General features: G+C 42.2%; 1 protein-coding gene across 1 annotated transcript; it reads right to left on the bottom strand.

Moving 5' to 3' along the window:
• Positions 1-24213: 24213 nt before the first annotated feature.
• LOC117738643 (xylosyltransferase 1-like) lies at positions 24214-99683 on the bottom strand. Its single transcript, XM_034544639.1, has 11 exons — positions 99359-99683; positions 56792-57377; positions 51408-51580; positions 51002-51204; positions 45613-45693; positions 43885-44101; positions 43352-43528; positions 40319-40584; positions 35464-35662; positions 30395-30728; positions 24214-27278 (listed from the first exon to the last, which is right to left on the bottom strand). The coding sequence occupies exons 1-11, from the start codon at positions 99641-99643 to the stop codon at positions 26956-26958; spliced, it is 2844 nt and encodes a 947-aa protein (XP_034400530.1). The 5' UTR covers positions 99644-99683; the 3' UTR covers positions 24214-26955.
• Between the last annotated feature and the right edge of the window lie 22213 nt (positions 99684-121896).

The raw sequence follows: 121896 nt of genomic DNA, 5'->3' as shown, positions 1-121896 counted from the left end.
GTGCTATATAAATAAAAGTATTATTATTATTATTTTAATTGGAAAAACATTGAAAGTAAACATTGAGAGTAACCACGGTTAAGCTGTAGAATCTGCTGTTTTTTTGCTCAAAATATTTTTTCCAAGTTTTTGGTCAGATATTCATTGCACAAACATCACATCTATGTGGAGCAAAAAATATACATTTAAACAATCTATTTCGATGACTGCATCGTGGCTTAAAGCGGCTGCACGCTGAACTGGGTGGTAAAGCATTTATCGGCCATCCCTATGACGGCAGCTGTAAAAGTACACGAAGCATGCAGATGTCCATTGAGACCACAAAACCATTAGAACCGACTGAGTGGTGGAACCTTGTGACATGACTGACACGAACCTCAGAGAGTTACTTCATACTCAACCCACCTGACTGAAGAGGACTTGTGCACACCTCGCATAAGGACATCATGTCGCTGTGGGCCCAGCACCCATGAGGCCACATCTTGCTTTATAGCGGGCAGCTTGTAGAAGCCTGGCTCTTTGCCCCCTGCATCCTCTCACCACTGTGACCTTTTCTGGGGTCAGCTGTGTATTTTGTCTAGTCCCCAACCTCTTAGGAGTCTGGCGTCTGACCTCACATTGGACTCTGAAGAGGAGCGGTAACAGCCTGCTAATGCAACATCTCTGTTCAAGTGTTCCTCGTGGGCTGAGAGCACACAGCGCCTTCCTCTTGGGTTCACAGCACTCAAGGCTGCCTTGTAAAAGAAATGGAAAAACAAACTTGTGCTGCTTTGAAACTCTGGGATTCTGACTGACATCAGAAGAGCTTTCATGCTCCGTTAGTGACATATTGAATATAATGGTCAGCTGTCTTGGTAGCAACAAATAAACCACTTGATCAGATGACTTGTAAACAGTTTGATAGGAGTTTACAGTGTTTTAAGTGGGGAGATTCTGTAAAGTATCAAAGAGCACAAACTAATGGATAGCAGAGCCACATTTCCCAAGGAGCAACTTATTGACTGATTTGGACAAAGGCCCTGGCCATCTTGTGAGTTTAACATCTGTCTGGAACCTTGAAAGCCTCTAATGCCCCTCACTCCCATTTATGCTGTTTTTTCTTGACTTTTTTTCTAGTAAAAAATGACCACTTCACCAGACATTCTGACAGAAGAAATCTGCTTTTAAAAATGCATGTCTTTCTTTGGATAGTGGCATTTACACACCCTTTCAAAGGGTGCAGTAAAAGCTATATATATATATATATATATATATATATATATATATATATATATATATATAATATATCATATATATTTAAATGTGTTGCAGCTTGTCAAGATTAGTATGTTACTGTATCTTAAAATACAGGTATTAAATGAAAGAACTTTGAAATATCAAATAGGAAGTAAGTTCCCGAAAGTATGACAAATATTTAAGATAAGAATTGTTAGTAATTCTGTATAAGTTATTTGCCATTTAAAATAGTCCAGATATACATATGTAAAGCAATCTGTTACAGTAATCATGCCATATTTATTGTAGCAGCCTTACATTATGCACTATTGCTGTTTGGAAATGTTATTGTTTTTAAAATGTGTCTAGCTTTGTTGTACGTGTCTTTAGCTGTATTTATATTTCCATTTATGCATATTGAGAGCAACAGAATGAGAAGTCAACTTCCTTGTTTGTATTCACATACTTGGCCAATAAAGCTGATTCTGATTCACAATTTCCAATTTTGACCAGAATTTGAACTGAGTGAATGAATAGAGAGCCCAAAAAAATTTATTAAGGAACAGAAAACTGATACAAATTTCAGTTTTTTAGTTAAAGCATATTTCATGCGCTTTCATTTAGATAATGAAACAATTAAAAATATCAATACTCTAAAATGTATGTTTTTTAGCAGCATTTAATGAACACCATCTCACATAAGCGATGAGTGATATTAGATGATTTTTATTTTCAGGTGTCCGTGTGTAGTTCAGACACGAGCCACGACCGCAGCACGGGTTTTCAAACCAAGTCTTTAGTCCGAGTAACCTAAAGGTAGTCCGCTTTCCAATATAATGACTGTCATCAGCCTCCAAAGCCTCCAACATGTTTTCCCATTGGTATTGTTGCCTTGAGCACTAAGCACCTCTGCATCAGCGAGTAGAGACCAAAGGTCTGAGGCCTTCAAACTGAAAATAGCTCGAGAAGGAAAGCGGTGAAGTCCGAAGGAACGCACTCTGGAAAGCCTCTTATTCCTGCACACCTCTCCCCGTTTCTGCCACAGCGACGAGTCTGTTCGAAGACAATAAGCAACCGTGTGCATCTGGGGATCAGGGTCCACAGCCTGGCTGCCTCCAGCATGCTTCTCCAGCCTGCACCATATGTCAGCTGGATCCCCGAGATGTCCCTGAAGGGTTTAGCGCACCGCTGTGGAGGAGAGGAGGAGACCGTGCAGCTCTCAAAACAAATAGAATACATTAATACGGAAACCAAGAAGTCTGCTGTTTGGCTTTGCTTTGATAGAAAGAGCCAGAGGGAGGGAGAGCGAAAGAGCAACTCATTGCAGAACGTGCAAGACTGAAAATATTGGGCTTGATGCTAATATGTTCAATAGTTTATTTAGCTCTGAGTAACTAACTAAAATAAAGATGGTTGAACCATTTCTCAAATAATTAGAGTTCGGGTCAGTTCGCCCAAATCACCCCAAAAAAACTAACCCACATGTTTGTGGGATGTAGCCCAGCAGATAGTTTTTAAATTACTTTGCCACTATTTTATGTTCCAACCACCACACTTGGCAATTTACAGGTCAAAAGAAATCACTGACATCCAACACTGAATACTTCCCCCATATTAAACCGACCTTTATTCTTGACCTCTCAATGTCTTTTGACATGCAAATCCCCAAATCACTGCTCCATAGGTCTTGTTGCGCTTTTAAAAACGTTTTAAAGTCAGTTTTTTTCAACAGTGGTTAAGTTGCAATTGTACTTCAGAATGCTTTTTTTCTGTTATTGTTAAAGTATACAGTTGGTCAGTGTGTGAAGGAAATGGGAGAGTTTTGTTGCTCCAGAGTTGAGACAGTGCTGCTATATCCACATTGATTTATGTTCTACTTGCTGACCTCTGCCATTCCTGTAGACGCAATCTCCATTGCCTTCCAGTAATTTCTGGTCGCAACCCGGGCTGAGAAATGAGAGCACTGTGAGATGTTTTTGTTCTCTCAGTGCTCTTTCCCAGTGTGATGTTGATGGAGCTCGAGCAAAGCAATTCAGTGCTGTAAATTCCTTGCAGGAGGAAAGCATTTTACAGTTGACACCGAGGTTCCTTGTGCAAACATCACATCCATTACCACGGAAAACTGAGACGGCCCATTGGAGTCTGGAAAACGTATTAGCTGCTTGCTATAATGCCATCACTTTTCACAAAAGCTCCCTTGTCCAGCTGCACTGTGGATAACAGATGGTGTCAGGAAGGTCTAATTCCTGGAGCTCTATGTGTGCTGCAGTTCCCCGTCTGAACACTTGAGGGCAGTAGAAAGATGTCTTATCGTCAGTATTCCTCCTCATACCGCATTCAGGCCAGGCTGGTTGGCAAGCGGTAAGACTAATTATGATTGATTCAAAGATAACAGAATTAATATTGGAATGGCAGTAAAAGTTGGAAATGTGGATCCAGTCAAAGGACCGACACTTCTTTGACTCTTCCTTTGCTGCCATAAATCACTTAGTGGGTCACTGTGAACTGAGGGAGAAAAACAAAGACAATCTGAAAAGTGAAAAGGGGTGTGCAAAGTGAATTGAGGCAATTGTCTTGCGATTGCAAACGTTATATATATTTTTTATATCAATATTCAAACACAAGGTGGGAAACAAAGTCTGATGGATATTGAATCTGACTCCTGGACATCTCTTTGAATTGTTCACGAAACAACACAACTCAGTCAGTTTTTTTTTCCAAATAGAAATGTGATAAAAGTCAAGGGATCTTTTCAACTTTGATCGACGCTGTCTTCTGTCGCAATAAATCTGGAGATTTATGGACAAAGAAAAGTAGAATCGGTAACCACAATCAAAAGCAGACAAAACCCTTTGTCAACAAAATTAGAGTGATTTCAATTCATAAGTTCACACAGTCTTGTGCAGGGCTGCTTTTGTGCCAAAGCAAACACATATAGCTTATATTACCATATGATGTTGCATGAGGTCATACTTTGCATTGCACTTCTTCTTCCAGCCATGTGATTTATTCCACCACCCAACACAGCGCCGACAGACGCCATATCTACAAAGAACAGAGGAAATTCTGGTATAAATGGTGACCAGCTGAGAAGGAGATATGAAAATGTATCTTTTGTAGAGAGCGAGAGAGAGAGGAGGACTGTTGTATCTTGAAATATGAATGAATTCACACATTCCAAGGTGAAATAGAGGGCTGTGCATTGTCATATGGTCATTTCACTGATACACTTATCTCGTGTTTTTCACTCTCTGCCCTATCTCTGTCTGTGTGCCTTATTTACTAGGACGAACCAGGGAGGTAGGAGTGCTGGGTGGGAAGTGTGCGTGTGTTGGTGTATTCATGGTGCAGAGGAGTCTGGTGTGCATATGATGAATGAGATAGTTAGGAAGCAGAGAATTTATGGCTGGGAATGCAGCCATCCATTCTGCCCTGCAGTCCCTGGATGTCCTCAAGGGCATCGTGTTCCTCCGGGTCCCATCCTCAGTGGATCACTGGGGATCCGACGGCTTCTGCTGCAGTCGCTGCTGCGGAGAAGACATAGTTTACCAGCAGCCACCCTGCTCTGCTTCCCCCTATGCATGTCAAGCAATGGTTAATTAGCAGGCAATGAACACAAGCTGTTAATGTACATATAAAAAACATGGGGGCCAAGAGGTGCAGTGAGGGGCTGCTGTTATTAATTAGGCCTCTCATTTGTCCGCAATAGATCACCTTGAGCATTACGGTAGAGTTTTGCCTGTACAGTATGCCCCGCAGTACATGTACAGCCTAAGAAGTAACTACTGTTCAGGCTTAAATAAAACATTAGTTAGTATGTAATACTACTTCAGACATTGTATCCCATCACATATACATTTACTAGACCAAAATGATGAGCTTTGTCTGGAAAACCACCATTACAAACTGGTTTCTGATCTGCCATTGTGCATGTTGTGAGATTAGAAACCAGTAATATCAGTTATAACCCATCACTACTAATAATCAGTTATAACCCAATAATATCAGTGATAACCCAGTGATATGAGTTATAACCCAGTAATATCAGTTATAACCCATGACTACTAATGATCAGTTTTAACCCAGTAATGATCAGTTATAACCCAGTAATATCAGTGATAACCCAGTGATATCAGTTATAACCCATGACTACTAATGATCAGTGATAACCCAGTGATATCAGTTATAACCCATGACTACTAATGATCAGTTATAACCCAGTAATATCAGTTATAACCCATGACTACTAATGATCAGTTGTAACCCAGTAATGATCAGTTATAACCCTAACCCTAGCTCTGTGAACTAGTTGTTTGTTTGGGAGCTTTCACTTCCAGTTCTAGACGACGTCTCACTCTCGTTTCTATTGATATTGAATGCATTTCACTTTGGACAACTCATGAATGTAATGTTTAGTTTGCACTAAACATTACATTCAGTTGAGGCCAATGAGAGTGTCAGTATCTGATCATAAACAAAACTAAAATGGTCTCTTGTGTCAACGTTATACACTTTGTGCTCCCAACTATCCACCCTGACCTCCTCCCTAAAAGCTTCTCCAGTGTTAGAACCACATCCCACAACTCCCACCTTATCTCCTCACAGACAATGGTTGTAATTCACACAGCCACAAGACAAATGTTAACAGGTCATTTCCTGCATTTGAGCAAGCGATCAATCAAATCGCACCCACAGTACCATATTGTATAGTGTCACATTGCATCTCTGCATTTCATTACATCGTCAAATATTTGAGCCATCAAACTATACTAGAGGAGTATTTTAAGAGCTGAAGGAGGTGTCAGGAAGCTGCATCTCCTCAGCTTCCTCTTGCATCATATACTTAATGGACATTTGCTGTGCAGTTTTCACTGCAGGCTCCCATCTGCCAATATACGAGTTGCTTTATTATTCCCAGGTGGCGAATCATCCTCTTTATGGTTGCGTATTCTCCGTATCCTAAAAACACAACTTTAATGCCCCTTAAACATAAACATTTTGTTTACAAAGATTAGGAAAACGCATCGGAAAAAAAAACACAGACTTCTGAAAGCCCTAGGGTTTTTTCAAAATGTGTTAATAGTTTTAATATCTCTCCAAGCAATCTGTGGATTTGGGCCCATTAGAGAATAAAATGCTTACAATTTTATCTAGAAATGCAATGATATTTAATCTTGGTATCCCTCCTTTACTCCACCATATTTGCCTTATCTTTGCTTTAGAACAATCTGCTGTGGCTTCACTTGTTGCTGTTAGCATATGCTGCATTTAGTCTCAGTGATTGTGAGCTTGAGTTTTGTGTCTTGACTAGAGACTGTCAGTTACCTCTAACTGCAGCCGAGTCTATTTGTGGTAAGCTTTTTTCAGTTAGGTCACAATTTGGCCTCTGCACTGCTGTCAATGCCCGCTCAACACTCAAATGACATCACTTCCAAATGACATCATCCTATATTTGCAGGCAAAACAAAACACATAAATGTCGCGGGCCATTAAAGCGGATGAATGCTTTGACTTTGTGTTTGATGAGAGTGAGGAACACTAATGGACTGAGGGCCTGTGTGACCAAACGTGCACCTGTACACGCAAAGCGGCAAGCATTGGGAGGATATTAGTGCTCCGGGGTGCATGTGAATGCTTGTGCTTTTACGAAGTGTTTATGTATTTGTGTTTGTTTGACAGAGAAAGAGAGGTAGCAGCTGTAGGAGCCAGGGGGCCCCGGGCTTTATAAGACGTCAGACCCAGCTGGACGCCTCCAGGGGAGGTCGGGATGTGTTGACAGCTTCCTGAAGCAGATGAGAGGGCAGAAGTGGCTCTGCCTCTCATCTGCAGCTTATGTGGATGTCTCTGAAGATGGCACAACACATCACATCAGGTTTCATCTGTAATTAACACTTTTCAAGGGTTTGTTGAAGGGCAGGTGTGTCTGATGGGAGTGTGTGTGTGTGTGTGTGTGTGTGTGTGTGTGTGTGTGTGTCTGTATGTGTCGGCACGTTTCATCAATTCATGTAGAAATCGCCAAAGTCATTGTTAAAGTGTAAAGTGTAAAATGCAGAGCAGATGGGCAACATTACTCCTTGCTCTTTGAGGTCTTATTCATATAAAACACCCTTGGTATTCATGCTTGTGCGTAAAGGTTACAAGGGGATATTTGATAAACAATCACTCCCCCCCCCTCATGCAAATGGCCAACAAGACAACACTTCATTTTGAACATGAACTCCCAGATTTGATCCTCCGGTTCAAGTATTGAACCAGCTGATAATGATAGAGTACCTCTCCATCTCTCCATCCTTCTCTCACAGAGAGATCTACAGGCCATCAGGACCACTGGCTCTCATCATTTACAGCCTTGAAAAACCACCTCCTGGTGCAAAGGTCAGAGGCAGCTGTGATCCAGACAGCCATCCCACATCTAGGTGCCTTCCTCTTTGCTTGGCAGCTTCCATATTGATTTGATTAGTTGCTAATTAAAACTTGGCAGGCTGGGCTGGGCACAAAGGAGATTGCTCAATTAGCGGGGTGTCAGAGAATCTAATTCTCTCTCTTTCAGCCTTTTCCTCTGTCTTTCTCTCTCCCTCTCCCGTCCTACTCGATCACACATCTCCATTCTGTTTAATGACTATAAAGGATGAGTGAAAAGGGAGGGAGGATAACTCTCCGAGGAGAGAGATTGAGCACTCTCAAGGAGCTAAAAGCATCCAGCCCTGTAATCCTTAAACTAATATTTGCTTAAAGATGCAGTTTGTAAGTTGTAAAGAAAGCACCGGCTGCCAGTGGACGTTTGTTTGGGCATGTTGCCTCCAGCACGCCGTGATGCCTGCTACCTTCTCTTCTCTTCTCTTCTCCTGACAAGTCACACACAAGCTGTTGCATTGTTAGTGCCGTGCCTCTGGGGCAAAGAGTTATGAGCTTTAAGATCCACTTTTTGTGTTTGTCAAGGCACCAGATTGCTATACCGCCGTAGATGGGATGTGTTCTATTGTAAAGGCTGTTGTTTTCACTGAGGAGTTCCATCTGTTGATCCTGCTCATTTCATGATGACAATTGAAAGCTTTTTTTTCTGAACTTACATCTCAAAAACTGCGTGATTTTTTGGAAACATCTCTGTGAGAATAACAAGCTCCGGATCCTTTTGGGGTTGAATGTGCTCCTTGCTGAATTCACTATTAGCCTAAATGACTGCCTGGCTTTCTTGCTATCAGTCTCAGTCTGCAGTCTACAGAGAGAATATGACAAGGGAAGGAAGTAGACTCTGTTATACCATTTGTATTGAATAGAGTAAATCGGGTGCATTTGAGGCATAGTGTATGTGCAGATTCTTCTTAACATTTAGAAATATATATGTGCTCTAATTATTTCATTTGTAACCACTACGAGTGAAATATATGATGAAGAGAGGAAGGCAAGAGGGATGCATAACTGGACTATTTGTTATGTTGTTATCAGTTAGCAGCAGGAGACTTGACTTTTGGATTTTGTTTGCTTCAGTCAGCACCCACGTGAACCCCGTGGCTTTTCGATCCGCTCCCCACAACTTAAACGGGGGGAGTTGTCATTGTCAAACAGATTTAGACCCGGATGTGACTCTCTAATTTAGGTCAAAATTGTACAAGCAACACACACATCCTGGTGATGCTTTCTGGAGGAGAGGGGGATGTTAGAGATTTAAAGACGGATAAGGAGAAACATTTGACTGCTCACAAACAGAAAGAAGAAAGAGTCAGAGAGCAAAGGGCAGATACATTGTATAAATCATCCATCATATCTATTTATGTAACAAAGTCATTTTAGTGTTGTTCACTTTATAAACCTGTGACGGCTTTCAATGAAGGGACACCTCCCAAACTCACACACACACACAAATACACAACAAACTCTCCTAAATGTCCTTATTGTTACGCCTGGCCTTCATCATCTCCTGTTCCTGCTCAACTGGACAAGGCCTGCATTTCATTAGTCAACATCATACTCTTATATAATATTTACAAGCAGCAGTAGGCTATATTTGATTGCAGAGACCGGGTGTTTCCAGTTCAGCCTGGTTTGGGCGCTGACTGCAGGAGAGCTGGCTCACCGCGGGACCTGATTTGGACTCAGGCTTTTATACTGTTCTTCCATTTTACACTTCGAGCAGCGCAGCCTAAAATGCCAGCAGTCACCAGTTGCCAATGGCAATTACTCACAGGCTGGAACTGATTAGCTTTGAATAAGCCTGAATGGCATTCTGGTCTGTGGTGTACATAGTAGGCTATTGTCTGCTGCCTGGATGCAAACTAGGAGGATTCTCCCTTGACATGTGTGGATAATGTGGAACAGATTAGTGCTGTCATTTCATACAAAGGAAAGTATGCCCCTGCAATGTACCTGTGAAGCTGAAGGCAATATACCAATATATTATCCATACTGTGGTGTGAGATTATATATCATCTGGGATTCTGTAGTCTAGTTTAAATCCCATATTTTCTCATCCTAAAGGCCCGATTCATCTATTTTCTCAATCAGCTTCTTACTATGAGCGATGGTTGCTCTACGTCAACACAAATGTTTTTGCCACTGTATGACGAGTTTTGATCTTTTCTATACGCATTTTCTGCATTTGTGCATCTTTGTGCTCTTCTCACTGGTTTGTAGTGAATGGGGCTCAGTTGGTTAAAGGGGGTGTCGCATACCTTCCTACACCAATCCGATCTCCTCCATATTTGAATCACAATGTGATGACAGCATGGACATGTTATAAGAACTGGATACAGGACTCCAAGAGAGTGGCCATTCTTTTTAAATTGCTTGCCCAGTGCATAAGCCAAGAAAGATTTCTTGCTTCTGGGTTATTTGAAGGGTTGTTTGCTCATGTCGTCAGGCCACTATCAATCAAATCTGATCAAACCACAACAACACAGTCCCGATGAAGTATATTAGTTGACTGTTAAAATAATTATAAATGACAACTAGGAATGTTGTTCTACCCAAACATTACCTCCAATTTTTTAGTCATGAATATTTAATTTCAAAGAAAAATACTTAAACCTGCAGTAACTGATTTGGAATTTCAGCAGTTGATTCATCACAGATTCAGGTGATAATTCTCTGTAGGTTCATCAATACAAGCAATTGTCATATGGTCTTCACATTGTCACATACATTGGGGTCATGTTTAGTTTGCATGCAGCTGAAAAATCAAGAATATAGTCATATCCAAATTAGTAGTCTGACAATCATTCCCAAAATATAAATTATTTATTAATATCATTAATGTCAACTTTATTATGTTTGTGACAATCAGCTAGACAGTCATATAAATGAAGTGTTGTATCATCTGTACGACAACAATTAAATTCAACGATTGCAAAAAAATGAAATGAAATCAAATAGTTTCTAGCAATTACAATGTTGTGGGTTCACAGGAACGACTTCTTCGATATGAAGCATTTCCCTAAAAAACTGTCTACTAGGAGGTCTTTTTCTTTTCTATTTACGGCCTATTTATTGTGTGTAAATGTTATGGATCAGAAAAAGACAGATTGGAAAACAAGCACTGTAATGCCACTCTGGGTGTTCATCATTAGTTTAAAAATACAATCTCTAAGAAAGTCAGATTATGTGTGACAGAGAACAAAAGGGCACGTGGAAAGGACAAAGAGAAAGTATGTGTGAGAGACAGGAAGAGAGTCTAACCAGATAGTAAGAACATCGAGCCATAATGCAAAAATAGAAACTCAAAGCCCATACAGCGAGTATGTATGTATGTAGTTGCGTGCGTGTCCGTGCTGTGGTACTTCAGGTGACAGAGAGGGATGGGGACACGGGCAGGTCCTGTTAATGACAGGACTGATAAGTCCCCTATTCTGGGCCTGGGTTAATTGTGCCTACAGATAAAGGGTAATAAATTGTCAAGGGTAATGGTAGGAGCCTGGGCTGGGCCTTGTTCCACATTCATCATGACGGGCTGACCTGTGAGCCTGGAGAGCAGGAAGGACTAAGACTGGTGGAGGCTTGCAGACAGGGAGGGAGGGAGGGAAGACAAGGGGGAGAAGAAACTCACAGGGATGGAAGAGGATAAATGGTGGTCTGTCTACTTACGAGGATTCTGCAGTGGGCCGTGAGGCCTTTTGTGTGTTGGAGCAAGGAACAAGAGATGACCTGGTAATGGGCTTATGAGAAAACATGAGAGGAAGATAAGGTGACTGTGAGTGGACAATTTAGGTATTCCAGCGTTAACGGATTAATAAAACAGTCTTATCATAACCTTCGGAAACTTAGAACACAATTGTGATTGAGCCTTGGCCCGCTGATGAAAGTATTGCAATATTTATATACAGGCTGTATTCTGAAATGGGTGTCTATAGCGACATTCCCGGAAAAAAAAGCTGTATTGCAGTTTTTCTTAATTGTATTACGCACAAAATGTACAGCCACTCAAATTCTGAAGTACAATTTTAAAAATTAGTCACAATTAGTATAAAATATACATGTGAATTATCCCCAAACTGATTATAGCCAAACAGAAAGTTCTATAGACTGTTTTTTACAGTGTACTTTTTTGGCAGTTATAACATTTTTAAGAATACATGCCTAATTTTGCATGCCTAATTTTAAAGACAAACTTTACAAGTAGTATTGTAGCCACTACTCGTGACTTTGTGCCATGCAGGCAGCGGTGGAGCACACTATAGTTGCAGCTGTGGGGGATGGATGATGGTCGTCTAATCTGTTCACAGTATTCTACAATGATGTTGTTTTCGGTTGGAAACCTTGTGTTTCCAGTTTCTGTAATTGTTTCCATGTTTTTAGATATCATACATCACATAAGACGTTATGTGACCCACGGTGCTCATAAAATCTTCTCGAATCTCATTTAAAATGTCAAAATGTCCTTCTCCGCCGAGGCTTATTCTTAGTTCCTGAAAGGTGGTTCCTGGAATACATTGATGTTACATGTGCTGAAACATGATAAATATATTCAGAAGAACCGTCTACACACGACATTAGTTCATTACGTAAAGAAACACTCAACAGTGCATGTTTTTGTGGAACTCAGCATGGCACCTTGGCAACATGACAGATCACTTCTTCACACTGAGAGATTGTGGTGGTTGGAGGTTGATGCTGCAGCTGAAGGATGATGCATCCCACACATTATACAGCGGAGCTGCTCCCACGGAGGAAGTTGATGTCCTCAGCATGCGATGATGACACTCGTTGTGCGTAGTGACATATGATGTGTGTACAAACAGTAAGCACATAGGCTGGGGCCTTTCGACTGTTTTAATGTGGGTCACACACGGTGTACTGGGGGACGTTTTTCATGCAACTCATAAAGGAAGGAAAAACAATGCCCTTGAGATGTGACTGCTTGTCTCACAGAAAATCACCACGCAGAGTTATTTGGTAAACACAAGGACATTGAACCATGAAAAAAGTTGCGCCTCCACGTGTTCCTCCTCTGCTACCCTGCATTCAGTAACCTTTTCCCCTCCGACTATTCTCTTCTCAATGAATCTCTTTTTGCCAACCAGTAATGTTACAAAAGTATTTTAACGAGAGGCGAAGTCACATTGTCACAGGCGTACATTTCCCTCTCATATGGTTTGTGTTTCTCTCCACGGAATGAAAGATATAATCTGTGATATTTGAAAATCTGTCATTACAACTTTCATCACTCACAATGAGAAGTCTAATCAAATTTGAAAAAATACGATGACAAGGAAAAGCTTGGTTATTATTAATAATAACAATACATAATAATAATAAATTAATTCTACCAACCAATACTAAGCATTGTTCGTGTTGCCAAAGCTGATATACACTGCTGCATTGACATATTCCTTCATTGTGATGAATATGGGCACTGCAGTTTCTTTTGAGTCGACCCCACATCCACCACCATGCTGTCAGAATATTCACTAGAGCACCAAAACATGGATTTATCCAGCTCTGACAATAGTCCCCAAGTAAATGTACTATTTATTCCTGTAAAGAAAATACTTGAGCCTGTAAAAAAAAATAAACTAGATATTTGTGACCTTCATGTGTTTTTAAAGAAGTACATCTTCAGCATTGTAGGATTCAAAGTTTTTTTAAATAAATTACAACCATATAGCATATTGCCATCCTTATCCTTTAAATGACAGTTGAGGGAAAAGTAAAACACAAAATGCAAGCTCTCTCTCATTTAAACAAAGCATTATAAGATGCACATAAAAGAGGAGAAGAGAAGAACATTGTTTTTGACAAGCAAGATGGGAGCGGAAGAGAATTTCACAGTGCAGAGGAGATGACAGTGGATATCAAGGGAGGGAGGAGGAGATGAAAGTTAAAAAAGGAAAGAGAGGAGATGGAGAACCAATGAATGCTGAAATTCATTTGTTCTCTGCCTCTCTACCTGGTTGCACACACCCTCTCTCCGCTCCACCAGCCAGTGTTCACAGCTATAAATCTTGGAGTGCCATTTTGTCCGGCGAGTCCCACGTAAACACGGCCAGCGAAATGTCAGTGCAGAAGGCAGACACGCCTGACTTAGGAAGAGGGAGAGTAGAGGCAGTAATGTCACCACACTTTAACACACCCACCATCAGTCTTCATGACATTTAAGAGATCTATTCCCCGATCCCTATGGCCACGGCACACAAAGGAAAAGTTTGGAGTGGAAGCTGCAAGGACCTGATGAGTCAGGGGGTTTAATAGGTTGATCTGACCAAAAAAAGCTATCGCCCTTATTTCATGTGTATTCTTCCTTTCTATACCAGTTTGCAGCAATCCCAGCATGACAGAACAGTGACGCATTTAAAATGAGAGGAAGAGTGCACTCTGGAAGGTAAATCATGTTGTAATATTAATTTTTTACAACCATTTTATTTTTTACAACACTGTCCTTTATCCAGGCAGGTCATTTAAAAGCACATTCCTCACACACAACTCATGCTGTTTGGTCGTTTCAATTGTCAGCCTTAACAAAACAGCACTGAGGACAGTCTCAGCCAACAACATTCACGTCCTTTTGCTCATCAATTTTATTTACATAAACTCTGGGGCAACTTATCAGAAAGTTAAGGTTGTTTGGAAATAACAAGCATCGAAAGCTGAATAATTGATCACAAATTAAAAACGAAATCACATGAAATTCTATCATCTCTTCTAGCGTTCTTTTATTAACCTCCCTAGCTGCTGCATGAGAGTTGTATTGATTTCCAAATGAATAATTGAGAAAGTCGGCTTAACTGCCCTTTTTCAAATCTCCCCGGCCTCCTCTCTGAATTACTTCACCTTCATTTCTTCCCTCGTGATCTACGCCTTCCCCTTATCATTCCATCTCCTCCCTTCTCACCTATTCCTATTGTACCCTTTTCTCTCCTCTTCGACCTTCCCCTCCCCTCCGTTTCCCTTTCTCATCTCTCCTCTCCGTTCCTCTTGCACTACTGATTTGGATCCTGTTCGGTGACGGGTTGTTCAGGAGGGAATGGGTTGCTCGCATGGCTGGCCAGCCGGCCTCCACGTATCATCCGTCAGCAAGACACACTGTTGTTTTAGAGTTCTGCTGGGAGCTGTCTCCCTTGTCTCTGTCTCTTTCTCAGTTGCTTTACCCTCACACACACACACGCGCACACACGCGCACACATGCACACACGCGCACACGTACGCACGCACACGCACACACACGCACACACACACACACACACACACGCACACACTCCTTCCTTCTTTTTGTTTGTCTTCGTCTCTCCGCATCCTTCTCAGTCTCCCTCGGTTCCTCCCCTCCTGACTATTTCACTGTACATCTTAACTCGAACACACAGCTGATCAGCATTTTAAAATCGACCCCAAGCTCTTTGCCCCGAGTGAATCGATGGCTGAGTTAGACTTGGACTGAATAATCCTAATGTCTTAATTTAACTAAAGGCAAAATGTCTGCTTTGTTTTAGGATAAAAAAAACAGCATCCTCTTGTCTTTTACTCTAGATATGTTTCAGTTTCTTACTGTAAGTGCAGTGTTTCTCTTACAGGTATATTATTTTATTTTTTAAACATGTAATTACAGTGTATTACTGATTTGTATTTGTTGGTGTTATTTACACTCCCTCTCAAATTGTAGTTTGGACATAGGCCTATAGGTCAAATTAGGCATTGGACAGACCTGGTCAACCTTTACAATAATGTACAACAAGTCCCTGGGGAGGTATTGATTGTGGAGGAATGTGATCAAATCAACCAACTAATAAATATCCAACAAGTAGTTCCTGAATAATCCATGATTGTCGTTGAATGTGATTAATTACATATAGAATGAACACTTACATACTTTGTTATGGACAACAAGTCCACCAGCCTGAGGCAATAACTCAGGTTGAATTGTCAGAACAACATTGTTTATCTGTAGGCCTAAACAACCACCCCAGCAACTATTTCTGATCTGCAACCTTTGTTCTGCTTTAGTCCACTAAAACTACTTGGTTTAAGTGAGATTGTGTAATGTCTGCTAACAGCAGTCTCAGTGGACTCAAGTGGCAATTTTGGGATAATGGTACATGCTGAAACACAATTGTGAATGCACAATTAGAGGCACATAAAGTCAGCAAAATGACTCAATAATGTCATTACACAGCAATATAAAGCAATACAAATAGCTACCAAAAGCAACTGGTCATACCAGACCCATTGAAGAAAAAACATTTCAGTACAAAAATTAATTATTTGAACGGAAATCTTTAAGAAGAAAACATTTTTATTCATTCTATCAAAGTTACATAGTTTCACTTGAATGTTAAGAATAGATTGTCTCCAGAAGAAGAATGCCTACCAAACGAATGCTGTGTATTCCCTGATACTCTATACACTTCTTGCTTCATTTGTTGTCTCTTATTGCACAAAACCAATAAGAAATTAATATGTGATGACATTAGTTAACAGTTTGTGTGAGCTAACTTTCACAAAACAACTCAAATAGTTCCATGGAGTGTTCATGGAGTGTGGAAATAATCCAGCATGATGTAGTTTTTTGCCATCTTGTAAATAACCCAAATTTAACAGTTCATAAAGCTTAGCACAGCGGGATGTTTCTGGGGCTCCTCCCACAGACAGTTTTGAGCGTCAACACTTCATTTCTTGCATGCTGGTGATTTCTTCTGCATCAAAAAGTGGTTTGTTTATGTAAAGTAAAACACAAAATGTAGGTGCCAGGGGACAATTCAATATGAACAAAATATAATGGAATATAATGCAGTCAGGCTCTCAGGCATTCCGTATTGCTTTCATTTTTTTATTCTCCTGTTAATCAACTTTTCTCATTTAATTTTATCACTGCTGAGTCAACCGCATGATTTACTCTTTTCTCCACTTTTTTTTCTTTGTATTATTTGATGAAGTAAACCTCGTGCGTTGGCACATATTCACCTCAATGATTATTTCTTTAATTTTATGAATATATAACACTCTGGACTTTAATAGCTCATGTGTGTTTTAGCAGAGCATTCAAAACATGCCCCCGCATCTCTGTTTTGGTCTGAGATGTTGAGATTAAATAGTCGTAACATTTTGAGAAAAAGTCACAAAGAAAATCTAATATTTGAATCCCTAAAATACCAAAACTAAGAGAAAACACTTCTGATCAGGTAAAAAGCTCACTGTTGTATGAATTATTGTCCGATAAAGTGCAGGCTAGATCCACTTTCTCATGAACTTTCAAACCAGGAATGTTATTTCTGCTTGTGCTGGTGAACCATAACTATCATATAAGCACCTTTTTAATTGTAAAGAGATCATCAGTCAACGCAAAGGGCCGGACTGGATGCTACCGACACTCGGGGTTAGCTAACAACATCAAATAGCATTCAAGAATGGCACAACAGAGCGTCAATAGTTTTTAATAGTATCGTCACCGATAATATAGACACCGCGATGTGCCACCCACACTCTGCCTTCTCCAGTCACCTCATCACCACAGATAGCTTTCATATTGACAGCTGGAAACTGACAGGTATCTCATCGTTAAGATGCAGAGAGACGGTGATCTTTTTAGGAAATGATAATTATTAGGTTCACCTCGTTGACCTCATAGCGGGCTATGGCCGTGCTGTTCACATCAGAAGTGCATTGCTCTCTCTCTCTCTCTCTGTCTGTCCAGCTCCCACTAGAGTCAAGCATCTCAATTTACTGATCGGACTGTAAACAACATCAGAGCACAGGAAAAAAGTCTTGGCCTGGATATCGGCAGGCTACATCAGAACATGAGAACTAAAGGCCCTCGGCCCCATAGGATCACAGCCGATAGCGGATGGGTTCCACAATTGATTACTATGGGACTTATCAGTTTAGTTAACAACAAGTAAACATCAAGTAGATGATCAATGTGAAAGAAAGATACTGCACCTTCTGTTCCACTTCTGGTCTTGGGTGGTACAAACTGGACTTGTTGGGCTACTGTGAAGATAATCTAGGGACAAGTGTGTGCTGGTCACCTTTCCAGCACAGTTGAACTTTCTGGGATACACAGGTCAAACTCTGAGTGAAGGGTGGGCAGACAGCGGGGAATTAAAGTTTATGTTTCTATGCTGGTTTCCTCCAGTGTTTTTCATGATTTGGGTCCGGATTTTGAAATGTACGACGAGCCCTGAACCAGGCCGTGTGTTACTTGTATTTCTTCAAAGAAAATGTGTTTTTTTTTGGTCCAACATCTATAAACCTACTCCACTGTTTTCTATTTAATTTTTCATGTCTGGGTGATGAACGGTGAATCTCCCCCCCATTCTTCTTCTTCATACATACATTTATGAAAACTGCGTTTGAAACTCACATTAATCTCAGTTGGGATTCCTCACTTGAGGTCATGTTGTTGTTTTTTTTATTGTGAAAAGCTCGTCTCTACTGCTCACACCCACATTTCGTCAGCAGGTGTGTAAGTCGAGATTCTACGAGATTCCCCCCCCAGCCTCTCTGATCAATATGCCATGTGGTTGTGACCCACTTCTCGCTCTTAACCTTCCTGGTGTTGTTATCCCTCCGATTGCTGATGTTTTCAGACACTTCCTCATGTAACACTGGCACATACCTGTCACCCCTCACTACCGCTCCCACGGCGTCGAGCACCAAGCCTCGCTGCATCTCCCGCCCGCTCGCTCCTCTTTCTTGCTGTCAGTGAGCTGTTATTGAAATATTTAGCACCCACTCCAGCTCACAGGCGTGCACTGCCTTTCTTCTGCATGGCTGGAAATATATTGGCCCTGCGGTCTAAGTTGGAAGCGTGCAGCGTGGAGGTGCTTCAAATCAGATTTGACTGTTAAGCATCTATCTCCAGCGTTTCGGCGGATGTGCTTGCTTTCCACGGAGTAGCAAGAGCATGCTGGGCCCTGAAAAACGACATCATTATTCTGTCCACTAGAGAAAAGAGAGGAGGATAAGTGTCATTACCAGCCAGCTGGTGATCAAAGTCTAACCATTTCCATCTCCTTTAAATATTTTAGTGGCCGGTGATAGTGACTTTAAACGGTAGTTCCTAACCCACAGTTTCAGATCGATCCTCATCTCAGCTTGAGTGTTTTACTGGCGGCAGAGTGGATTTTCAAAAGTCTCAAGGAGACGACTGATATTCTGTGGTGCTGCTGAATGTTCCAGGAATTATTCAAAAGGCAAAACAGTGGGGATGGACCATAACAAACACGCACGGAGTCAGTGAAGCTCATCTCATTCAGTGCAGCTGATGAAAGAATAAATGCAAACCGTTGAGCTGTCACTGATTCTTCAAACCAAATAAATGTCATCCTCCCGGATTCGTGAATAGTGTCGTAGGAAAAGGAATCCCACTTTTGTTTTGTGATTGAAGGGGATTGTTAAAGACTTTACTGTGATCATTGTCAGGAAGTAAATACAATGGCATTTGGATTTATACAAAGAAATATACATGTTGTATATGTTTTATCATTGTTAAATACTTATACAGTAATGGGACTTCTTGCAACTTTGTCGTTTACAGTATGTGTTTTGTTTATTCTGACGGTAGATACATTAGGGAATGCAACTAGGTAAACTTGTCAAGTTAAAGGATAAGGCTGCTGATGTTCTACAGGGTTAGAAAAAAACAAAAACGGACATTACATTCATCTGTCTCTGAGTACTTATCTGTTTGTGGAGCTCAGCTCCTATATTTTCCTACTAAAGCTTTAAAAAACATCTCACAAATATAAACTTTCATTCTTGAAAAGAGTTAAATAACTTCCTGAAACAGGTGGGCATTGTAGATTTATCAAACAGGATTAAAAAGTGTATTTGTTGGAGACTATTTTTAGCAGCTGATGAATACACAATCAGACAGGTCCTTTATGGACAGATGCTTTGGCAAGCCATTTTTGTTTCAAAGCAAGCCCATAACAATATTTTTTTATTAATCAGAGAAGCTCCACTTACACAGCTTCTGAAACTTCTTGTGACTAGAGTGCTGTCTCCTTCGATTAGTTTGTGATTGATTTGCATCTGTGTTTGTACTTGAGGCTCTGCCAATTGTTAAGGATGACATCATGTGCAATTGTATTACGTTGGCTTCTCAGATTTGGACAAAGCAAGAAAAGGAAGAAACAAAAAACATCGGCAAAAGATGAGAATTAATATGAGAATGACTCGAATGTGATTTTCAAAAACATTGAAGGCAGTATGCAGTATGGTCAACGTATAGACCTTAAACCAGTTATTCCTACAGCTCGTGGGGAAATAAGGCATCAACGAGGGGACTGCAAGTCTAAAACTTCTCTTGATATGATGAGCTCAAACTGCCTTTTCAGTCGGTTTGAAACTAATGTTCAAAATTATAATATTGTCTCAACAAGGAGCTCTCTGCCCTGTCACAGCCTGCTCTAATTTTGAGCAAATTATGGATTTGCCATACATTTTCGTAAAACTGCTATATTTGAAATCTACACAGTTGATTTTTCTATGAATTAAGGGATAAATTAAAATTTTTTTAAAAAGTGCACATTTTGACCACTGTTGTTGTGACCATAGATAGACTGTGATGTTCCAACGCTTTGCATTGTGGGATACGGTTAGTGAGGTGGACTAGTCCGATGCATACTGGAGATTATCTTTTCAAATCGTATGACAACCAGGCAATTTTGGTATATTGTCAATTTTTGCTTTTGTTTGCTTCCTACATGCTACATTTTGGACAAATCCGTACATACTGCTGGTTTAGAATACAGCCTTTGATATTCATGTTCTTGGTTTGGATTTGCAGTGGATTGACTCTTCAAACATGGAAAAGCATCAACAATCGTCCATCTGCGTGTTGGCAGGCGGACGTCCAGATGGATACGCAATGCTTTCTTGGATCGACACTTGACTTGGCTGCGAGCTTCGTGGTCAGACGGCCACAAGTTTTGCTGATAAAGTCTTCATTGTTTTCAAACGCAAAGTGACTTTTTGAAGTCTGGACATCAAGCAGAGCACAATGTCTGTGCACGTGTTAGAATAATATTGGGACACGGCACATTTTTTTGTTTTCTGAAGTACACTTTCTAAGTTTTACTAAAACAATAAACTCAATTTATTTTTGATGTGAAAAACAATATTAAAAAAAATAATAAATACAACTAAATGAATTCCAGTTTCAGACACTTTTTGAATGACATTCATCTACTTTTCCTCCTTTACAGTTGTTTATGGTAAATAATACATACATAGCCTTTGCTTGGGCCTTAAAATACAATTTGTAATTGTCATAAATGTTTGACATTTTGCATTCAGTGTACCGTGCTGGCTTGGTTTTCAGATAAATTTGACTGCAGAACAGTTTTGCCAGCTGGGATCTCAGAACTGTAAGCTACATGGATAGAGCCAGACGTTAAATTATGTGAAATAGCGTTGATTCAAGTTCCCAGTCCACAAATACTGGTGGTCAAGACAATTTACATTTGAATCACCTGGTCAAATCAGACTTTTTTTCAATATACTACAAATCTGACATTATTTTTTAAAGAAACATACCATGACTTTTTTATGACTTGTATTGTGACTTTTTTCATATACTAAACAATTATTTTATGACTTACTTTGACACACTCTACTATCACTTTAATGACCTTGACGTGCTTCGCTTTGACTTTTGTATTACTTTTTTTTCAACATACATGATATTCTGACTTTATACAACAGACTTAAGACCAACTATAACACAACATTTTTATGATTTTGGACTTTACTATTACTTTTTTATTTTGTTTAAAGTGTTATTATGACCTACTTCGACAATCTCCTACTTTTTATTTCTTGTCTTGACATACTATGTTACATGACGTTGAGGGGGCGTGTCAGCCGTTAAAAACTTCCTGGAAGGCTGCTACCGTGCATCCTCGCTCATGTCTCCTCAGAGATCAATTGAGGAAATGACTAATATGAGACTTGAGATGTACCCGTGACTGCTGGAATCCAGATAAAGGCAGCTGTGGCCTGTAAAATGGGCGATACAGCTTTAACCTCATTACCCCGATGGAGCCATTATCAGGTTAGTAAGAACAGTGGATGGAAGATGGCCTATATTTATAGAAGAAATGTGTGTTATATTGCTTTGAAATAGGGCAAATCCATATCTCCACCCTCAGGCCTGTATGTCAAATCACTGAGTGTTTGAGGGCTCTCTGGAAGACATTCTGAGCCCTCGATGAACCCTTTCCATGAGTTCAATTCAATTCAATTTATTTTGTACAGCCCTTAATCACAAATTATGAATTTACCTCACAATTAGAGACTTTTCCGAAGGAATTACCCACAATGCATAGCAATGTGAAGTTAAATATGCAGTTACCAGTGCATGGAGATGTAAAAAAAAGAAAAAAGATAAACAAAGAGGACGGCACATGTGTGATCCGCCTGGCAAATTACATTTACACAACATTAAGGATTAAAAATGAAACATAAAACCCACTCAGAGGAATGCAAGCAGAGACTATATTAAATAGATTATTTGAAATCATAGAAAAGTACAGAATTAATACCCACAATTGTACACAATATGTTTGGCGTTGTCATGGTAATGTAACATGTTGCAGCAAAGTGCTGTCCCATTTATATTTTACACCATGTCAAGCCCTTACAGCCTCTCACACTTAACCACTTAAAGGAGAGGTCCAGTAATCCCCTGAGGGTTCAGGGTTGAGGCCTTAGTGGGGGACACTGGGATTGTGTCATAGACTCTTTGACTTTCGGAATCCGTTAACAAACTGTATGCTGCTCAAACTATTCTGTATTAATACAAGTATTTTGATAATAAAGTTTGAGAAATTGAACCTTCGTCAATATATGAGCAAGCTGTGTTCCAAAGATCAGAGATACTTTTATCATAAGTCGACAATAACATGCTTGGTATCATTACAAACTAGAAATGAAAGCATGGAGCTCTTTGGTTTAATACTGTTTCAATGTTTTGGGGAGAGATATATTATTTGTAACATGTAAATAAATAGTATTTTGAAGTAAAACTCCCACTGAACAGTCAACATGAAAACTGTAAACATAACAAAACACTGAGACTGCCTGACTATATCTTCATCAGTTGTATTTTTATACATGTCTTTTCAACACATTTACAATCCCAGTTATAGTTAAGAGGATATTAGAAGACATTCAGTTGCATCATTATCCATAGATCTTGGCGATAAGGATGATATTGCCTTGAAAGTTAGATTTGACTATAGGCAAGGATAAAAAATCTTATTTTTTCTCCATTTACTCTCCAAAGGTAATATAACCGGAGTTGACAGACTGTATGCGCTCCCGCAGACGGCAATCAGTTCTTGGGAGATGATCACTTAAGTCTTGGACATACTGCACTTGCGCTCGCCATCGGGTTCAGTGCACACCGCGCCACGCTGCGCCCGAAGTTCAACCAGATTGTACTACGGCCACGCTTTGCTCGACATAACATGACCTCACCCGGATGTTCAGTATGTGTCACTGAGGGACTTCGAGAGTTAAAATCCAAGGATAATAAAAACAAACTCTCCAGGATATTTAAAGTGTCTGTGCCACCGTGGGTTATTAAGGGTCACTGGAACGCCCTCACATGCATACATACTTGCTTACTCAGGAAATGCATGCATTCGCATTTACACTCACAAGGGAACAAGCGCACAGCAGAGTAAGCCAGGACTAATTAGTCCGGCTGTCCCTTGTTATGGGACAGTGCATGGGATCTGCTGCCATTGTTTTTGTTCCTCTGATCGAGGGCTGTCAATAACTCAACAGCACCATGTTGTTCGATGCCATAATAAAAAACAAGTGTAGCTGCACTTCATAGCTGTATTTATGGGTGAATAGTATGACTTGGGTTGTCCTGTTTAAAGGAAGTTATCATTGGTTTGAAATTCCCTGTGGCCACATACAAAGAGCTGTGTTAGGAAGTGGGCGTTGGGTGAGAAGAGAGACGACAATTGTTGAAGCTAATTTCGTGGAAAACATATGGAAAACAACTAGCTGTACCCACAGTTAACAATTCAACTACCTCAGTTATGAGTTATGTTTCTGACCACCCAAGGTTATTCACTCGAGTTTGCTCTCCACCAACTCCTGGGAAAGATGACTGGCTAATAAATGCGCCACTATGTTCATAAGTTAGTTGCTAATGGTCAGACTGTTGTCTGGTGCTGAGCAGGGAGTTTACAGTAAGTTTATTTGAGTTTTTCTCTTTCTTGCTGCAAATGGCCCTGTGCAGCTGGACAGAAAAAACTGAAAAGTTGCCGGCCACAAAAAAACTAAACAATGAGCTGAAAAATGCTAAAACAGCTGAGGAATTACAGATAATTAAATAAAATGTGTGCTGCCTAAAAAGCCTTTAAATCCCATTTTCGCAAAGCCAGTTTTGTTTGTAACCACATATTTTGAGTTTGACTTAAGAATATATATGAATATCGCTAAAAATAAAAATACGAGAATATTATCTTACCCAGTTAAATGGACTTGGACTATATTTGGAAAGCAACAATAACATCAACAGAAAGATGCCTCAGCAGTCATGAGCTTTTTTTCCATATAATTTTATTTCCAAAAAAAAGTCAGAGAAAAGTAAGACAAGCCAGTCAAGTACAACAAAACAAATCCCCCATCGGGAAGAAAATAAAAAATAAAAGCTGATAAAGACACAAGGCCTGATGATATATACAACAGCAGACATCTTTTTTGGTGTTGCAGTACCAGTGACTCACTCGACAAACTCATGGTATTCTTCACATAAGATCAAAACAAATAACAAAATAAAGTTGTTTTTCTTCTTTTAATGGACAGAGAAGGTTTCTAAAAGTCAGCTAAGGCACACAGAGCCTCCCCAGAACAAAACAATGGGGAAACGTCAGTTCAGAGAAATTTGTGCAACAGTTGCTCAACAATACATTCCAGCAAGAACAACAACAATCTGGCATGTTATTTTCTCTGAGAGGCAAATAGGACACGGTTGTTGTCCCAGCTGTCCAAAAACACAGAAACAGGTTATGTACTTTGATCAATAAACACCATCAATTCACTCTTTGTGCCCAGTTATTGACACCTTCAAAAACTCTTAATAATTCAAAGTCATTTTACCACATCTGTATTTACATGTACAATAACGTTTCAACAATATTTCAATACAAAATACCTATGTACATCTTCTTCATTTGTTATTCATTTTGTTACAAAATAGGACTTCCACATTGAGTTACATTTATTTAATTTACCTTCTTCCAAAACCGTCATTGAGCTTACATAATAATATGTATTGTGTGAAGTATTGTTCTGAGCATGGTGGCACTGTAAGTTAAAAGGTGGCGGCAGAAGCCGGCCAGTGAAAAAACTAAACGAAAAAACTAAACAGTGAGAGGGAAGGACACCTCCGACAGCGAGGCAAGGTGAACTTGACATTAATGGACATTAATGTCTCTTAATCAGCTTGTGCAGAAACACTCGCTTAGCTTGTGTGTGGTGGCTAAACAATGTTGACAATCACAGATTGAACTCCTTATTGGCTGCAGATGAAACTTATTTCAGAGTAAAACAAATATTTGAGCGAACCTTGTTTAGGTTGTGTTGTGGTGCAGAGATACTCTCAGCGTAATCTCAAATGTCCAGAGATTGTCTTGATGGCAGAAAAGGTACTTTGAATGTTGATAAATTTGATTTAATAAATTATGCATTTTGCAATCGAGACACAATATAATATTCACGTGAAATTGTACATTATTGTCACAGCATGAAGATCACGACCACTCACTATCATTCTGTAACTGACAGGAATCATATAACACCAACAAGCAGTTTCTCCTTCGATCCAGAAGTTGTCCAACGTGGTCGGTCATGAAGAGCGTTTTTGTTCCTCTTCGCTGTTTGGTGAGGTTGTTCGGTATAGCTGACCTCTGACCTCACAGGTCAGAGTGACTTTCTCTTGTGATGTACTTGGCAAACAGCCATGTAAGAAACCAAGACAAGAAGATCTATTCAGACAGGACAACACTGACTAACACGCAGGTGCGGGCCATATAAAGGAACAGTATAAGTTTGGGGTGTTGGCCTTTGTAAATAAAGGCAGCTTTCTTTACAAAACAAATATTGATCATGCTGCCAAGGCAGCGTCGCAGTTATTTAGTCACTGACTAAAACTATTAAGTATTAATATAAACGTATAAATAAATAGCGACTCATGGACTCACCACCACTCATTCACACCATTTTTTAGACTTCTTGTCTAATTATGTAAAACATAGTGTCACTGAAATTAAAGGAATAAAGTAAAACACTGAAAACATGGATGAGAATTTTAAGGTCAGCTTGAGATAACTGTTTCAAGTTTGAGGGAGGTTGGTAAGAAAACCTAAGACGTCCTCTGCCGGTCGCAACATCTGGGTTTTTACTAAAATAAACCTAATCTAACTGTTAAGTCTTAAAATACGTTTGCAGAACAACCACAAAGTAAGCATTTATCAATTTAGAACACTAAAATGTCTACATTAAAATGACATGTACATTAAATTGATTTGAAAATCCAAATTGGTGTAATTATTTTTAAAAGGCCTCAGTATTTGCATTTCTCTTTTTCTATATTTACGAAACGTGACTGCAGCAGATGGTTCGAGGATCAGGCACCGAACTGAAATAAGTTGAGCTGCTGTTACTGATTTATTCTACTGATATCTGAGAGTTTTAAAGGAATTGGCTTTAATAATGCTAAAATATTTGTGATTTAAATTTCTCCATACATTTTGAATGGTGCTGCATTTGAGTCGTATCAAAATAATATTTCTTGAATGTTTGGTGGAGATATCGTCTCACTTTGTTTATGTTCAGTACCAGGCGATCTTAAAGCTAAGGCTTTTTTTTTTGCAGTACTTTTCCGCTACCAGTGCCACATGACCACTGACCCGTGCAGGGCTTCGAAAGCTGACTTCATATTTAATTCAGCAGCAAAATAAATGCTCGAAAATTGCAACGTTTGATCACAGTAAAACTCAGCCATGAGAAGAAAAAATAAATACACTGAGAAACTGAAATAGCAAAGCCAGCATAATCCCCTAAAAGGAGGAACCCCGTGGGAGGATCTAAAAATCATTCTCCTTGCTTTTTGTCCACACACCCTCACCAACCTCATCAAAAAAATCCACTTTTCCTTTTGTTTTCTTCTCCACCCGAGAAGGAGGGAAGAACACTTTTCCTTACTCCACCTGCAGCAAACCCCTTAAATAAATAAAAATCAACAGTGAATCTCCTGTGCTGTGGCCTCCCGTCCAGCTGGAGGCCTCGGTGCTACCTGATGCGCCCGTCTGCGCGTGGTGTTCCCAGGTGGGATTTTGGGTCTGGGCTCAGGGAGCTCCAAGGGTTCTTGGGGCAGGCCTGCATGACAGGGCAGGCGGTAGGGCCAACGGCGCAGACGTCGGCCGCCTCCCACAACTCGCCCACCAGGCTGTCTAACCAGCGCTCGAGCTCTGGGCCGGTCAGGGCCGCGTTCCTCTTGGCCTGCTCCATGTATCCCAGGCTGACAGGGATGTTGAGCACTGGGTTGAGGCCATGGAAACTCTGCTCCATGTAGCTGTTCTTTGCTGGCCCGTTGTGTTGCTTCAGAGTGTCCTCTGGAGAGACATTGGAAGAAAGAAAGAGCGAACATAGAAGGAGATAGAGGATGTGTAAAGAGTTGATGATTAGTGGTCAGACGGAGAATTAAAGAGAGGGGATTATATTGTAAAATATCAAAGCAGAGAACGTGATTTACTTTATTATCGTCTGAAAAGCTTAAACGGCTAATTTACTTGGATTGATTTTCATGACTGGAGTACCTAAATTCCATTGTTTGATGTGGTTTGTCAAGCCACTGCAATGCTGACTTTATGGAAACAGTCAGACGCGCCCAAATTATTTCTTCCTATGACGGTCAAGCCCGGCAGGAGGACAGAAAACGTAGACACAACTTCCCCTCGCATCACTTTCTCCACCCTGAGCTCCACTGAAGCTGTAAATTCCTCACTGGTACTCTAACTGGGCCATCCTTTCTAAGCATGGCTGAGCAGACATCAGTGCTTTTCATGCACTGGTGACAGAAAAGATGCAGTCAGACATGAGGTGCTCCACCACAAGGCAAGGCGATGTCCATACCATGCCAGCTTGCTTTGTGCATTGAAATGTGTGGTTGTGCATAAGTGGTTGTGCATGTGTGTGTGTGTGTGTGCATGCGTTTGCTGCTGCCAATGCGGGTAGAGGAGGCCACATCATAAAGTTTTACTGGCACTGCATGTAGGTGGGAAACCTGGTGCCAGACATGGCAGTAAATTAAAGGCGGGTGGTTGGAACAGCTAAGACGAAAGCACACATTACGACACACAGTAAGCCAAGCATACACAAGATTATGACATGATGACTATACTCCATTTAAAAAGTAGAAACTCTATAGATCTGTTTTATTATGTATCCTTAAACTGTAAAATATGTGAAATATATGTTTAGGAATAAACCACACTTAATGACTGCCATTTTCTACGGTGTGTGAACTAAAAGTGCAATCCAAAAGGTAATAATGGGGAGAGAAAGCACGCATATATATGATTGGAGCTTGCGTCCACTCCCTCATCAGTCAGTATTTTAATACAGTTTATCACAAGATAGCAAGGCATCTACGTTATTAATATTTTCTGATGCACATACAGTTAGACTGTTTAACTTTTGCTGAACAGACGGACACTTTTGTGATAAACAAGTCAATTGTATATCTGTTACATGCTAAAATGCATTGTATCAGTAGCACATTAGAGTCAATAATGTCAGTTACACATCAATATCTACCTAAAATTGGATAAAATAAAGCCGCTGATCACACCAGACCAAGTGAGACTGGAGCAGGAATACTCCAGAGTGTGCTGAGTTGACATTTTATTATGCATAAATTGTTTTTTCATTAGCAAGAGGAAGATTGTGCTACTTCTAGATGTATGTGATTACTCTTTAAGTGTGCAATCACTTTCTCAATATTGTTTTTACTCTGATCAGCTAAGAAACACGAAATCCTAATAACGCAAACAATTTGATCATGCATGAATATACATCATATAATATATATATATATATATTTATACTTCGTAAATATATATATATATATATATATATATATATATATATATATATATATATATATATAAATATATATATATATATATATATATAACACTGCTTTGTTCAATACCAAATTCTGATTGGTCAATTATGGCATTCAATTGGTATTTCTGTATAGCAGGTAGTTGCTATGGACACACATACTGATTTCTGAGCTCAAACACTATAGAAATAAATGTATTGAGGTGACATAAGTCTCCACCAGTACATTAATAGCAATCCCCAGCATTATAAACCTAAACAGCCGTGAAGCCAGAGATGAATATTTAACTCACGCTTGTTGCACAACAGACCCCCCATGCCCCGCTGAGACTCAGGTCAAAGACAAAAGCTGTTTCCTTATTTGTTGCTTTTTTTTCATCATCAAAACGGCTCAGTGAGATTATTAAACGGAGAAAGACACGATTATGCCAAAGCTTGCGTCTCAACTCTCAGGGGATTTCAGAGCAAACTGGCTGCTTACAGACTATAACAACACAGTCGTGCCCCTTATCCATGCTGGCTGATTGATTTAATTGTGTCATTGTTTTTGGAGGGCTAAGTTCACTGTTGTTTAACATTCTGTTTACTGTGTATGAGCAGCTCGCAAGGTTATTAAGGGTGACTTGATGACAAACAACCAAAGTCTGCAGAGTCCCAGAGGCTTGATTAGAAAGGGCATCACTGTAAATACAAGGCTGTGTGTGTGTGTCTCTGTGTGTGTGTGCACGTGTGGCTGCAGACATTCCTTACTTCAGAGGAAATGCAAAGTCACTCTTTGAAACTGTGTTGGTTTTGACTGAAAAGAAATTTCACAACGTTAATTATAGTTATTGGTAATATTATTGGATTATTATCACCTGTGTAAAATGTTTTTATTGTACAACTTTCAAAAATATTAAGATCATAGTATTCACAATGCAAAAAAAATAGTTATATTATTAGATTATTTCCTATATAAATGAACAAAAATGTTCAAAAAATAAATGTGAGTAAATAATTAAATCAGTTATATTTAAACAGGCTGAAATTATCCCACTTTTCCCCCTTTTTGTTCAGGTAAGACACTTTTACATCTCATTAGGACAAACATTACTTGGAGAAGACCGAGATTTTGAATTGTGTGGAATACTAATAACTGTAACGGAAGTATAATGTCCAACATTATATATTCTCTAACATGCATCTGAGCAGAAGTAGTAAAGAACATAAAATATAAATACTCCAAAGGTTATATTATCATATACAAATAGTGGATTATTATTACCGATACCTGAATGTGTAGCAGCATTTTACTGTTGCAGCTGGGTTTTCCTCTGTGTCAACAAAGTCATAAGCTTCACAAATACAGGCTTTATTGCAGGACTGTGGTATTGGATTTCACTGTGTAGGTCTTATTTATCCGTGCATTGCGGGGCATCCACCAAATCTACATTTCATGTCGTAAAATGTGTAAGGGCTTTTTTAATGAATGATTATCTGTCGAGGAAAAGCGCAGCACTGCAATAAGTCTCGAAAGACTATTTGTTCAAATAACACAATCAATAGTAATTTTGTGCTTGATACAAACAAGCTTCATGAGAGGCTGTTTGAACCTCTCTCTCACCTTGTCGTATGGGCTGGTGCTTGTTATAGGCCAACGGGGCAATAAGGAAGTGCATCTCAGCCACAGGGCTCCAGTGGTGCAGGATGCGGACGCTCCACAGACCGGGCCGCAGAGGCTGGTTGAGCGGCGGGCGGTAGTGGGTGAACTCGGCGCTGGCGTCGATCAGAATGTCGTAGGTGGCCGCGATGACGTTGGTGGGGTCGATCCACACGACTGTGACGGTGACGTTGGGGCCCTTGCTCCACTTCTGCATGCCCATCGTCTCGTCCATGGGGCCCAACAGGCCACCCAAGTTTCTAAACAAACGTTCTTTGGCATCCCACTCAGCACCGATCTGCCGGCGCAAAAGGAGAAAATGGGAATTTAGAGGGAGAGAAAACTGGAAGACAAGAGTGAGTGACAGAATGAGGTAAGAATAAAGACAAGGAGAGGAGCAACAGCAAAAAGCGCAAGAGATGAGTGTATATAAATGAACTCCTGCTGCTGCATGTGCAAGTGAACATAAATAAGTAACATCCTCTGTGCATGCATCGCCATTTTATTTTACTATTAGGAAAACCAATATCTGCACTGAGTTATCATGGAAAATAATCTTCAGCATGCATTTTGTAATCAAACAGCAACACCAACCATCCCTCCACACAGCTGTTATGTAATGTTATAATGTGCAGAAGCTGACAAGCCTGATTGTTTCATCCTGCTTGTGTCAGTCCATTTGTCCACAGTCGCTGGTACTGAATGTCTGAGTGTATCTTTGACAAGCAACATGAGAGGCAGAGGAAGGCATATGACTAGACCCCAACCGTATCCCCTTGGGGTGAAAATCAAATGCATGCCTGTTTGCTCTCCGAACACATTTCAGAGCGACAGAAAGAGAGAAGGAAGGCAATGAACAGCAGGATCTGGTGTGAGCAGCATTTATTTTTTAACATAAACTGCAGTGGAGAGGATTGCAACCTGACATCAGTGAAAAAACCCAAACAGAGGACGACACTGTACATAGTGATATTATATGCAGACACAGCCTTTAGACAGAAAACAAGGTGTCTGGGGAGCAAACGTCTGTAAAAGTAAGGTTTTAGTGCAACAAAGACAACGAATGCTGCATTCTCTATGACAATTTTGAGATGAATACACTCAATATAAAAATGTGAGAGATAGCACAAAGTCAAATATATCTCTGGTGAATTATGAGACACACAGTGCCTCTGGCTGCAGAACATGGAAATAGCTGCCAGCCTGCCGCACACTGGAGGACTGCCAGTGAAACATAGAGCCAATTTAAGATTATTATGATGTCCAGTAAGCTTACATAATTAACATTTAACATACATTAGTACGTTTGTTCGAATTAACTTTTAATTTAGATTTATAGGACATGTATTTTGAACTTATGATCTGACAATAGAGGGTGAGATTCTCTCACTCCAAAAAGATTCTTGAATTGTAACAAAATAAAGGAAAAAAAAGAACAAAAACAGGATAAATACACAAGTACAGCTAATTGCATTTCATTTCTTCATTGTGGTCAAGACTGTAATTGAAGAGGTGTGATCTGTGTGTTGGATTGCAGAGATTGTAAAGATGTCTTGGGTGTTGGCAGAAATGTGAGAGGGATAGCGGCTTTAGGAAGCGCTCGTCCTTAAAATAGTAGCTGATTAACAAAGCATGACCCTGCTGGACGATCAATGGCTGACTGGAACAGACTCATCTCATCATCATCCTTTGAGAATTGAGATTGCGATGTTCAGTATACGTAAATAGGCATAACATGGATAAATTAGACAGTGTGTGAGGGGGGGGGGGGGGGGGGGGGGGTTCTTTGCCATCTGTAAAAGACACCTCACTTTCATCTCAATTATTGGACTGACCTCTGCCATTTTTGCCCCTTGGACCTTGGTTCTTTTCTCTTTAAACTACTAATCAACTCTCTTGTCTGGCACCTCTGTAGCTCATTACTTCATACAAGGTTGACTCGCTGGCACACACTCAATCCCTGATTGATTGGCAGCACTCTCGCTGTGAGCCCCAGAAAGAAATTAAGGAAGTATTGACAGAGGAATCTCACTGTAATCCACTGGGCGCAAAGCCTGCAGGAGGCAGACTAAAGTTAGAGTTGTGTACGTATGTACACACATGTTAACATTAAGCTCAACCCTTACCCTATTTACCACATACATACTGGGCAGAAGAAGGCACTTCCTACTAAACAAAGTGTAAAATACAAATACTCTGTACTGCATTGGCCTATTGTGTTTCTATGCCGAGAGCTTCAGGTCCTCATGCCCACGCAAATACACAGCTTTGTTTTCAAGTCAGCTAAAAGTTTGAAGAAACTACATTCACAGAGTGTATTGCCTTAAATGTTGCAATTCTTTTCAGTGTCTACGGTATCACTCTCTTGGTGATTCAAATTAAGGTATATCTGCATGTTATATACACAAAGCCACCAGTAGCAAGACATCCTATCTTCCAGTAGGACAGTAGGTCAAACAGGGATTAATTTGTGAACCATTTCAGTTTACGATGACCTCCACACTCAACCTGTCCGTTGCCTCTTCGAACCAATAATATAAGCTTTGTCTTAAGATCAACACCCAACTGAGCCTCATGACCGTTCACCAAGTGGGAGGCTTATGAACTTCTTTCACTTATAGCTACACTTAGGAGAATCAAGAAATGCTGATCTCATTGCGACCTCTACCCCTTTTTTGTAGTTACCACCATGTCTCTTCTTTCGTCTTTACTCAACCTCTTTACTCACTTGAATCAAGAACTCGTATTTTCCATTCACAACATGCACTTACCGACAACCGCTGTTAATTTCAGCAGATTTGACAAACGTTTTCTAGTCTTCTTTAGACCTGACAAACAGAAAGAGAAACTCATATCTCACAATGGCCCATACATTATACGTTTAAGGTTTCTCCACATATGCCTCATCATTCCCGTCGAGTACCCATATTACTTATTTCATGCTCTGCTAAATTCCCTCCCTGATTTAATAGAAAACATAAAATGCTCCCGTCTCATAATCCACCTCGAATCCATTTCTTCCTTCTGACCCGGCAACCCTGAAAACCTTTTCCCCTTGCTTGCCGGTGCCCACACTATTCAATTAAATAAGACAGGACAAAAAAAACACAGGGCACCAATGCCTCACGGGGCCCTAATCAGAAGGTTATTAGTGGCACTTTTTGTGAGGGTAATCAAACATAGGTGCTCACGAGCAGCACTAGAGGTCTCCCCTGGGACACGTTTTGCACTACTGAGAAACAATGGGCAAGATGGCTGGAAGCTTGCTAATAAAGACACACTGCGGAGCAATGAGGGATGAGAAGAGTGGAGAACAGAGAGTCCAAGACAGAGAACAGGACATTTTCTGTGATGCATCAAAACTGACTTAAATAAATAGTTTGACATTTTGGGAAGTTTCGTTAGTCGCTTTCATGCAGAGAGTTGAGAAGAGCCATAGCACTATGCTGTCTTCTACGATAGCTACAGTATGACGCTGCGGAACAGTCAGCAGCTGGTTAGCTTAGCTTAGCATAAAGACTGTACACATGGGGAAACAGCTAGCATGGCCTAACCTTAGAAATGATATTCTAATCAACAATTGTCTTCTTGTAGAACCGACAGGAAGCAGTCACACAAAATTACAGGAAGACCCAGCAATATCCAATACAATAGTTTTGGACCATTTTGAAGCTCATAATGTCAATATTTTTAAAACTCTATCAGACATTAAATTTGTTCATAATGTTCGAGGCTGTAGGTTGTTCATTGTTTGTTCCTGATGTGTGTATATACACTGTGGTAGAACAAGGCTAAGCCATCAGTCAAAGTCAGTCATTCTATTGTAAAAGATTTGTCCAACAAAGAGTAATATACCTCTCTATATGTCAGTCTGATTTGAGGTGAAATGCTAATTTTAACTGTGTGGGCTGTAAGTGGTCCTCCACTAAATCATGCTGTAAAAAGGCCTATAAAAGGCAGCTGACAGGCGGCAGTTGAGGAGTGAAAAGAAAGACATATCTGTCTTCCTTTATATCTAAAGGAGGACAGGGAACACATTGTTAAGCCAACCATATGGTTTATCTAGCAAACTCAAGTGTATAGCTGCACTATAATGGGTCATATCTGCTAAGTTGACAAAAAGCGGAGAGTTACTGCTGTTACGCCGTGCTGTCTTATTCACGCCCTTTCTGCTCTTGTTTTGAATGACAGATGGACAAACTGACTGACTGGCAGCCACTGCGCAGTGCCAGACAGTGAATGTTTTCTGAGGCTGAGCAACCAGATAAAAGCCACAGCCCACATCACTTGTCTGTCACTCACGGTTTCATAGGCTCAACACATATATAGGGCTTAGTGAGAGGGACCCGCATGGCGACTGGCTGTCTGGTTCGAGACCACTAGTAGAGGTCAAACAGTGTCAAGGTGTATCCAGGTGTGCAAGTATGATTCACAAGCACAAACAAATTCAGTCACAAGTTCAATGGCATTTCTGCCTCCTACAAAACTGTGTGTGATAAACCAGAGAAAAATAAAAGGTCAGTTTACATTCACTCAGTAAATGTTGTCCCTTTTAAAAAAGGCACTCTGCTGCTGTCACATCACAGCCGAGCTGCTGTATCCTAAACACGCGTTGTGGTAAACAGAAACACAGATTAACATAACAAGACAATCAAGGGAAGCATTCCAGTGTGAAGGTGAGAAGACGTTCTATTAGGAAACAACAAATAAACAGCACATGAAGCGCTCATCCCTATAAACCTGGATGAATTCAATCAATTTACATTTTACAAGGCCATTACAGGCACCGGTTTAATTGTGTCGGGGATGCGCTGCTATGAGTCTTGGCAAGGTCGCCATAGCAATGATTATAAGGCCACCGTGGCAATGAGCTGTACATTTTGTCTCTAATTATATGATGAAGAGCTGTGTGTGTTTCCTATGTGGTGCTTTGACTTTTAATGGAACTAATTTCCTGACATTGGCAATGGCCAACTGACTGTTTTGTGACTCATGCTAAACACTCCATCATGAAGGCCAATATAACAACTCACCTCTGCAAACTGCAACCTGCTGAATGTGCTGCTCAGAGGGGCGGTTAGCTTGAAGTTCTTCTTGGGTGCCACCCAGGTCTCCATGGTTTCCAGCTTGCTAGTTGCCAGATTGGTGGCATGGTGCTTCACCAGGTAGCCCTGGAACTGGTCTGACTGGAAGTAGAGTTGCACCGACACCGGATGGCCCATGGGGAAGTACCTGGCCCACCATAGAGAGAGCAAGGATCCATTAGCAAACCTGTTACGTGCAGACTTACACTCTGTGCCGCTTTTTAGGGCCAATGGTGTAAGAGGAGCTGGAAAGAACCAGCCTTGGACATGTCAATGTGTCTGGATGCTAATGGCGCCTAGCAGTGAGATTAGTGGGGAGTCAATGTGCTCTGTGATTGTGTGACATGTTGGAAATTAATTCCATTACCTTTAACAGGAAATCAATTGGTCAAAGACATATGTCGACCAGGCTGATAATTCCCATTGAGCATTTACTTATTGGTTGCAATGCCAACACAAATGATACAGCAGGGTATGCTATAAGGTGTGCGACCTTGCGATTAAAAGGTTGAATCCAGTGTTATCTAGTCTGGGAGTCGTTGTGTTTTAACCCTTTCACAGTGGGGTTTTTAGTTCATGAAAGTTAATTGTTACCTGTTGGTTCAACTAAAATGTCTTATTCAGCGTTTGGTTGTACTTAGCTCCAACCGCTCGTATAATTTGTTTGCAAAAGACAAATATGGCAACGGTCAAAAAAAAAGAAGATGGCGAAGGCCAAAATGCTGAACTCGAGGCTTATAAACTGTGGCCCACAAACCAATGGACAGTGACTACTTCCACTTCTTAAAGATAAGTAATAGACAAGTGAAAGGTTTATTGAAGCCCAAGTACTGCCACGTATGTAAATAACAAACTTCTCCTGTGCACATTTTTCCTTTACTGTGTGCCGCGTGCTTCAACATGTGCTCTGGTTCCTAAGTGGAAATGATGGTTAAAGAAGACATGTGCCAGTTGAGACCACAACGTTCTGCTGGCTACAGAAAATTACAGAATAGTCATGGGCCATATTGGCAGCAGACTTAGATTATTCAGAGTTCTGAAAACACAGAAAATCCCACTGAACACATTACAAGTCTGCGGAAACAAAGTTGAACTGGGTCAATCCAGTCAACTGAAGCTGAATGAAGGTCTTGCCCCTCTGATTAGTCTGTTGTTTGTTTGCGTGTCGCTTCATACGTGGCAGAGGGTCGGCCCTTGGGGCAGCTAGCCCGAGTGACTTCTGCAAAAACAAAAAAGGGGCCAGGGTGCGCACTGCTGGACAACGCTCTGCAGCTGCTCTCTGCGCACATCCTGACTCCTTCACGCCCAGATTTCTCATCCTTCCCTTCTTCTGCTTCCCTGAATTTGTCTTTATATTCCCTCCTTTGCACACACACACACGCACACGCACAGATTAACACACACACTGTCCCTCCGTGCTCCCCAGTGCCCATGGCCTCATCAGTATTCCACTAAAGGACCAGGAGTCAACCCGTCCTGGTAAATGCTACCCTGACAAGCAGAACAGCAAATATTTACACCCACAAGGACCGCAGAGCACACTCCCTCCCCTCCTGCTCCCTTTCCTTCTGTCTGTCTCCCTTTCCCCACTTTGCTATTTTCTCATCTGCCTTTCCCTCTTTGCTCCTCTCCTATCTTATCCTTCTCTCTGTCCCTCTGCTCTCATATCTTCTGTCTTTCCCAAAAGACAGAAGACGCTGAGAGACAGTGAGAAAGGGTCAGGCGTAGCCTACACAGAAGGTCCTTTTAGGCGTTTAGCTCACAGTCGCTTCAATCGAGTCCCAGCGGGCTACTAAAAGAGACAAATCCCTCACTGCGGCCCTTTCCGCTCCCTTGCTCCAGTCTCACACAGAGGCCGACCCGTCCATCTGTTGGTAGCACATATGCATGCAAAATATTTGGCCACACACATGCTGTATGTGGATGTACTTGAAGCCTCAGACTAGGCCACATGTTACCAAAGTGAGGACTTGTTGGCTGTCACTTAGTTTAGACTTCAAAGCACACTTTGATTTGATTTACCTGACTTAAATCAGTAGAATTCTAGATCAATAAAACACAAATAAGGCCACATCAGGTAAAAGCAAGGAGGCTGTGTAGATAAAAGCACGCACGCAGTCTGTATATTTCACCAAGCATTATGAGAATAGCGTATTGTTCATGGCCTCCACCAAGTAATGGCTGCAGTGATAAATATATGACAGAATGCGTCATAGACCAACCTACCTTTAAAAATGTGCACTATAATATTATATGGCAGCATATGTAACATATAACATGGCTACGTTGAGTTACATTCAAGTCAGAGATCATCCTCCTTTCAGAAAAATAAATATCTAACAGTTGGAAAAAAGTAAAATGCTCGTTTAACTACACTTATTGGTGACTACGGTATTTCCAGAATTCCCAAAGACTCTTTTTCAACCTGTTCCTGAAGTTAGGATTGTATTTCCTCATCCAGATAGCCAGAGATGACATTGCTGTCCTTGCTCTTTTTGTAAAACACAGGCAAAATATAAATGCATGTATTAAAAAAAAATTAAGCAAATGCATTAAAGGATACCTTTAGTATTTTTCAACCTTGTGTCTAAGTAACTGAAAAAGAAAAAAAGTTGTTTCTTTACCTTTTGCTTTCTGTTTGTTATTATTGTTATTGTCATCTGACTTGTTTCCAGAAGACAACTTTGGAAAGGTGAATAAATAAAATAGACGAATCACAAACAGATTTCAAAATGGTTTTCTTCATTAGTGACTTAGCTATAATAAATTTGGTGTTCAAAATACCAAATAAATAAGTTGAATTAACAAAGTTACAGTACCTTTTTATATTTACCAATATAACTTCACAGACTGAGAAGAAATTGCAACTTCAGGAATGGGTTAAAAATCCTTGTTATTGTGCGGCAGACAAAATAATTCCATCCAGACGGCTGCAGGTTACCGTAAATAAACGTTTTTATAGTCCTGATGTCCAGTTGGTCATCACAGAAAAGTGGGCACATACCACCTAAATCATTCTTTTTATTATAAACCCACCTTCTCATCTGTGTTCAATTATCTCCATCCCAAATAAAATGCAAGAATGTGGACTCAGCTTTGTAAAAACACCATTAAAAGTGCTCGGCAAGCAGAATTTCTGAGACCTCAAAGACTTTATCCTAACTTGCAGTTTGCATATGATGACTTGAGACTTAACCCAAAAGGTTCAATGTGACAGCTGAAACTTCAATCTATGTGCATTTGGTTAATATATAGTTACACGGATACACTACCTTGGCACAGAGAAGCCCAGATACACCTACACACTTGAAACAACACCCACTCACATAAGGTACTTACATTTGTTTGTATATGTTAATAGGAAGCGACCCATTGAAATGCATACACATCAACAACATCACTCTTGAGGCTCTTGCATAAACACTCTCTCTCACACACACACACACACACACACACACACACACACACACACACACACACACACACACACACACACACACACACACACACACACACACACACACACACACACACACACACACACACACACACACACACACACACACACACACACACACACACACACACACACACACACACACACACACACACACACTGGGTTTCACCTGAAGGAAATGTTTTTTCTTCTTCTTACAAGCCCATTTCCTGTCAATGACAGAGATTTGGAGCCCTCCATACACACATGCATGTATATAATCACCTTCTCCAACAGATGTATGGGTAGAAACAGCTGTAGCCAATAGATGGCTTTGAGGTTTGACAGATGGAAAACATGCTTCCTTTCTCTGCTTGGCTTTAGCTGTAGGACTTTACAGAACACCCACAATGCAGCGGCATAGGGGGGGAGGGGAGAGTAAGCAAACATCACACTAACAGCAGTATCTCTACAACAGCAAGTGATGTTGCACTCGAATACGCTACCAGTCAGTTTACCTGATGACTTGTGAAACTTTCCTGATGACCAACAAAAACTACAAAAACTACAGCAGGTCCGATCACAGTGTGTATCAATACACTGTTAGAACAACTGCTTTCCTTCATGCTGTGTTTTACATTATCCTGTCTCATGTGGGGGGGTTTATTGATGTCATTAAGATGAGAATAAAGATGCCATCTTAATGTTTGCTGCTATCGTAGGTGTCATGTTTGTTGTTTTATCTTTTGTTTCGAGGTAAGATGCCAGGATATCAAATTTGCCAGTTTTATTCACCTTGTGTCAGGGTTTCATTGCTGTGGAAATCAACTAAAAGAAAGTTAACCTACATTGCTCCTACACCAGATGCTACTGAAAACATATACTGTTGAAAACCCGTACTTAGAGACTTGAGGCCTAAAGGTTTTATTTGGCCATTAAATATAACACATTTCCCTTTTCACTTTAACTGCACACTGTATGTTAATAGCACTGGAATTCATACATTTACACTCATAACAAACTGGACTGTAGAGACAGCTTTCAATGCTTTGACCCATGTTGCCTCATTATCTCTGGCATTAATTGACAAAGAGTCATATCGTGTTACAAAATTGCCTTACCCCGGAGTTCCCAGCTGCTATTCATTGTTATCCTATTACCAAAACATGTGATCCCAGACAGGGACAATGCACCGACACAAGCGTCTTTTATGTACAGTCAGTTGTGGTTTTTCATAAACATGGGTGTGGCAGGCTTTTGAGAGGGAAATGTAACTGAAGTGCACCTTTTGATGTCGGTGCAGGTGTGCCAGGATGCCGTGATGAGCGAAAAGGTATTTGTATAGGTGAATGTGTTTATGAGACTAACCTGCAGCTGTGATCTTTTGGGTTTCCCTGCAGCGAGGCGGCAGCTCTGGCCAGGCCCAGCCGTGAGAAGGAGTGGAAGTACGTGAGCTGCGTGTCCGACAGGCTGGCGACACCGTCTGGCTCGTCGTAGACGTTCTCCCAGTACGACTTTATGCTCTGCGTTCCCTGGGGAAACGGTCCAAACAGGTAGGCGTCCAGCTGGTTCACTATCTCCTGGTTCACGCTGGCTTCAAACTTCCTGGCAAAGAAGGTGGGCCGCACCGTTTGCTGCAGAGGTAGAGGGAAGGAAGGAAGGAGGGAAGGAGGGAGGGGAACATAAAGAAGATATAAAGAGGGGAAAAAAGGAGAAGATTAGGATATGGTGGCGTGCCAGGATGGCAGGGAAACGAATATGTATTAGATGTATGTGGTATGTGGGCAGAAAGAAAAAACAGAAGGTACAGTCGAGGTGGTACATCTTTCCTATATGGATATGTGAATTAAATAATACATAAATTAAATAAAAATGACTCAGTCTCTCTTTTGAATTATTTTACAGAACAAATGCTCTATATGCATAACATCTTGTGTTCTCTGTCAGTGGTTCCCACAAAGGCTTACATGATACATTTGAGGGGTCGTGAGGTGGTTAAACGAGTAGGATAGGATAGGATAGGATATTACTTTATTCATCCCCAGGGGGAAATTTAGTGTACTCTATAGATTTAGCATTTCGACTCTATAACATTATCAGACTCACAAAAAAAAGAAAGTTCAAAATTGATGCAGCACAATCGGCGATATTGTCTGTTTTATTCCACGCATTCTTCCTTCTTGTCAAAACCTGGTGCCGATATTACCCACAACAACACTTGGAGGCAATTCATCAGACTTCTCACAGCTCCCTCTGGAGCCACAAAAGATTTTATACATTGATTTTTTCCACATAATAAGTAAGTTTGTACCTTCCAAGACCCATAAACTGCAAAATTGGTCAGTTCACCTTTAAGAAAAGAGGAACGCCTGTCTTACATGTCCTTGGAGGCACAAATGATGCAATGACATATGCATCAGTACTGCCACATTCCCTTTTCTGTGTTTATCCATCCATTCATCATCTCTTTTCTCAACAATTCCTCGTATTTGTGGCTCTGTCTGACTTCCCACACTCCACCTATGTCTTTCTCACCCTATCTGTCCCTGCCACACTGTTGCTTATGTGGTTGATGGTGCATCATACAATCTGCTGCCTACACAGCTTGGCCTTTTCACAAAGACATCTTTTCAGTCCCAGACACAAAACTATTTGCCGATACTGTTACCCAGCACCAAACACCTCGGTGCTACCCACGAAAAAAAGGGAGACCTAATCTAGTACACTCTTTTTTCCTGCCAGAGAGATGACTGTGAGATGTTTCTACGTTGGACCAGATGATGCATTAACTCTCTGTGATCTGCCACGGATATCAAATGAAACATGAAGGGAGGGAGGCTTTAGTTTTTACACATTTCCCAGATTGTGTGTGTTCTGACACGCCCTCGGTGCAATCAGCTGAAAGGACCAACCTGTCACAGCCCGTCTATCCAACACGCTTCCAACATGCACCTCACTCTGAAACGCATTACTAAACAATGATGTTCTGAGACAAAAGACACATCCCCACTCTCCTTCTCCAGAACAACCTCTCCACTGGTGAGCGCTTCAAACCCACTACGCCGAGGAACTCTACAGTTTTACCTTGAGTTAATCTTCTCACCTGCAAACCAAAGGGTTTAACTTGTCTGCATCTTCCCCAGTGTTAAGGTTCAAAGGGAAACTCGGATTGTGTGCTCAATGGGATATTGAGTCCTATTAATACCGAGGCCTGGCTGGCTTTTGTTCCCAAGGTTGGACTTCACTGATACCGGGGTGCCAACCAGACACTTTGGCAGTGCCAAGGACATCGGGTAATGTGTTGGCACTGGACTGCCAGAGACTTAGGCGAGACAGACGGCAGACAGGTCTGGCAAAGAGAGAACTGAGGCCGGCTTTGACTGGTAAGTGAAGGACAGAGAGACAAAGTGAGTCAAAGCACTTAAAGGATGAGACTCAAAGTGATATTTAACTGTGGCAGAGTGTTTTCACTTTGTACTGCAGCTTTTACTTTTTAGGAGCACATGAAAAGTCAAAGTGTGATACTGACTTTCTCTGGGGTCCTGGAGTCACTGACACTTATTCACTTTCATTTTGAAAAGAGAACTAACTCTCCTCTCCCCTCATACTCAGACAAAGAGGATCTAATTACTATTCATTTTTTCCCCTCTCAGGGTCATAATAATCGAGACATAATTTTGCACACATTGATTGTGAAAGGGGTGGGAGGACACACCTTGAGGCCAGTTAATTTAAAGATCGACTGCGACTGATATCCCAGTTAAATACTTTTCATTTCAATTTGTTTTATGTTGGTATGTTTATATGATCTCTCTGATTGTCAATCGTTGGAAGATATGGCCTTTTATCTGAGTTAAGCCCAGGGTCTGTATTTATCAAACTACTCAAAGGTAAATTAATAATAATTAGTATTAAAAAAGTAAAAATCCTTTACTTTATCTTTCCTTGTTGCACATACCTCTTTCTTCACACAGTTTCACTTGCTATTGCTGTCCAATTGTCCTTGGTTGGATGGTTTCCTTGCAGCTATTTCTGTGCGATGGCTTTCTTGCTAATATTTCAAAGAGATATTCAACCTGCGCCACAAGTTTATCTGGGACTTTGCCCCTGGTATTATGCAACAAAAGAGCAATTAACTTCTTTTCTAAACATGAACAATTTAAAGGACACAAAGTAATTTGAAAATGGTCAGTACCACCCTCAGCATTCGTTTGTCCCTCCAAACCCTTCAGTATGGATTTCAATTTAGATCATTATTTTTGAGAAAAAGAAAAGTGTGACCCTTAAAAAATATGGCCCCTGACCTACCAGTGCCACTAGCTCTTGGCTTCTTGATTGATCATAGAGGGTAGCCAAGCCAAACGAGATTTTCTCCACTTTAGTGTTGTGTGGTATCATTACCTGGAAGCGGTGGAAGTCTGCAGGTTTGAAGTCATTCGGGGAGCATCCACACCAGTCGACGATGTGCTTGTACTGGCACTTACAGCCCAGTTTGCGGTTCCAGTTGGTGATGCGCAGGTTGTTATCCACCATGCTCTCACAGTGGGCGCTGTTCTCCAGCACCGTGTGGAAGAACGACTGGATATTGAGAAATAGGACAGGTAGTCAGAGGGAGACGGAAAGACCAAATTAGAAAATGATATATCTTTTATTTTTTTACACCACTAAATTCGCAGAGAGTAAATAGAGTAGACTGGAGATTCACAGTAACTCATGATAAACATCCAATTACCCAAAAGAGAGCATTTGTGATTTCATATCTGCCTCCGAGTTCTTTTTTGCATGCACATCAAACACGGCTATGAAAAGCAAACAGTGAATACTGTTTCCATAAGGGATGCAGCAAAAGTACAAAGCAGAGCTCACTTGTCAGTCAAAGGTAAAGAAAGTGTGAACGTGCTGTGCGTGTGTGTGTGTGTGTGTGTGTGTGTTACCTCGGCTGGCAGCAGAGTGTAGGCATAGAAGCGCTTCATGTTGATGACCAGGTCGTCCTTGGAGTTGATGACATATTCGATGAACATGCGGTTGAGAAGGAACCAGTCGGACCCGCCATCCACCGAGATGCCTTCTGGGATTTTACGGTCACCCAGCCTCCACATGTGGGTGTCGCACTCAAAGAACAGACGATCTAGACCCTGCTTACGGATAAACCTGGTGAGCACACACAAACATATGCATATAGCACTGAATACTAAATACAATTAATCAGAAAAGAATATTTTAAAAAGGTTAAGAACACAATTTACATGTTTCATCTTTAGAGGGATGCTTGCGTATTAACCAGCTGTTCATTTGTATTTCTTTCCCCATTTTTTGTCTTTACTTTCTATAAACTGAAATCTTTTTAGCTGTGCTTGTTGACTTTAATGAGCATTATCCTCATTCAGTAAATAACACACATTCGAGTGCTTGTAATAAAATCTGGGTGAAAATCGGGATTGGCTCCTTCTAAATGCTTTTATTGTGTGTTATAAATAAATATGTAGCCTAATGTAAGTGCAGTCAGATTCCCTGACGACCGCAGTTGTCTTTTCCTAAAACCTCATGCAGTTTCTACCGAGGTCAAGGAAAAGACACGGTGCGCAACTTATTGACTATTTAACCATTGCCTTTGGTAAATAGAAGGGCACTCATTAAACAATATACTCAGGTAGACTCAACTGCTGCCTAAAGAGATTAAGGATTCATAATGTTAATGAATTGTGATTAGTTTAGTATTACAATAGTTTTGTATACAAACATTTATTTTCTTTAGCAGAACAGTCTTCTTTTCTTGGACCTAGATGACATGAGAAACGTGTTGTTCGCACTTGTCACCACACACTTCTATCAGCAACAAGAAGAGTGACACCTTGCATGCATAATGTGTGGTTTTACTGCTGTGAGCGTATCATGTGCGAGATGAAGGGAGTCAAATTCAGGTCAACCAGGTCAGACTGTTCCCTCTGTCACCTGAACAGCATCAACCACTGTTGATGTGTTGACCTTGTGGCTCACAGGTGCACACAAGCAATTATGCGCAGTTGACATTTTAGAAATGGACTCGTGCATTTTTAGATTAGTTTAATTTTTTTCAATTAGTTTTAGCCATCCACACATATGCATATAGCAATGGATTACCAATATCCTTATTGTTGTTGAAAGCAGAATTAAATCAGGAACAAAACAGCTTCCCTCCCATCAAACAACACTGAATACAATACTGCGCTGCAAATATAAAAAGGCCCTGTTGAGTCATGCTGACTCATGCATCCATGCTGGCGGATTTTTAGAAATTATTTTCACGTGTTTCAGGGGTATTTTTGTCCGCAGTGTCGGGCGATGAATGTTTTTTCGCGGGGGTGTGACAAGGCAGAAAGTAGAGGGCGGTCGGGTAGAGGCAGGAGGAAAAGGTCGTTCTGTCAGCGACCTCGCCAGCTCACCCCACCAAGGAGGTTAATTAATGAAGCCACAGATGGGAGCTAATTGTATTATGATTCAGTGACCACGCCGTGCTGGCAGGAGCGCACTGTGTGTACACGTAGGTGCTGGTGTGTGTAAGTAAGAGAGACAAGCATAGAGAGTGAGCCAGAGAGGAAGAGAAAGGTTGCAGTGTTGTGTGTGTGGGGGAGGGGTGGGGGGTGGGGGGGATTAACATGAAGTTAGTAAAACGGGCATATCACCTGGCGTTGTCCCTGCCGTGGGACTTGATGAAGTTCATGTCTCTGTATTTGGACAGGAAGGCCACCAGCTGGTTGTTGGTCCTGAAATGGAAGAAAATGGCTTACTTTTGAGAGGGAACACAACACCAAGCTGGAAGATTGATCCTGCAGTACACTACACGTTAAAAGTACAATGTGAGCTTTGGAGGGACATTATGCAAATTAATCCATCTGTTGCTGGTTGCTATAAAATTAAAATAAAACATTGATATATATATATTTAAAGAAAATAAAGTTGTAATCCTGTGTCTCTGTATTAATTGCTCAGTTCACTCTTGTATTATGTTAACTACTTGTATATGTAAAATATTATTTAAATCCCTCATTCATCATTCTGTAAAAAGTTAAACTACTTTTAATGACTACAACTTAGAGAGAGTGTGTAGTAAATATAACCAATCAAGTGCAATTTGGATCAACAAGCTAATGTTGCAGATCATATAATTCTACACTTGACAGTTAGTTTGTGTTTGTAGTTTGAATCTCTTTTTCTAGTGAATTAATTTCTTCCTTGTCCTCCCTTGTCCTTTATCATATTACAATAGCAAAAGATGCTCTGTTTTTTACAGTATCTTTGCTTTTCTCACTGGTTATAAGCGAGTGAAGCTCGGAAGGCAAACCGTAATGTCTCATACTATCACGCACCAATCAGGGTTAAGCAACACTTACAACTTAATGAGTTCTGATAAAATGGTTAAGCTGAGTTTATGAGAGTTAACTCTTGATATAGAATAACTAAGGATTGTTCCAAACCTTTTCATAAACATTTAAGGATCCTCTCCATACATGTTTTAAGACAGATAAAAGACTCTGCTTGGAATCTAACTTTTGTCTGATATGGTTTTTCCACAACAAAGTTCAATTAAATATTTAAAGTTCTCCTAAGACTACATTCCCTCCCTGCATGGGAGCCGGGCACATCTGCTCATGTTTTATTTCATCTTGCAGATACGTCTGGTCCCCCTCCACTTTGGACATGTTTCCAGAAAATTGAGATCTGACACCCAAATCCCAACTGTTATCTAATATCGTGTGTGTTTGAGACGATGATTTTGAGGAACGTCATTGAGCCTTTTTCGGAAAAATAACCAAGATGTCTGTAGCTGATGTCGCAGCAGCTATCGCGTGGCCTGACATCGCCAGACCAAATTACAATGCATTTGCTAAAGCGAATAAACCACGAGTCGGCAGATTTGTCTGGTTCCCAGGTAAAGTAAAAACACGGCAACACTTGTTCACTGAAATATTGATGCTGCGCCGTCACAGCTCATCTCTTCATGCATGTTCCGTTGCTCTAATAGCTTGTGGGTCGATCCAATTGCATCCAGAGGCATTTTGCTCTGGCATTTGCAATTTGGTCTAATTTACTCCATCTCCCTCATTGAAATATCCAAATATTTTTACTTTCAAAAGTTAACTATCAGACAGAAGATGTCACCGAAATGTCTATTCTGTGTGGATGTGCACTAGACGGTTAACATTTCTACATCGAATCGGGATTGGCTCCAAACTAGTCGTGATATCACAACACATGTTAAAGTCAGATTTCAGGTGAACACAAAGAAACAGATGACACATTTTTGAGTTGAGGGGGACTTTAATGTTATTGAGAAATACTTCACATTTGGGGATTTAAATCCCATTTAAAGACCTCGGCTGTCTCAAAGGGTCGGCCCCTCAGTCCCCTTCACGCCATTAAAACTATTAAGGATTATACAAAAGATTGTGCTGTCCATGATTTTGATGAATGACTTCATGCTGCTCTTACATTATAGAGCATATAGTCTAGTCCCTCATACACAGGCCAGACAGGCTAAAAGCTTTGCTCTGCAGGCTATGCCAAAGTCAATGGCTCTAACATCTCATCTGTGGAGGAGCTTTTCATGATGGCTTGGCTTGCCTTTCTAAAAGAGCTGGTGAAGAGCTCAAGGATCATTGGGGGGAGGGACAAGCGCATATTAATGTCATTTTCTTTTCAAGGAGCAATTTCACAGCCTGGGGGGCTTATCTTAGGAGGTCCTGAGCCATAAAGCCTAACTGATGATGTGCTGTACAGACACATGCAGTCTTCCCTGTCTCGACTTCCCACACACACACACACACACACACACACAAACGCACGCACGCACGCACGCACACACACACACACGCACACACACACACACACAGACACACACAATGTCACACAGTGGAGTACAGGTTATGAAAACACACTCTGACAACACTCAAACAGTAGAGAGACACACACAGAGACACAAACACACACACACACACCAAGTATGCACACAGACAATGTGAAGTACATGCACAGAGACACACAAATGCTTGTAGGCACGCAGCCACGCACACACACAGAGCGAGGGGAATTCATGTCAAGCTCCAGATTTGCCACCTGAGTGGTCACCCCGTCCACTGGGTCTAGTTTGCTTACTGTCAGCCCTGTGGCTGCTCTGTCTCACAGTGGTATTCACACACACACATTACTGTAACAAACACACACACACACACATCCAATAAACCACTGTGTGGTACCGACAAAATGTGCATTTTTGTATATCATCGCCATTTATGTCACTGTTTTACTTCCATGGTCTTACAGTTAAATCAATAATGTGTCTTTTTATAACACAGACTTTAATACATAATTCCAGGGGGGGGACTCCAGTGGAGTACAGGTTATGAACGCACACTCTGACAACACTCAAACACTAGAGAAATGAATCATACATTTATCACCTTTGTCCTGAAAAAAAAGTTAATTTTAAAGTGTTGCAACACATTTTCTAGCACGTTGCCTTAGTTCTAATGGGTTATGAATGTTTTTTTCACAACAGGAAATTACACCAATCACTTATGGAACAATGCTAAAATGGAGACAAAACTTTTTGCACAGAGAGTAATGACAAAGTGGAAGAGATACGAAGATATGACGCCTGCAGCCAGTCATCGTCTCACAAAGCTCAGACTTCTTAAAAGCAGCTGTAAAGTCTACAAAGAGGGCTTTTATAGAAAAAAAAGGTAAAAGCAAGGGCTGTGTAGATAAAAGCTGGGAAAGAGGGTTGTACTTTGACAAAGCAAGCATGTAACTCATCCTCTGGCCTATGGACACACACACACACACAAACACACACACACACACACACACACACACACACACACACACACACACACACACACACACACACACACACACACACACACACACACACACACACACACACACACACACACACACACACACACACGCACACACACACACACACAGGGCATATCTCCCAGCCCCTCTGCTGGTGTGAGGGGCTCTGGGTTTGCCTTTGAGAGCCATCCATGCGGCAGGACAGACATTATCAGGGAATTAGTGGGGAAATAATGCTTGTCTCCAATCCCACTGATAACAACAGCAGTAGTCAGGGCAATGGGGCAGGAAAGCCGCAGTAGGGTCAGCAAGGCAAAACAAGTGCCATTCGGAAAGTGACCAGAAATATTGTACTTGAAGCTACATTAACAAAAGACGAGTGCAGATTCACAACACATATTTTCAGTAGACTAAAAGTCAGCTGAATCACGAGTGAAATTGTCGTTAACGGCAGCTTTTGGATAGTAAGGTCTGCTGTGGGAGCAGTGGTTTTCCGAAGTCATACGACCATCCGACACGCAGTTCTGATGAAGCACACTGGCAGCTTAACACATGGTTGTATTTGCAGGCATCTGCTTAAACCAACATGTTTTTCTGCGCCGTAGTGCGCTATAGTAAGTCCATAATGATAATGTAATGCTGAGGTGTTTATTTCTGAGGGGGAATGTCTCTTTCCGACCCATTCCTTTCCCAAAGAAATCAGAGAGGATTATCAGCGACAAAACAGCTGAATGGGTTTCGTTTTCTTGCTTAAGGACACTCAAGTAGCACGGATGTTCCCTCTCACGGGGGTCTGAGCACAGGCCTGCCACTTAAAAAGGACCACATTGGCAAGTTCAACTGAAAATACGCAGTGAGCAGACTTTGTCAAATGCAAGCTGTGGTTACAAATGCACTTGCTAAGCAAGATTGCCATTTCCATATTTCCATATTGCATGGATCCAAAACATGCAGTTCCCTCTTGTTCCACTTCCCTAGCTGCTTATTCTCGCTCCCTCGCCACTCCCTGTCATTTCTGCCTCTCGGCTCCCTCTTCGCTCCATCAATCGTTTCGTTTCCCAACAGATGGGGCTTAAAACCTCCACTGTCAGCCTTTTCTCAACAACATCACCCTCATGCAAATGAGTAGGCTAAAGACGGAGAAGAAAACAGTGTCCTAATGCATGCACTCGTAAATACCTTTAATCATGTCATGACAGACATACAGACAGGCGTACAGATAGGATAAATATGCACACATGTACACAGGCAGGTGCTGAGATATATTAAACTATGCAGACATAAACTCAGGCGTGCGCACGCTGGTTCAAATACACAGCCACACAAACACGGACAAAGAGCGTTCATCGATATGGGAAAAAACAAGCAAACACAACTAGACAGAACCCGTCGATGAACAAAATCCAACTTCGCCCCTGCATCTTAGCTCCAGCTGTGGAGACATCAGATCCAGCTTCTTTTTACCCAGTGGCCATTACAGCTTGTCTAAATTCAACTGGTGGACATCTGGCTGCGCAGAAGAGATAACTCTTTCCTTAATAGGAGGATTTTAATTGGCTGCTGCAGAGCTTCATCAAAAGCCCAGCAGACCCTGAACTCCCAGGAGGACTATAAACTCACATAAAAAAAAGTACAAGTCACAAAAATGTTCCTGCAGTAGGCTATTTCCATGACTTCATGTCCAGTTCACGTAGACTTTGTGGCTTTAATTACCTTTTACAGCCTCTTAAGGGAGATGTTTTGGAGTAGAGAGATGACTTTCGGACTGTACGGTACACAGCCGGCCTGGGAAGTCAATAGGTATTGACCCTGGGCAATTAAATTGTGATCTGTTCACCATGTAACCTATTCAATGGAGTGTAAGCAAGGAAGCAGGGAAGAGAAGGTGTGAACAAATAGTGTTTGAGAAAAGCAGAGGTTCTACTTCATTGATCTGTTTGGTTTGGAGTGACGCTATTTAAAGCTCACGGTTAACCGCAGGAGCTCAGACCAGTTTGTATTGAATTTCTTCCGTATCGGCTGAGAGCGGCTACTATTGTTGTGCACGCCTGGTGCACGCCTTTTGTCCCCTATATTACTGCAGATGGTTGAACCTTCACCTCACTTTATTTCCTTCTAGAACAACACTTAAACGAATGACCCAACTGCCTTCCCTCTGGTCTCCCCTGCTGCCCTTTACTGAACTGGCCTTCTTGTATGATGAATCGTTGTTACCTGATGGGGTAGTCGGCAGCACTGAGGTTGATGAAGAAATCCCAGCTCCAGTCCCTCATGGCCAGCAGGTCAGCCATGCTGCGAAGATACATGGTTAGCAGACTGGCACCACCCCAGATGGTGGCCATGCGCCAGGGTGTCACCCTCACATTGGAATACTGGGCAGCCAAGGAGTGCACCTGCCTGTGCAGGTAGTTAGAGCGCTGAAAACAAAGGAAATGATCATACACTGATTATTATTGCGTCTGATACCAAGCAATTATATTTTAAGTTAATGTTATCGAAAAAAAAAAATGAAGATCACATATTGTAATGTTATACCAATCTTTTATGAATAAAACAAAGGATTTAAAAGGCTGGTTTTACATTGAAGGTTCATCCCGCTTGTCGGTTCTCTGTGGCTCACCTGATCGACATGTATGTAGTAGTAGTGCGAGCTGTGGTAGATGGCTTTGAAGAGGCGGTGAAACTGTCGAGAGGCTCGTCCATGGACCACCAACACAAACGCTATTCTGACTGGTTTTGATGGAAAGCTCTCAACAGAGTCCTCATCCCACTGGACATTAGCATTGGCTTTACCTGTGAGGTATAAAGACAACATTTTTGTAATGACACCTGTGAAAATACATCTTGCATTAATTATCCACTGCATGGATTTTTCATCAGTAACATAATCAGGGTTTGGTTGCCACATTAAATTAGTTATTTATTTGCTCATCTTTGAGAGGCTGCACAAACATCACTATTAGATGGTGAAGCATCTATGAATATCTTCGACAGAGAAGGAAAGCAAAATGCACAATGAATATAGTTATTAATGATAATTAAATGTTATTCTTTCATTGAACAATAAACAGAAATAGCAAAACAACAAGGTTGGCAGGTAACAAGGTAAGTATCAGTTAGAGTGGTATGAGTAGCATATTCATAATATGCTATGTCACCAGTGAATATTCAAGAGGTATTTCACATTTTCTCTAATTGTGCTACAGTCTGAAATGAGGAAGCACCATGTGTGCTCTCCTGAAGATGTACAAAGACTATAATACAGTAACGTCTTGAAAAACACTGACTGTGCCAAAGGTAACTTCCCTTTGTTCTCCACCGTGTCATTTAAATACGCAGTGAATGTTCTTAGGCGGCCAACTTGGTCAGGAGTATGCACAAGGAAAGAAAGCCATGCTAAAACTAAGATATTTTCAAATAAATGAATAAATAACAACAAAAAAGTCAAAATGCTACCTCAGCTTCCGCTGTGGAACAAAAAAAACATAACCACAAAAACTCATTCATCCATTTTCTTATGTGATTGAATTGGAACTATGACAATTTCAACCAGACATTACACACATTGTAACTACTACCCTCATTCAGATGGGAATCCTATAAGCGATTCCTTTGGGGATTTCAGGGTGGAGCACGGTTTGACAATGTGTAATCATTCCTTTCTGGCAAGATTCCCAGAAGATGTCTTGGTTTTCCCACAAAAGACAACAATAAGCATGCAGGCAAACACCGCCTCGATTGCGGCCTGCCATGCCACTATCAAATTAAACAATTCCAACAGTCTCTGGAGAGTCATTGGTTACCTCACATTGCTCCATTGTGTGGTTTTGCACCCTTAACCGCTTAAAAATATTTGTATTTCAAAACCTGAAGAAAAACTTCCTGAAGCAGATCTGTCTCAGAACATTATCGCAGACATTGGTTGTTTTGAAATCTTCACTTATAACCACACATGTGCAAATGCAGCTCATATACACATATTTGTTCATATTTGCGTTTAAGAGATTAAATGGAAATTCAGTTCCCAAGACCCTGTCTGGCTGAAGAAGAAGAGGAAGCTGAGGGAATACAGAGGTGGGGGCTGTTTATTCCTCCAAGGTTATGTTTCCTCAACAATGACCCTCCTGACTCCTCTCCTCGTCTGGCCCTAAGGTTCTTGTAATTACTAAACATTTTAGGGCAACTTACCGACATGTCGTCTCTTTTTGAGTTGAAGGGGGCGGGCCAGGAAGGCCTGGTCCCTCCCACTCAACACACTCATTCATTCAAATTTAAGGGCAGGTGTCCAACATTTAAGGTTGACCACAAGGTTGGGGTTAATGACACGCTTCCCTGGCTCCATTTGGCCCCAATTGGCTGTGGCTTCTGTCAGTCACTTATTTATCTCTCTCTCTCTCTCTCTCTCTCTCTCTCTCTCTGTATGTGTGTGTGACAGCTCAGGGGGGAAATCTGCTGTGGGCCGTATCAGATTGAACAATAATTGGTGGCCAGCTAAGAAGGTTCACTGGTTTGCTTTGCACACGGATAATTGCCCAGTCACTTCACAAAGCACTTCGAGAGTGTGTGCTATGCTAGCTAGCTGAACTAATGAGCCCTGCTGTGTGTGTGTGTGTGTGTGTGTGAGAACTTCAATTACACCGTTTTGCCGAGCATGTGTGTTTATCTGTAAATGAGCTTCATGTGGAGTATTTTTTGAGCAGACTGCACCTTTTTCTGAAAGAAAACATAGAGCCCTCCTGTTGTACTCATTACTCTTCATCATCCTTCCCATCACCATCAATCTTTTAAACTACCTTTCCCTCCTCTACTGTCACCCTCCCCTCTTCCTCCATCATCTTGCGTAACTTCGAGCTCGTACCCAGGCCCCATCTTGACGGCTCAAATGGGAGGTTAGAACAAGAGCTGAGCTCGTACATCCCAAAGGGCTTGTACCAAATTACATTTATAAATGTCCTGGAGATATCTGTTTGCTCCTACAAACCATCAACAAAACTAGTGTTGCTGTCATATAAATCATATTGTTGGGTTTGATTTCTATGAATGCAATTAAAAATGTTCTTTTCTTTTCTTTAAACCTGTAATGACAGGCCACTCGGGGGCAGAGCGAACACAACCCTGAACACAACACTGACATATGTTAAGTTGATATTGCAAACTGTTGCCTATTAACACGGCACACAATGCAACAATAGATTTGGTTCTAGCTAACCAAACTAGCACGTTTTAATCATGCTGCTCGACCCACCAAGTAACAATCAAACGTCCTCAGCTACCTGACCTGAGCAGGCGACAATCATATCACCACCGAAGACAATTAGTGAACAAGATGGACGTCTCCAACAACCTGCTGATTCTTTCCATTAGTTCCACCAGCAATCACTAACTCTGTCTGCTGTTTCGTGCCTATGAGCGGATGATGGGGCTCAATCATTTATCGTCTTTCAATGGAATCATATTGTGATGAAATCATATATTGAGATACACAATGACATCATTTAAATTGATTATAACAAGCCCATGGTACTGACTGAAAAAATAAAATCTGATGTGAGATATTTCGAGAGAATATCATTTGAATCACGCTTTACATTACCACTGAGTTCACGATCAACAAACTGAACTCCAACTGGCCACCCCAGAATACAATGTGCATACAGCTCAGGAGGACATTGTTCTCTCTGCTTAATAATGGCGCAGAATAATGTGTAAAGGTCCATTCATGTTATTTTCTTAAAATAATAATAACTGATACCAGATCGGCATATTGTCAACGATACCTGATCCATATTTGAGCTAGTATCGGTGCATCTATCAAGAATTTAATTATTCAATTATAAAACATAGGCTTTACCATGTGGCTATCATATAGACTCATTCATGGACATTTTATAGGAAAACATGCTATATCGTGATAAATATATTCCTATCAAGGTAGAAAATGACCGATATCAGGATAGAAGATGTTGCCCACATCTTGCAGCTCTACTATGAACCAAATCAACGAGCCCAAAGAAACGAACCCGACACTCATAGAGCTGAGGGGAACTTCAGATCTGGATTTTTTTTTTGGTTTGTCACTGTGAGCAATAACTTTCACATCATTATTTGCTTGATTGTTATAAATATATTGATTATAGCAGCTTTAAGCATAATTTATGCACACATCTTTTTCAGCACAGGGCCATTTGGTTAAAACTACATGCTGGAGCAACACAGCTCAGTTATACTTGTAAAGTTAGCATATGGAGGAAAAGAGATTGAACATGTTCCTCCTGTAACCAATGATGCTAACGCCAGAGCTATCACAATAGCGTATGTAGCCAGAGCCTCAAGAACAGCTTACCCATCAAATCAAATTGGCCAATTTTCTGCTAACAAGGTTAGGACTTGAATTGGGATGGGGAACCGAGAGAGATAACACATTAAAAGGCAGCAGGCAGGCAGACGGAGAGTCAGGAAGATCAGTGATTTAATTTAGCTGTCGTGTTGTTACAGGCCAGCCACCAGGGGAAGGCCCTTTTCAATTTCGTTGTCTCCTTTGATCAAACTGTCAGTTTGAGTGGGCTGGTGAGTTGCTGTGTGAGATGACAGGAGCTTAGGCACGGACAAACGATACTCCTAATCTTGGGAAGGGGAATGTAGAAAAGTTGCTAAATCACGGTGCCTCCTCGAGTCCTAAAAACACGAGCGAGGTCCGGGAAGGTATCTGACGTGAACAGGATGTATAACGGCTTTCTGCTCCTCCCCTGCATTAAGTCCACTCCTGTGTGTGTAAATGCATCTGTGTGTATGTGCTGTTCATTTCAACATGGTTACTGATGCGTTACTGATGCGATGGCGGCAGCCGCAACAGATTTTGTTTACAGAATCCACAACTAGACTGCAGATGTCCATAAATTCAAAGAGTTTGTGTGTGATTGCCAGCTTGACAAAACAAATGAAAATTGGAAACCAATTTGGAGAGAATACAAGCAGGATCCCCATTTTCTCCAACAATTTACTTTAAAAAAAACAACAACAACAACATTTCTTGCCTTTGACGAGAATTTCAATTATGAGAACAGGAAATATTTTACCATGTAATAAAGCCTGAATGGTCACACCGCACTCTTTGTACTTAGCTTTGCGGATATTATTTTTTTGCCATGAGAAAGAAAGCTTGTACAGCAGAGAGTAGAAGGAAATAATGTGAGGAAATGTCAAACAATATGACAGCATTATTTGCAGGAGATTTTTCTTTGTATTTTGTTCATTAGTAAACCTGCTAGAATAATCAACGAACATCTCGAAAATCTCTATTAGTTTTATTTTAATCGTTTGGAGATGAACAATTGTTTAAGCAGCGCTGCACTAAGGAGTTCTTAAGAGTGGTGAGAATCTGTCTCATCTATTGTAATGTTTTATACATAAATGCTGCATTTGCCGGAGTTATTTATCCTCATATATCTCACGGTAATATGAGTGCATACATACAGACATCATACATGAACACAACCTCAAAACCAGCATTTGTGTCTTTTTCTCCAACCCCTGGGCTGAATCAGAACACTTTGTGGACTGAACCACATTTAAATTTTATTTGGAGCATAGCTTAAGAATACTATCAACAACATTTGAGGAAAAATGTGATGACAGTTGTGGGTTTATTTGCTCATGTCACCAGCACTGTCCATCAAATCTAGACTAGTCAAGTTTGTGAGTGTTACACTCTCAATAAATAGTATCATATGATGTTTCTACTCCAGACTTTAACACTGATTGTTGGTTATTTAGTCATGAAAATACAATGTTATAGATAAATATGTCATTTTAAGCATCACCAGATGTAAGAAACATGGTTTTACATAACAACACCATTTGGATCTCAACAATCAAGTGTGCTATGATAGGAAGCTTAATAGTGAGACATTATTCATGCAGAATACAAAGTGAGTGCAATAGCTGCACAGACAACCATTTGTATTGACTGAAATAAAATCTAATTAATTACAATGATGAACTCACCCTCGAGGGGGCAGTAGCGAGTGACCGTCTCAGGCATTAATTGCCCTTCCTTGTGTCTGCAGTACACTTCAGCAATTTGTTGCCGGCACTCTTTGCTCTTGGCTCTGGATAGAGCTGAAATGGCTTCCTTCCCAGTGATCTCGCACTTTGGTGGCTCGTCGTAGGTCACCCCCAGCGGCGCTGCGGTCGCTTGCCTCCTGTGCGGGTGTTGATGTCTGTGCTGTGATTGGGCCTGCTGGGCCTGCGAGTGGTCGTGTTGCCGCGAACCTCCCGCTCCGCCTTGACCGCCTGGGTAAGAGGCATTGTTACCGACCGCCAGAGGCTGGTGGCCTACAGGCAACACTTCGTTTGAGCTGCGGCTCAGACTCGGGGTGTTGTCCCGCCAGGTCTGCTGCTGGGCGTGGGCTTTCTCCTGCAGATGCTCCCGCTGCTGCTTGCTGCTGGTGGCGCCCACAGACTGCCGGTGTGGCTGTGAGCGTGCACCAAAGTTACTATTGTCAATATTCTCAAAGTCTTTGGGCACAGAGTTTTCGTTGTTGCTGTCCACTCTACTTTTCTCCTTCGGTCGGTGGGAGTAATATCCGTCCTGGATGAGGAGAGAGGGAACAGGACGAGAGAGACAAGGCGTTCGGTAAGTGGTGGTCAATGAGAACACAAACAAGAAAAACAATATCAGAATTGAGTGAGCGCAGTGCATATCAAATGTCGGATTAACAATCAATGTGGCATGTATGAGTGGGCAGCGCTGCATTGAACCGTGAGGCATGAAATGAAGTAGCAAGGTATTGAGTGTGAGGACTACAAGGTGCGACCTAACTGGAGGTGAAGCAGGGCTGAGGGCTCTGCCGCTCCGTGCCATCATCAGATTAGCCCCGGTTTCAATTAAATTCTCCCTCAAGTGAGACCAGCACTCCGTAAACAGATTACCAAGACGGGATAAAGGGCCAGAATATGGCTGTGAGTCTGTGTGTGTGTGTTTGTGTTGATCCGCGTGTGTACATTTCCTTTTTGAGTGGCGCCACATGAGAATTTTGTGAGGAAATTGTAGTGGTGTGGCGTGTGACTGGAAAGGCAGTGCCCTGCGTCTGCATATGTGAGATAGAGTGTGTGTGTGTGTGTGTGTGTGTGTGCGCGTGTGTGTGAACGTACAATTCCCCTATCTTTCCAGCAGAATGGGTTGGAAGCGAAGGAGGGGCACAGGGGAGAGCAGAAAGAGGGAAAAGGGTAATGAGTGAAAGTGGGGCGGGTAAGGCGACGGAGCGCTGAAACGAGGCATGAGTTCTGCTCAGTGAAATGTGCCACGATGCATCAAGCGGAAAACTAAGAAAGCTGCCTGGCTGCCACACCACTGTTGCACACCTTGCTAGACACACAAAAGGAAGAGGTGCAGGGGGGGAAAGGGAGGGGTGGGGGGGGGGGTGGGGACGACGACGACGACGACAAACAGCAGCCAAGGAAAGGTAGAGCTCATAACAGGGATCCCTGATGTGTTTCTCCATTTACAAGACAGAAAGAAGAGAAAGGAGAAGGGGGAGAAAGAGTGCAATGTGAGTTATGTGAGACAGACTGGAAGAAGGAGAGGTGAGAGACACACGAGAAGCAGGTGCGATGCTATTGTGAGCCGGACGCGGTAGCATTGGAATATCTTTCCACCCCTAAATCTAGGCCTGTTATCAGCTTCCTTTTCTGCAAACAACTTGTACCAGCACAATTACAAAGGTGGCTGGATGACACGCTTTCACACTCGGAGAGACAGGGGCGGGAGGACAGAAAACAATATTGTCATTGTCAGCTCCTGTCAAGCTGCTTCCTTTGCAGAAGTCTTGTTCTCACAACATCAGATACCTTTACGTATGCTTCTCCTCTCATCCGATCTCCTCCTGTTTCCTTACCTCTCCTCCTTCTATACTCGTCCATGCATCTCTGACTTCTCTTGACTCTTTGCCTTTCCCCCCCCCCTCCTTCCCTTCACACTTCTCTTCACACATCCCGATTCTGCTCTGCTCCTTTCACCTCTCATCCCTTCTGCTGCACACCTCGCTCCCCTCCTTCCTCATCTGATCCCCATTTCACGTCTCTTACACCTCCTTTTCTCTCTCTCTCTCTCTGCCTGTCATAACCTCTCCCTTCTGCTCCCCTTCTGCTCCCCTCCTTGTCTTTCTCTGCTTTCTTCACCCTGCCAGTTTAAACAGACCATGTTACCTGAATGGCAGAACCTGCTAATCCTGCGTGTAACAACTGCTTAGGCCAGTGATCACCTAAAAAGAAATCCCTACTTGCAGAGTTTCAAAGAGGGGGCTAATCCATGAGGTGTAAGTCACTGGATGTTTGCAGAGGTACAATTACTCTGTGTGAATTCATGATTATGTATGTACAGTGAATGCTTCTTGTGGCATTTTTCACGTCTGTGTGTCTGTGTATGTGTGTGTTTAAAGGAAGGAGAGAGCAAGTAAAGTAGAGGCAGTATGTGTTTGCCCTAGAGAAACAGATACTTTCACTTTGAGTCCGACTGTGAGAGACATGAGAAAATGAGGGACAGTTAAATTGGGAAGAAATGCAAAGTTTAAAAAAAAGGAATAGTTTGACATTATGGGCAATATTCATCTTCACTTTCCTGCTAAGAATTAGATAAGAAGAAATATATCACTCTCATGTCTGTGTGGTAAATGTGAAGGCAAGAAGAACATAAATACTGGAAACCTAAGCGCTTTGTGCCATTTCTGGGAACCAGCGAAGAGACTTTAAAAAGTTACTGCTCCCAGTCTCTAACCAGCTGCTGGCTTCAGCTTTATATTTATTGTACAGATATGAGAGGGTTATTAATCTTCTCATCAAAGTCTCGGCGAGGAAACAAATAAACGTATTTCCTAAAATGTCAAACTAATTCTTCAAGCTCCATGGAAAACAAGCAAGCACTGGTGCTACACCAAAGGCCATTTATTGAGTAAGTGAGACAATTGCTTTTATCTTGTTACTAAATTGATTCTCTTATTCAGCTCAGCAGGTGACATTGATGATTGATCACAATTGTCAGGATCTGTAGTGTTGTGTCGTGTTTCCTGTCTTATTTTGAAGTCCTTGTCTCTCGTGTCCTCTGTTTCTCTCCACTTCCTGTCCCTGTGATTGTCTGCCCTGTCCCTGATTGTTTCCTCCTGTGTCATGTCTGCTGTCTTTACTTCCTCATATGTGATTACCTCTCCCTGCCCTGATGTGTTTCACCTGTGTCTCGTTAACTCCCCTCCCAGTGTGTATATATACTCTGTGCTTCACTTGTCTCGTGGCCAGTTCGTTTTTCTTCACCTATGAGTCAACTTACCAGCGTTTTTCCTGCCTGATATCCTGTTCTGATTCCGACGTCCCTTCGTTTCCGAGTAAGCCCGATCCCTGCCTGTACCTCTGCCGAGTTTGACTGCCTTCCTGTGAATGACCCTGGACTGTTTACGTTGACGATTCTACTCTCCCCTGAGTGAGACAGCTGCTCTCACCACAGCGGGTCAGAGCCTTGCCGACCGGCCTCAGTCCCTCCCCAGTTACATCGGGAGAACCTTCGGCGGTCCTTCTCCAGAGACTCTATCCTGTTGCAATATTACCTTTATCAATAAAGGAATCCTTGTGAACTTTACTCTCTGCCTCGCGTCGTGCATTTGGGTTCTTTCATTAGTGCTCCGGCGTGACAACAATATATGTGCCTTATAATCAGAGTAGCACATTGCATTATTGAGAAACATTTTGCAAATAAAGACAAGGCCAATCAGTCACAATGATGCGCCAATGTGTCTGCTGCCCTACCAACCCTCCAAATCCCAAAGACATTTCATTCACAATCACGTATAAGACAGACAAAAGCAGCACATTATTACATTTGAGAAGCTGGAAGCAACAACTGTTATTTTTTCTTGAGAAACGAGTTATCAACAATTAATCAATTACTAACATTCTTTCTAGAATCACCTGACTGAAAAATCAACTAAATATTTTAGCATGACATTGCTACTTTTTTGTATGCATCCCAGCTGGCTTTAATTGTTTTAATTTGAAAAAATACAAACAACAGCATCACAAAGATGTTGATTCGTTGCAAATGAATTGACACGGATAAGAGTTGAGGTTAGCCCCATGTGGCCCTGTAAATGGAAATGAGTAGTATTTGTAAACTGGGAGATTCCTCTGGATAAACAATCCTCACACTGTGCTCCCTCCTCCCTCCCTCCCTCCTCCTGTGAGCAAAGGACTCCTAGCTGTGTTGCTCTTTAATCTCAGTGACCGGGCTCTAAACAGGAAGTGCTGGGGCAAATAATTAATAGTAGTCGTGGCGATTGAAGATAGGAGCTGCGTTGGACTGCAGACATGGCTAGGATCTGGGGGTAGCTATCGTGTTAAAGGGGAAGTGTTTTCTACTCCCCGAGAGTGTCGAGGAGGCCATGCCAGGATTGCCTGGCATCCAGTGTGCTGGTTGTGCAGACGACTCACAAACAAGCATGCACGCACGCACACACGCACACACACACGCACGCACACACGCACGCGCACGCACACACACACGCATGCACGCACGCACACACACGCACGCACGCACACACGCACGCACACACACACACATGCACACACACACGCACACACACGCACGCACTGCTGAGGAGTAAGGAAAAAGCAGAGGGGGTAAACGTTAATACCATCCATGACTGGTAGGTACATTTAGAGAGAGGCCTTTGGGGCTGGGACATTCAGCACCCCCTCCGGGAATGGTTTAGTCCATTTCTCAATACAGAACTGGCCCTTTCCACTTTCCCCCATTTCTTCTGCCACAGGGGGAAATATGACTTTTTTTTCTCTCTTTCCCTCTCATCCCTTTCTCTCCAGTCCTCCCCATCTCCTGTGCAGCAGAGAGAGAGAAAAAAAAGAGTACATATCTCTCTCTCAGCACCTGTCCAGCTTCATCCCTCTCCTCCTCCTCCCCTGGCCCACGAATCATCCCTCGCTCTAGGAAGGAAAGTAGTTCCTCTGCTCCGCCCCCTCGCCTCCTCCCTAACGCCATCATTTACTGTTGCAGTCCCATGGTAGATGTGAGGGAGATCAAGGTAGCGGCACATATCAGTTTCACCCCACCCGCTTCCTTTAAAAGACATCATTCCTTTGGGGGTCGCTGAGATAAGCCACCGCATGTGCCAGCATACTCTGTCAACACAAGCTGGTGTACGGACAGCCGTGCAGAAAACCACCATGTACATAAACATATGTGCAGTATATTCAATGTGAGTACAGTAGGTGGGTGTTGAGCCACCTCTGCAGCGTGCAGGCCAGCTTCTGCTACGACCTGCCTGCCATGTGGCTAACGAGCTCAGATTAATCACCTGCACTGAATCCCTGCGATACTCTGAGCAAGATGTGGCGTCTGGCATGACACGGGAGACTGATACACTGACAGACTTAGTTCACAGCTGCTCTAGCACCTCAGGACACCGCGCGGAGAAATGAGCCAGGGTAGAGCGGGGACGACCTAAATGCTTACTGACTTCTAAGAAGTCTTACTTATCGTAGCTTATCAGAGTTTGGGGGCGAGAGCAGCTGCTCTTTTGTGCTTTCTTAGATTCACAGTTTAGGTATCAAACACAGACAAAGCATGGCAAAGTAGACTGAGCTTCAATTCAGTTCAACACAAAGCAAATGAAGAAACATTGACACACAAAAACATCAATTTGACGCAAAGCACACGGCACAATGGAAAATGTACACAGGGGACACTAACAAGTGATGCACAAGGCTGGGACACACTTGGGCTACAGTCAAAAAGTCAAAAATGACCTCCTAATGTCTATTCCTAGCCACTTCTCCTTGACCTTGGTGGAAACCGTCATGAGATCAAGGGAACATGGAAAAGACAACCCCGGAGCTAATTATGATGCAACGGTGGATATCACTGATAATGAAAACAAAGGAGGACTACAAAAAGCAAAATTAAAATATGGCAGAATGATTTTGCTTTTTAACAGGTTTTTTTTCTTTTTATGATGCTTCTTGTTATTGAGAATGAGAATGTGTTCATTGACATATGCTATATTTTCTATTTATATTATTTGGTATTTGTTTTAACTAATTAGTTACATGTAAATATGATTTTAAGAAAATCAATACATATACAATGAAACAAAATGGTTGTCACTGTCTATTCATATACATCAACAGGAATCCCATTAGTTTATGACTGTACGGAATTAATTGTTAAACCTGTGTAACATAGGCATATTGTATGTTTTCATGGACGGCTGAATGGTGCGTCGCTTTAAATGTCCTTTGGTGAAGAATGGTCCAGTGTAGGAAGCACTGAAGCACCTTTCCTCAGCATTTAGAGAATTCAAGCAGCTCTCATCATGGCGGCAAATTCAATACTTCCGGCTCAAAAATAAGTTTTCGACAACAGCCCTGTTCTTGCCATGGCTCCCGTTGTGTTGTGAGCTTCTTGCAATGCTTTTTTAAAATGTAATGTAATGCATGTGTTCATTTGCTTGTGTTGCAAATATTTGTGTTCATTTGCTTGTGTTGCAATTATTTGCATGTGTTGCCTCAGATGGCACTGCGTTGAGCTCTCTGCACCCGACATTAAGATTGATGAGCTTTGGAAACAGTGTGTAAGAAATACAGTGAGAGGTATCTTTGACTTCACAAGAGGTGTGCGCTTGGACTCACTTTCGAGAGTTTTCATTGAATTTTATCTTCTAGTTATGAATATTTAGTTGCCGAAACCTCTCTCTTTCTTTTTCTCCCTTCGATCAATCCCTTCAATTCCCTTCTTCCCCAACGGCTAAAACTGGAGGAATGCTTGTCACATGCAATGTGTGTGTATGTGTGTGTGTGTGTGTGTGTGTGTGCACAAATGCAAGATTAGCGGCAGCTCTGAATGAACAGTCTGGGTTTGGTATGCACAGAAGCTTCTTGTTGTGTGCCCTGCAACAAGCCCCGGAGCGAAAGTGGTGAAAAGGGAGTGAGTCTTTGTGCGTGTGTCTGCAAATGTGTTACAAATACCTCGAGGAGACTGACAGCAAGAACCTCTAAAAACTACTTAACGGCTTTGTGTAAGGGAAATGAAAATTAGAGAAAGTAAGCATTATAAGCATTATATAAACAAGCAATAATATGAAAAGAATGCCTCTCCTCTGAATCTTCATAAAACAAAGAAATGATTGCAATTGGCTTCTTTTGGTTGAAACCACTGAATCAAAGTCTTCCAGAGACAATGATCCGAGGGTTGAGCCTCATGGGTATTCCAGAGAGCAGAGGTGACTTCACAAGCTGCTGTTGAATTTCAGATGTTCTTCTTTTATAATTATATGGCTTTGCTGACCATATTTGCATGCATGCATTTTTAACTGGACAAAGAGACAAAAACCCTCCTCCATCCTAACCATAGACACGAGGAAGATAAAAGGAGTTCCTCATCCTTAAACAAGGGACTTTGTTAAACACAGCAAAGATACGTGAAGAAGAAATGCATCTCTGAGGAGTTCAAGACCCCAGTGGAATTAAAAAATACTTAAGTTTTCCTCGGAGCATGCCTTTACAATACTTTTATGATCTCTTGCAATAGTTTCCCCCGTGAGCTCTGCTTGAGTACAGATTACGCTCAGCCCAGGGATCAGCAACCTTTCCTATCCAAAGAGCCATTTGGCCCTGTTTTCCACCAAATAAAATGTGTCAAACTATAGTTTGTTGTATTTATGAAATTATAGTACCAGAATAAAGACACTTGTTGACATTGTATTGCTATTTTACTAGTTATAACAAAATCAAACACTTGTGAAGAGGAGAAAAAAAAAATACACTGGTCAATTAATCAGACAACTATGTAGGTTGAGTTTGGAGACTTCCCAAAAGTAGATTTATTTGCTCTGTTTGCTGTAGCAGTTGAGAAGTCGCTCTTCTTTGCTCGTCTGCAGCTTGATACTGTTCAGCAAATGCTTTGTGCTTGTTCTGGAAGAGTCTTTCAACATTACATCTTTGATAATTCCTGTCACATATCAAGCATACAGGTAAGCCAGCATCGTTGGCAGTGAAAGCAAATGAATACGTCCACGCAGAATTAAACTCTCTATTTTTCTTTGTGACTTTTCTTTTTATTTATTTATCCATAGACAGTTTAACGAAGGCGGGGCTCTGCATATCATGATGAGCCACCTGCAGGGAAAGACGCTTGACAGCGACGTAAAAGGATGTGACACACAAATATTATTCTTTTTTTATTTTCAGTCACACAGTAATAGCTCAAACTCAAAGATAAGAGGTGTTCCCTTTAAATGATTGTCCACTGGGCAAAACATAAATTATTTTTTTGTCAAAGCCTCAGGGAGCCGCAACAGAGGGGCTAAAGAGCCGCATGCAGCTCTGGAGCCGCATGCAGCTGACCCATGGCTCAGCCCAATAAAAGCAAAGACAAAATGGAATAAGGACATTGGCAGGCGATTCGCCCTCCCTAACCTCACCAATGTTCTCATAAAAAGACAAGCACTATTCTTAACTAAGATGTAACTCTATAGATATATCTTTAGATCCAAGTATAAGAAACCCTGTGACGAGAACTCTTTGAATATATTTTTTATATCTGACTGTTGGACCGAATTTATGGTTGACACGATTGACTGACAAACAGTGTTGCATGGTTGATTTAATTGGGTTTTTTCCTCATTATCTTTACTTATTCACTTGCCTAAACATTTACTTTATATATAATTTTTCCTTATGGCCAGACTTGGCCAGATGAATGCTTTATTTCTTTTATCCTTCCTTAATTTCTTGTCAAACTGTAAAAATAAGTATAAAACAAAAAAAAAGAAGCATTGTAAAGCATGTTCTCCGATGGCCCATTGATATGTGAACCTGTGGAGTTCAAATCACGCACACACCAAAGCAGGACGCAGCTCTGCCCATCGGGAGCTACTCTACACTGAAGACACGCCTACGGGGATCTAACTTTCAACCTTGTCTAGCAAATGACCCGCTCCACCTTTTTTTAGCCACGGCTAACATGAGATAAGAACTACATCCATAAGTCTCTTTTCCTAAACATTAAAGATTGTATTCAAAGTTTAATATCAAAGCCATTTCATATTTCAGCATGTTAACCTGAGGCTAAATTTTAATTAAAATCCTCATACCCTGGATTATCTATTTATAATGAATACTGGGCTTGTGGCAAACTGTCACGCCGGAGCACTAATGAAAGAACCCAAATGCACGACCCGAGGCAGAGAGTAAAGTTCACAAGGATTCCTTTATTGATAAAGGTAATATTGCAACAGGATAGAGTCTCTGGAGAAGGACCGCCGAAGGTTCTCCCGATGTAACTAGGGAGGGACTGAGGCCGGTCGGCAAGGCTCTGTGCTGTGGTGAGAGCAGCTGTCTCACTCAGGGGAGAGTAGAATCGTCAACGTAAACAGTCCAGGGTCATTCACAGGAAGGCAGTCAAACTCGGCAGAGGTACAGGCAGGGATCGGGCTTACTCGGAAACGAAGGGACGTCGGAATCAGAACAGGATATCAGGCAGGAAAAACGCTGGTAAGTTGACTCATAGGTGAAGAAAAACGAACTGGCAACGAGACAAGTGAAGCACAGAGTATATATACACTCTGGGAGGGGAGTTAACGAGACACAGGTGAAACACATCAGGGCAGGGAGAGGTAATCACATATGAGGAAGTAAAGACAGCAGACATGACACAGGAGGATGATTTCAAAGTAAAACAGGAAGTGACAAGACAACAAAAATAAAAGCACTACCGTCTAGTGACGGTTGTGACACAAACACCAGATTGCCAGTTTGCTATAGTGCTAATGTGCCTTTTTCACTGGACACACTTTGACAGATCACAGTGTAATAAGCACAGGGGTAAATAATAAAATTTGTGATGGCTGAATTCCTCCTCCTATGAATCGCCACCTTAACGGGGGCAATGACAGAGAAACCTGGCGGGGCGTGATTGGGAGAAACGGCTTGCCCGATCTGAACCCGAATGGTGTTTTGTTGTTGGACTTCTGTGCTAGCCACAGTTTGTCCATAACGAACACCATGTTCGAACATAAGGTGGCTCATAAGTGTACCTGGTACCAGAACACCTTAGGCCGGAGATCAATGATCGACTTTGTAATCGTATCATCTGATCTGATTGAGGAACTCCTAAACCCGGCCAACATGTCCCCCGGAGTGGGGGCAGCGCCGGAAGACTTTGGGGTGGTTTCACCCATATCCCTGGCAGAGGTCGCTAAGGTAGTCAAAAAGCTCCTTGGTGGCAAGGCGCCAGGGGTGGATGAGATCCGCCCTGAGATGCTGAAAGCGCTGGACATTGTTGGGCTGTCTTGGTTGACACGCCTTTTCAGTGTCGCATGGGGGTCGGGAACAGCGCCCATGGACTGGCAGACCGGGGTGGTGGTTCCCATCTTCAAGAAGGGGGACCGGAGAGTGTGCTCGAACTATCGTGGCATCACACTGCTCAGCCTCCCGGGAAAAGCTTATGCCAGGGTGCTGGAGAGGAGGCTCCGACCGCTTGTCGAACCTCGGATTCAAGACGAACAGTGCGGATTCCGTCCCGGTCGTGGAACAGTGGACCAGCTCTTTACCCTCGCAAGATTACTGGAGGGGTCCTGGTAGTTTGCCCAACCAGTTTACATGTGCTTTGTAGACCTGGAGAAGGCTTTCGACCGGGTCCCTCTGGGTTTTTTGTGGGGGGTGCTGCAAGAGTATGGGGTGCCGGACCCGTTGGCACGGGCCATCCGGTCTCTGTACGCCTGCAGTAGGAGCTGTGTTCGTCTCCTCGGGAGTAAGTCAGACACGTTCCCGGTGGGTGTTGGCCTCCGCCAGGGCTGCCCTTTATCACCGGTCCTGTTCGTGACCTTCATGGACAGGATATCTAGGCGCAGCCAGGGGGCGGAGAGGATCCGGTTCGGGAGTCTCGGGATCGCCTCTCTGATGTTTGCGGATGATGTGGTCCTGTTTGCCTCCTCGGACCGTGACCTCCAGCATTCACTGGGGCGTTTTGCAGCCGAGTGCGAAGCGGCAGGGATGAGAGTTAGCACCTCCAAATCTGAGGCCATGGTGCTCTGCCGGAAACCGGCGGATTGCTCCCTCCAGGTGGGGGCAAACTGCCTACCCCAAGCGAAGGAGTTCAAGTATCTCGGGGTCTTGTTCACGAGTGAGGGTAAGGTGGGGCGGGAGATCGACAGGCGGATCGGTGCGGCTGCAGCAGTAAAACAGGCGCTGTACCGGTCCGTCTTGGTGAAGAGGGAGCTGAGCCGGAAGGCAAAGTTCTCCATTTACTGGTCGGTCTACGTTCCAACCCTCACCTATGGTCACGAACTCTGGGTCGTGACTGAAAGAAAGAGATCTCGGATACAAGCGGCCGAAATGAGCTTCCTCCGTAGGGTGGTCGGGCTCAGCCTTAGAGATAGGGTAAGGAGCTCGGACATCAGGGGGGAGCTTGGAGTCGAGTCGCTGCTCCTTCGTGTCGAAAGGAGTCAGCTGAGGTGGTTCAGGCATCTAGTCAGGATGCCTCCTGGACGCCTCCCATTAGAGGTTTTTCCGGGCACGTCCAACTGGTAGGAGGCCCCGGGGAAGACCGAGGACACGCTGGAGGGATTATATCTCCCGGCTGGCCTTGGAACGCCTCGGGATCCCCCAGAATGAGCTGGAAAGTGTTGCGGGTGAGAGGGAGGCCTGGGTCGGCCTGCTGAACCTGCTGCCACCGCGACCCGACCCCGGATAAGCGGGTGATAATGGATGGATGGATGGATGGATGGCTGAATTCCATTTAGCAGTTTCAGGGACCTGGTATTGTGCATGCTGGCTCTCGGCCACACTGTCACATCTTACTGGGTCACTTCATCTCCTTAATGTTTTCAGAAACATTGAAAAAACTATTTTGTTCTTCCTGGCCACCAATAATTCCCGATCACACATTCATATTCTACGCTCATACTCTTGACCATTAAGTTTCTTCCTCTTATTTTGAGCATCAGAAATCCCAGAATGCAATTGTTATCATCTATTGCACTAACTACGAGTCAGTCTGCATGAGAGCATCAGATAATAATTGAAATGTAAATGAGTCACTTAATGGGACATAATTTGATCTACTGTAGAATCTGCTCACTGTTGTGGAAATAAACTGAAGAGAACGCTACTGTGGAAAAATAAGAAAATACCGTAAATGCGTTGATATCTTCCGGAACTTCCCCCCCTAAATTGGATTAAGAGGAGACAGAGTTGAGACCTCAAATAACCTCAAAGATTTATTCTGAGTGTGTATTAACAACAAGGAAACTCACACTGTGAACAATGTTAGAGCTAAAATCCCCAAAGCATGTGGCAAAAGTGAAGCCGAGCTGCCTGAGTGTCACAAGGTTTGGTCTGCCTTCTCCACTAAAAAACCTTTACTCGGCATCCCAGAAGCTTACATAGATGGATTACTAGACACGCACACGCACACACACACACGCACCTGCATTTTCAGACTCACACTGTACACACACAAGTCACTCGCACATACACTGGTCCCTTGTGAGACTTGTTTAATGCAAGTCACATTTGTGTGTGTGTGTGTGTGTGTATGAAATAATATATGCTTTCTCTGATGTGGAAGCAGCAGAAACCAGAACCCAAAGAGGGTATTGAGTCTGAGGGTTATAGTGATTCAGTGTTTATGTGCAGTAGAGATGGTGCTCTAGTGTACAAAATCAAGTACAACTTGTTCACCAAGGTTTTCTCTATGCGTTACATGTGTCTGACATTCAAAAGAACAGGAGAGCATTCACTCCAGTGATGTGTGAAAAAGATGATGATTCTTAAGTGTTCAAAGTCACAATGTTCTGCTCACAATGTTGTACACGTGTTTGTCTATTGTACGTTAGGGGGTAGTGAATGAGGGAGGAATTACATTACATTTCATTTAGCTAACACTTTTATCCAAAGCGACTTAGTATCAATTACGCTCACAGTATCAATCCAGTTGAATAGATACAACTTTCATTTAAAATCTTCTCAATTTGGGAGACACTAATATAGAAAAATAAATCATAAAATTAAATGCATGAGCAGTTTTTAATCCACCTTAGTGGTGACACAGTTAGCAATGCTTCCTCAGCTACCAACAGCTAGCATTACCCAGCTAGCCAACCCTGACACGATGCGAGATGAGCTAAGAAAGACACTAGCCCCTGTAATATGTTGATTAAAGAAAAAACTAATACCTGGTGTTATTATTATTTTCCTTACATTATTAATCTACTGAAAAACAGGTTTCCCTGAACTGCAACAGTGGAACATTTCTGTTCTTGAAAATGTCTTGAAAATGTCATGCTAATAATGCTATGAGATAAAGTGGGTCGACCTTTGTGTCTCGCTGTGGTTGTGAGTACAGGCCAACTGCTTCTCTAATCTCTGTTTTTGTTCGGTGTCTGTCACAGTTTGGACAAATCTAGTAAGAAATCCAGAAACCGCACTAGATGCAGTCTGAGGTTGGGAGCACAATAAAGTTCCCACAATAGAGCTGAAATAGTTCTCTCTAACCTCATTACTCATTACTACTGCAGTCAATGTCCTTTGGTGGAGTACAGGGAAATGATATTCCTTAAAAACCATCCTCCTTGCTCGTCTTTTATTCCCAAAACCATTTCCCGTCCCCTGCCCTCCTCTGTGCCCCCGCTGGGTGAACCCTGGGAGTTTCCACATGACAACAGGAATCTAAATCATACGGCTTACATACAGTATATTAGGTCTGTATCTCTTAAGGGCATGAAAGCACTTTAACAAACCATGAGAAGATACTGGCAATTCTCCTATTTCCCCTCCCTTTACCCCCTACTCTCTCGTAGACCGGCCTCTTATTTTCCTTTACATCTCCAGCTTTGAATGGGGCCCATCAGGCGATTTCTGAGCCATATTTCACAAGGGCATGAAAAAGCTTCACCCCCTCATCCCCATCTCTCCTATCCACACACCTCCCTGCTCAGCCATGAAATGACACCCCTATTTAATCAATTGTGAATCATGAAATTTTGCACAAGAGACCCCTTTTCTCTGCACTTGACAGTGATTGAACTGCACAGCCATGCAATTCCATTCACCACGGCGATGAGAAGAAAAGAGAGCAGGGGAGGGGCTGCGCACTGTGCATTGTGTGTGTGTGTGAGAGATGGAGGTGATTTCCCTGTGACATCATGGGCCCCTGCTCAGTGGAAGCCGCAACAGAGGGTCCCTTCTGTGCATTGAGGCCACATGGTCAGGCTGCATAGTGGGATCCTACAGCTGATCTATAGGGGAGCAAAGGAGGTGTGTGTGTACGTGTGTGTATGTGTGTGTATGTGCCACAGACAAAAAAAACTTCACATAAAGATTTTATAGAGCCCCCCCAAAAGACCATGGGTCAAGAATAACAGAGAATGAGGAGAAAAAGTGGGTTTTGAGAGAGAGATTACAAGTAGAGGAGACCGAGTAAGAAAAGTCGAAGATAAAAAAGTAGAAAAGTGGATAAGAGGAGGAGAACAAGAGAGAGAGAAAGAGATGGGGTAAGAGTCCCCTGACCGTCCCCTTTCTTTCTTCTGCATGAATGGACTGGTGGGAACGACATGTGACGAGTGTGTCAGGGAACGTAGCGGAGATTCCAGGCCTCTGTGTGACATCGCGGTGACACTGGGTGACCCCGGCATGACCCTGATGCAGAGGTCAGAGTGAGTCAGCAGCTCCTTTATGTCATGGCAAGACAGAAAATGACAAGCTGTGGATGTATGCGAGATCCATTCAATCGCTGTGTCATTCTTGTATCGGATGAGGTGGATGTGTGTGTGTTTCTCTCATGTGTTTGAGTACAGCCTGCTAATGATGAGCAAATATGTCACAGTGGCCAGAGCTTTCGTTTCACTTCCGCAATGCAACCACAATTTCCTGCCGACAGGACAAGCCTCCAGAAGTACATTAATGTGTAACACAAATAATATGGAGAAGTGAGGAAAAAGATTCCCTGCATGATAACCAGCTTGACTGAAAACAAAACTATTTTCTATATTTTCCTCTCGTCTCGGTAGTTTCATCTTTTATTCTTAAGGTAATGGATGACACAAAAACTAGGACTAGATAGCACCCATGCGGACACTGAGTTGAAATGCGTTTCACTCAGCATTTCACCTCAGGCTCAGGAAAATGTGCAATGTGCCAAGGAAATACATGTTTACTGCTAATGACCATGTTAGCATGCTAATAATGCCCTCATGCAATGTTATTCCTTTACACAATTTCTGGATTAGCATCTAGAGGCAAATATGCACAACATCTGTCACCTTTTAACTCATTTGACAAAACAATCCCAATCAATCCATTCAATCTACTGTTGAATGGAGTGTGCAATATGACCAACAGCTCAGGAACAAGCAAGTGGACCTTGAGTTGGGATTGTTTTGTATTTCTAATTGCAAGAATGAATTGTGAAGCTCTCTGAGATATTCTGCCTACTGACAAACAGGAGTGAAACAATACCTCCTTATTCAACATAAAACAGTCCAGGGGATTGCTTTAATTTGTTGTGATGTATTTACTATTAGGTGTCTGCCTTCATGGGAGTGGCAGTTAATTACTTTTATTAATTAAGTTCTGTTTTGGTCTGGCGACTCAGATGAACAACATACACCTCAACATGGGTTGAAATTGAGCTCATTCCTTGTCGCACTACAACTCTCCCTCTCTCTCATCTGTATGCAGAGTCAAGAAGAATTCCGCTCTGGGAAAGAACACCTGAATGCATCATGCCCAGACAATAACAAGAGGCACTTTTCTGGGAACACAGTTTTGCAAATTACATAAATTGTTCATGCCTTGTGTCACTCTGACAATACAAAGAACACATGTAATGTGTACAGAGGTTAAGACCCTATCTGCTCTGTTTACACCTGCAGAGGAAATTAATTTGAGAACACTGATAGACTGACGGTGGGGCGAAAAACCAGATGAAAAGATGGTGAAGGAGCACAATGTTCATCACCTGAGGCGTTGTGTGTGCAGACTTGAGCTTCACCTATGAACCCAACGGCAAAGACAGCAGTAGGTTACTGAGCCATCTACAGACTAGACAGACTTTGAGTTGACCCTTTTTAGAGGAGGGGTACACAGAAACATTGAACAATAGATTAGATGAGATACTGATATCCTGGGCAAAACAGGAGGAAGAGGAAGAGGCATTCAAGTTTCTGTGGGGAGCTTAGGATGGATGACTGAATCATCGAGACTTTTTGGCTTGCTTCAGATGTAGTCATATATATTTGGGCTCCAGGCTCTAGAAATATTATAAAGGAGACAAAATAATTGAAAATACCTACATTTAGAGCTCCTTGACAGTCGAGGGGTTACAGCACATTTAGGTTTGATTCCAAGTTTGGGAGCTTTGCTGCATGTCAAACACCCATCTCTAAAGCAAAGATGCCTTCAAGTTCAAACCCTGCACACATTTGATCCGGGGCACACCTGGTCGGTTGCCCAATTGCCAAACCGCAGTGGTCGTGCTTAAGTAGGTGTTTTTTTTTTTTAATAGCCAGCAACATTGTTGTCTGCAGCCCCTGAATTCGGACGTTGGAAATATGTTGGTGGAGGTTTAAACACTGTTCGACAATTCAACAAGCATTCGGCATTAAATGTACACACATATTTTGTGAGCTATCAGATAAAAGGTAAGCTGTCCTCAATGCAATAAATAAGGAAATATATGTTGTTTGTGTGTCTTCACCTTTTCTGGTCACATATCTCACCAATAATGTTGGGAAAGTGACTGCAATAAATTACTCAGTCCACTTTACACAATACTCAGCAGTTCATAGCAGTATAAGTAATGTGTTTCATTACTACTCTTTACACTCTTTTTTTAATTAAATACATGTAAAATACTCTCCAGAAGTCCCAACCTCAGCTGTGTGATTCTCTCTAAATAAAAGAGCATTACGTGTTTTTACGTTACGGGTGAGCAGAGAGGTATTCAGTTGGATGAAATCTGCTGCCCCACTACTAGACGCCATCAAATCCTACGCACTGGTCCTTTAAGGTGACGCTGTGATAGCGTTCTTATGCTAACTTACAGACACAGAGCTACAAATAGAGGTGTATGCATAAATACATGATGCATTACAGTGTGAGGATGCCTTAGGGCGCCAATTATTTGGAGAGGGGATCTTTTGAATTTGATCACAGTCATTTGATCACTTCTTGTCTTCAGACAAAAACTGCTGTGTTGCAGGAATCCGAGACAGTTGTTGGTCGGGTATCCGCCTGAATGTTTACTGAAGCAGAAACACGCCAAAAATGACTACTTCAAAACATGAATGGTCCAGTTGTTGCATTTACATTTGCTTAATGTATGTTGCATGCTGAGCAGTTAAACATTTTTTGAATCTAATTTTCCAAATGATTATAAGCAGCTCATTTGAAAGTCACATGTGGTTAGATTTGCATTTAAACAACAAACACGAGCAGCTAATGGCTTTTCTCCAAACGTCTGAGAGACTCCATTGAGGTTATACCGTGCAACACACTGCCGGTCATGCTTGGCTACCTCAAAATGAAAAAGGTAAACTCGTATATAAATCTATGGTTTCAGAGACAACTTTCTAAAGTCACAAATGTCTGCAGAGTTATCTGTGTGAACGAATGACAGGGAGATAAAGATCTGAAGAAAATGGGGAAAGCATGGGGAGGAGGGTGAGGAGTTCAGCCCTGAATCTAGCAATAACGAGTGAAGGTACGGCTGATACCATCTTTTGGTCTGACACCCAGATCATTAAAACATCTAAATGATTGAAGGCCCACATCCAGCACACAGCAAATCCCGAGGCAAAAAGGAGATTTCAGACTTCAAGCTGTTTCCATAGTAATGAGAACAAATAGATCCAAAGAAGGAAAGATAGTCAAATGATAACATTTACAGGGTGGACATATCAGCTGGTCAAATTGCCACAGAACAAGTCAGTCTGTGTGTGGCAGAATGAGTTCCTCTATTGCAATAACTATAGCAACGGTGTTCATCAAAGGAGCTATTGATTCATTCTAATCCTGTTTGGAACAACACTACCAGAGATGTCCCGCTTGACCCCAGAATTAATTGTAGCTCCAGTTACTTCCAGTTGTGTTTAAGGCACTGGTCCGTTCAGTGTTAAAGCATAAGACTTCTGTGGATCAAGTTATTTGCAGATGATCTGGAAACTGGTTCCTCATTGCCAATGTGCTGCTAGATTTCAAACCACTGCATTACTTTATCTTTTGTCTGAAAAAGAATAGAGGGAAATAAGGATGTTGTTGATTTGACTGGTTATTAAATGTAATGCTTTTCATCAAATGTAATGAAAATACTGCAGGTGGGTGATAATTCAAGTGTAAACCGAGTGGATATTAGTGACGCAGAGAGAAAGGGATGAAGAGGTGGAATTGTTCAAAATCTGCAAAGCTCTTATTCAAACACAGATGTCTATCTGAAACCGTAGCAAGCTGTGCCACATTGATGTCAAGTCATGAGATTAATAATGATTTCAGATCCACTGCTGTGAGGCTTTAGGCACAGTAGCACCTAAAGAATCAGCCTGCTGAGCGTAGACTTTCTTTTAGATCCAAACTAAAGACCTTGTGGGCTTTTGTATGTATGACTCTGTCTATTTGCACAGTTTTTGCTGCCTTTTTTATTGTTGGTTTGATGTTATGTGAAGCAATATGAACTGCTTTTGTACGACATGGTGTTGAAATAAATCTTAATCTAATTTAATTGAATTAACATTTGGTAGACACGTCGTACAAGTACAGCAAGAGCTGATGATGCTTCTGCATGAAAAAAAGCCAGTGGGTTCCCAAAGTTCACCAAAGCAAATTCTGTGTAAATTCATTCAATAGCGGGTTGAGAGATTTCACTCAGAAGCAGGAGACCGTAGCTCAGTCAGCAAGGACACCGGACCACAGTTGTCCATTTCATTAAAAAGAATTGTGACAATGTCCCCACTGGAGTACAGTAAGACATTGAGAGGATGAGTGTAGCTAAAACAACCAGAGACCATCTTGCGATCACACCGGCCGGCACGCCAAATTCGACCAGGGCCCTATAGTTGGGGGGCCAGTGACCCCTTCGGCCCCCCTATGACTGGCCAGGTGAGGACAATTCATGCTGCTGTAAACTCACTATTCAGAAACAGAGTGACATCAACGCGAGCATGGCTCTTAATCTCTAGTGGCCTCTAACAAAAGCCCGACCATGACGAGACAAAGTGGATTGTCATCATTAACCAGTGGGTCACATTGTTAACTTCTTCTTCACCAGGACTACCATCCCACTCTTTCTGTATCTGCAGTGCAGCTTGGGGGAGCATTTGAAGGAGTAGAGATCATGAAAGACGGGGATATTGACATTAGAACATGCTGTTGTAAGAGATACAGGATACAACAGGAAAAGACGTAGGCCGGCCCCCTTTGCACCACAGCATGAGAAAAACAAGCACCATGTGTTTCGGTTCTCATTGTTGACTTTCCGACAAAAATCCCACTTCAGAGCAGCGTGGAGTCTCCCTAAAATCCCACCAAACCTTTTAACCCTGACATCAAAAGCCATTCGTTGCCAGCGGGGCTGCCAGACCAGGCCACACCCAAAACATGTCGCAACACAATCTGGTCCAATTACAATGTTCACCTCCCCCATATCTACCCTTAAAGGGCACCTTAATATCCACCCCCCACCACCTGGCTGGCATCAAAGCCCAGAAACCCAGCACTAAACAGGGAGACATATCAGCAACATGTTTGGCTTTCATTTCCTTCTCCGCAGTGGGGGTGCGCAGGGACACGCCGGGCCCCAAGTGAGAGAGAAAAAGACGGAGGTAGACAGAGTTTTTTGCAGCCCATGATGTCTGTGATTTGTCCACAGATTGAGGGGAGAGGACACAAAGAAAGGCCCACAGTCACCACACATTTAGCACATTTTAACATTTATGCGCTTGTGTGTGTGACTTTGTATTCATGCGTGTGTTTGTAATTAGCAGCATTGCATTAAAGCTCCCCTGCAAGGTTAGTGGACACTAGGAGTCCGCCTCCTCCTCCTCCTCCACCTTCAATGCTCCCTAATATCCATCCCTCAGTTGCAGATGTTGGAATTGGCAGAACAATGGGCCGACACAGAAGCAGACAGATGTTAACACACAGATGTAAAACTGCACTGAATGTAATACAGCGCTCCCTAAATCAGACACGGAAGAGACACACATGCAATCGCTTTAATGTCTCTCCTGCAGTCTTGTCTGCTGGCCTTGTGTGGCCTCTACACACCCACCATATGTAGCTGCTGAAAGAGAGCTGTACTTTGTGAATGATTTAACCTTTTAATAGAGAAAAGATGAGATTGGCTACAGTTGAGTCCCTGGATGTGGGTCAGTGGTTAGCAGGTCTGTCTTTCAATCAGGGGGTTGGAGGTTCAATCCCCACCCGAGTCGATGTGTCCTTGAGCAAGACACTTACAAATGTAACATGATTGTAAGTCGCTTTGGATAAAAAATGACATGTGAAGTCAGATGAAGAAAAATAAGGATTAGAACTGTGATTTAGACATCATTTATTGTTGATGTCCAATTATCTGTGCGGTTCATGTACTGAAGTGATTTGTCTCTTATTTGTGTGTGTGCACTTGTTGGTGGATTCTTACTTGAGGAAACGTGTGTGAATGCAAGTGTGTGTGTTTGTGTGTTTGAGTGTGTGCGTGTACGTGCGTGGTTTTCTAAAAAAGCTGGTGCCAATGCTTAGCTAATTAAGCTCACCACAGGGAATAAATGTTTCCTCTCTGCCTGCCATTTGTCACACCTGGCACGGAAATGTCACTAAGAAAAGGAACACACACACACACACTGAACGCAGCGGACAGACACAGTAGGAGAAGTGTTGAGATGACAAAGCTACTGCGTGAAAGTCAGTGGAAGCATAAAGAAAGAAGAGATTAACTGAAAGAGGAAAAAGAAATAAAAAATATGTTATACAGAATTATTTGAGTGAGAAAAGATAGGCAAACTAGTGTGAGTGTATGTGTCCTTCAACTGCTATATATATATATATATATATATATATATATATATATATATATATATATATATATATATATATATTCAAGAGTACATCACAACAGTACATAATTAATTGAGCAGCAGTTCCTCTGATAAATTATGACATTTCATCTCTGTTTCCCATCCAAGAGGGCATTTGTGTTTCTTTTTTTAATAATGTGATGTTTTTGTCAGCTGCCATGGTGATAAGGGAATGGATTAGACCCTGTCTGGTTTCAGTACATACACCCTTAAATCAACACCCCATACTTCTTATTCAATGCAGCGTCAAGGTTGTTTTACAAAAATGTAAAACAACCACAATATGTTGCGTGTTTTATTTCCGCTCTTTTCTTTAATTAGAAGACACAATTCATGTTAATACAATACCCACCTTCCTAACGTACTTAACACAAATCAGTGGTTTGTTCTGAAATGGCTGTAATCTCTTATGGCTAAAAAATCCTAGAAAATCCGAAGTCCTCGTGTAGTGTGAATCGCTTCAGCAGTCTGACTGAGCCAAATCAAGTGGTTATCATCCAAAAGTTAGATTAGTGTGTAAGGACTTCTCTCGTTGCGTTTCCGCAGACTGTATTTCCTCGCTGAGTTGTGGCTGGGGGGATATTTCTGTATGTAGCTTTGTTGCCTGGATACAACATGGGCCATTAACCTAAACCCAACTGCCAGGACAAAGAAACCCACTCCATTTGCCAAACTCTGATGAAGCCTCATTTGAGCTTCGCCTCAAGTTTGGAATGTGGATTTGTGGATTTCACAGCCAGTATGGACAGGTTTTTGACTGCCAGTTACTTTTTGACTTTTTTTTCCTATCGTGTTATCGTGTTAGCACATTCGGGGCTACGAAATATAGAAGAAATCAGATCGGTGCATCCCTCTGAAAAAATCTGTGCCTTCGTTTAAATGGTAACATTTACAAAGCTCATATCAACAGGCATACGTTAAAGACGATGTTAAGCCGTCAGTCAGACCTTCTCCCGTGGGGCTACAATTTATGCCGTGTTATGCTGAAGATTGCCCTCTTTTTCTCTCTTTCAGACACACACACACACACACATATACACACACCAATAGATGAGCTGCTTCGCACTAAAATCTCCTGTTCATTACAGGCGTGACAGCTTAAGTGGAGTGTAGCCCCACAGCCATTGTAACACTACCACCAATAACCACCAACACAGACGTGCTGTGGCATGGCATTGCACAAGAGAGCACCCACAGTGAGAGTCCACTGGAGATTTAAGTTTGGGATAAGGAGTGATGACACTGATTATGTAAAGCTTCCCCCGTCTGACGCAACGTTTTGGGAAGAATTGAGAGAAGAAAAGAAATTCCTCCTTCTTTGTTGCAACCATCTCTTGTTAGATTGAAACAAACGACCCACTGTTGTTGTTGTGGAGTGCAGCGCTGAAATGGATGCCTTCTGCACAAACACCACACGCCTGGATGGCACAGTGTGGGTCTGGGTGCTGGAGTGTGGCACGCAAGCGTTTGGGGGGCAGTTCACTTTCACTTTCAGCTCGCTAGAAAATATAAACTGAAACTGCTGTTCATTTGCAAGCGATTATTGTACAATAGATCAGATATAACATCCTTTTCATTGTTCAAACTTTGATGAAAGTTTCTGAATCGATTGCGATTGAGAGTAAAGTGAGCGCACAAACAGTGCAGCGGAAAACGCTTGCTGTGCAAGTCAATGTAAACTGTGAAGGCTCAGCATTAGGGATGCTGCACCAGACTGGAGCGTCACCTTCTTTCATCCAGCGCTAAAATTCATGCATGCCACATGGTGTTATTTCCATGGATGACTTCAAAGGGAAGTGGAATGAAAGATCTTGTTCTATACTGAAGCACACTGGCATGAGAGGCTCACTAATACTTTTTCATCTTTGTTCCATGGAGTCCTCTTATCTGTCTGTTGTCAACATGTCACTTAGTCATCCTTAACTAACACCAGTCTTGGTACCAGCTGCCCTTCCTTCCTTTTTCTCCCTCCCTCCTCCCTCTCATTGTTCATCCCGTTTATTCCCTCCTCTGTGTTGACAATCGACACATTGCCATTGCTGTCATCTGTTCTAATACACGCTACATGAAGTCCGACAGCATCCGTATGGTCTCGTCCTGCCCAGCACAGCAGAAACATGTTGGCCCCATATGGAGCTTCCCCATAGGGGGAATGTGTCTGGGACGGCTGGTGGAAGTCAGCAAAGATGATAGCTACATGACGTTAATAGACCTGTGGCTTTCATATTGCTTCCGTACAGTAATGACGTAGAAACCTTAAGCTGCTTAAATTGCAAGGTAGGACTATTTTGTTGAAGCTCTGTAGCTTCCTGTCTCACTTTCTTTTTTCATTCTCAGCTTTACCATTTCCATTTCAAAGTTTCCCCTGGAATTCAAAAGAATAGAACATCAGTCGTGTCAGACTAGTTACAGCTTTTCCAACTTTCTGTTTTACATGACACCTAAAGCTCAACTTGAAAGATCTTTCCTTTTTTTTTCTTTGACATATGTCACTGCAAATTCTTTACATGTACTCAAATGGTTAATTTCTGGGAAACACCAACTCTCTATGTTGTTGTTGTTAAAGACCAATGTTCCATGCCGCAGTTATAAGAGAGAGCAGAAATAAGACTTGCGCCTCTTAATCTCCCCTCCTCCGGCTCAGCCTAACTGACATTTTCTTAATTTATTCCTCTCAGGATTCCAACATTTTAATTAGGTCACTCCAAATCTCCTCCCACGCAGCGTTATTCCAAAAAACTTTTATTTCATCATGTTTGTCATTTGCCTCCTTCGTCTCTCATTCTCTCCCTTCCTTTCTTTTTCTTTTTTTTGTTCTTCTCGCAATTATCAGTTTTGCTCAGCGGGTTATCTTACTAATGATGCACTGGGTTTTTCCAACCAAATCCAGCTGCTGCCACATAATACTGCGCTTGTAAATACATTATTAAATCGTGGAATTAAATAAATGGGCATTTAAAGAAATAACTCTCTTTTCAGTGCCTCTGTGGAGGGGAAATGGCACAATTTGTAATAAGGGACTTGGAATCATCCTGTCAACTTTGAGATGTTCTGCCTGATGCCAGCCAACAAAGTGTACAGATGTATGTTTATGTAGGTCTGTGTGTACAGTGTGTCGCAAGTTGAGATTCTTTCTTGATCTTGAGACAAGGTCCCTGCGGCGTATAACATGCACACTTACAGTATGTGTTTTTTGTTCGTCCTCTACTATAACAGAAATAAAGTGTGTATAATCTGTAAACTGTTTCTGGGTGTGCCAGGCGTCCTGGTTTATCTCCAGCCTCGATAGAAACAAGAGGAAATTACTTTTCTACAAAGCGTCTGACAAAGCAAAATCTTTTACACATTTTCCATTGGCACAGCAGGACATGTACTATGACTTAAGTGCTTTTCTAAGGGGGTCTAACTCACAACTGAGGTACTACCTTTCTGGTTTTAATTATTTTGTATGATCAGTCAGTAGATACAAGCGTCCCAACACATCAAGCTGACTGTTGGCGGTCTTTGAATGTCTGACTGTAGTTGTGCTGGCGTGGACAGCACCATTGGCTCTAGTGTAATATTCAAGCGGTTGGATTAAGAACACGATCTACGGTTAATAATAATGTACACTTTATTGATCCCACAGGGGGGAATTCTTCTCTGCATTTGACCCATCCTTAGTTATTAAGGAGCAGTGGGCTGCAGTGAAGCGCCCGGGGAGCAACTGGGGGTTCAGTGTCTTGCTCAAGGACACTTTGACCTGCAACTATGGGGAGAGAGGGGATCGATCCGGGTACCTTGTGGTTACGGGACGACCACATATCCCATGAGCTACAGCCGACTGCAAAAGTAATAAGGTTACTTATGTGCCTTTGTTATATGTTCAAGCGTTAAAGCAAGAGGTTCAGAGCATGTGATGACTTAGTGCTCTTTTTAAGGTCAGCCTGTTCAACATGAATGTCAGTAATAGCCTACCAATCACACTAATTAGGAACAGAAAGGACAGAGGTGAAGGGTGTAATCGTCACAGCAACACGCTGGCTTTACTTTCACACTGCTTTTGAACACACTTGTTCAGAAACTGATTCATTGTTTCTTTTAAGCAAAAAGGCCAAACGTGTGCTGCTTCCGTCCTGGGTTTTGGCAGCAAATATTGACCCTTTTCTTGGGCAGCAGTAGCTCGGGCCATAGAGACTTGGCATGGGAACTGGAGGGTGAAGTCCAAGCGGACCGCTCGGTACGGACTGTGAACTGGAAACTGGAGAGTTGCCAAATTGAAATTCCCCCGAGGGGATTAATGAAGTAGTTCTTCTTCTTACTCTCTTATGGGATTTCAACTGCTGTCCTGATGGACATAACAGGCAGTGGTGAACTTCTGCTCTGGAAAACATTGATGGAAATGTTTTCATTATTTACTGACATTTTATACACCAGACAATTAACTAATTCATTAATAATCAAGTCAGTTGCAGCAGTTGATGGATGGTGTAACCTTTCAGGATGTCTATCCTTATTAGCTCTACCTTTTGAAAAGTTAATGAAACAGAAAAAAAATAATTAAATGAAAAATATCTGAAAGAAATCTGAAATTGACTCCTATAATAATTTTGTAACATAGCAGTACGTTATTGTTAGTATCAAAATATTTCATTTAAAAACCAAGCAGTATCAGGTAGGGATATCACTTGTTGACCCTTTCAGACGGATGGCAAACATAAGTTTATCCCGATCACTACGTTGAAAAAGATTTCCCTCCAGCATTGTTTAACATTGGGAAAGGTTTGTGGTGTTTGTCTTTCTGGACTAAACTGATGGCGAGACATCAAGCAGAGAGATTGAGATGAAAATGGGCAAATTATTTATTATTAGAGGAAAATAACAAATTCATTATTTAGTTGACACTCTAGTCCAGTTCTTTTAGATCTCAGAATATGGACCGCTCATCTGCTGCTCTAAAATGCTATACAGGAAAAAAATACGAGGCTTGAAAAAGCCCCCTTGTTTCGTGAATGACTGCACAGAGAGACGTTCAACTTCATTATTTCCTGGTTGGATTATATTGACTTCTTTTCCAGTTACGGGGGCTGAATGCAGACAGGGGAAATTCATGTACACTCATACAAATCTGGTTGACGAAAGGCTGCCCAGGCACTTAGGAATGCAGACAAACTCATATATACCTGCTAGTCCCACGCACCCCAAAACTCATTCATTCACTTCCTTAGTCGGTCTGGCTAACACTGGTCTAGCAGAGTGACTCTCCAGTCCTCCAGAGGAATGCCAGTAAGATCCAGTTCCACCACAGTCCGACCACCGCTTTCCGACCACAACTCGGAGCAGTTCATACTGCGTTACTGGTTCGTTGACTGCGTTCGATGCTTGAGAATGAGTCCGAACTACAAAGGCCCAAGGATTGCTAATCCATGACCTCCTGAGAAAGATAAGCTGAGAAAGTCGGCTCTATCTTCACCACACTGCAGTGAGGGTTATGAGGGCTGAGCTCTAGCCTTGTAATTTTGTGTGCTCGAGGGTTAAGTGTCTCTCTGCAACTGCAGGATCATGCTTCTGCGCTGCACTGAGAAGAGATTCGGCCAGATGAGTGCAGTAATTATGTGGTTAACCTTGGCACAAGTGGTGGAGGCCAACTGATTATTGGTGCAACTAAAAGCCCGGAAGCTGAAGGCACGGCTAGCCGGCTACAGTGGTGCACTGTGTGGCAAACCCAAACCAGGCAGGGGCTAAACTCCCTCTGTCTGAGAGGAGAAGAGTCATACAGAGCCCCCTCTGTGTGTGTGCGTGTGTGTGTCTGTGTGTGTGTGTGTGTGTGTGTGTGTGTGTGTATGACATAAAGGAGTACCTTTGCTGAGGAGGATAGCTGAGGTTCACTGTGTTCAGTCACACTGTGAATGTAAAGACTGCTTCATGTGTGTGTGTGTGCGTGGGTGTGTGTGTGTTTACTTGGGAAAATGTGACTGAAGAGTGACTGTAACATCTAATCCATCAAACATTTACCAAATCACTAGCCAATGTCCCCCCAAAGACACACATAAACTCCATTTGGATTAACTCAGAGCTCCCTAAATTGAGGTCTGACTTCTTCGTCTAAACCATTTTGACCTCCAGAGCCTCACAGAGGTTTAGGCGTGAACTGATCCTCTGTACAATCACTTACAAGCAAATAGTCGAACATCACAAACTCTTCCTGTTGCCGCTGTATTGTGGGAAAGATTTAACGATTATGTTACCAAGTAAAACAAATTATACAAAGTGACAGATCAAGCCCGCTGCTTACTGGTACATAAGGAAAACATATGTGCTTGTCACCATAGTAAAGACAGCTTCTGCTCCGCTAATCACTCCAACAGAGCAGATGCACAGACTGAGGCATTACTAGCAAAATTAAAGCTACTTTACCCTCTTTTCACAGTGTGAAACAGCTGTCCAAAAATTTAGAGCTGGCTAGAGAGGAAAAATTGGAAAAGGGAGAGAAAGAGAGGGGGGCATTGAGGAACAGAGCAATGGCCAATAGCCAGACCCCGCAGCCACTCAGATCAGATCCCCTCGAGTTGAGGATTAGGTTTTCAATCCAGATTTTAGGCTGGATTTTGGGCTTTTTACTCAAGCTGGGCCCCATCTAAAAATTCAGGGTTCGCTGTGATGTCATATTGTTTGTATGTGTTTGTACGTGGTTGTGGGACACAAAGAGACAGAAAAGTGCTCACAGCCATCGATTGGTATTCAGACTACGTTTGCGGGTCGGTGCCAGCCACAGAAGGAGAAGTTAGCCAGTCCAGCAGCATCACTTTGTCAGCATATCCCAAAGAAAATCCTCTGGGGCCCCTGGGAGCCCAAGGAGGGCACTGGCTAGAGTGCAGAGGGCCTGTGATGACCCAGCAGGAGCTAAATAAACACAGCTGTACACTGACATGAAAAGCCCACAAAGATGTACATAGCATTCACAACGAGCATACTAATAATGACATGTGTATGACAAACGTACATATTTAGTCCCACTTATGCAGCCCTCTCCCCTCATCAGCACAACACAGCATAAACAAACACACAGCTGCAGCGTTATATTAACAGCTGCTGTAGAGAAGGGTCAAAGACAGTGCACTCATGCTGCCTGTGTCCTCTGAATCATCGGCCCACTGCAGGCTGGGACACCATGTGGAGCGCAACACGCACACACTCACACACACAGAACGAGGGAGAACTATCACCTTCCCTGACCTTTGATGTGCAATGCAGCGTGCACATTTCTCCTCTCCTCTATACGCACGTAGAGCCACCGGCTATCATAAAATCATAACCTTAAATTAAATGAATTTAACATGAGTAACATGACACTGTTCTGGAATTCTGTACATGATATATATATATATATATATATATATATATATATATATATATATATATATATATATAATGCAGTGCACATGAGCAAGAGCCCTGCTGGACAGCACCTCTGACACTAAACACACATTTATAAATCAGTGTGTAGCTTCTCACAAAATTGCTGGTCGATTTTAATAAGGTAAACACATGTAATAAGGTAAACACATGTAAACACATTCGCCCTGGTTCTAGTGGTGTGTGATATTAACACACACAGTAGAAAAGCGGGATCAGTTTGACAGTGTGCGTACAGAGAGCATGACACTCACATAAATGCTGCACCTACTTTTGCTTTAATAGATAGGAGAAAATGCAAAATGCGGTAAAAATCCAAAGAGAGAAAGAGATTCTCCGAGACCATTATCTGAAATATACCTCGGATACAGCATCAAATTATAAAGTGGGTATCAATCAGAAAGTATGTGAGTCTACGCACCGATCCGATATTACGTTTCCTTTATCAGTTCATTTACCCCCACACAGGAATAACAACAACATGCGTCACATGCCACCCGGGCCAAACATGTGCAAACCAGTACTGCACACCTGTGGTTTAACACTCTCGTGCACCCGATTTCCCCTGATGATGCCACATTGTGAACAACAACGCTGCGTTGAAATCAGCAGGAGAGCTAGTTAACGTTAGCCGTGAGCAGCAGGTGGGCAGAAAAACTCACCTCCCAGGAACTCTGCGACTCACTAATGAACTAATGTTCAACTTTTCCTTTAATGAGAACACTATGTGAATGTAACAGTGAATCACTGTGCATGTTGTTCCTACTGCTGCCAGGCACCATTCGAACCACCAACCTCCCCATCAGGTGTCAAATGGAATCATTTGAGCAGAAGTCATATACAAGCTATATTCCAAGGAAAAGAGAGAAAAGAAAAAAAAGCTAATAAACCTCCCTTTCATTAATCTCCATTGCTGCCACTGGACATAGTGCCAGTGAAAATATAGTCCTATTCCTTTGATTATTCTTCCCACCTTAGAGCAACACGCTGACATGAGGCAAATAGTTAGCAACTCATTACAGTGCTCCTCTACTGCTGTTAAATTGCAGTCATTTGTGTCTTTTAGGCAAATAGACTGAGTGCTAAACAAGCACATGTGCACTGGCTGAATTATAATTGCCTTGACCAAATCTCTTTCTCAGCAGTCAAGACAATTATGTCTGTATACTTTGTATACCTCGGGAACATGTGCATATGTGCAGGAGGCTATTATTAATGAACACATCCGCACACTATACTTGCTAGAATTGTAGCATAAATTGTACATAAATATATATATGGTATATTTCAGCACCACAGAAGCAGCCACACCTTGTCCAGAGTTTACCTCACAAAACCATTGGTGGAAAGTTACTGGAGGACTGCAGTGAGATCTACTTGGCCCTCCATAACAAAAAAAGAAGGCATAATCATTTTATCCTGTGGGTAAACTGAGTTACATAAAAAGAATGTTGTAGGCTTATTTGCCGGACTAAAATGGATTTCACTCACAGCGGTGATGAAACTTGAGGACAAAGAGAGAAGTCAAAGAAGCCCTTACCCCCTCCTTAAAGTTAAACTCGCCCTTTGGGAGGGTGGAGGGACTGAGAAAAAAGAGCAGTATTGTTCTTTGTTTGAGCTCATACACACAAACACAAATAGAGTGCTGACACCAATACGCAGTCAATGATTTTCCTAATGGTCCTCTCTTCCATGGAAAGGCAATTCTCATGAGGATGTTAAAAGCACTGAAAGCCACGTGTACACTCCCCTACTAGTAGCTCACACACACACACACACACACACACACACCTTGGCAAGCACTCGCTTCCCTTTAACCTCTTTTCTCTTTACATCTGAGTCTGTGTGTTGATTAACCCTCCGTCTCATTTCTTTTGTCTCAGTTGTTTCCTCTTTACACCTCAAAAGCCTTTTTTGAGCTTTCTTCATCATTTTATCAACTTTCAAACATTCCTCAGCTACAATTTCCCTTTCTCATCCTTTTCTCACATTTAGATGAACATGCACACACATTATTCCCTAACTTTTAACACACTGGCTGCATTGAGGGAAACAGATACTTTTATGCACTATTAAAGTACGTTTATGTGGGAATGCATGAACAGGAGAATCTGTTGCAAAAGAATCGAGACAGTAAGAAGAAGAGAACGCTTATGGGTTCATTGTTCAAAGTGTTCAGATCGCTTTCCAAAAATGAAAATCAAACTAGAACAAAAATGAACAAGCTTTCCCGTTTCCTGCAATAGAAGCATGAATGCCTTAAGTACGTAGCAAAAAGCCATTTGACATTGTGCTCACATAATCACCCATCCTAATTATATTCTCTCACTCCCCCCCCTCCATCTACGGACCCGCACACACCCACGTACATTGTCATTTCTGTATACCTCTGAGGCAAGCCGCCCAATCAAATGGAACAGAAACGGGAAGGATGGTTGGCGACAGATGAGAGGAGCGAGTAGTGGCGAGGTCGGAGAGCGAGGAAAGTGAAAGAGAGAGGAAATAGGAATAAAATAAGTGGAACGAGGGCAATTGACGAGAGAGAGAGAGAGAGACAGAGAGAGAGACAGAGAGAGAGAGAGAGAGAGAGAGAGAGAATCTGAGAATCGAGTGAAAGAGCGGGTCAACTCCGGTGGTGGCAGCGTGGAAGCGTCTGCCGAGCGTTGCTGATATGATGGCACGATGATGATGGTGTTGATGATCCAACGCTGGTAGGAATCAGCGAGAAGAACGTATTATTATCACACAGCTCAATTACAGCGCAATTTCTCCCCGGCAGCGACAGCCTCTGCAGGGTTCCTCATTGAAGCTGATTTGGGAGGCCTGCGGCGCCTGGAGGACCAGTGAGCGACTCAGCTGTGCGGTGAGACATCCCCACTCGAGATTGGAGAAGAAGAGGAAACGAGAGGACGACCGGGGAGATGAGGAGTGGGAGCATGCAAGGATGAAGAGGGGGAGGAAGTAGTCAAGGAGAAGGCTGCAAATGTGTCAGCGTTGATGCGTTCGTCTGCGTTAAGACCTCGTGAGCTCCACTCCATTGAGGCGTTAAGCAGAGTGGAGCCCAACAGGAAGGACAGACAGGATGTAAAAGCACTGCTGGTGGAGAAAACACCTGCTCAGTAATGAGGGTTTGAGTTCTCCGGCTGGTCCTGCTGCTTTCAGATGAATACTGAAGAGCAGCTATTCATGTGGTTCAGTGTTTTATCATTTTATTGTGTGTGCGTGTGTATGAACCAAGGGGGGCGGAGATGTAAGTGCAATGCGTGTGTGTGTGAGAGAGAGAGAGAGAGAGAGAGAGAGAGAGAGAGAGAGAGATTGTGTGGGTTAGGTTTTTTTGTGATGCAGGAAGGAAGAGTATTTTCAGATGTTATGCATTCTTGAGGTGTGCGCTTCCAGCACCGAGGGGACGTTGAAGAGTGCGTGGGTGTGTGTATCCACTTGTATGCATTTGTGTGGATGTGTGTAGGTGTGTAAGTCTAACTAGTGCGTCCGGGCTGTCTCGTTGTCCCGACACATACCTTCCAACAAGTGGCTGCCCTGAGGCAAACGCACTGACCTCTCAATTATTATTCATCACGGCCTTGACCATAAACCCAAAACAATGTACTGCTAACTGTGTCATGAGTATGTAATGGGTGAAATATGAGGTAATGATGACCTTCTAGGTCAAACACCACCCAACTACTACAAAGATTGAGTTATTTATACAGAAGACCGACTTCTAACGTTATACGTTTCCTTTTACCATTCTTTTAGGTTTAAGGCTGAACAAATCAGTATTTTTACATCAACAATGGATCAAATGACTAGGAGTCAACGCTGCAGTTCCCCTTCGCTCTACCAATTGTTATAGCTTCATTTAGCGACTGCAGGTTTTATGTTCTATTGAACCTTTTTCTTTCTCTTTCATTTGTGAAAACGTATATATATTCCTTATCTGCGTACTCCACATTTTAATCCAAAAATAAATGTTGGTTCCAGGGTTGGTACCAATAGAAAATTGCGCATTTGTGATATTTTATTTTCACACATCAATATGCTTTACTACTCAATTAATTAAACAAAGGAAGTTCCCACATGTTAAATGTTGTCCAAACAGAAGTGCAGATACAGGAACATCATTTGTAATAAGTCAATTAGATTAACAAAGCAAAAAGACATGATGCCCAGATACGGTACTTGACAGTTTGGTACTCTGTGTCCCTGGCAAATTCCGGTAGGTCCCAAACAAGCATTGGGCTTCAATACCCTACCATTATATACAATGGAAAATTGTGAAAGCCTCTCACATCATTTTATCCAAACTTGTCTGCATTTATGATGATACCATTGGCCTGCTTTGCCCAAGTTCGCCTCATTTTAAAGCATCAGCCACTCGGAAATGTTATCCAGATGTGGATGATACAGAGAAATGTCGAGCAGAAGCAAGTGTCTTTGAGCGTGAACAATTAAACCATTGGAAACACAACCTGTTTCACGGTAAGAGGCAGTGGAGAACTGGGATTACTGGGCAGATTCCTAAATTCCTATTTAGAGATGCTTGATAAAACCAGCTTGATCAGTGTCTTGGCATCAGCTTACCTCTAAATCCTAAACTTCACCAACCGAGGGGAAAATTACAGACCTGATCCCTGCATGCTTGGAGGCCATTTGGACTCGTGGGTTCGTTTCCAAGAAATGGCCTCCAACCACACAGCCATTGCCAGTCTTTTCTACACTAACAAGCCTTCAAACCAAACTGGGTTCCCCCGGGGATTACGCTGGGATCTGAGTCGACGTCGGATTTGTAGAAGGGATGAGACATTTATCTTTTCTTTTTTTTCCCCCCAACATTTCTTCCTCTGGCTTTCTTCTATGTCTCTTTCTATGCCTGTCTCCATCTCCATTTCTTTCCTATCTCCTCTCACTTTCTCTCTTAATCACAGATAGAGACAAGTCTACTCGGCTGTTGGCATTCAGCTCCAGTGGTGAGAAGAAGAAAAAAAAGGAGGAGGAGGAGGAGGAAGAAGAAAAGCGACGCTGTCAGTTCCTCTCCTCCTGCTCCACGGGACTGGAAGGACAAAAGCTTTCCCTGACAGGCCGGATCGCCCATATCTCTGCCCAGCCGACGTGTCATCACCCTGTGTCCTCACCATCCTGCCTGCCACGTACTCGGTTCTGTTTCTGTCACAAACTCCCCTGTCTTATTAGAATAACACAATACATGGGGATTAGTGCATGGTGTGTTGAGGAGGAGATAGCAAGGCAGTGGCTCATGCTCAGTGTCATTAGTCTGTGTGGGTGTGATTACATGTTCATGTGCTTTTGGGTGTTACATGTGGATCAGCGTGTTGCATGTCAATGTTGCGGCACTGCAGCGATTTCAAGTGGGCAATCTGCCGTATGTTTTGCCAGCGAGGAGGCCGTCAAGTGTTTTTCACTGAGATGTGACCATTACTGTTGAGAGACAAATACACTCCCTACTGTCTAATGATCCCCTAAAGAAGTCTATTCCCGTTGAATGCTGCAGGGCGACAATAGAGATGCTATAGATACAGTATACACTGTGACAAAGGCTGAAAAATCTGCAACAAAGAGAATATACTGTATGCCACTTCAGGCAATACAACCTGATGTTGAATGTACGAGTGCAGCTTCTCATCATGTCCCAGTTTGTCAGATTACACCTAAAGGAGATAATTCACTTCTCTATTATCGAAAAAACATATGCTCCCTAAAGTACAGGATTTTTGCATCAAATCACAATCTATAAAACGCTACATTTTTAACAACTGCCGGTTATAAATAAAGATTAGTGTTAGCCAAGGTTGTATTTTAGCTGGTGTTATTTTTATGTTTCATGCTCATGAGGAATCAGCAAATCAAACACTGTCCCAACACTGTCATTATACTCTGATTTAAGAATTACTGTGATTTTTCCAACTAAGCCCTATCCACTTAAAACCTGTGGAAAGAGCAGATACAAAAGCACAGACATGTAACTCTCGTATGGGAAATAACCATAACGGTTCTAACGTTGTGAGCTTACTTTGTGTTTATGTGGGAAACTGTGGCTCATAATAAGAAGCTGATTGAGAGTTTTCAGGGGCTTTACATTCTTGTATTATTTTTTTAGTTCAGATTAGGCTGACACACATGCTGTATGCATTGACTAAAAAAATAATAAGCCAATCATACTTAGTCCTCACAAGATATTTAATTTGTTCTTTTAGGTATTGGAAATGGTACCCAAGGACCCAATATGACAGCCCATCTGAAACCCCAGTGGACTGAAAACTAAAACCATAGTGTGTACTTCCACATTCAGTGGCTGAATTTTCAAACACAATAATCTGATTAAAATGTAATACACTGCGATGAATTTACAAAAGTGTGCTTTGAGAAAACATTCTCTCTTTTTAATATGCAGTTCAATGTGATATCAAAGTTCTGTAATTCCAGTACGATGTGTTACAGCAGCTGGCACTGATCTCAATTCATAAAATACAGTAGATCTATTTTAAATTGATAGCCTTGCAACTACTTAACAGCAAGGGAGTTAGGCCATTGGCCTAACAACCCCTCCATATGGTGATGGTCTAGTCTGTGTAGCCTTTTAGCGCCGACTTAATATCAACATGGATACCCAACTTCAGATAAAACTAATTCATCTCCCCACCAGCCTCGCCTTCCTATCAGTCTCTCCATGTCTCTCTCCCTCTCTTGCTGTCTCTCTCAGGGCTGTCTGCTAAGCCTCTTACCTATGGGATTATTGGTAACGCTAGGTATTATATAGCTTCATTCATCTGGATGATGCGTTATTAATGTGTTGGGGAATGACACCATCTGTAACGGCGGGATGATGAGAGGAAGATTGTGTGTGGGGGTGGGGTGGGGGGGGGGGGGGGGGGGGTTCAGAGGCAGGAGAGTCAGCTGCTGGGCTAGAGTTGTGGTGATGCAATTGTGTGTGTGTGGGGGGGGTGGGGGGGTGGGGCGGGTTCACGGAGCAATGCAGCTCTAATTGGTGGTAATGGTGAGGTTTGTTTGAATAGACTTGACAGGAGAGAGATGAACGCCACTTGTGATCTTTGATTTTGCAGTTTTACAGATGAGGCATACAAAGGCATCCAGCTGGGCACAAATAACATGCAATCATATACAGCCTAGCTGAGGAGAAAGGATAGTAAATGGTGTGTCTGTTAAGCCCTTCTCAGACATGCATATTACTCTGTGCTGTCAAAAAAGACCCTGAGTTAATTGTCTCTCTTCCTTGCCCCTTCCAGACATGGCTTCTGTTGTAACATGTACTGTATGTTCATAATGTAATGGGATTTGGGCTGTCGAACATGCAGACAAATCAACATACATGAGAGATTTTGGAAGAACATGTGAGATGACGCACTCGACCACTCTACCATCATCAAAACACCAAATGAGGTGATAACTTTAGGTTGAGTGTGTTTTTATGCTCATTTGTTACCCATCTGTCGGGTTCTGTTACAGAACAGCTCCATGTTGACTTTGTTCAATCATTGCAGGACCATCGTGATAATAATTCATCTTTAGGTCAATAAGAGAATAGTGGAAAAAAAGTCCTCGTCAGAATTTAACCAATGAGATATCTTCAATTTGCTTGTCATGTAGGACCAACAGCGTAAAACCCATTATATTTAATTTCCAATTATATAAAGCAGAGAAATGTCCTCAGATTTGAGAAGCTGGAACCAATTGTTGCTGATTCATTTTCTGTTGATCAAGTATAGAGGAAAACCACTGGATGATGAGTTGGCAAAGAGTGACATGAAGGAAGAGAAGCATTCACACAATTTAATTTCATGATATAATTGAAAGATTTAGAATGATTCACATCCCAATTCAGTCCTGTTTATTGGACGCACAATTATGTCAGTCAAATGACATAATTTGGCAAAGAAAATTACACTTGCCTCTGTAGCCACGAGTATCAGAAATAACTGAAAGTTGACACAGACCTTTTGGTTTAGAGCTTGGCTACTCGTTCTTTAAATCGGACATGAAAGACCAGCCCCATTTTTCATGGCAACATTATATTACAAGTATACTGTACATATTGTTCTGATGTGAAACCCCTCAACACATTATTTGCTATTAACTTGATGATGCAGTTACCCCCTTTGCACTCTTAAATATAATACGATCACGAGCTAGAGTCAACTTACGGCGCGGGACTGTGCTAGTCATGCCGGCCCGGTTTCTGCTCCCAAGTGTATTTGTAGTATTTTCTAACATCGATGACACTTGTTGAATAGTTAAATGGCTATTCTGCTAGTCAGCGGTAGAGAGACAGAAGAGGACAGAGAGAGAGAGGCTGTGCTGTAAATGGGTTACATGGATGCCGCACTGAAGAGGCCGGCGGTACGTTCAGCATCTGTCCTCGAAGGAGTGTCTTGACTGCGTTGTGCTGCTATGAATACCCAAACTTTCAGTCCACAAACGATATGTAGTCTGAAGTTTTCGGATTCCATACTGACACTGACATTTTGCTTATTAGACTGCATTGTGATTATGATAAAATAGTTTTCTGTTGCTGGTTTTTGAAGAAGGATGGTGTCCTGTATACAAATTACACTTCATCATCAAAGAGTCTTGGGGTTCTCGATGCATCTCTTTCAAGTCTGACGGGCATACTTCCTTTCCTCAGATCTGAATATTTTCCCACCTCTCTCCGAGACTGACGGCAGAAGTTTGCAAAATTACGACAGATGGACGGACTGATGGGCAGGCTGTACTTTACTTTTCCCTCATTACAGGTTTTACAGAGTAACACTTTATTGATGTAATGATTGGGACATTTGGTGAAATTTGAAATCACACAGTGTCTCTGGACTGTAATTATGTATGTTCAAAGGTCTGTTTAAAGCAAGATGGCTCACAGTCCAAGACAATTTACTTTCGAGGAGTGACAATTTACCTGCCAATTACCATTGCTAAAGTGGCTTTGCTATGATACAAAACCCTGCCGGCACATGGAATGGCATTGGTTTTGTTGGAACGAACTGCACTGCCAAGAACACATTGTGAGAATCTGACACATGCGGGGAAAAAGGTGACAAAGGTGATTTTGTTCCACAGTGAAAGAAAAGACTCTAATGCAATGAATAATGAGAAGGCTGGCCTTAAAATAAAGTTAAACCGCTCAATAGGGTACTTTTGTATTACTCCTCTGTAACCTACAGTAGGCCGCTCTCAAGAAAAAAAAATCAACCTTGGGAGTGCCTTGGTAGCCGAATGGTTACAGCACATGACATGTAACCCCGATGCCGTGGGTTTGATTCCGGCCTTGAGACCTTTGTTTTATGTCATAACTCTCTCTCTCCCGCCCACTTCCAGACTGCTTCTATGCTGTCATCTGTTAAATAAAGCCAAAATAATGCCAACGTTTGAATGAAAGGGAAGTAACACATTCATTTAAAATGCAACACACATATATAGCCTGTAACTGTACGCTAATGTAGGATTGGTTGCATCGGTTGCATTTTATAAAGTCAACTAAACACTATGCTTTTTCTAGGGCTTATTATTATTTTAATAATCGATTAATCTGTCGATTATTTATTATTATTTAGCATTCATTTCCAACCCGTTACGGGTCTCTCCGATGGTCTTTGCTCTGCCGTCTTTTTTTTTTTGCTCCGCGCTCAACTCAAACTTTTTTTTTATACTCAAACATCTCCGCGTCTTATTGGGTGGCGTAATAATCGCGCAACACAACGAATCGATAATGCAATTTGTTGCCAACTATTTTAATAATCGATCATTGTTGCAGCCCTAGCTTTTTCCCAACATTGGTTTTATCCATTGTGTTGAGTCCAAAATACTTCCTCACATTACTTCTCAGAAACGTTGTCGTCGAGGACAATCTGTTCAGCGCAGCTTGTACACTCTGTTTTACGTTAGCAGAGCGAACAACAATTGCCAAATTTGTCTGCAGGCAGCAGTGACATAATACAATAGATAAGAGTGACACTTTATGAAAGCCCTTCCCTGGTGTACAAGACAGACCTGTTGTTTTTACATGTGTCCTCCACATCTCGAGCAAGGAGGTTCATGCGGATACATTTTCGAGAAACCAGAAATTTGGAATTCTCGAACAGATCATTACAAGCCGAAACTGTGATTTATGCCCACGTTCAAACTGTGGAAAAAGGAAATTGTGCCGCGTGTAATGTAGTGTGTAGCTATAAATGTGTACATGGGGGTGTTTTTTGTGGAGCCGCTTCCCTGCATCAATGTACCGTACGTCATTTTGGGTGTTTATGTGAGTCAGCACTGTGATCATTGTGGGATGAATCACGTTGTGGTGGTTGGAGAAAAGACAATGGATTTCAGCAAAGCTCACAAATGACAAAAACATGTATGGTGCATTGTTACTGTACTCGATTAAAAACAAACAATAATCCCAGCATGACTGAAGAGTTTTGCAATGTTTCATTTTCAATTCCATCAATCCATTTTCAATACCGCTTATCCTCATTAGGGTCGCGGGGGCGCTGGAGCCTATCCCAGCTGACATAGGGCGAAGGCAGGGGACACCCTGGACAGGCCGCCAGTCCATCGAGGGCACATGTAGGGACATACAACCATTCACACCTATGGGCAATTTAGAGATCAATTAACCTGCAGCATGTCTTTGGACTGTGGGAGGAAGCCGGAGAGCCCGGAGAGAACCCACACTGCCACGGGGAGAACATGCAAACTCCTCATTTTCAATTCCATTAATGTTAATTCTGATGGTCTTCATCTAAGAGCTCATATAATATATAAGTATATGCTGAATAACAGTTTCAAATACTTTGATTGAAGTTGCCACCAATATGAATAAAGTTACATAGGAACATTAATATCAGGATATTTACAGTCACATTTGGGAAACCCCACAGAGCTGATATCGTCTCTAAATTCAGTGTTTCACACTCTGACAGGAGGCAACATCTGTTTCAAACCATTCAAGTCAAATATCTACTGGCACTCAATTATTTGCTTCTGCAGCAAAGCCAAGAGAGCCACTGTGGCAAAATAACTGAGGAGTACATCTGGATAATACAAAATAATTTACGATATTTCGTGGTTCAGCATGTCATGTATGTATAATAACTATGTTGTGGAAATGTGTCGAAAAAACTGTAGTAAATGTGCATTCTCAGATGGATTGTAATCTTTGCCGAAGGAAACCATTAGAAAAACTGCAAGTGCAATGGAAAAAGTGTACATCAGAGGTAATGTTACAATCCCATGACTAACAGGAAACTCTTTACAACATGTGTGAGCTGGCCACCCGCTGGGTACATGGGGATCATGACAGTATATGACTACCAGCAGCAGATGGAAAGAAACCGCTGATGACCAGATGTGAAGCTTGGAGCCAGACGCTTTTCAAAAAGTCTGACTCAGCCTCCTGCTGGAAGAAGGTTGGTTTAATTCTGGTGCATTAACCATATTTCACGCCCGACACCAGGACCGCCTTAATAAGCACCTATTAATAATAATTGTGATGCTATATCTCATATAATAAATTGATGTCAGGCAAAACAAGACAGACACATTAACAAGTGTAGACATTTCTGAGGGGGGAATCCGCAACAGGTACAGACAAAAAAAAATACAGTGAAATAAGGCATCGCTTTTGAGTTTTTAAAATGTATTTTTTGGGCGCTTTAAGAACCACAAGCCAAGTGCTATATAGTCCACATTTATATATGGAGAAATACTAGGCAACTTGCACTAAAACAATCTAGATTGATGAATAGCACAACACATAAGAACAATATGTATTAATGTTTTTGGGTTGAACTGTCCCTTTAACACTCACAGCTAACATAATGTCATTCATGCGCTTATATATCCAGAAACACAAGGCATGTGGAGATGTGAACAACATGCTGTGGTGTGTGGCAGAAGAAAACATCTTTGCTCTCTGGCAACATTTCCCTCAAGAGACACAACAGGAGGCCGCTAACGACAACTGTAGCCCCTTTCTGCCGGGTTGACACATCCAAAGCTATGCATAATGTTTCCATCCAAAACAAGTTATTACACAGAAATGCTGCTATTGTCACACTGTAGCTTCTGGCTCATTCTATTTTGGATCAAAGTGCTGCTCTCCCCTCTCTCAGGCGCGCTGCCTCATATAGCATCAGTTGGCGCTTATGCGTCACACACACACACACACACACACGCACACACACATACACACACACACACACACACACACACACACACACACTCCACCCAAAAGGGGAGAAAGAATGAAAATACAGTTATTAACCATTTGAGGGGAATGTGGCCCAGAGCGACCAGTTGAATGTGATCAGTCCGGGGGCCACAGAACTGCAGAGAACTGGTTGAATATCTGACTGGCAGCCGGCGAGCTGACTGGCTGGTGGGACTGACTAGCATACAGGACTGTGTGAAGTGCCTCGAGGCGATGGGGGATGAAAGCCCTTTTTTAAAAGGTCATGAGTGCAGATCCACTGTGTGTTTTAACAGTGAAACACATTTGGACAAACCGGTGTTGACGCAGCGTGAATAGGTACTGACACAACTGATCCCCAGCTCCCCGTTATGTCACTGCATTACTAATTCCTGTAGGAATATTGCAGCAATTCCATACAGCAAATGATAACGGTGCCCTAAAGTGTTATAGTGTAAACTCACTAATGAGTCCCTGCAGGACTATTACAGGGACATTTGTTGAGAGGATTCTCCGACTGTCGAGAAATAGACTCAAACATAACCCATACTTAGCACGACTTTGTGCTGTGGAGATGCCGGCAGGTGGAACAAACAGGCCTACCAGAGGAAGCCAGTGAGTCACTGTAGAATCTGCGGAGGAGACAGATGATACAGTGCACGGCTCCGAGTGACTGACTGAGCGCGGCGGAGGCCACAGTGTATCATGCTACATCAAAGCCGGTTATCTACTGGTTGCATGGTGGCTGAGGAGTCGGCTGTACTTGAATGGCTGGCAGCGTTGTGAAGGGAAAGCGCTGCACGCTTGCCAGGAACAACTGCGTCCAATTTCTTTAGGGCAGCCTAACTGGTTGGGAGACCATGTGAGCAAGAAGCTCAATTTTTGAGAATTTGAATTGCAGGGATCAGGTTGGGAAATTAATCACATGCTGCACTGAAGCCCCGTACAAATACAGAACTGGTTGCTTTGTGTCGCCTCCAGGGCACCAGTCTTTGGAGTCTAAAAAATACATTGTTGGATCTTTTGGCAGCCAATTCTTAAATGTTCAAAGTCAAAACGTGGCATTAGCTCTTCTCCTTCTGAATGGTCACCGTTCCACAGGCTTGTCTTTATCGCAATGCATTCATCATGCCGGTCTGTGTGTTTGCTGGCTCCACGGTCACATCTATCGTGACCTGTGTGTCTCGTGCTGCCACTCGCAATAAAGCTGTTTGTGTTTTCACAAACAACAGATGACTCGGGGATCTTTGCAAACTCATCAAAAGCAACTCTGCAAATTAGGTTATGTTTCAATTTGGCCTCTCAGACAGCACTGCTGAGCCATGCAGCTACTGCGTTTCACTTAAAACAACAAACAGAGCGTGACAGGCATGGGCTTCAACCCCAGCCAGATCTTCTATTCATGCTACTATCTTTTTTTGGGGGAGGATTTGCCCCGTTGTCATATCATTTTGCCCTGGAGTGAACTACACGCTGAGTTCATATTTCATACTCAGCTTCGGCATACACTGGGAGTCTGTCTTCATTGAAACGGCGCAGTGTGGTTCCTGTTCTCGGCGAGCTGAGGATGCTCGGAGTAAAAAGGGCTCGCTTGCATCTCTCTTGCTTGAGACATCCTAATGTTTCCCTGACGAGAAAGCCTCCGTTCAAGTGACAACATTTCATTCATTTCGAGGCCCGGCCGTGGGCTTTTCTCCCCAAAAAGCGCAAACTGGAGATGTGTTGACCTGCCCGCCAACCTCTTTTGGACTTCATCCCCCGGCGAGTCTCTTATTTTCTCCTTTCTTTTTTTTTTAAATCTCGCGTGGATATGATATGGCTACATCGGTGGCGCATCTGTCTTACCGGCTGCTGTATGTGGCGAGACGTCCCCTTCCCAGGCGGAGGAAGATGCTGCCGTTGCTGCTGCTGGACCCCGTGTTGGAAATAGTCGCTGCCAGCGGCTTTGTTGCCCGCGACCCGGTCCCTCTTCTCCCGCACGCTGGAGCCTCCGTTTTCTCGGTCTTCGCCGGAGTCGAGGCTGCTGAAGTTCCACACAATCAGCGTCTGGACCAGCAGCACCGTGAGGGCCACTATCAGGGCGGACCGGGACCGGCGGGCCAGCCTGCGAGCACACAAGCCGCCGACCATCTTCACGCCGTGCTGCTCGGAGCTGGAGGACCGTCTGTGGCTCTGCGCAGCGCGACGGGAGGAAGCAGTGGAAGTAGAGGGAGGAGGAGGGGGGGGGGGGGGGGGGGGCTGAGCTTACAGTGGCAGAGGCGAGGAGGAGCATCGAGAAGGAGAGGCACAGGGCCACCGTGTGGTGGAACTCGGGGAGGAAGTGTGTGTGTGTGATTCGCCAGGCCGTACTGTCTACGCTGTCTAGGCTCTCTCTTGGAGAGGAATCAGACCGCACATTTCCATCTTTCCAAGAGGAGGACTCTGATTGTGACCACATATTTGCAAATGTCCTAATTTGCATTGCTTGATATGATTATTACAAGGCAGAGAACAGCAGTATTATTTGGGCCTCCAGGGCTCCAGGCGCACAGGAAGGAAGCCAGTCAAACATCCCCATAGTATTTTTTTTATTTAGGGCTTATCTAACGTAGGGATGATTGTTTCCCTTTTACACCCCACTGGTTGCATCCCAACTGAAATCTTAAAAGAACAATTACTGTGTTCTTCCCTGCCTCCCAGCTGTAAGTGACAGCTGTGTGGTGGAGCTGGTATTCAGAGATGTGGTCTCCTTGAATCTTTAACTGAAAAGCGGACCTAAAATAATTTCTGTACCATTGAGAATAATCCACGTTAAGAGCCAAACCATCATCACATTTATTACTTACTTATTATAGAAAACCAAAGACAAATATCTTGCGTCTAATTATGTGTATCAATCTGTTCACCTTGACCGCACAATAAGAAAAACTACAAGACATCTGAAAATGATGATGTCATTCACACTGAAAGGAATCTGTCTACCACTTGCTGAGAGTTTGTGTAGGAAGCTTCGTAAATAACTAGTCAAATCAAACTTTTAGCACAACACCATGTAACGTTTTTACAGTAGCCAGATGATGTTGATGCTGCCAATCTTTTTCCAGTTAGAAAACAAATAACAAATACTCTTAGGAATAATCATTTATTTAAATAAACTTACAGCTAAATCCAAACTTGTGACTCAAGTACTGACAGCAACTACACCTGAGTGTTGTAAAAAAAACACTCTAAAAACGCTTGCACTGAATCAGCCAATCACAGGCCTCCAAAGGTTACATGTCAGGGCTGCATCACACCATTCATCATGGCTTAATGCACACCTCTGAAAAACCCCTCATTACGCATCATTTCCTCATCCCTCATATTGAATGATTTAAACTTCATGATTAGACATTTACCTGTAATAATGGTTGTATTAGACTTGCTGTTTGAAATACTAGTCATATAAATAAAATGTAAATAAAAGTGTGAAACATCTATGAGGCCGTGTTGAAACTTGGATGAGTAAAATATTTTTCTACATTTGTTGCTTTTTCTAAATCAACAAATATATAATGTACGTACGTGTGCGTGTGTGTGGTCAATCTGTGACTTGAGAAGAATCACATTAACATAAGAGTATTTTAGTGTATAGACACAATTCAACATGCCAGGAATGATGACCTTCTTTACATTTGTTGAATACTGACAGTACCAAAATACTTAATAGAAAAACGTGAAGATGAAGATGCACTTCAGAGCTCAAGACCGCCAAGTGTGTGTAGTTGTGGGATAGCATCTAACTTGTATGAACTTCATGCTCTCATGGATAAAAAAAATATATATATACAGTATATATTGGAAAGTCTGGGAGACTTTGAACTGGGTTAATTTACATTTAGTGCTCTTATATAATTTATGTGATGAAACCTTATTAAAATTATTTTGATAAGAAACTTAATTTTGATATTGCTCATGGCACCCTGACTTACAACAAGTACTGGTGGTGAGACTCAGAATACAAGGAGCTCTCAAGACTAAGCTAAGTTAGTGGGAGCTGACAGTCTGAGGATCCTGTGCAATTGCTCCAATTTTCATCCAAGTCCACTTTATAATTGGTCCTGAACTTCCCTCTAACTGTCACACACAAAGGAGATGGGTTTCTGGCAACCATTGCCCATTCAGATATTTGATAATTATCTCTTAAAACCCCTGAAAATAATTTTCTCAACCATCTCTTTTTTTACGAGTGATGGCTCTCCATATTAACATAAAATGATCTTATGGTTTGTGGTTTTGAAGATTGGAGGGGCTCCATTGGAAAAATGTAACGACAGTTGTGGGATTGTTGTTTTTTTGTCAAAGACACAACTAATCTATCAAACTACCATGAATAACGAGCCATGCAACTGCCAATAGCTGATATATTTGGCATGCGGATGAGAGGGCACTTCAAAATTTCCAAGAGAACTCTTTCACATTTATTGCTGCTTTACTTTTAAGTTACCGCATGCCACCATTGCCTGAGGTACCCCGCCCCTGCACTAGAGGCAACATTAGGATTCATTTGGATTTGTTCCTGGTGAAATAAGTCAAATATTCACAATCCATTTCGCTTCGCTCTGGTCTCCACCAACTTCCTTTCTGTCTCTTAAGCTGCTAAATGTTTCACTAAGTTCACGAGCTAGCCGCCCATTGTGTCTGCTGTTTGGTTCTGGGCAGGTAACGTAAAGTTGGTCAGAAAACGTAAACAATGAGCTAAAATGCTCGGTGGAGCTGACGGGACCTCCCAGAATCGGGGGTTTGTTCTCAGTGGGTTCACCAAACTCCCCTAAAGAAGAAGCCATTGTCCTCCTCACTACTCTGAGTGACAACACTGTGATGGCTTGTAAAGGCTTTAAGCAAGCTGTTCCAACCCTAACATTTGGTTTGCCTTATCACTCAAACAAACGTCTGTGTGATGTTGAGGTGAACAGTTTCATCTGCCTTATATTCAAACAGGAACTGAAGCTCTTAGTGACGCTGCTGCACTGTGAGGGGAACGTTTTCCAGTTACCAAGATCTGACACACAAGGGATGGTTACATCAGACTCTGTGTGCTGGTATTTGAAAGAAGCCTACACTGAGGCATTTATCATGTTTACTCTGTTGTGTTGAATAAGCGATTGAGCTTTAGGCTACTACAGTCTGCAGATGGGATAAATGACTATTAGCAAACAAAAAAGCTACATTTAAAGGGATTTGAATTAACTGCAGAAGAAAAACTTTGAATTTAATGTGCTGGCTATTGCGTTTGTTTCATATTTAATGGGAGGACCTTGACTGACTCAGCTCCTGTGAATTACAAACCAAAGCTCAGAAAGCTTTGAGACAGAGGACATGTATATAGTATTTAACACTAAAGAAAGACAATACACTCAACACTGCATTTAATAGTGCCAAAGATACACAGTGACACCCTCATAAAAGCTGTTCATGATCAAAGCCATTATTGATCTTTGTTTGTTTCTGAGCAACAAGCCATTGAAGTGAATAAATAAGATTGTAGTCCTGACACAGACAGCAGATACAGCTCTTTGACACTTTGATAGCTGGTTATATGTTGAATGGCAGGTACAATAAGGTAATTGAGGGCTGAAAACAAGAAAATTGCTGGATGCGACGGCAGACAAAGTTTAGCATATATCAAGCCTTGAGTTGGGAAGTGAATTATATACTGTGGTGGCTGCTGAAACGCAGAAAAATAAGTTAGCATTTTGAGCACCGCACTGTGGTTTTCATCTCCAAGAATGTCTCGGCTGACACGCAGACAAAGCACAATATGCAAAGCCCAAAACAAGTGCTCTGTCGGAGACAAAGCCAGATATTTCTCTCAATGCGCTGACCTTGTGATCGACAAGGCAATTAGACATTCCTGCCATTTCCAGAATTACATCTGCACTTCTCACAATAACAGTTCATTTTAAGCTTAACTGTGTGTTGAGCTTATCCCTGTACTCTTCTGCCCGATCAAAGGGTTTTGATCAAGAGGCAATTGAGCATGTCCCTCCAAACTTTAGGCAAAATGAAGAGGAGCAATTTGTTCGTGTCCACCGCTTTTCAGGCCATCGCATCATTGGAATATAATATTGTTGGATTGCAGCGCTTCTAAATAAGAGTTCCAAAAGGAATCTGTCAATCACGTCCAAGTGTTTAATCTGTATTCTCATCACACAACTCTCTTAAAGTGTTTTAGCAATTCAATCGCAGTACACATTATTAACTTGGTGGTATTTCTGGAGGCAAACAGAGCCAACGCTGCAGAGATAAGGCTGCAGACCACAGACAGATAAATGTTGCATTGAATTATCTCAAGATATGCGCATAAACACTCCAAAGATATTTGAGCATCTGATAAATGTTAATTCTTACTTCATCAGGGAGAGTGAGGGATTGGAAGAGAGAGAGAGAGAGAGAGAACACCTGCCAACGGAAGAAATGTAAAGTTGCTAATTAAGGTAGTGATGAGAGAGAGTAAGTGAGGAATGAGGGAGGAGATGCATGTGCTGCCACAAATGAGAGCTAAATGAAAGAGGAGCAAGATTAGGAACAGTTAAAAGACAAAACTAGATGTAATTGGAAAGAAGGTGTGAAGTCAGAAACGAGAGAGAGGATAGAAACCATAATCGGTGTACTCAATTAGTAAAGAGCAAAAAAGAGATAGATGAGGGCAGAGTCAGAGGAAGACAGAGAGCAGAAAAAACAAAACCATTTACGAACTCCATGTAAAGAGATTGAAAACATAAAACATGAGACGGAGAGCCGGCTCATGCTCCTCTGGCAGCAGAGGCATGTCTTCGCCTCTCATTAGCTGTCGCTCTGTTGCTTAGGGGGCCGAGTGGGCCGACTGTCGCCACAACAATAGTTACCATTCCCTGTGGCAACAAATGCTGATTTTAATTAGAGCCGACCTCTTTGTCACTCAGACAGACGGACACACGCACATAGACTGACCAGAGTGGCTCCTCTGGATGATTCCAGCGAGCATGCAGCCCGTCCTGACTAACACTGCGGTCGGGACGGAGAGGTAGATGGAGAGACAGATGAGCAGCCAGCTGGTGGAGTGAGTCTGGGACAGGAGAGAGAGGAACTCGGGTGGGCTTTGCACAACATGAATGCAGCCTTAGGCGTCCCGCTGTAGGACACTCATGCATTCAGTGTTTTATGTAATCAGGCGGCGTGCTGACTGGAGTGCAGTAGAACACAGCGAATCACAGCAGCAGACAGGTGTCCTTGACAGCGAGGGCCCAGGGGAGCAGAGGGAGCCTTTTTTCCTCCGACTGTGATACAACTAGAGATGAACAGATGTTGATTCGTACGTGGCTGATGCTATTCAACGAAGGGAAAAAGGACTGTTGTTGGCTTTGTTATTTTTGCAAATGGCTGCAAAAAGCGAATGTAATATTCAAGCTGATATAGTATAAGGCCACCCAGGTTAAAACTTATCTGTAGAGCCTGTGTCAAAGATGGAAGACCTGTTGGTTCTGGTGTAAAGCTGTTTTAATGACCAATCTCTAAACCCATAGAAATAGGAGCAGAATGGACATTGAACTCTTTTCCGTGGTCATTTGACAAAAGAAAATGGTGATCGTTGTTGTATGATATGGCAACAACATACTTCAGTGGGGCCGTAATGTGTGGTCACAGCATGCCGACACTCCGTCCATCCTGCTACATTGATTTGAATGGGAATGTCTGTTCTACTCCTATTCTATATCTAAACCCATCCCCCAAAACCACAATTATCCATTCATAGCTAAGCAACTATAGCTGGACATGGATTTCTCCAGGCGGTCAACCTCTGGTTCTGAAGAGTGAAGACTTGAGCAAGACACTTAACCCTGACTTTCTTCCCTGTAGCTGTGTCTACAGTGTATGAATGTAACATGATTGTAAGTCGCTTTGGATAAAAGCGTCAGCTAAATGACATGTAATGTAATGTAATGTAATGTAATGTAATGAAGCCAGTGCGGTAGTGCCTTAAACTTGGTGTCTTTCAAATAGCCAGCAGGGGGGGGGTCCTTCTGGTGCATTATGTCCATTTAGTAAATGATGGACCCATCTAGAGTCAAATAGACCATAACACGGGTATGCTTTAGGGCAGGGCGATGATTGTGACCACTACCAGTCCTTACGTCACTTCTCCGCAGTCCAAATATGGTCACTTCCGTTCACTGGTACTGGCACAGTAGTCCAGAAACCAACGGGTGACATCACGTCGACTACGTCCATTTCTTATATGCAGTTTTCGGTTTCTCCACATTTTGGAAATGTGAAGTCATCCTCTTTACTTCTTTGAGAAATCAAAGACCCACTGATTCAAAAAGGTTTTGACGGTCAATCTGCCACCATATCATTGCAGTCTTAATGTGTGTCTGGAACGTAAAGCCTGACACGCTTAGCAACAGTAACTGAGGGTGCAGGGCTGAAACAAGTAAAACAAGGTTTATCACTTATCACTGTTATTTGGCCCCGAGCATCTACCACCACAGTCAGGGGTCACAAAGGTCACAGCAAAGTTATGTAAAAGTTAGGGTGTTGAATCAAAATATTCCTCCAGTGCGTGAGACATACTTGATGTGACAGTGGCACACTAGCGACAGCTTGCTGCTGGGATTGGCTCATTTGGTAGAAGAGCCTGGTGATCTGAAGTCAGTTATCCCATATGGTGAGAGGCTGCATGTCATTTTCCAGTGGCACGTGTGCATATGTGCACATGTGCGTGAATGTGAGTGTGTTTCCTGAGGAAATGGATGTTTTCCAGGATAGTAAGCTTTTCTCACATCCGACAGCTTATCCTGGAGGAACACAGCACTTCTTATCAGGTACAAAGCTGAAATCACCACCAGGGAAAACAGACCATCCAGTAAAATGTGAAGCAGCAGCTTCAAAAGGGCAAACGGATGAAGAAAACTGAAGCCAGCAGACAGAATATTTCTACAAGACATGCATTAACACCATATGTTTTGTAAAGTGGAAGACCATCAAACAATGTAGAAACATGTTTGCACATCATAGTGGTGATTTGAGGTGTTGTTTGGAATGGGGCTGGTATTAATATTTGTATTAGGCACTTATGAGATTTGATGTGTCTTCATGTGGAAAAGTAATCTAATTTTGAAAGAAACCATTTTGGTCCCAATGTCCCCCTAAAAGACCACTGTCAAGTGAGTAGAAGGTCAGCACTTCATTGTTACAGATCCCGAACCTGTTTCTTAGCAACAAAAACAGCCCATGTTGTGTGCGCTAATCAAGACCTTCAGAATTCAGACCTCTTGACAGAGTTTTCTTGTTGGATAACAAGATTTATACTTGTGATGCTATACATAGTTAAAGAACAGCACAGGCTCATTTGAGTGTTTCCCTATTGATGCAATCGACCTACCAGAGTTGTTGCTGTGAGGATGTTCATTTTCCTCTTTTTCACCGGTTCACTTTGTGACTTTGTTTCACACTGTTAGAGAGTTTCTGGTGGCAGTGAAGAGGCAAAAGAAAACTACATGCAAACTGAGAGGACACATATGCACAAAATAAAAATCCACAGAAATGATATTGGCTTTATTAAACAGTAAGATACTACAGGTGTTATTTAAGATGACACATTGCTCAAAGCTTTTGAGAGAGGGAATAAGGAAGAATTGGGACGATGGCCTCTAAGAGAAAAAAGGGCGTCATAGTTCCTGTCCTGTTCACATAATTTAATTTGTGGTGGACGAACATAATCATATGTGATCTGTGCTCATTTAAAAAATGTAATGAGGCTTGACTGCAAATACATCAGTGGGTTTAATCATGTCATTCGTTAAGGGTGATAGGAAGCAAGTAAAGCTACCCTGGTATTATCCTTTGGAAATGCTCACGAGATAGGACATCTAGATTCATTCTAAAACAATATACCTTTACCTTTTATAGATGGATTTAGATAAAAACACTGATGAAATAAAGCATACGTTGTCCTCAATACTACCAGTTGATAGAGTTTCAGCAGTGCATATCTAAATGTGGAACAAAACTTAACGATCTGAAGAGACCTGGAATACCGATGGTAACGATTATGACTATGATTTTCAGAGTGATTGAAGCTATCCATAGATGTCTTTTGTTTTGATAACTCATTTGTTCTTTGCCCGTAATAAACAATTCCCTGCCTTAGTGGAACAGCGAGCATATAACAGGGCTGCTCATGTTTTTCTTTGTGTTGACAGCAGAAACTCGGACAGTTTCAATGAAATGAAGTGGTGATCTCCCAACACGCCAACCGTCACACACTGTTTGCTGTTTTACTGTTTGAGAGAGCTGAGGAGAAATTAAGACTAAGAGTCTGTGTCCTCAGGGCTAGCTAAATACTAACATATGCACACTGACTATGCTCACATTGCTGATGTTTAGCAGATTGTTATGTTGTACCATATCAGGCTGGTCTCATGCGGCATGCACAGCTATACCTAAGATAATAAGGCCCGGAATTATTGTACTTTTCTCAAACCTATCAAACTATTTTTGTTGCCTAAACCTAACTAAGTATTTCGCAATTGTTTCCTTGACCGAACTAAGTACTTTTGTTGCCTAAACCGAACAGTTGTTTTGAAAAGACTGTATGCATGCAAGAGTGGAAAATTACACGTATTGCTGGCTTTTCTAGGAAACATGCACAAGTACGAAAAAATGAATAACTTTTCCTAAGAGATCATACTAAGCGTTGTATGATGATACATTGACCAAAGTCATCATCTTAGTTTAGCATGATAGCATCTTACCTTTTGCTTTTTAGCACTAAAAGTACATCTGACTTTATTGGGAATGCCATTAGTCTTTGCGAGGTGATAACAATTCATCCTGTGGTGAACATGATTGTCTGTACAAGATTTCATTGCAATCCATGTTTCACTATGAACCTCCCGGTTGGGAGAAAGGAGTTCAATGGAGCTATTTCTGGCTGGACCAAAGTGGTCGACCAATCAACATTACCATCCCTCGTACCATGTCATTGGCGTGGCTGTAAACATTTTGGTTGCAAATGTTTTGGTAACCCTATGGAAATCTGGTAATAATGAGAGATACATGTAAACATCTAGAAGCCTTTGTCTGTTAGCACTCTTGTTGTGTATTTGGGAAGTATTTGGTTGTGTTCCCTGGTTGTCACCATAATGGAATAACAACACAAAAAAAGGGCACCTTAAAATCCAACCTTTCCTTCTCAGGGCCAGACAGTATGGATGTCGTGCCATGTAACCTGTCAGCAGTATTAACCTTTGGGGAACAGTACAGTTCTCTGTAGCTTTACATCTATTAATATTGATATTCTATGACCTTACAGCTATTCGGTTTGTCCCAAGTCATTCAGTTGACTTCCTCTCCTGAGGACGCACCATTTTTCAGAGCAAATGTACCCTTGTGCACCTTCATTAAATCACTGAATAATTTACCCTTCCCAGATCAGCCCCTCCTGTTTTTCTGCTGACAGGATACATTGTAAAGCACAGTTAAATAGGTTTGAATGGCTCTGACAGACAGACAATGACTTCTTGTGCATTGACGACTGCTCCTCTCCTCTGAGCACGAGTTATTCATATGACATAGAAGCCAGTGGACTATATCAAATGGACTGTGTGACCGCTATGTAAATAGGAAGATATCGTATTTCATAAGACCTGGCCCCTTCAGAGCCCGGCTGAGCACAGTATTTCTAGAAAAAATGAAATCATCACCACATACGATGTGGATACTTTGAACTTTAATCAGGTTTTGGTATTTTTCTATCACAGTCTCATGCCTTTGAAAGTCATCTGTATCACTAAGGCAGTGATATACATACACAACATTAGACTGCATCAAAATACCATTGAGTAAAAATGGAATTTGAACCCTTTGTATTCCTGCAAGAACTAAAAGCAAGTTTGTAAAATATGAAGCTCGAGTCAGGAGGCGGTTAGCTTAGCATAAAGACTTAAAAGGGCTATCCTGGCTCTATTCTAGGACGAATCAAATCTAAAACAATCATTAGATCGACTGATGCTTCTGGTTAAAGTTAACATGGTGAGAGGGTACAACCACTTCAAATAGTTACTCAGTAGTTCCACTTTATTCAGTACATCAAAGACTTTTTTTCCTTTTTCCTTTTCAAAGGTTCAACTTTTCTTCCCCAAACGACACCACACAACCCTGAATTAGACCGCGATTTTCTTTGTATTCACTCAGCTCCTGGCTGATTTTTTTCATCTGTCTTCGAGGTTAAGAGTTTGTCTAACCATCGCCTGGTCTGCAGCAGGAGCTCTTCCACCCACTCTGTCTTCTTTCTCCCCCATCGCTCTCCATCTCCGGGGGCTCCACTTTCAGCCCCAGGGCCATTTTGTCTTGCGGGCTGACGTAACAGAAGTAGCGTGTCGGCATCTTCGATCTCAGTGAAAATTTCTTCCCTCCGCTGCTCCTCAGTCCTCTGTGACCAGGCAACCTTGTTAGATTGGTAAAAATAGAAACACCAACGATGATTTGAGAGAAGCAAGAGACTGTTTATATAAAAAGGCAGAGAGGTGGAGGGAGGGATAGGAGGCAGGTAATGAGGGAGTAAGAGCCTGGGAAATATAAGTGCCAGCTACAGAAACTCTAAAGCGGCCCATCTTTCAGCTGTGTAGGTGAGAGAGATTATATGCCCCTGCTGGTTTGGCTGATTAGCAATGACCTCTGTTACAGAGGCTGTGACTTGCAAATGGTAGCGGTTACCTTCCTTAGATCACAGTATTCAAATTGTGAAGCTTTCTTATTTGAATATTAAAGGCAGGCTTTTTCTCTATGCTACTTATTGTTCCTTTTCTGTAGGGAAACCATGTATCAAGATCTGTTGTTTTGAAGTCGTTCCAGGATAATTGTTGCATTTATGGGTGATTATATGAAATCAATCTAAAAAAAAGAAGATACACAACAGATGGCCTGAAAGACAAATCGTCCTTCTTGATATTAAGTACAACCTTGGAGACGACATGGTTTTGAACACAGGAGCGTAATATTACACACGTTTCCAAAGTTTGGAGCAAACTTCAAAAGGTCGAACTTGAGTTGTGACAGTGCTGTGAAAGCCCTGCTAAATGCATCATTAAAACAAATATAGTTTCCATATAATAATGACTTGTCCTCAATCAATAAGACGCCTGTGCAAGTGGTTACTCTCAAATGAATTGGGAATTCATATTGTTCTGTTCCTCCTCCTCCCCCTCACAAGTCTCCGAAGCTGTTGTGCTCCCGCCGTCGATGCTGCGGACTGCTCATCGATTTGTTTGTCTATACAAGTCAGCGTGCACTCTCGGCTGAACTATGCTGCAACATTTCTGTGCATTGTGTGGCGACCTGCAGCGTCTATGCTTCAAATGAGGGAGTGACAAGTGGGGGTAGAAAATAGGGCACATGTCAGCTAATGACAAACATTGTACAGTCTCAGCCAATTTGTTTTCTTTGTGCATTTGATGAGGTCACTGATGAATCTAATCTATGATGTGCCCCTCGCACTGACAATGAGCAATAAGTCTTTGGCAGAGAGCACTGTATGCATCAGGTTGGTCTCCCTCTGTGAGCGTTGTGATGAATGAGAGCTATTATAGTTGATGCATGTTATTTCTGCTCCACGTGGACCTCTAATATTGGACTGACCCCACAAATGTATGTTTTTTTCCCCCCAGCCCTGTTTCCCTCGCTTGCTCTGGGTTACGGAAGAAGAAGTTCAGTTCATCTGATATCCAGGTGGCTCTGTTCCAGCAACGGGGCAAAGATCTGTTATGCGATAATTGTAGTTGCCTTTTAGCCACAGGAGTGCAGGTGCATGTGCATGAGGGTGGCATATGGAGGTGTGTGTGTGTGTCTGTGTGTGTGTGTGTATGTGTGCGTATGGGTTGGGGTTGTGGGCGACTTTCAGTGCTTTAAGGCCAATATAGCAAATGGCGCGGACTGACCAGCTGCTTGACGTGCTGTTCACCCGCCAGCAATCCCAGACTCCCTCCAGATCCACCACTGGCTTGCTGCCCATATCTCCTTAACTCTCTCTCTCTCTTGCTCTCCCTTTTATCTCCCCCTCTACTATCTCTCTGCTACTGTCATGCTGCTATCTTGTTCTCCATCCTGTCACTCAATTAAGCTTGGCTTGTCTTCCACTTGATCTCAATCTTTTTTTATTTTAAACATAAGAATTTGACTCACCTCCTGTCACTGCTACTTGTCTCTGAGCCTGCACATGAGATGGTTGTCTACATTTCAGGCAGTTGTCTCTCCCCCAAGCCTTCTTTATCTAATTCTACGCCACGGGCGCAATCATAATTGTGTTGACATTCACGTGGCGTAGGTGGCCGACAAGTCAGTGTGGGTGGATGCATCCTCACACTCTCAAAGATTCAGCACTGTCAAGGTCCTCCTGTCCTTAGCCCATAGCCTCTGGACATGGCTGGTCCTGTTGTCTGAACAGATTAGCACAGCACAGCACAGCAAAACCACGCTCAAACAGTAATAATATACACTCATGTGCTTGCATATGCATGTTGCTGATACATGCACGCCAACACCGTAGGATCACACGGACAGGGGACTGCAACTACGAGGTCACCGGTCACGGCAACTTGGCAATGGAGGACACAAAAAGGATATGATGATATTGCATTATTTTGATCCAAAGCTGTGTTTTGGGTTGGAATGTGGTCATTTGATGAGTCAGTAGTCCAGCTGAGCATCTCTCGCCTTGGCAAATGAGTCCCTCATTAATCTAACAGACAGCAGTCTATTTCTGGTCAGAGCTCCACATCTTTTTGTACAATTTGCCTTTCTGATCAAACAAACAACAGCTGTGTTTATGCAAGTTTTGGAGTCTGCCTGCCTTGTAAATTCTTCTAGTTTAGACATAACGATTAAAATGTTGTGCATCACATCCTGCTAAAAGGAAATCATTTTAACATCAGAAGCATCTATAATAGGAGCAGTAGTACAACAAGCTCAGCTCACCATTGTAACAGCTGCCAAACGATAATCACAAGGGACAAAAAAAGGTGCAGCATTCAAGATTAAAGTTGTTCTGCTGTCACACGCGATATATAAAATATAAAGAGTATAATCAATTCATGCAGCCTATAAAGCAATGCAAAAATGTGACTCTTCTGAAGATCACAAATCAAGAAACTTGAAATTAAAATGTTGCCGTCTAGACGGCTGTCATGCCATCTTCAACTCCAGGAACAAAACAATATTTAACAATTCAAGCAGATTAACAGGCAATTAACCCGTTAGCATGTCACACCAAGTCATGCTTTCATAACCTTTATGAGGTAACCACCAGACATTGCAATGAGTCTGGTAGATTCCACACAACTAACACAACATAACAATGACTGAGATTCAATTTATACTAGCTATACTTCTCTTTTCTATAACGCGGGGCAAACCCAGTGAATATAAATATGAGCTGTCGATAACTCAGCAGGTGTCAAAATGTCATCAACCAAATGTAGGGTTTCAATCGCTGTTGCCATAAATATTAAAACTTTTATTTAAGGTCCAGATAGTACAAAACATTAAATGTTCTAATTTCACCATTAATTCAGTGGAGAGGATGTGTGATCAGTATTAAACGCAGTTGAAAGTGACTCTAGGTCTTTGTGTTTCGGTTGAGACCATCTCTGCTCCAATTTGCCAGCTGTGACTTTTAAGGCAGGCTGAGTGCGTGTCCCTAAATTGTTGTTGTTGTTGCTGACTTTGAAGCAAGGTAATGACACAAACATCACTCAAAATGCAATTACACCCCACCCCTTTTTTTTTTTTAGACCTAATGGAGTGTTAAAGTGAATGAAGGGGAATGTAGTGTGAAACCAGTGAGCCTGAATGGGCCAGGCTGATGGAAGCCACACATGGCTGGACAGGAACCAGTCTGTCTATGAGGAATGCCCCCTACCCCCCCCCCACCCCCCACACTGCACCTCCTCCTCCACCTCTTCTTTTAAAAGTGACATCATCGTGATGGAGTGAGAGATTGATGGAGTGAGGACTCAGCCAAAGTCAGACAGGAAACACAAAAGAATGTAGGATGCTTTACAAGATGACAAGCACTGATTATCTGAACTGGGATTTGGGGTGAAGAAGCACTTTCAGAGCAGAAACCCCAGGATGCGTTGTTACAATGCGCTAAACGTGTGTGTGTGTGTGTGTGTGTGTGTGTGTGTGTGTGTGTGAGTTGGGGGCATGTCACTATTAATTTCTCTCACTTTAAGCACCGTTTTAAGTTACAAGCACAAGCAGCATTCTCTGACATGCTGCAAACCGCTGAGTGTGCGGCAACAGCTTCAGTCGTTCTCTCCAGAAGGAAGAGAGAGATAGAGACAGCGAGGGAGGAGAAAATTGTAGAAACATGGTACATACACAACACAGGGGAAAAAAGAAGAAAATACAGAGACATGGAACAAAACTAATAAGAGGGAAAATATTAAGAGAAGGCAGCGTCTCTCTGCAGAGAAGCCGGTCTCGGAGAACCACCAAGGGAGATAATGAAGAGAATAGCCTGTATTGTTTTCTCTTCCCTTTCATTTTCTGCCATCAGCAATAACACCCCTCCCCACCCCCTCCATTCACTCACATATACAGTGGCAGAAACACTCAGGGTTTGTTCTTCCTGTAACCAAAGATATTTCCATCTGGCTTTTCTCTTTGACAGTGACCAGCAAATATAAAGAGGTGTGCCCTTTTTGTTGGCTTCTAAAGGTCTGTAATGGCTTCCGGGGATGAAATAAATGTCTCTCTAACCACCGTTTAACAGCTAATACTCAAGAAGACACTAAGGTTTCAGTTTGGGACATGCACACAGATGTCAAAGCTGATCATCAATGACACTTTTTTAGCATAGCACAAATACAAAAAAAAGGTATTTATTTAGTTTCCAAGGGTTACTTATTCTTTTCTGAAACTGATAAAGGGCAAACGCTGACATGTGCATCAGCAATCCTATGACACAAATCTGATTGATATAAACATTAGCATTTGGTGGGATAGAATTTAAATATTAAAGGGCTTTGACGAGTTATCGTGGTCGCGACCTGTCAATCTCAAGGTAGCCACGCCCTAAAGCATACCCTCTATTTTACTCTGAATAGGATCATAATTTACTAAATTAACATCATGCTGTATTGAAGAAGTCTTGAAACTAGCGATCGCGACCATGAACTCATGTTTACAAAGTTTACTGAGGGAATAAAGTGGAAGTAGGGTCATTTTCTTATAGACTTCAACGTCCCCATCTGTTGCCAAACTGAACTTAACTCAAGTGAACTCGATGCAACACAAAACCAAACCAATCCCCAACAAACCAAATAATTTCCCTCTGCTACTCACTGTAAACCATTTGACTCCTGTCAGAGAGAAACAGGATATCTGTGAGGATCACCTCAGGACTTCTTGTCCGTTTCTCGACATCTCGCGAAAGCCCGGTGGACCGCTAAGGGATGCCGGGCACGAGGACTGAAAGCTGTGCTTCTGAATGCCAATCAGAGTCTCTGGAGACACCTGATCCCTAAAACCTTCTCTCCTCTCCTCTCATCTCATCTCTCTTCTTTTTTTTCTTGTCAGACGGAAGTGAATGCTCAGGGCTACGCGTGTTGGAATTGGAGAGAACATCAAGGTTAAGACGAGAGGTGCACAGGTTGAAACCCCAGGCCTCTCCTGTGGAAGTATTTATGTATTAGAGTCACACGGGAAGAGGGTTTTATTTGCATATACAGGGTTTGTGAGAAACGCGTGTCGTTTTTTTTGGTGTTAATTATTAGTGTTTCTGTTCATATTAGTGAGCTGGTATGTTAAATTAATGTGAAAATATGTTGTTTATCATCAAACCTAAATGCAAAGGGGGGACAGTGATATCAACCAACAGTAATTTATAGGTATATCAGTGCACATATTGTAAATATTGTATTTTGTGTGTGGATGTTTATCTGTGCTTGTGTTAGTGAATAGGGTGCAGCCTATGTATTCACACAAGCCTGCGTAAATGCATTAAAGGCATGTTTTATGTATACAGTATATCTATGAACATGTTGTAATAAAGTGAATATGTAAATACATGTGTACGGGATGTGCATATATTGTTTCCATAATGGTGTATAGCTCACAATCTGTCATGCAGATGTACAAGTATACAGCGATGAACCCTCGGCTATGAGGATGTTTATTAATAATAAAGGCTGTTGGGTTGGAGAGCGCTACCGTTAATACATTATCTGTCAGAAGGCTCCGTGAGAGCAGCCAGCCAGCATTTCTCTCTGTATGTTTTATGAGGATGACGATACGATGATACAACAACTGCATTCAGCCGCATAATTTTAACCAGCTTCAAAACTTTCGCTCCTGTGATGAGAAATCCTTTGATGTCTCTACGGGTATAGGTGGTGGTGAGACGGTGCAAGGCTGCATTCAGTTGTGCAAAACATAGACTGGATGAAAAAAAAATTGGACGTAGTCTCAGTGAGGTTTCTGAGGAGTTGTTGAGAAGCTTAATGTGGCTGGTTTCAGTCGTCGCCATCTTGGCGCTCTATGGGGATTGACTCTTCTAGAGCCGAGCTCAAGTGGCCATTAGAGCTTGGTCGACTCTTTGTTGTTTTATAATCCTTTAAAGTTTCTTAGATCCTCTGCTGCTGTTGTTTTTATTACCAACTATCACACAAATCAAAAAATCGTTAGCTCAGCCTTTTTTTAGCAAAACTATGGAATTCCAAAGGCTAAAAGACATGGTACGCTGGGAATGAGTTTTTAACAACATCTTTCTTCTTTTTTTAGATGTACTTTGGCAGGTTTAACAACACTAACCGCACAAGGACGGTGATATTGATTAGCTTCACTCCCACATACAGGCCTGAGAAGAGGACTAATTAGCCAAAAGTGGAAACACCTGTGTGGGTGTACCAATGCTGTTTGACTGTTGTTTTCATCATAAAAAATATGGTAGAAATCGGATTTAGAAATGCTAATCCAGAAATCAATGTGCAAATAGGATTATAGTATGGGCTCTTCTGACTAATTGGCAGCTAATTTGAATTACTCCACATTCTTCTCTTCAACTGCATTTCCAAGCAACATATTTCATTGTCAACATTGCAAAAGCATCTCTTCTAATTAACTACTAATTAAAAATTGTATGTCACGGCCACATGACAGTTTTTTTTTTTAATTCTTCTGCCGCCTAGTGTCCACAATCAATCAATGCAGGTTCAAAATAAATTGTGTCAGCTCAGGTTTGCTTATATCAAGAGATTTCCACAGAGAAGTTCATCAAAGTAAAACACAACCGCTGATCAGAATTGGTGAAATAATATTCAAAGGCTGTTGCAGTGACAAAAACAATCTAGAGCTTATCATGCCTTGTTTTCTCCTCTTGTTTGTCAGCTTTCATAACAAAACACTGCACACTGTATTATAAAAGTGTATGTGCAGTGTGGGGTTTATCAGCGTAGTTTTGCATAATTTCCAAAGCACCACGGACCAAGACAATGGTAAATAGTGAATCAGTGAATCATCGTCAGGAAATGCTTGAATTTCAGTTTTGGGCCATAAAAGCGTAATTTATTATCAGATTAACTTTTCAGATCAAAAACATATCCTATATGTTTTGCTGATTATTCACTTGTTATGCTGTACTTGCGTACACACACACACACACACACACACACACACACACACACACACAGAATAGATTAGTATGTACTATACAGAGATGATAAAACACACAGGAAGGCACCATAATTAAAATACATTGTCCTTACACACAAGGACTGCACGGTGGTGTAGTGGCTAGCACTGTCGCCTCACAGCAAGAGGGCCGCGGGTTCAATTCCCGGTCGGAGCGGTCCTTCTGTGTGGAGTTTGCATGTTCTCCCCGTGGCAGTGTGGGTTCTCTCCGGGCTCTCCGGCTTCCTCCCACAGTCCAAAGACATGCTGCAGGTTAATGTCCCATAGGTGTGAATGTGAGAGTGAATGGTTGTATGTCCCTACATGTGCCCTCAATGGACTGGCGGCCTGTCCAGGGTGTCCCCTGCCTTCGCCCTATGTCAGCTGGGATAGGCTCCAGCGCCCCCGCGACCCTAATGAGGATAAGTGGTATTGAAAATGGATGGATGGATGGATGTCCTTACACACTACACATACATCTATGCCTTTCTTTCTTTCCTTCCTCAAGCATGCTCCATTCAACATGCTGAATAAACACACAACTCTCTCATGTCTATCAAGGTTGGACGACATCTATTCAGCAGCATATTCAAAATTCCTCAAGTGCCCAGAATAAATAGGATTTACCAAAGGGTATTCATATCTGAGTTGAATGAAGCCCTCTTCTCTCGTTTTTGGAACAAAAGAGGAGTTAAACCAAAACAGCCCAACTTTTCTTGCCAGCCAAATTCTATCATGCACTGGTCCCAGCTGTCATTCTGCAGCCATGCGTAGCAAAGACAAACAAACAGGGGGGGGCTGCTCCTACTCTGAACGCAGCCCATCGATCATTACACGGCACCGCACATTTCCTGGAAGAGGGAAACAAGATGACGTGGAGTGGGAGAACGGTGGAGCCGGTGCCCTTGTGTGTGTATGTGTGTTTGTGCAGATACAACAGATGAATGGAGGACATTCTGGAGACATCCTCTGAGGTACTACCCAGACACCTGCCACCTCCCAGTCTATTGATGCTTCCTCCAGCCTCCTCGTTCCTGCTCCCTTCACATCCGGGAGGATGGTGCAGCATTGGCACAGATGGAAAATAATACAGTGGGAGAAGCAAATGAGATAGTAGTGGAAATAAATGAAAAATTAAACCCATATGGACTAAAGACAAGAGAATAAAGGGGTAGACAATACAAGAGGGTGGGAAAAGGAGAGGAACTGGGGGATTAGAATCCCAGCGATAAATCCTTTCTTCTTTTTCCCTGCTCACATCTAGGGGCTATCTTCACCCCCCCCCCCCCCCTCACCGGCTCACCCACGCGCCTCCAGGCTGTCTTTACTCTCATCACCCCACCCTCAGTCCTGGAGAAAAGTTCAATCTTTGCATTTTTATTATGGTGGCCCACACCAAGCCCCGCGCCTCATGAAAGTTTAATCTCCCTCTTTCTCTCTTATCCTCTCTCCCTCTCTCTCTTCGCCTCTCTCCCTCTCTCTCTTCGCCTCTTGTCACATATGCATCCACAGCTGGATACAGCTCCCCAGGTGAGGAATGATGATGAAAAAGCGCCAGGCAACCAGCAAAGATTTCCCATGCTGAGCTGTACCCGGCTCTGCTCGGGGGTGAATGAAAAGGAAGACGGGAGTTGCCTTCATATCTATGCCACATAGCCCAAAGCAAAGGATGCAGCTGGTCTGATTTGAGGCATTTTTGCTTCACTGGTACAAAGATCCTTTGAGAAAATGACTCCCTGGATGAATCTGATGTATTCTCAAGACACACGACTGAAATAGCTGATATGACTTTGCAGACACAAATGGAGACCCTTAGTGATACGCCCATGCGTGCCAAGTGAATACGTGTGTTAAAACCTCAGCTGCACAGCCTTACATGCACATGTGCACGATTGTAACATTTATTCATGCTCACATTATCACAAAACAAACACTGGCAGGCCGAGAACAGGCGCAGGTTGTGGTGTGCCAGCTAGGCTATAAAAAGGCCCCTGCGAGCATGGCAGGCATTCAGATTATGAGAAAAGGTTACCACGGTGAATACCTCAAGACGCATGGTTGTCAGGGAGCCTGACGGAAAGATGTATGCTCAGTGCAATTGTAATGTGATTAAAATGGCAGTGAAACTGCAGTAATTCCTTAATTCAGTGGTTCCCACCCTGGGGGATGGAAGGACAGACAATAAAAGTGTTCGGACACAAGCGAGCTATCAAGATTCAGATTAGCACTTATTTAGACAACATGTTAAATATGAGGCATATTTTTAGCAGGAAGGGGAAAAAAAGAGGTGGTTCTCATCAAACAAACATCCAAAACAAAGACAAGCTTATTTACTGTCAATGTGACAACGCCTGGTGTCTCTGCTTTGCTTTTTAATCCACACGTATTAAAGCACGTAAAGATTGGAAGACAAACGCTGTTCATGATCATGATTAATTTCAATAAAATAACAAAATTAATTAGTTGACTTTTTTGTTCCTGTTTTCTCCAATACTGTTACAAAAAGAGACTACAGCCATGCTCCAGAACTGTGAGGCTGCACAGCTTTGCTTTGAGTTAAATAATTTACCGGTTCAACTGGAGGCATATATTGAAAAAGTCTGAGACTGCCATGACCTGACTTCAGCTAGAATGGGTCCACATAGCGAGCTGAGAAAGACAGTTAATATCCTCTGTGACACATTCACTGACCGTCTCCAAAGCGGAGTAGCTCTGCCTTCATAGATTGTTCAAATCATGCCACCTGTCCAAACAAGCAGCGCGACCAGCAGAACGATTGTCCATCCTATCATGGACGTTGAATTGGATACCTGGAAGCCAGCGTCCAACACGCCTGCCAGTGGGACCTGATGTCGCTTCGGATAAAATAGCAGAGAGGCTGGAGCAAGCAATCTCTCACAGATAAAAAATACATCCTCAGAGACTTTATTTTGCTTATTTACAGTAGCTCCCTAAACCAGAATGTCAATCTGCAGCTATTACTGAGAGTAGGAGGGAGAAAGTGAAGCAAGGAAGATAAACATCACTTAATTAATTACTGTGGGTCGTCAGAATTTAGGGGGAAACACTACTATCATACATCAGGGTGACAGCTGAGTTTCTCCCTGTCTTTAATCTTTAATGCCAATGCCTACTGGCGATACGGCCTCCACTCCTTCCGTCCTGCCTCTACATTTCTTCGTTCACTCTTGTTAACATCCTTGCTCCGTTTCTCCCCGATCTCAATTTTTGTCTCTCTCCCTATAGTTCTTTTTTTAATTTATTTGACCTTTATTTAACCAGGTAAAATCAACTAAGAATCTATTCTCATTTTCAATGATGACCTGGCTAAGAGGCAGTAGCACAGTCCAGACAACACAGATACAATACAGCACAGATACAATACAGTATGACAAACAGGCCCGTAGAGATCACCCCCGCAGCCCCCGCACTGCGGGGGGGCCTCGCATGGCAATTTTTTTTTTAAATCCAACACTAGCCAGCGCACTCGGCCGTATTGCGGCTAAGTGTCGGCTGACTCGGCTGTGTTCCGACTCGATGTGGCCAAATGTGAGCCACCTTTGGCACATTTCACCGTTGCCATGTCTGGCCCAGGTGTAGCTGTTACGGACATGGGAAGATTCTGTCTGAGACATGGCAACCGGTTTATCGGCTGCCGAATCTGGGCCGAATAATGTAATAAATAAATAATATTACATTACGTAACAACATTAAGATATCCCTCATAGTTGTCTCTCTCATATAAAGCTACACAATAAAAAAAAGTATTTTAAACTGGCTTTATAAGTTTTAAATAATAGTAAATAAATAAAAAATAAATAAAAGGCAATCGTAACAGGCAACCACTAGGGTCCTCCTGCTACGCGGACTGGTGTTTATTGTTGGGCCGCGGTGTATTCTGGGAGAACTACGAGGAAATTTTTCTTGAGGAAAAATGAAACGCACATTAAAAGTGGTGCCCAAAAGCGGCAATCAAAACAGAACATTTCTGAATTAAATGCCAAACTTCCCAAAATTACAAGTCTTTTTCGACCAGCTGGTGAAGGATGCACTCATCTGCCAGAAGAGACAGGTATTGTACTGTTTGCTATAGCTAACATTACCACGTAGCTAACGTTATACTTTGACAGCTGTACTGCTCTGTCTATGTGTTGTGCTTGAAAATACATTAACCTTATTAAACCTATGCTCTCACTATACCCCCCGCGCCCATTATCGGACACGTTCCTTAATTATCTCCACAACCACATCGTTGTTTAACTTCATTTCACGTTGTACAACACTGCAACCCTTTTGAGAAGACAACGGCTCTGTACAAAATAATAAAAGTAACCGTTAAGTAAGAAAGGTCATTTTCCAAGCTAAAACTGATCAAAACATATCTCAGAAGCTCCATGTCACAAGAGAGGCTGTCAGGTCTGGCCATCCTTAGCATAGAGAATAAACGTGAGCACAGTTTAGATGTAAAGAGCGTGGTTAAAGACTTTGCACACAGATTTGCTAAAAGACATGCACATGTGTATTCAAATGCAAACCTGTAGAAAGTAGCCTACCGGTGTATCGACTATATGTAGGCATATTTATTATGTTGTTGTAACACATGTTCTATTTGAGCTGTTTGATAGGCCCTAGCATATGTTTTGTTTCTGTTGGAATACATTTGTTCTCTGTTTGAGCTGTTTTTTCTGATTGAATAAATTTCCCTCAAAAGA

This window comes from Cyclopterus lumpus, chromosome 1 (assembly GCF_009769545.1).
Source record: "Cyclopterus lumpus isolate fCycLum1 chromosome 1, fCycLum1.pri, whole genome shotgun sequence".
Classification (NCBI taxonomy): Eukaryota; Metazoa; Chordata; class Actinopteri; order Perciformes; family Cyclopteridae; genus Cyclopterus; species Cyclopterus lumpus.
This window is presented reverse-complemented; position numbering and strand designations above follow the sequence as displayed.

Coding starts and splice junctions, on each gene's coding strand:
- LOC117738643 (XM_034544639.1), bottom strand. CDS start 99,643: ATGGTCGGCGGCTTGTGTGCTCGCAGGCTGGCCCGCCGGTCCCGGTCC. Junction 57,378..99,358: donor CTCGCCACATACAGCAGCCG/GTAAGACAGATG, acceptor CTCCTCATCCAG/GACGGATATTACTCCCACCG. Junction 30,729..35,463: donor GCAGGTTGCAGTTTGCAGAG/GTGAGTTGTTAT, acceptor TTGCGCCGGCAG/ATCGGTGCTGAGTGGGATGC.